At 44.5% G+C, this 124,134-nt stretch overlaps 2 protein-coding genes across 7 annotated transcripts; both read left to right on the top strand.

The window, feature by feature from the left end:
- Positions 1 to 30,500: 30,500 nt before the first annotated feature.
- GPATCH8 (G-patch domain containing 8) lies at positions 30,501 to 104,967 on the top strand. Of its 6 annotated transcripts, XM_045836001.1 has the most exons (11): positions 30,597 to 30,653; positions 49,649 to 49,723; positions 50,729 to 50,763; positions 55,582 to 55,599; positions 57,881 to 57,953; positions 74,085 to 74,129; positions 76,125 to 76,192; positions 76,855 to 76,941; positions 83,395 to 83,538; positions 97,184 to 97,314; positions 100,042 to 104,967. In XM_045836001.1, the coding sequence occupies exons 7-11, from the start codon at positions 76,166 to 76,168 to the stop codon at positions 103,943 to 103,945; spliced, it is 4,293 nt and encodes a 1,430-aa protein (XP_045691957.1). In that variant the 5' UTR covers positions 30,597 to 30,653; positions 49,649 to 49,723; positions 50,729 to 50,763; positions 55,582 to 55,599; positions 57,881 to 57,953; positions 74,085 to 74,129; positions 76,125 to 76,165; the 3' UTR covers positions 103,946 to 104,967. The 6 variants fall into 6 exon arrangements, with proteins under 6 accessions (XP_045691954.1, XP_045691958.1, XP_045691956.1 ...); XM_045836002.1 differs by lacking the exon at positions 50,729 to 50,763 and having other exon boundaries at positions 30,593 to 30,653; XM_045835999.1 differs by lacking the exon at positions 74,085 to 74,129.
- Positions 104,968 to 110,125: 5,158 nt separating this feature from the next.
- On the top strand, positions 110,126 to 123,712 carry ITGA2B (integrin subunit alpha 2b). The gene is made up of 30 exons (XM_045836692.1): positions 110,126 to 110,328; positions 111,972 to 112,093; positions 112,173 to 112,270; positions 112,387 to 112,552; positions 112,822 to 112,871; positions 112,948 to 112,993; positions 113,090 to 113,218; positions 113,553 to 113,600; positions 113,743 to 113,786; positions 113,936 to 113,989; positions 114,132 to 114,184; positions 114,337 to 114,548; positions 116,774 to 116,956; positions 117,219 to 117,264; positions 117,347 to 117,451; positions 117,534 to 117,589; positions 117,697 to 117,848; positions 117,991 to 118,116; positions 118,495 to 118,562; positions 118,727 to 118,874; positions 119,439 to 119,528; positions 119,810 to 119,889; positions 120,176 to 120,256; positions 120,382 to 120,478; positions 120,582 to 120,734; positions 120,855 to 120,962; positions 121,218 to 121,331; positions 121,652 to 121,753; positions 121,959 to 122,075; positions 123,093 to 123,712. The coding sequence occupies exons 1-30, from the start codon at positions 110,141 to 110,143 to the stop codon at positions 123,153 to 123,155; spliced, it is 3,099 nt and encodes a 1,032-aa protein (XP_045692648.1). The 5' UTR covers positions 110,126 to 110,140; the 3' UTR covers positions 123,156 to 123,712.
- The last annotated feature ends 422 nt before the right edge of the window (positions 123,713 to 124,134 follow it).

Here is a 124,134-nt window from a genome sequence, read left to right as displayed (position 1 = left end):
GTTACTTTAGGAAAAACGTTTTCCTTCAAAACCAGGATTTTGTTTGTTCGGGAGCCATCTGGGAATGGGAAAGGTGCAGTCTCCCGCTCCACCTGGCCCGAGCTAAGGCCGGGGTGCTGCTCCTTCAGATCTCCTCTCCTCCTGTACATCCTCCAGGGCGTCTTGAGAGCTGGTGCCAAGCCTCAGAGCTGAGCGGTGACAACAAAAGTGAATCAGATAGCTCCTATACTCCAAGTAGGAAATGGAGAGCAAATCTCCCATGGAAATGCAGCATCTTCAACTTCCTTCCGTAACAGACTTGTTTTCCTGCCCTAAGGCCGGGGCTTGAGTGACATCCTTCCCCAGCCACTCCCAAGGTAAAGGGGGAGCTGGAGCTGGAGAAAAGAAATAAGAGATTGTCTCATTCACTCAGTCTACCTGTTGTTCCTTCAGCGCACTTGTATGGGGCTTTCTGATTTCAAACCACAGTGGTAGGTCGTAGGGAATACAGAGAAAAATGGCAGCATCCCTGCCCTTCCAGTGTCTGAAAGTGATTCTATGAAGATCTCATATTTATCTAGCATTTAAAAAATATTTTATTTATTTATTTTTAGAGAGAGGGAGAGAAACATCAATGTGCGGTTGTTGGGGGCCATGGCCTGCAACCTAGGCATGTGCCCTGACTGGGAATTGAACCTGCGATGATGCCTGGTTTGCAGCCCACACTCAATCCTCTGAGCTACGCCAGCCAGGGCTTATCTAGCATTTTTACATGAAGTAAGGATACAAGCTATCTCAGGATTACTCTTATCCTTCATGTGAGGGGACTGAGGGGGGACAGGACCAGAACCTGCATGTCCAGACTACGGGCCTGCCCATAGCACTTCCCACTCCACCAACCTGCCCTTTGATGAAAGCGGGTCTGCCACTAAAGGGAACTAACAGACTCGCCATTGGAAGGTTTCATGATGTCCTTTGGTAGATGGAGCGCTTAGCTCTGATTTTTCCTTTTTAATCAGCTCGAGCATTGACCTGGACCTGTTCCTTAACTATCCCTAGCAGGGTGACCTTGGAACGGTCATTTCACTTCTTTGAATGTTTCCCCATCTGTAAAGTGGGAGTAACCCAACAGATTTTTAAAATAGGAGACTACATGTCCAATGTAATTTCTGAATGAAAAAGATAAATGTCCTAATAATCCACAAGCACCTTTCAAAACAAGAAGTTACATGAATTACTATGCAATCAGCAAGCATCCTTGGGTACCTAGGGTGAGTGCTACCATTTCTTGAACTCCTACTAAGTACCGCACATACATTATGTGTATGTCTACAAAGTAGGTATGGCATTTTGTTTATGGATGATTAATTTTTTTAAAAGATTTTATTTATTTATTTTTAGAGAGGGAAGGGAGGGAGAAAGAGAGAGAGAGAGAGAAACATCAATGTGCGGTTGCTGGGGGCTGTGGCCTGCAACCCAGGCATGTGCCCTGACTGGGAATCGAACCTGCAATGCTTTGGTTCGAAGCCCGTGCTCAATCCACTGAGCTACGCCAGCCAGGGCGGATGATGAATTTTTTTAAAACATTTTATTTATTTATTTTTATAGAGAAGGGGAAGGGAGGAAGAGAGGGAGAGAAACAACGATGGGTTGCCTCTCCAACAGCCCCCACCACAAGGCACCTGGCCCACAACCCAGGCATCTGCCCTGACTGGAATCAAACTTGAACTTTCAGTTTGTGGGAAGACGTCCAACCCATTGATTGAGCCACACCAGTCAGGGCTATGGATGTAGAGTTCGACCTCAGGTGAAATTTGGCCACTTTCTTGAGGTCACATAGTAAGTGGCAGAACTAAGATTTAAAGCCAGCCTGCTTGGCTCTTAAAACTATGTTCTGTCCCATGCACCACACAGCCCCTAATGCCTATGAGGACTGTGTGCTTTTCTGCACTTAACAAATACATGTTGACCGCCAGCTCTGACCCCTGTTCCATGGAGCTTGTATTCTAGTGGGAGAAGCATTCATCACATGACCACTGATCACTTAAATGGATGTAAAATTGCCACAGGTTTCAGTGCTGTGAAGAGAAAGGCCGTGGTGCTGGAAAAGCATAGTGGGGGTGGGACTCTGAGTGGGGGAGGGTAGCAGAGGCCTGTGTGGTCGGAATGAGGAGTAAGAGCAGGATAAGGGAAAGAGAAGCCAGCAAGTATCAGATCCTATGTGAAAGGCCCTAGGTATGGAAACATGAACCCATCATCTCAGGACAGGGAAAGGCATTCTGGACAGAGGGAACAGCATGTGCAAGGGCATGGCGGATGAAATGAATGGAGCGGTAGGGCCAGAATAGAATGTCACAAGGCTTGTTATTCCTGGCCTGCACGCCTCAGGTCAAAATTTTTATTCACTTTGTTCCCATTGTGAGAATTAAATGATATAGTGTGTAGCACTCACTTGATCTGATCCTAAGCTGAAAGTTTGGTAAATGATAATTATTACCTTATCCAATAAATTATTGAGTACCTACTATATGCAGAGCAGACAAAGTCAGCAGAGACCTAGGCTCCAGCTTCAGGGAGCTTAGAGTGTAGCGGGAGCAACCGTTTTCTGGCGACTCAGGCAGCTGCTCCTCCCTGAGAAACATTTCTGGTTGGTCTTGGGGTCCCGCTGGGGGCTGGGAGCCTGGGAGCCTGAGTGTCCCCAGTGCACAGTGCCAACGCCACTTCTCCCCCAAATCCTGAGACGCTGCTGTCATCTCTGGGCTTACAGATCCGATGTCCGGGTTAACTGCTGAGTGCTCCCTGTAAAGACGCCACAGACTCCACTGCACGAGAGGGTCTGCAGGAGCAGAGCAAAAAGGAACCTGGGCTGAGGCTCAGAATGCCCAGGCTGCAGGCCTGGCTCCGCCCACACCTGCTGAGTGGCCCGGGGCGAGACATTTTTCCTTCCATGACTTCCGCTCCCTTAGCAGTATAAGAGAATCAGAAAAACGTTGATTGACGTGGGGGACTGTGAGAATGTGTTTGGACGTTGAACCTGTCCTTGCTTGACGTCACCCGGACAAGGTGAAAGACTTGAGGGTTACAGGTGACTCCGCTGACACCGTGTCGCGATACCCAGCACAGCACAGGAACGCTCAGAGAGCGCCGGGAACGTCTCAGGACGAAGGAATCTGGGGCCTCTGCCCAAGGCTCCCCGCTCTTATGCAAGAATCCCCCTGTCGCTGGCCTTTCACTTTGCCAAGGGGGCGCGTTTAGGTAATCGCGTGTGGCCTTGTCCCCTCGCTTCTCTCCCGTTGAACCCCCTTTCCTCCGGAGAAACCATCCTCCTTGGTAGAGTTACGGGTCCTCTCTTTGTTCCCTCAGCTGCAGGTCAGCATTCTTCCCTTCCCAAAGCACCGAGGTCCCTCCCTTGCGAAGGGGAAGGGGTGTGCGGATCTGGCATGGGGAGAAGTGAGGAAGAGAACATGATCTCAGATCCTTTGAAACCCCTCAAAGGTTTTATTCTTTCAATAGCAAAACAGTCTCTTCTCAATGGGGTGGGCCTTAGGTACTTGGTGGAAAGCAGGCTTGAGCCTTCAGAGAATCTAGCCGGCCACCCCTCCCCCAACCCACAAGGCATTTCTCTGCTCTGTGAGAATGCTCCCTTTCCTGCTCTCTCCCGGAGCCTGGCCACCGAGACCTGGGATCCACCTTGGGGCGAGGCACCGCACTCCCTCTCCCTGAACCCCATCCTCTGTTTAGCTCTCTGCAAGAAGGCCCTTAGAATTGGCGGCAGAAAAATCAGGTCTAGGACTCTCGGAGCCCCCACTTCCTGCCCGCTGTAGTAGGCCGCCTTCAGTGCACCTCGGGGTGGGGGGGGGGGCCCACCCCCCTGCCAAGTCCCGGGGCTGCCCCTGGCTCGGAGGCCAGAGGGGGCGTTAGCGGGGGCACAATTGTTATCTCTCCAGCACCCTTCCCCGAGGTCTCTGGATGCCAAAATGAGCCATAAAAGGATTGAAGTGATATAACAGATGATCTATTAATTAAAGACTTTAATTAGCCCAGGCCTGGGCAGAGCAAAAGCAAGGTGTGGGCTGCTGGCGCAGACTGGAGGAGGAGAAAACAAAGCTGAAACGCCAGTGCTGAGTTTGGGTAGTGAGGTTTTTAGGGGTGTGTGTGCCTTCTCGGGCCAAGAAATCAACATCCCTGGGAGTCAGTCAAGTATTTTGCCTCCTGGAACCTTCTAGAACCTACTGCCAAGAGCAGAGGAATGGGAGAGCTTGAATCGTAGACTGGTAGGCGGGGAGGGGCCTCCAGGAGTGGTGAGTGTGGGGGTGCTCACTGGGCAAGGAGGGCTGGGACAGGTTTGCCTTCCAGCTGGGGCTCCCCTCCTGCTCCAGCAGGGCCGCACCCCATCTCCTAACTCGGCCTTTCTCTCCATCTATCCTCCTCCCCTCCTCTCCCTCTCTCTCTTTCTTCCCACTCCTCCTCGTCCCCCTGGCTTCTCCCAGAAGTTCTCTCCTTTTCCTCTAGGCTGGGCTACCTCACCCCCTCCCCTTTCTCTTTCCTGTAACTTAAGCTGTTGTTGGGAGTTGGAGGAGCTGGGCTGGTTTGAAAGGAGGCCCCACTGCTTTTCAGGGAGGAATTGAAACCATGGAGCTGGGGGTGAGGGGAGCTGAGGGGGAGGGGGGGCGACTTGAGAAATCAAAGCGGCTGCAGCTCCATCTGGGAAACCAACTTTGATTTACTAGCAACGACCTGGCTCTCTAACCACCATCCCCCCCACCCCAGCCCTGCCCACTCCCCCTTCGTCCCTGGACTTTGTGGTGTTAATGGGGGGTGGGGAGGCCGACTCCCTCCCCCAGGCTGAAAGCCTGTTTTTGTCCTGGGAGAATCAGCCCGGGGCAGCAAGGCCTGGGGGACCCTGTCTAAGCGGGGCTGCAGATGCTTCTAAAGGGGGCCCTGGGTTTCAGGAGCTGGGTGTGAGAGGAGACCCCTGGGAAGGAGGAAGGCCGCTCTGCCCAGGCAGCCTGGCCTCACCATCTCAGCCCTGCTGTGGCTCCGAGAGACCCCCTTCCCCCGAGATGCGTGGCTGGGGTATCGAGAGGAGGCCAGGACCTCTTCATCAGTCTGTGGCCTTCCCCTCAGAACTGGAGGTTGGGAGCCAGGAAAAGAGAGAGAAAGAGCCAAGGACATGACTGAGAAAGAAAATGAACATCTATTTTAATAGGTTATCTTGCGCTGAAATTTAGTGCGCGCCATGGACCACACTGGGCGGGGGCTCCAGGCCGTTTTGGACTGGGGCGCCCCCTCTCTCCTCTGTTCCTCTCCTGTCCCCCGTTTCTCATTCACCTTGCCACTTCTCTGTCAGACCCCTCAACGTGTAAGGTGGGCTCCAGTGGGAACTGGGCGATCATCAAAGGGCCCTGCAGGCCAGTGCCAGGGCCCGGGTAGAGAAGAAGGTGGGTGGTGACTGAAGACAGTGTTCGTGTGTGTTGCTGACCAAACCTCTAGCCCTCAGTGAGGGGGTGGGGGTTAAAATCCCTGGACTCCCCAGTTCCAGGCACAGCCTCCTCCCCCTGCACCCCGACCTCACTCGTATTTTTCAGGCTGCAATTGCGCAACCTTCAGGACTAGCTCTCAGGAAGGAGAAGAAGGGACCAGTTTGGCACGTGGCCCCCACACATCAAACCATTTCAGAGCTCACAACGCTAAGTGAATTCCTACCCCAGGACCGTGTTCTTCAGAGCCCAGGGTTCAAGCATCAGAACCGTGGGAGAAGCGGTGCCGGGCAGGGCTCACCTGTTATGGATACAAACTCCTGGGCCCTCCCAACGATCGGAATTTAGAATCCCCAAGTGATTTTTTTTAATGACTTGATTTATTTATATTTAGAAAGATGGGAAGTGAGGGACAAAGAGAGGGAGAGAAACATCAGTTGGTTGCCTCTCGCATGCCCCCAGCTGAGGACCTGGCCCCCAGGCACGTGTCCTGACTGGGAATCGAACTGGTGACCTCTGGGGTCACAGGCCAGTGCTCAATCCCCTGAGCCACGCCAGTGATTCTTATACACACGCTATGGGCTATCTGCTTTCTAGACCGCTCAATTAGCTTTCAGAGCTCTGGTTAATCCTGGCAGCTGCCCAGTCCTCGCTGTCCCCTACTCCAGACCCACTCAACTGCCCTTCAAACTCAAACCCCAACGTATCTTTCCAGCACGAACCTCCACACTCACCAGACTGGTGGACAAGATAGACTTTGTCCCTCCCACTTCCTTCTAGGGGCCTTCCTCTATTGCAGAAGTTGGAGGTCCCAGCACCTCGTCTCTCAGCCTCTCTAGCGGCTAGAATTCTAGATGAAAAGGGCACCACTCATTTGAGACTTGGACGGTGGAAGGGAGGTGAGGCTATGCTCTCGCCGCTCTGGCTATTTCTGCCGGGAGACGAGGTCCCGGAATGGGGTTTTGCCCGGCAGCAGCACCCGGCGTCCAGTCTCTGTGAGGGTACCCATTCCCATGGGGCTTCGGGGTTGCATCCTTGACCTTGGTCCCAGCGGCAGCCTCCTGATTCCTGCTACCGGATTGCAGCAGAGGTGGTAGCTCCTACTGGAGGGTCCTTTCTGTGGCTTCATTATAAAGTCTGCTCCTCGAGTCTGTCCAACGGTTTTGCAAGCACCTGGGTCCCTGTCGGCTTAGTCTGCTCAGGCTGTGGGGGAAACATACCATCGACTGAGTGGCCTGCGCAGCCGACACTTACTGCCTCAGTTCTGGAGGCCGAGAGTCCAGGGTGAGGGCGCTCTTCCCGGAGCGCTGACAGCTGTCTTCTCTCTGTGTGCTCGCACCGCCTTTCCTTGGGAACGGGGTGTAGAAAGAGAAATCTTTTTCCCTTCCTCTTCTTGTAAGGCCACCAGACCTATGGGATTGGGACTCCACCTTTATGACCTCATTGAACCTAAATTACCTCCTAAAAGCCCTGTCTCTGAATACACTCAAACTGAGGATCAGAGCTGCAACATATGAATGGGGAGGGGGGCATGATTTAGTCCATAGCACCTTCATTAAGTAATTAAACATCCAAACCCTGGCTGGCATAGCTCAGTGGATTGAGCGCGGGCTGGGAACCAAAGTGTCCCAGGTTCGATTCCCAGCCAGGGTACATTCCTGGGTTGCAGGCCATAACCCCCAGCAACCACACATTGATGTCTCTCTCTCTCTCTCTCTCTCTCTCTCCCCCCCTTCCCTCTCTAAAAATAAATAAATAAAATCTCTTTAAAAAAAGTAATTAAACATCCTTCTGCATAAAACACCTAGAAGGGTTTTTCCTTCTTGCCCCAAATCCTGACCTTACCCATGAACTAGAACAGAATACTGGGCACTTTCATACTCCATGTCTTTGGCCCAGCGGGCCTTTCTCTTTCTATTTAAAGATTTTACTTATTTATTTATTTTTAGAGAGAGGGGGAGGGAGGGAGGAAGAGAGGGAGAGAAACATCAACGCGTGGTTGCCTCTTGCTCGCCCCCTACTGGGGGCCTAGCCCACAACCCAAGCTTGTGTCCTCACTGGGAATCGAACCAGCGACCCTTTGGTTCACAGGTTGACGCTCAGTCCACTGAGCCACACCAGCCAGGGCCCACTGTAAATCTTTTAAGGCCCCTTCTTTGAGGTGCTTCCCTGATCCCGTTCCCACCCTCCTTTGTCTGGGTTCATGCTTCTGGCATTTAGCATTTGGTATGTGTTAGTTATTTATGTATATCTAACAACCCCCACTCTCAACACGATGGTCTCTTGAGGGCAGGGGCTGTGTCTTAGTGCGCGTGCACACCGTAGTGCCTATGTAGTAGGTATATATAGTGGTATATAACAGGTGCTCAGTAAACACTTGTTGAGTGAATCAATGCCCTCTACAAGTAGGGCAGGGTCCTAGGTTGGGTAGTCTAGAGACTCCTAAGCACCCTTCCCTGGACACCCAGCCTGACTCCCTTGCCCTGGTTGCTTTGCCCACCTCTGGGACCCACACTTAGGAATGGGAGAAGCTAAGCTCTGAGGAGGAGAAATGAGCAATCCAGATCCCTGAACTCCAAGTTTCAGGCCTCCAGTTTAGCTAAGATTATCCGGGTCCTTAAAACCATATTTAATTGCCAGTATGAGAGGGTGTGAAGGGAAAATCAAATTGAACATCACGGGGAGAACCCACGAAGTGGACCAAGGAGATCTAAGTGCGTGGGTCCTGGCCTCAGTACTTACGAGCTCTCTGACCTTCAGTGAGTCATTTAGCTTCTCTGAGTATCAGTTTCTCCATCTGCAGAATGGGTCCACTAAATCTGCCTTGCCCCCTTTGAAGTGAGAATTGAATTAGTAAATAGACTTGTAGGGCCGATTACTTTGGGAAGGGAAGCTTAGGGTGGTGCATGCTACTGTAACCTGGAAGTAGAACGTTAACCAGAGGTCACCCAGAGCCCTAAACACAGGCATAGGAGGGAAGCAGACCAACTTACAGGGTCCGGCAGAAGTAACGCCTGCTCGAGTGTGGTTGGTAGGGAAACAATATGGCCGTCATAATGTATGGTTCTAACCTGAACATTTCACCTAACATGTCCTGTGGTGTCCTTGAGTGTGATGTTGTTATGTTACAGAATGACATGCTTAGGATTTTGTAATAAAAACAAAACAAAACAAAACAGGGGCGTCATTTGTGCCAGGCCCCTGCCTGTGAGGCAGCAGCGTGCTGGGGCAGAGCGCTGGCCTCCACACCTGGAGGAGGTCTGCACCCCGGGTCCCGGCCTCTTCACTGCGTCCCCCTGGGCAGGTCACCATGCCCTTGGAAGCTCAGATCCTTGTCTCTCAGGTGCGGATGCCAGCCTCCCCCCTTCAAAGGGTGGGGGGGGGGCGGTCGGATGAAGCAGTAAGTGAAAAGTCCCTTCGCTTCATAGACACGCGAACTAGTCTTGCATGGGCTTTTCCTCCTCTCTCTAGCACAGGCAGAGGCAGCTGCAGTGGAGGTGTTCCAGGGAAACTGGGGCAGACGTCACACGTCTAACACCTGAGGGGTTCGGGAAGCTTCTCCCTAAGGCTCGGCCCCTCAGATGAACCGGTGAGGAATTCTGCAGCCTCAGAGCTGGCAGTACAGAGGGATACCTATGTAAATGCTGGGGGCAAGTCAAAATCTACCAGGGGACTTCTGTTTTGGGGACAGAGCCAAGAGGCCCGTTTAGAGCTGGGACTGACCCATCACTCTCCAGGCATCTCTCTTTTGATACCCCCCCCCCGCCCCCGCAATTCTTTTAAACATCTCTAAGCATCCCAAAAGGAGAGGAGCTGACTCCTTAGGAAGCAAAAAGAGGTGAGGACCTTCGCTGAGCCCTTTGAATCTCTGCTTTTGTTGGGAGGGGACTCCATGTGGAGGCCGCTTCTGGGCGGGCCCCAAGGGTGGAACTGGGAGAGGCGGGTCCTACCTTGTGCATGGGAGTCCCTGGGAGAAGCAGAAAACACACTCCTCTCCTCTCTCCAGGAAGCTTTCCTTCCCAGCAGCTGGTGCCCCAAGGATTCCCCCCCCCCACCCCCATCCCGAGCCCTTCCCTTAGAGAGAGCCTGCTGAGCCTGGAATGAGAAGAATCTGAACTACAAACAGACCTCCCAGAGGCACCCCCAATTCTCCTCTAACCGCTCCAAGCCGGCAACGGGCTGGCTTCCCGGAGCGGAGACCAAGGGGCAGGGCTGGGGTGTGGGCTGGGGGAGAAGGGGCCTAGGTGGGGGGACTCTTTTCCTGGAGAGGGAGGGAAGGGAAGGACTGGGGACAGGGTAGGGACTAGGCCACGGAAGGACCCCATTTTCTTAGCCAAAAATCAGAACCAGCGGAAGCGAACTTGCAGGGACCATGGGACCGTGGGGTTGAAATCAAGCCTGTCCTAAAATAATCTAAGCTGTGAATTCCCCAGCCCAGCAGTGACAAGTAGTCACCCAAATATAACCCAGCAGGAGAGAAAGAATCCAGTCAGTCCCCCCTTCACCCCCCACTCCTTGGCTTCTCTCTCTCTGCGCATCTGAAGTGGTCGGTTGCGGTGGGCCAGGAAGGGTCTGCAGCCCCTGCCGGAGCCGGGCTCCTCCGGCCCTCCGTCTGGGCTGCATCAGCGAGTCTGGGAAGGCTGTGCGTGAGCTCTGAGGAGCGGGGGGGGCAGGGGCTGGAGTGAGAGAAAAGATGGAGAGCCCAGCCAAAGTGACCGAAGGCAAGGAGCCAGAGGGGCCCCCTCCTGCCTGCCACACTTCCCCAGACTCTGGCCTCCTGCCCGCTGTCCCGCTAGAATCCCTACCCCCACCTGGGCCCAGCTTGGGGCTCTGATCTGAGTTAGCCAGGGCTGTTGGTGCCCGCGGATGGCCAGGCGGCATGTCAGAAGGGGAAGCCCTGGGGAGGTGACCAGGGAGGAGAGGCTGCTGGAGCTGGAAGCCGCCTTAGGCGCGATGACCTCTTTGCGGGGGCTGCTCCCCCAGCTTGTATAACACAGCTCCTGCCAAGGGTAGTATAGAAAGGCACAGAGCCCGCAGCGGGCTGGGGAAGGCTGCTGAAAAGGCAGCTTACTGGCTTCCTGCTGGGTGAGATGGATTAGGGGCCTGTGGGGAGGGAGCCGGGCTGTGAGAAAGGCACTGGCCCCAAGCCAGCGCCCCTTGGCCAAAGGCCCTCTGGGATCAGGAGCCCCTGGGTGTCTGGCAGGCGGGAAGGGGCGGGGAAGTGGGAGGGGTGGTCAGTCCTCTCCACCTGGCCAAGGGGCCCAGCCGGGGTGACATACTGGGATGAGGAGGTACCACGGAGTCCCCGAAATAGAGGGGAATAGGAAGGGGGAGAGACACTCCTGGACGAACTAGCAAACTGCTGGTAGGAAAAGGGAGGAGGGAGCAAACTGACTGCCCGGCTATTTCACCTGTGTCTCCTTGCTGCCCCCCCAGAGAGAGTTTCCTCTCTGAGGTTCCCAGGGTGAGTGGGGAGTGGACAACTCTTCCCACCTCCAGCCAGCCCTCCGCTTTTCGGGGACCCCAGTGTGGAACAGAATGAGGGGAGCCACATGGTCCTACGTGTTCACACAAACACCCATTTAGGGGAGTGGCCCAGGTGGCCACCAAGACAAGCAAGCTGTGCAAGTGAGAAACCCTGAGTGGTGCTTGGACTACGGCAGCCAGCCCGGGTTTCACTCTGGCCCTGGCCTCCATTGTTTAATCTGAGAGATGGGCTCTCTAAGACCACCAGACGGCGTGGGATGAGCACTGGCGGAGGAGCCAGAGGCTCTGACTTCCCCTCTGAATTTTTAAAAAATATTTTAAGCCCTGGCTGGCATAGTTCAGTGGATTGAGCGTGGGCTGCGAACCAGAGTGTCGCAGGTTCGATTCCCAGTCAGGGTACATGCCTAGGTTGCAGGCCACGGCCCCCAGCAACCACACATTGATGTTTCTCTCTCTTTCTCCCTCTCTAAAAAATAAAAAGTAAATAAAATCTTAAAAAAATAAAAATATTTTTAAATTTATTTTTAGAGAGGGGAAAGGAGGGGGAAATAGAGGGAGAGAAACATCAGTGTGTGGTTGCCCCTCATGCACTGCCCAACTGGGGACCTGTCCTGCAACCCAGGCCTGTGCCCTGACTGGGAATCGAACCAGCGACTCTTTGGGTCGCAGTCTGGTGCTCAAGCCACTGAGCCACACCAGCCAGGGCTCCCCTCTGAATTTTGATTTCACCAAAAGAAAAAAAAATCTGTTCCACTTCGCATATTGTGAAGAGCTGACATGCATTCTGGACACTGTAACGTGCTCTAGGAGTGTGACGTGCCATCATCCCTGGAGAGTGTGTGAGTGTGTGTGTGTGTGTGTGGATGGATGTTCCCAGGGAAAGATACTGAGAAGCAGGGCCTGCCCTGTGGGGTGCTTTGCATCTCTTTATATCTACACAAGGACTTGAAGAGCATGATACCATTGCCCCCATTTTATAGATGAAAAAACGAAGACTCAATAGGTTATGTCATTTCTTGTCCAAGTTTATAGAAACTCATACAATGGGGCATCCAAATGAGAAGGCAAGACTCTCTAGTCTTGAAAAAGTGATGGGGCTCCAGGGTCTGAAAGCATTCTTCCTACGTTTCGAGGATTCCTCCTGAAGTCTGATTCCTTCTCCTGCCCGGCTGGGCTCAGGCAGGAAGCCAACGTAGATCCTCCAGCCCCTTCCCGCTCCCCATAGTACGAAAGGTTCACAGGTTGGCAGAATGGATGAGGAAGCCAGAAAGGGGGCCGAGCTGACCAGACAAGGTACACGTGGCCACTGGGGCCGTTCCCTGGGGACCAGGGGCTCTGGAGATGGGTACTTCTAGCTCGGGGCATCGCCGGATCGGAGCTGCCCTGTCTCCCAGCTCAGCCGGGCCAGCCCCCTTCTTTGTGCTCGGTTTTTTCCCACAGCCCGGCATGGGGGTGCTGGGATCCCGGGCCCACTCCCTCCCGCTGGGAAGCACCCCATCAAGCCCCACCATAAAAAGCTTGAGAATGGAGGAGGGAGTCGTCCTCACTCCGAGGAGGCCTCGGCACCCTTCTCCCTTTCTGGGGAACAAGAAGCTTGCTAATGGCTTGGGCCCCTTCCCCAGCCCCTGGCCCCAGCCCTGGCTCCCCCAGACAAAAAGCTGCTTTACATGAGAAGAGCAGGCTGGCCTGGCCTTGCCCGGGCACTCAAAGAGGCGGTAGCCCCTGACAGCCGAGAGACTGCCCCTTCCCCCACACTGAGGCCTCGTTTAGTTGCAATTAGCAATTCTTTGCAACCCACGGGGTTGAGGGGGACAAGCGCCCTCACCTCTGAAACCCAGGCTCTGGGCCTGGGCTCCCCTGCCCCATCCCCAGCTCTCAAACTGGTGTGTTGGCGTCGTTGGAATTGTCCAAAGACTGAAGCCTCCAGAGGGGCCAAACCAAGGGTGGGGGTGGGGTGGCCTAGGCTGGGGGACCCCCCTCCTCAACCCGCACTGCCTCTTCCTTCTGCTCTTCCCACTTGCCCCCTCCTCCCCACTCCCCCACCCCCCTAATGCTCAACATTAGGCTTCGCTTTGGGTCAGTAGGAGGGGAGAGGTGGCAGGAAGAGAAGTTTTGAGAGATTTGAGCACAAGGAGAGGGTGAGCTGGTGGTGCGGGGCATGGGTGGTGAGGGGGGAGAGGAGGCCGTAAAGTCAGGACTCCCTTGTCCCCTGGCTGGCCCAGCCCTTGCTGCTGCAGTCCGGATGGTGCAGACTGGAAAATAAAGACTCAGAGACAGAGTCTCAGGGCCCCTTTTAGGCTCCCGCAACCCAGCCCCTGGCGTCTGGTCTCTGCAGGGAAGAGGAGGTCAGGGTACAAGTGAAGGAGGGAGAGGGGAGAGGTCTCCCACCTCTTTATCCCCAATTACTTGTTTCCTCCTTCGCGCCCAAAGTCTCTGGTAGGCTTTTTCTGTCGCCAGTAGGGGGAGCCCTAGGTAAGAGGGGGCTCCCCGGCCTGCAAGGAGTGGGGATATCCCGCAACGTCTGCTCACTTCCTTACAGCCACCTGGATTTCCTTTCCCCGTGGAGGAGAGTGAGCATACCTGGGAGAGAAGAGCTCATACTCTAATGGGAGTCTGTCTCAGCTTTAAAGTGTATGTGTGTGGGGGGGTGAGATACCTCCAACCCTGGTTCCGCTGGTGATCACGTGACGAGGCAAGGTTACTTAAGGGACTAAGGGAGTCTCCCCTCTCCAGTGCAGCTTCTGTCTGGAGGAGCTGGGGGTTCCTGGTTGGTACAGTGGTTGGCGGGAGGGGGCATCTCCTAGGGGGTCTTCCCGGTTTATGAAAGGAAGAGGACAAGGGTGAGTTACCGGCAGAGCGGGAGGTTCATGGATGAGCTGCGATGAACTGGGTTCTTTGGGGTAGCCCTCTCCCCTTTTCAGTATTAATGTTCCACTGCCCAGGCGGACGTGGAGCACGGCATGGGACACGAAACAAGTACCTGACCCTTTTACTAACCTCCAATGGGCTCTCAAACCTCGCATCCTGAGAGCCTCACACCAGGACCAGGGAGGAAACTGAGATCGGATGGAGGCCCCAGGTGGTTCTGGAGAAGGAATCCCTCAGCTTTGTTTCCTGTGGAATTTGCCCATAACCCCCTCCCCCACCGCTTTCCCTTCAGAAACCCCTAACCTCTGTTTGGAAAGAAAAAAAAAATGCCCCATAAATGAAGAAGGGATGTGACTTTCCACCCAGAGCTGAGGGGCCCAGGGAGATAGACGGGCCAAAAGGAAAGTGAGGTCCTGGCCCCGGGGAGAGATGCAGGGCTGCTCTCCTCTTGCCTCTGAGACCCGTCTAAGGAGGGTTTCCCTGTTCTGCCTGGATTCCTGGTCCTCAGAAGGGCCGGCGGCTGCTGGGTATCTGGGCACCTGGGATCCCGCCTTCTTCAGCTGCTCACGTGCTTGGGTCTCTGGACCTGCAAAGCCTGTGAGGCCCTCATGGTCACCTGCCTCCCCTGGGAGGAAGGAATTTAATGGGGGTCAAGTGCTGGAGCTCTGGGCAGGAAGCAGTTGTGAGCCAAAGGCAGGAAATTCTCCTCAAGAGCCATCCTCCCACAAGCCAGCCTCCTTAAAGGAGTTTGTTCGCTGCACTCCCCTCCTGGAGCGGCAAGGAGGGAGGACCTGGGGAGGGGGGAGAACCTGGGGTGGAGGAAGGAGGAGGCAGGGCCTGCCACTCGCTTCCTGCCCCCTCTCCTATCCCTGCTGGAGCCTCTCGCTGGCAGTTTCCCCAGTCCTTCAGGCCCTTCCTAACCTTGGGTGTCTGGAGCTCCATCCTGCTGAGGGCCTTTGGCCCCACAGGCAAAGTCCCCCAACTCTAGAGGTTTACCAGGCTGGCCCCCTCTCCTTGTCCTGGGAGCACTAGATGCCCCAGCCTCTCTGGTTGACTTGGGGGCTCCCTCTTTGCCGCTTTGGTCTCTGCTGCCCCCATTGCTTTTCTCTCCAGAGCCAAACCCTACAGACCTTTGGAAGTCTGACTCGAAATTGCTTCCACGGTGAAACGTCCCTGGTTTCCTGGGCCGCTTTGTTCTCACTTTTCAGGACACAACCCGCATTTTCCCTTGTTTTAGAATTAGTTGAGGTCCCATTTATCCTTTCACTGGGCTGAGGGCTCCTAGGACTCTGCCCCACCAAAATAGAAGGTGAGCCACTTATGCCACTTAAAATATTCTAGTAGCCACATTTTAAAGATTTTGTATTTATATATTTTTAGAGAGAGTGGAAGGAAAGGAGAAAGAGAAGGAGGGAAATATCAATGTGTGGCTGCCTCTCACACACCCCCTACTGGGGACCTGGCCCACAACCGAGGCATGTTCCCTGACTGGGACTCGAACCAGCGACCCTTAGGTGCACAGGCCGGCACTCAGTCCACTGAGCCACACCAGCCGAGGCCTAGTAGCCACATTTTTAAAAAGTAAAAAGAAATAGGTGAAATTAATTTGAATAATATATGTGATTTAACTCAGTAGGGCCAAAATCTTATCCTCAAATGAAGCGTTTGGAATTTAGTGTGTATTTTACACTTACAGCGCAACTCAGTTGGGGTCAGTCCTGTGCTCAGCAGCCACGTGGCTGGTGGTCGCCATATCAGAGAGCACTGTATTGAGATCAGGAATGGAGGCCCGGGTCTACAGTAAGAGTCTGGATAGCATCTTGTTTAAAAAGTCCAGTTACTGAAACCAGACTGCTTGATCTTGGATACTAGCTCAACTACTAGCTGTGCCCTTAGATATGTCGCTTAACCACTCTGTGCCTTAACTGTCTCATGGATAAAAATTGATCTAACAAGCACCAGAGGATTGTTGCAAGGAAAGTGCTTAGAAGAACAGCTGGCACACAGTAGGTGCTCAGTAAAGGTGAGCATGTTTTCATCTCTGTGTGATGTTAACCTCGGCCCCCCCCAAATTAGTGAAAGACTGAATGAAAGAAATGGTTCTTTGCTCTGCCGCACATCAAGGCGAAATAGGCTGGGCGGAGTTAGCGAGTTTTGTCTGGAGAAGTTGGAACAGGACTGAGAGCGAGAGGCTGTGGGTGGCTGGCTGGCAGGAAGCTCCGGGTTTGCAGATGTGCTGCCACGGACTTGGGAAACAGCAACAGAGCTGCATAAGGCTGCGATGATTCATGGCTGACATGAAGCTTCTGGCGTTCAAAGTAGGGAGGTCTAAAGCCCTGGAAACATCACAAAAGGCCTTACGGAGCAGGGTGAGGTTTGGAAGACCAGGCAGAGACGGGTGATAGGAGTTTGTAGAGTGCGTGGAGAAAGAGACTGGCTGGGACCAACGGCCTTTGCAAGTACCCTTCCTCCCTCCCTTACCTAGGGGTGGGTCTCCTCGAGAGAAGGGTCTGAGAGCCACATTTTGAGGCTGCAGCGCCCTCTGCTGGATTTAGAGACCTGGGGCAGCAGGAAAAGTGAGTGGTGCTGTGGTTGAGGACGGGAGTGACCGAATTCTGTGCAGGGAAAGTTCTGTGCCAGATACAGACCTCCCTCATCTCAGCACAGTTCTGAGAACATCGCACAATCAAAGTCCCTTGACAAGAATGAGGAAGTTTATGTGAAATGAGCAGTCCCTGAAGTATAATGGCCTATTGGATCATCTTTATTTTGCTCAGTTGGCATAGATACATGTTTACTGTATTAATTTTACATCACAGTCCTATGGAGTTATAGTTCTGTGAGTTAGAGGCAAATAATAACAAAAGCAACAGTAATAACAGTAGTAGTAGTAGTAGTAATAGCTAATGCTTATGTATCCCTACTATGTGCCAGGTACTATTATTTTGTGGATGAGGAACTGAGGCACAGAGAACTTTACATCATCACCTGCCTAATGAGACACAGAGGACAGATGCCGGAGCCAGACTCAACTGCGCCCTCTGGCGGCGGAGTGTGTGCACTGAACCATCGCGCCACCTACCGCTTCTCTGGGATGATCAAGGCCACTTCCCCCTTAAGTGAGAGACGTTGCGTCCGGGCGCTCCTTGCACATAGACCTTTCTAGTTCTGCTTCTGATTCACTGAACACTGGCCAACGAGATCTTTTTTAAAAAATCTGGTCTAACCCTCGTTAATTTCTTTATGCACTAAGTCCATGGCAGGCAGTGTGCGGAGCACGCTGCTGGGTGATCTCCCTGGAGTCCGGGAATGACCCTGTAAGATGACGGCCGTTTACAGATGATCAGGTGTATTCATTTTCTATGGCTACGTAACACATGACCACAGATTTAACGGCTTAAAACAACACACATTTATTATCTCACAGTTTCTGTAAGTTAGAAGCCCGGTCATTCCCGGCACATGGAGAAAGTGGTTTTCTTTTTTTTTTTTCTTTTTTAAGATTTTATTTATTTATTTTTAGAGAGGGAAAGGAGGGAGAAAGAGAGAGAGAGAGAGAGACATCAATGTGCGGTTGCTGGGGGTCATGGCCTGCAACCCAGGCATGTACTCTGACTGGGAATCGAACCTGCGACACTTTGGTTCGCAGCCTGCACTCAATCCACTGAGCTATGCCAGCCAGGGCTTTCTTTCTTTTCTTTATGTTGTATCTGTATGAGAAGATGGATGTTAACTGAAACTCTGGTGGTAATCATTTCACAGTATATGTCAATCAAACCATCAAGCTGTATGGCTTAAACTTATTCATTGATGTATGTCAGTTATTTCTGCATAAACCCGGGAAAGAAAAAAAGAAGCCCAGGCTTGGGTCAGTGCGCCCTCTGCTCAAGCTCTCACGTGGCCACAGTCAAGGTGTTCTTATCTGGGCATTCGACTGGAGAAGAAATGTTTCCAAATTTAATCAGATTATTGGCAGAGTCTATTTCCTGCCAGGTCTGAGGGTCTCGGCTTCTTGCAGGCTGTTAGCTGAAGGCAGTTCCTTTCCACCCGGGTTTTCTCCTTGTATCAGTCAGGGTCCCCTGGATAAAAAGCACCAGTAGGGTGTGTGTGTGTGTGTGTGTGTGTGTGAGAGAAGATATTTATTCCAAGAAATTGGCTTACACAATTGTACGGGCCGGCAAGTATGACCTTTACCCACATTACTGAGAATAACCTCCTTTACCTAAAGTCAACTGATTGTCCCTGGCCAGCATGGCATTGTCGGTTGGAGGGTCATTCCGTAACCCAAAGATCGCTGGTTTGGTTCCCGGTCAGGGCACATGCCTGGGCTGCAGGCTTGATTCTCAGTCCCCAGTTGGGGTGCATGCAGGAGGCGGCCAATTGGTATTTCTCACTCACATTGATGTCTCTCTCTCTTTCTCTCACCCACCTCCCTCTCCTAAATGAGAATAAAATAATGGTCAACTGATTTTAGATATTAACCATGCCCACCAAATACTTCCACAGCAACGCCTAGATAAGGGTGTGATCGAATAACTGGGCATTATAGCCTAGCCAAGTTGACACTTAAAACTGGCCTTCACACCTAACATAGCCACTTGCGTCACCAAGCCAGCAACTCACTCCAGAGCTGGGAGTGATATCCCATCCACTTTGCCATATTCTCTGAAGTTAGAAGCAAGTTGTGGGTTCTGCCCACAATACTGGAAAGTGAACTCCAGGAGATGGGAGCATCTTAAAAGTCTACTCATGAGCCCTGGCTGGCGTAGCTCAGTGGCTTGAGCGCGGGCTGGGAACCAAAGTGTCCCAGGTTCAATTACCAATCAGGGTACATGCCTGGGTTGCAGGCCATGACCCCCAGCAACCGCACATTGATGTTTCTCTCTCTCTCTCTATCTCCCTCCCTTCCCTCCCTAAAAATAAATAAATAAAATCTTAAAAAAAAAAAAAGTCTACTCACCAAAGATGCTAAGACTCAGAGAGGGTAGGTAGAGCTCAGGGCCATGCTGGTAAAGCTGGTGGTATGTCCATGGCTCTGCAAGAAGCCCTCCCACTCTGCTTCTTGCTGGCTCCTCATCCACATGCTAGTTCATGTATATTTCAGGGTTCCCATCTTTCTGTCATACTCATTCCCCAGAGAACTCAGCCTCTTGTCGTTTCAACTGTCACCTGCAGGCTGAGGGTACCAAATCTGGTCCACCTGGCTTCAGACTGTCTGGTTCTTATCTTGTTTCCTCTTGGGGACAGCACCTCTCAAACAGTTGGGAAAAAGACCCCGGTCTGGTGTCAGCCTTGGCTCAGTCCCCAGCTCTCAGGATCTTGGCAAGTGCGTGGACCTCTGCCTCTCCATCTCCTGGACTCCTGCCTTCTCACGTCCCCATACCCCATCTCCTCCATTCGTTCTTATGTCTGCCCACCACTCCTCAGGGTGTGGCAGTGACATCTCCAGGGTGGCTGCCTGCTACTTTCATGTCCTTTTCCATCCATTTTGCACAGCAGCTGGAATGGGCATGCCGTCTACTCCTGAAAACTTTTCAGTGACTTTCTTTTTTTTTAAAGATTTTATTTATTTATTTTTAGAGAGGGAAGGGAGGGAGATAGAGAGAGAGAGAAACATCAATGTGAGGTTGCTGGGGGTCATGGCCTGCAACCCAGGCATGTACCCTGACTGGGAATCGAACCTGGGACACTTTGGTTCCCAGTCCGCACTCAATCCACTGAGCTACGCCAGCCAGGGCTTCAGTGACTTTCCATTGCTCTTGGCATCCACGGCCAGCTCCTTAGTCTGACCCATAGGTGACTTTCCCTTCATTTACCATTTATGTTGTACATGTTAATTCTTTTGTTAGTCTCACTGGACATTATTATTATTGTTTCTATAGTCAACACTTGTTTAGATTTATGTACATATCTTTTACTCCTCACTTCTTTTTAAAATTATTTTTATTGATAAATTTGCCATTTTAAGTGTACAATTCAAGAGTTTTTAGTATATTCACATGGTTGTACAACAATCACAACTATTTAATTCCATAACATTTTTATCACCCTAAAAAGAAATCCTTTACTCATTAGCAGTCACTCGCATGTCTTTCTCCCCCTCGTCTCTGGCAACCGCCAACCTACTTTTTGTCCCTATGGGTTTGCCTGTTCTGCATTTTGCATAAATGGAATCACACGATATGTGGCCTTTCGTGTCTGGCTTCTTTAATTTAACACAATGTTGTTGAGGTTCATCCACGTCATAGCGTGTATCAGTTCCTCATCCCTACTTATGGCTGAATAATATCACGCTGTAAGGATGGACCACATTTTGGTTGTCCATCCATCTGCTATTGGACACTTGGGTTACTTCTGCCTTTTGGCTGTTGTAACTAATGCTGCTGTGCACACGTGTGTAGTCCTCATCCCTTCCCGCATCTCAGGCCTTCCGTCTGGGACCACTCTCTTTCTCTCTGAATTTGCATCCTGTAGAATGTCTTCACTGAGGCACTGCGGATGGCCAGCTTTCTTAGTTTTCACTTGTTTGAAAAATTCACTCTTGAACTCGACATCAGAAGTTTGTTTGTTTTCCCCAGCACGTTCAAGATACCATTCCACTGTCTCCTGGTCTCTATTATTGCTGTTGAGAAGGTTGTTGTTAAGATTTCCTTTCTACATTTGGCATTTTGAATGTTCATTGTGATGTATCTCCCTGTGGGTTCTATTTTATGTATGCTGCTTGGGATTCTTTGGGCTTCTAGAGCCTGTGGATTGAAGCCTCATCCGTACTGGAAAATTCTCGGCCATTATTTTTCAAATCTTCCTGTTGTCACATTCTCCTGTCATCTCCTTTAGAATTCTGGCTAAACTATGTTAGACCTTTTCAATGTCTCTCACTCTCTTTTTCTCCTTTCCCCGCTCTGTTCTGCATTCTAGGCCATTGCTTCTGCTCTGTGTTCCAATGCCTTCCTGGGATCTGCTGTCCCTTAGGCTTTGCCCTGGAAACTCATAACTCTCTTGCCAAAACTCTGTGACATTGTTAAAGAGATATGAAAAAGTCTTTTATGCAGCATTTGTGGTTGTTTTGGGTGGGAAAGTTAGCCTGAACAACTTAGCCCATCATCCTGGGAAATGGCAGTCCTGACACATTGCATGTGGGAAACGTAATTATACGTTTTACGTTGACTGGTAGTAGAGCGCACGATAAAAACTACCCGCAGACCATGTGCTAACATCCTCCTCATTCCCTCTGCTCGGTGTATATTCTTCCCTTCCCGGCTCCCCAGATCAGAGCCATTCTCCAGGGACTTCCTCCAGTTCCAGCTTTCCCCCTAGCCCTTCCTCTTCCTGCCCTGGTTGGGCTTTCCTGCCCCAGAACTAGAACTGACCCTCTCTCATTCAGTGGCAGCCACTGGACCTTCTCTTGCGTTGTTAACTCGTCAATAACTTAAGGGTTGATTCATTGTCTCCTACACTAGATTGATCAGCTCAGGGGAGGTGAGGATAGCCCCAAACGGTGGTTCCAACTCCCGGCAAATCAGAGGGTTTAGTGGGGACAGGGGAGGTTTGGGTTCAGTAGGTTTGAAGCACTTTCTGGTGTCTGACCAGGCACTTGGGGGTGCAGGTTAAGATCCATTCCCCCAACACTGCTGCGTTAGACCCCTACTGTGCCCAACGGACCTCCTTCCCATAGCTGCAGGCTGCTGGGAGAGGGAGCTTCCCGCCTGGAAACCCCGTTTGTGAGCTATGCTTGGGGCAGGTGAGGAGTCCCGAAGGCCATTGCATTGCCTTCGCGCGACGGTAGGTGGCAGCACACGCATTCTCATTGCAGCCTCGAGAGCTGTGCGTGCGCTTGCTGGGTTCAGGCGGGACCCAGCAGGGCACAGAGGAATGTGATTGCCTCAAGTTGGACCTCCTTTTAGTCTCCAATGCCCAAAATAGAGTACAGTAAACAACCTCTTCTCCCGGTCCCCTCTTCCACTTGGCCTCGCCCTAGGCAATCCCCACCAAAGTCCAGTTTCCGGCGCAGTGTCGTTTCTTTGCCCTTTTTGTACCACCTGCTGAAATGCTCTCCGCCCCGCCCCACCCCACCCCACCCCACCCCACCCCACCCCTGCTTTTTAAAAAAACTTTAAAAAAAAATCTTCACCAGAGAATGTGTTTATTGATTTTAGAGTGAGAAGAAGGGAGAGAGGGAAGGGGGAGAGAGAGAGAAGCATTGCTTGGTTGTCCCCTTATGTGCCCTGACCTAGGATCAAACCCACAACCTTTTGGTGTCTGGGAGGACGCTCCAAGCAAGGGAGCCACCTGGCCCGCGCTCTCAATCCACTCTCCTAACCACTCTCGGCTCCAAATAGTTTTTGTTGTTTTTGTTTTTTGAATTGGTTACAATGACCTTCAACTTCATATATGATACCACGTGCCAAGAGAAGTACGCCAAAGAAGAGAGTGGGCATTGAAACAAGCGTAGAGTTCTGAGTACAGAGTCCTGTGCGGCACGCCTGGGCCCCTGCCTGGCACCGTCTGCCCCAGTTTCTAGCGCCCTGCTCTCAGCTCAAATGTCACCTCTTCCAGAGGTGTCACCTGATGGTGGCTGAGTTTTAAAGCAGCCTCACCAGTTCCTCTTTACCCCTTCACTCTCAATCACATCACCTTCCCAGCACCTGGCCGCATCTGGAATAATGTCGTGTGTTTGCTTGGGTATTGTTTCTTGTCCCCCAATCCCCTCGGGGAGGGACCTGTCCTGTCTGTCATACTCTCCAGCGCTTAGAGCAGGGCTGCTTCAAACCAGGCACATGATGAATATTTGATGAGCAAAGGAAAGGATATGCTGAAGAATGCACTCCAGGAAGTTGGTGTAGCATAGTGGACACCAGCCACAGGGGAGTCCTATGGCCGGCAAGGTTTTTTCTTTTTCTTTTTTTTTTTTTAAGATTTTATTTATTTATTTTTAGAGAGGGAAGGGAGGGAGAAAGAGAGAGAGAGAAACATCAATGTGTGGTTGCTGAGGGCCATGGCCTGCAACCCAGCCATGTGCCCTGACTGGGAATTGAACCTGCAATGCTTTGGTTTGCAGCCCGCGCTCAATTCACTGAGCTACGCCAGCCAGGGTTTTGTTTTTGTTTTGTTTTTTTTTCTTTTTTCCTTGTTATCAAATAGGCACCAGTCTGGAGCGTGTCTGCCTCAGGCCGGCCTGTAGTGTGCGGGTTCTTGACTCTGTGTAGAAAAGATTTCACAACGCACATCCAGGTGATTTCGAGAGTATGTTTATTAAAGCTGGGGACAGTGAACCAAAGGAAAGGCTTAGGGTGGAAGAAGTCATTAATGGGAGGGAGCCTAGGCGGGCCCGCTTTGGCTCCCTAGAAAAGTTGGCAGAACAGAGTGAGCTAAGACAGGGCTGCTGGTAGTGCCCCTGGCAGTCAGAGAAAAAGGTGGCCCTGGGCACAGCGTCCTGGGGCCAGCCCGGGTGGAGCTGCTGCTGCCCACTCCTTCCCTGGCTGTAGGTCTCTCTGAGGCCGTCAGAGTTTAGGAGGAAATGAAGAGTTCACGCGTGAGAAGGGGCCACGGGTGTGCTCCATGGTGAGCCTGGGCTGTGTCTTTGTTCTGAGGGCTTTTTATCTTCATTTCCGTGAGCGAGAATCTTCGGGGAGGGTTTTAGCAGAATACTCATTAGCTTCCCGTATTTTTAATATGCTGATGCATCAAAATGAGCACGGAGGGGGTTTGGGGAATCTTCTTTGGTCCGCTATGATGTTTTACTTTTATCTTGAGTTTGGATTTTAATGGGTTTTTTGTTATTGGGCCCCCTGACTTCATCCGTCCTTGGGTTTAGCTGGCACAAAGGACATGAATTAGGTCTCTGTCCTGTTTCCCGGACCAGGGAGATTTAAGCTACGTGTGCCTCCGTGAGGGAGGAGAGGCATGAACCACACACTCTCCAGCGTCCTTGATGAGGGAAGATAAGTCCCTGTGACTCACCAGCGGGCTGCAAGTGACTCAAACTGTCTGGCCTTGTTTAATTTCTTGCCTCAGTTTCCCCATTCCACTTGCCCAGGAATGTTCCCAGCTTCTTCCTAGGCTGCCTCACTCTGAATTGCACTTGAACGACTTCGGGCATTCTGACAGTGTAGGGCTCCTCCCCTGCCCTCTCCTTCATTCTATCCCCATGCACACACTGAAGTTCCTGTCTTTCTGCTGGGTGAGCAGGGGTGGCCGGACCATGTTCGAATCTCATTGGCTCTGTGACCATGAGCACTTTCTTTGACCTCTCTGAGCCTTTCTGCTTCATCTGTCCCGGGAGGATCATTATTCTACCAGCTGTTTGGATTATTTCCAAATTAAATGAAAGGACACCCACACACTATATGTAAATGCTACACGTTTAGTAAATGCCACTGTCGCTAGTTTCAGAGCGGCAGCGAGGAGAGGGGACGCACCCAGGGCTGTGGTTCCAACTCTTCAATCCGTGTGACTTTGGCCCAGTGACTCCGCCTGCCTGAGACTCCCTGCTGTCTTCCACAACACGGCTGTGATAACAGTGACAGCTACTTCGCAGTATTGTTGGGATTACCAGAGAAAGTTCGAGATGAACAGACGAGGTGTTCTTACTTTTCCCTGATGGAGCATGGGGTGGGGCCCACGGGAGGAGCACGAGGACAGCCCCCTCACGTAGCACGTGGCTACGGGGGGCTGGCTGTCCTTTGCGTTGTTGTACCCCGGACTCCCCAGGAGACAGAGCTAGGTCCACCAGGCCCCCAAACAGTCACAGCTCTTGGTTTCACTACCCAAACTGCCTCTCTTTATGAGGAGAAAGGAGCAAAAGTCTGATTTCACAGATAAGCAAATTATCTCCCCCGCCCGCCCCTGACAACGTTCAAAAGATAAAAATAAAAAGGCCACCCGCTGTGCCTTCCAAGAGGTGCCGATTCCAGCCGACAGGGGGTCAGAACCCGTTCCCTCCAAATATGGCAGTGCGACATATGGCGTCTTTCAAGCTGAAGGCGTTTAAAAAATGGCCTGTGCAGGGAGGACTGTCCGACCTTCCCCTGCAGCAGGTCATAAAACCTTCCAGTGAGAGGTGCCTTCCCGACACCAGGCAGGACAGGGCGTCCTTACCGCTGAAGGCTGAGGAACACGGAGAGGAACACGGAGTGAGCAGGACTCGCTCCCTTTCCCCAGTTTACTACACTCAGCTCGTGTTCCTGGCCTCGTCATAGCTTTCCGCAGCTCCCATCTCTTTATCCAACCTCGCGTACACCTGCCCGGGTCTAACCGTTTCTTCAGATCTTCCTTTCCCTAGGAAGGCTCCCACATCACTTAAAACTGCTATTAAGGAAATTTGCATGCCTTTCTCTTGTTAATCTGTCTTTTGTTACAGGGGCCCCAGTTGAGAATTTACAAGGGTAGAGGAAAAAAATTTATTTTAAACTGATTTTGATTTTTTTAAAGATTTTATTTATTTATTTTTAGAGAAGGAAGGGAGGGAGATGAGAGAGAGAGAAACATCAATGTGCAATTGCTGGGGGATGTGGCCTGCAACCCAGCCATGTACCCTGACTGGGAATCGAACCTGCGATGCTTTGGTTCGCAGCCCGTGCTCAATCCACTGAGCTATGCCAGCCAGGGCTAGAGGAAAAATATTTTTCATCTCTTGCACAGCCGTCTGTGCGCTCACTGACCCGACACTTGAGCAGGCTAGAGAGTCAGAGTCGGTCCCCCTCCTGCCATTTGGCTGCCAAGAGTCTGACTTTGGGTGAGGGTGACGGGAGGGGGCGTCCAGAATAAAAATGGCAATTCTATAGTCTTTCCCTAGTTCTTCTCACTGCCAATTCTTGTTACTTGGAGCCAACGACTTTCAACGTTTTTTAGCTCACTCTTCCTTATTTTTAATCATACTTATTTCCAGCTATTTCTTATTTCTAAATCATATTGAATATGTGCATACTAATATTTGATTTTTTGAAGTTTTTATTTATTTTTGTATTGTTGTTCAAGTACAGTTGTCTCCATATACCCCCAATATTGGATTAAAAAAAAATGTAGACTGCCCTGGATGGTATGCCTCAGTGCCCTGGCTGGTGTGGTTCAGTGAATTGAGTGCCGGCCTGTGAATGGAAGGGTCGCAGGTTCAATTCCCAGTCAGGGCACATGCCTGGGTTGCGGGGCAGATCCCCAGTTGGGGGCGCAAGAGGCAACAGATCAATGTATCTCTCGCAGTGGTGTTTCTCTCCCTCTCTCCTTCCCTTCCCCTCTCTCTAAAATTAAATAAATAAAATTTTTTTTAAATGTAGACATTATCTATTGAATTCCTATTATGAAAGAAGATTTAGATCTCTCAAATCATTCTCCCTCTCCCACATCCACACAGTATACTTTTATAAAATATTTCTATTAGATCAATATTTGGTCTTTACATCATTGTGCTTATAAATATTATTCACAGTTAAACTATGTTGCCTAGTAGGCTTAGTATGATTGCATTTTTCTTTTTTTTTTCATTTATTTATTTTTAGAGAGGGAAGGGAGGAAGATAGACAGAGAGAGAAAAACATCAATGTGCGGTTGCTGGGGGACCTGGCCTGCAACCCAGGCCTGTGCCCTGACTGGGAATCGAACCTGCAACACTTTGGTTCGCAGCCCGCGCTCAATCCACTGAGCTACGCCAGCCAGGGCATATGATTGCATTTTTCATACAGCTTTCCTTCACGAAGTGAATGATCTTTTGTTTTTCATTTGCTTAGTTTTCCGTATTCGTATCCCTGACGCCCCCTCCACACACACACACATTTTAGAGAAGTGTGACTCTCTTTCAAACCTACTAGATACTCCATCGGAGTTCTTTCTGGCTTGCCCACAGCCTTCCTGGGGCATCTGTCCTCCCGTGTCCTTCTGTTCTCGTCTGGACCGGATCACGTGAGGCCCGCGGCACAGCCGTCACCCTGCAGCGTCTCTGCCAGCCACCCTGGGAGGTCTCTGCGCCACTCTGTCAGGTTGTCTCTGCCTCCTGGATCTCCAGTCTCCCTTTGCTCGTCTCTCTCCTTTGTTTGGCTGTAGAACATCCTCTAGTGGCTTCCAGAGAAGGAGTTTGTGGGGAATTTTTTTTTTGAGTGCTTGCAGGTCAAAAATATCATTTGTCTCTGTCACAGTGGATGAATGGTTGACTGGATATAGATTTCTAGCTTGGAAACCATCCCTTCTTAAGATTTGCAGGGCGTTTCTCCTCGTCCTCCTCCCCTCTGGTGTTTTGGAGAAGTCTGACATCGCTCCAGTTCCCTGGTTCTTTATTCATGACCTATTTTTCGTCTTCAGAAACCATCAGGACCTTCTCTTCAACTCACGTGTCCTGGAGTTCCGCCCTGCTGTACCTGGCAGCAGGTTATTTTTAATTCATTGTGCTGGGCCCTCTCAATTAGGAAACTCAGGCCCCTAGTACTAGAAAATGTTTCACATTGTTTCTTTAGCACGTTCTTCCTTCCATTTCCCCCATCCTTTCTGGAAATCCTACTGCTCACATGTCAGATTGACACACACATTTTCTCATCTGTTATTTCCCATTTTACCGCTCATCCATTCAACATATTCTTCTTCAGTGCCTACCAAGTGCCATTCCTTATTCTAGGTGCTGGGGCTATAGAAGAGAACAAAATGGAGAAAAGAAATCTCTGTTCTCATGGAGTTCTTATTACATTTTAGAAAGTAATAAGTGCTACAAAAATGAAATTAGGGAAAGAGGCTAGGGCATTCAGAAGGCAGGACTCTGTCATTTTAAGTAGGGTCATCAGGGAAGATCTTACTTAGACACCGACATTTGAATAAAGACTAGAAGATGAAGGGGCAACAAGGTGGATATCTGGGAATGAATGATAGGGAGAAAGAACAGTACACACACACACGCCACTAAGTAGGGCCAGCTGATGCAGGAACAGGCCCATAGACGCAGGTAAAGTAAGGAGGTTGGTGTGCCCAGGGAGGTGGGAAGCAGGGGCCAGAGAGGAAAATGAGGCCTGAGAAAGATAATAAAATAAAATGAGATCTGAAAGGTGAGATCGTGGTAGGTGGATGTTACCCCGTGAATGACAGGGGAGGCCCCTGGAGGCTTTGAGCAGGAGACTGGTGCAACCTGATGGGCCTTTTCACACAGTCCCCACAGCTCCTTTCTGGAGCGTGGTGGGTGGGGGGGGGGTCATGGCGGAAGCAGAACACTTAGCAGCTATTGCAATAATTAAGGAGAACGCGATGGTGGCTTGGCCCACATTTTTACTGTTTTCTGGTCGATTTCCACCACTTTATTTTCTAACTTTTCTACTGAATTTTTTCATTTCTGCTTGAGAAATTTTAACTTCCAAATGTTACTTCTTAATATCTGAATATTCTTTTTTTTTTCTTTCGCCATGCCATGCTCCCTGATGTGGTTCCTTGTTTCCTGGTGTGGCCTTACAGCTTCATGAACACTGATTATAATTTTTGGATGGTTTCTTTCGCTGCTTCCATTATCTCTGGTTCCTCTCAGTTCCTTTTTCTGTTTGTTTTGTTTTGGGGTGGGGGTGTCTTTATCTTTCTTGTTACAGGTTTCCTCCACGTGTCTGGTAATCTTTGGCAGCCACTCCTACACAACTAACAGCTGAGTGGGAGCTCTGTGGGGATGGGGCTTCCTGAATGGGGGACCCTTCTGTGGGCTATTTGAGCAGGAACATGACCCTTATATAGGGGAGACCCCACTCTAATTTGCTCTAATTTTTAGGTATATGTTTTTCCCCACAAAGCCATTTCCTGGAGAGGGATCCTGGGGTCTCTTGCTGGAGAAGCCCCACTCTTTGGCCACAATGTTGGTTGTTACCAAATCTTCATTTTTGGCGTGGTATCTCCTTCCTTAGCTGTGCCAGATGTGTGAGTCCCATGACTTAGCCCTCCCAAAGGAGAACTAAGTTGGCTGGGGGAGGGGTTTAGAGTCTTACTGCTCTCTAAACTGCCTTGTAACCACCCCTCCTGTGTTCAGCCCATCCACACGCTCACCTTCAGTGGTACCTGATAATCCCAATTCCTGAGCCTTTCTGGTACACCTCAGCATTGTTCAACTTGTTTCCTGGCTTCCCCACTCCAGAACTTCACTTTCTCCATCCTCCTAAAGCCATTTCCACTTATCTATGCTCTCCAGCTCCCAAAACGTTGACATATTGACATCTCTTGTCTGCTATTGTCGCTTCTTGAGGTCTCTTTGTCTATATGAATTTATGCCCTTCTTTTTTTTTTGGGGGGGGTGATATTTTTTGTTTTTTAAAGATTTTATTTATTTATTTTTAGACAGAGGTGAAGGGTGGGAGAAAGAGAGGGAGAAAAACATCAATGTGTGGTTGTTGCCTCTTGCGGGGGCCCCCCACTGGGGACCTGGCCAGCAACCCAGGCATGTGCCTTGATTGGAAATCGAACCAGCGACCCTGACGGTTCACAGGCAGGTGCTCAATCCACTGAGCCACACAGCCAGGGCTGTCCTTATTCTTTTACTGTCATTTCAGTGGGGCTGGTAGAGGGAGAATGGGTAATTGTGTCGTGTGTAGCCACATCATTCAATCTGCCACGTTTACCCTCAAGTCTCTTTACAATGTATAAATTCTGTGTTGTCTCTCCTTAGGTAGGGAGCTCTTTCTGCCACTTAGAACTGTATTCTGCTTGGGCTTGGGTGAGGCAGAGGGTAACAAAGTAGAACATACACACCCTTCCTCCAAAAAATTACATTGCATTTGACTCTCTCAGAATAAGTGAGAGCCATTTTTCCATTGTGTGATTTCTGTCAGCTACTCTTTTCCAAAGCAGGGAAGTCCTGCTACCCCTCCTGTGTTTTATGTATTTTGGCTAAGGGAACAAGAGGGCTGGGTGGGGTCTTCAGGAAGGCCATAAAGTGGAAAACTTTTGACTCATAACCCATACAAAATTAGTGCTAGGCACAGGCAGTAGAGATTACCAAGTTCTAGTTGCTGATTTTATAAGAAGGAAACTGAAGCCCAGACAACTTTTATTCATTTGGATCAACTTTGGTCTCTAGAGAAGTAACTTCTCTCGAATGACCGCTTGAGAATGCCAGGTTTTTAGCGGTCATTGGGTCTTTGGTTTTAATGCTTCCTCTGCTCCAAAGCATGGGCCCCTTGCTGTTCCTCGGGTTAAAAAAGGTCGTTTTAGAGGTCCCTCTCATCACTGCACCTAGTTTCACTTTCTGTAGCAGAGTCGTGTGATTATTTTTTTATTTATCTGATATTCATTGGACTGTGAGCTCTATGAAAGTTCTTTTTCCTGTCTCGTTCACCGTTTTAATCCTCAAGGAGAACCGAGGTTCCACACTAAGCGGTCACTCCAAAATCCGCGCTTGCAGCCACTACATTATGGTGCTACTTTGACGAAGAAAGCAGAGCAGGGGCTTCTGCGAACACAGGGAAGAAAGAGGGTCATAAAACATATACCCAGGGACGCGATCAGATGGAAAACACCGGGACCCGTGCGTGCGGCGTCCACCACGACTTTTCTCTCCGGAAGCGCTTGCTGCGCGCCGGCGCGAGTGCGCACGCGCGGGAGCCGGGGTCGCCCTGGGTGGTGCGCGGCGCTGGCGGGGCGAGGGGAAGGTTCCGCCTCTGGGGCCGAAAGGCGCGTGCGCCTCCGGGGCTCCGGTCAGGACGCGCCTTCTCGCTTCTTCCCTCCCCCGCCTGCGCGCTGGGTGGGCGTGGGAGGAGGCGGGGAAGAGGGGAGGGGAGCGAGGAAGCGGGTGTCGCGGGAGGGAAGGAGCGAACCGGGGAGCGTCGTTCGGAGAGGAGTGAAGGCGGCAAAATGGCGGACCGCTTCTCCCGCTTCAACGAGGACCGAGACTTTCAGGTAAACACGGGCGGCGCCGGAGATCCGGGGAAGGCGCTGGCCGAGCCGCAGCCTCCTCCTGCCCTGTCCCGGCTGTCTTGCGGTCCAGATTCTGCTCTGGCTTACGAACCGGCTCGCTCCTCTCTGCCTCCGATTCCTCCGGGGGCCTCCCGGCTTGAGACGAGGCCGCATCCCTTCCTACCCCATATTCTCTTACCTCTTGGACTCAGGCCGCCGGTTTGCGGCGTCGGCCTACTTGGGCTTCGGGTTTCGGAGCCCCGGCCTGGCCGCTGGTGGGGCTGTGCTCCCCTGGGTCTGCCCGGCCGGTGGAGGCGCAGGGCTGGCTCCCCGGGGAAAAGAGGGTTGGGTCGGGAAGGGTTGGGGCGAGTGTCGCTGGACCGTGGCCTCCGAACCCCCGAGTTTTGCTTGCAAGACTCTTCTGGGGGGCGGGGGGCGGTGCGGTCCTCCCTCGTACTTCGCTCTAATAAATTCCTTTCATTGTCTGTTTTTCCAATTCTTCACCCGGAAAAGAATGCTTTAGTTATTAGATGCCTTCTTGGTTAGGCAAACATTGAAATTTCTCGGTGCCTCAATGTTTTGTCGTTAGTATTAGGCCGTTAACTGGGCTTGAAAAATAGAAAGTTACTATCCTCGATGCGAGCTTCGCCCAAATATTATCTCGAAAGAAGATTTGTAAGAAACAGAGTGATTATGGACTTTTCCAAGCCTGAGATAACTTGTGGCAACGCTTGATTTTTTCTCCCTTAGTTGCAAATTAAAAAATGCCTTTGTAATTGCAAGCATTATTGAGGGGAAAAGAGGCAAATTAGAATTTCTTGTCTTTAGGCTGTTTAATTCCCGTTGAGCGTTGTTATCGCAGAAATCTCGGCAGTTAGTAGGGATTTAGTGGAGATTGGCTATTTCTAGGATAAAATACATCCTCAGAGTCTCAAAGAAACCACTGCATTACTACCGCATATCCTGGCAACAGCAATTTGGGTCAGGGGATGATCCTCAGAACTCTAGTTTCTGTCCTGCTGCAGATCTTCCTCAAAGTGATACGGGAATATTCTAGATATGTTTCGGAAGGCCGTTTGAAGGGTTTGAATTGCCTGGGATGACTGGGTTGGTAAGTAGACAGGTTAAACCAACACCGAACAGTCTAGTGTATAGGACACTTACGAGAAGTTTTGCAGCCGTAGGAGATCCTGGGGGCCGTGGGAAAGCCTTGTGACCATGCGCCTGCTGTGCAGCGAGCTGCAGCACAGGACGGGATCTCAAGGTGTTTAAGGATATAATGCAGGTCCAGGGAAGTTTGAAGCAGTTCGTGTTTGCAGTTTGCTTCCTGAGAAAAATTGCTCTTCAGCTAGCACCATAAAACACGACTAGGCTGCAAGATGTATGGGGTCTATTGGTAATTTTTAAAGAGACATGTGGATAACTAAAATCCGCAACTGCTTTCAGAGGAGAGACTTTCAAGGTGACCTAGTAAAATTGAAAGTAGATAACGTGAACAATTAAGTTTTGAGGGAAAATGGTTGTCCATTACAGAATTTCAGCAGGCTTGAACGGACAAAAGCAGGACTTAGGGTCTTGAAAGAAGATTTTGAAAACTGGGTAGCAGAGTATGAGTGCTGCCTGTCACCTGAAGAAATTGAGAAAGCCTCCACCTTTTCAAGTGAGATGCCTTTCTTTCCTGATGCTGCTGTCAGCTTATGTAAAACCTGTTTTCAGTTGTTTGGTAGTCCCTTGAAGATTTTATATATATATACATATATATATATATGTATATGTATATTGAAGTTTATTTTCTCCTTTTATGTTGGAATAGCCAATTACTACTGTATGGAATCAGCCAGGGAAATGGCTTTTTGATTTTTTTTTAAAGGTGTCCTAGTATTATGGATGGGTAAGTAGGGTACTGGGAATGAAACATTTTAGACAATTATAAGATGTTAAAACTTTTATAAGTTACTGTGCTAACATTTCTAAGAAGGCATAGTATTTTTCTGGATGTTTTACTAAAGAGCAAAGTATAGGTTGATTTTCATTAATGATGTCCTTTGTCTTAAGTTATTGGAGAGGAAATGTAATAGGATGCCTCTGCAGGTAGTATGTCAAACGTTTTTCAAGGTCAGGTTATGCAAAATGAAATGTGGCCTCCTTTTAGGCTTTTAAATGATAAACAAGGTGAAGTCACTCAGTCCACTTGAAAACAAATCCAGAGTAGGTTTCCAAAACACAGTACATAGATCCTGTTGCTTTAAAGAGATCTTATAGTATTGGAAATTTTTCCATGCCTCTTCTCTGGTAAGTTCTAGGTGGCTATCGTTTTCTTTGCCAATTTACCATCAAGTGCAAATTTTGGAGACAACATCATGTTGTCTTGAACTTAGTGTGGAGTCAGAGGTGGGTTCACTGTTAGATTTTGTGAATACCCTGAAGTTTCAAAGGTGTTTTTGTAGAGTATAGTGAGGAGCCTGACTGTGGTATGCCACTGGAAGCACTGACGAATATACAGAGTAATCATGATCAGGGATATACATTTAAGCTTTTTTTAAAATTAAATTTATCAGGTTGACATTGGTTAATAAGCACATTGGTTTTAAAAGTTTTTTGGTAACTTTATTGTAATAATGAACAGGTACTATTCTACAGACTTTATGTGTATTGTCTCCACCTCCACAATAACTCCGTGAGATGGGTACTGTTACATTTTCTAGTGAGAGAGCTGAAGCACAGAGGTAAACAACTTGACCAAGGACCCGAAGTTGGTAAATGACAGACCCTGGATTCAGACTTTGGCTTATCTCTTGAACCTGTGCTCAGGACCATTATCTCTACTGGCAATTAAATATTTCATATAACGTATTGAGTCATCAACTATGGAGGAAAATGTATAGGTCACAAAGAATAAATAAGCTTTTAGAGTGGTGGTACAGTTAGTTTTTTTTACTCAACATGTTCTGTGTTGCTCAGATCTGTTTCTTGTTGGTTTCCCAAAGGCTTCTAGGGAGGCTCTGACAATGACACTGTTACAGAGGGTATATTGTTAACTGTTGTTTTAGTTTAGACATTCTTTTGTGTAGCCTTTTTAAGTGGTATTTTATCTCTGGAAATCTTTGTGATCTAGGCTCGTGGTATGTTTGTTTTTTTTTTAAATACTTTGAGAGTTTCAACTACTCCTTTAAGAATCTGTCCTCAGTTTCTGAATGAGACATGACTTTGGCTTACATTTACCAGATTAAGTCATATTTGTTCACAGATTGAAATGTTATGTTACACAAAGTAATGGAAAATATATACTAGAATTTAAGATCTAGACATATTCAACACTTTGAGTAATAGATTCACTAAAGAAAGTTTTATTTGTGCAGTGCTGTACAACTGTAAGGTATTAAATATACAGCTCAGCATTTAGTGACTGCGCAGCCATTGATGGTGATGCAGCTGAATACTGGCGAGGAAATGTTCTTCAGTTCGTGTACCTACAGCAGACCGGTGATATGAAGGAGCCTCTCATTCTATCTTGTTCCAGATGCATTCTGCATTAGACTACTGTTGAAAAGGAGCTATGATGATAATTACTGATAAAGTAATGAGAGAGACATATTATCAATAAAGGTCATAATAAAAATATAAAAATTACCCAAGAATTTTCCGTAATTTATATAAGTAATCATAATGGTAAATAGCAATAAGCAAGTCATGTACTACTTTTATGTAAGGTGTTTGTAGGATTCTTCCTTGTGTTTCATGTATGATACTAGGATGTGACCCTCAGATAAATCTTATTTGAGACCATTAAATGAGGATGTTTACAATTTAAAAATACTTAGGTCACAGAAGCATGTTACTGTGTTTAATGTATGGTACTGTGTAATACTGAGTTGGCATTCTAATGCGAGCATGCTAGAGATGACACGTGGGCAGGTGTTCTGATCTCTCTTTTCTGGATCTCTCTCCCATTGTCTGGAAGAGAGAGATGCTACTAGCAATGAAAATCAATGTCAGCGTTGATTGAGATCATGGAATTTATGCAAAATCATTACTATTCTCTTTCACATTCATACTACGGTAGGCGGAAAGTATTGGATCCAGCCAAGGCTGTACAGATTTCAAAATACTGAAGATGAGTTATTGTTATTAATAAGTTGAAAATTATTGGTTACTATAATCTCAGGGGATCAAGAGTGACCAAATAAGGTTAGCATAGGGTAAGGCTCCCTGGGGGTGATTTGAAGGGTAAGGTTATATATTTAAGGTAAAAGGTACTTAAAAACATGGGATGTATCAAGGAACAACATCACAGAGAAGAATATAAAGAAGTTATATTGAAGGGAGAATGGGAATGACAGTGACTGTGCTCATAGGGCTTCACTTCATGGTGTGCTTATTGGTTTTCAAAGCAGGCTTGGGAGATTAGTCTCAAACAAACATAGAGACTATTAGGCTGATTGCTACAGGGCTGTCCTAGTGCTATCGACATTATAGGAAAAGAGATGTCCTGTTGTAGGCTTTCCTTGTAATTTATGCATGTACTGCAGAGAGATTCTTTGACCACATTTTCTTGGTCTTTATGATAAGCTACATAACTAAAATTTGTGACCTACATTGAAAAAAGCATGAAACAAATTTAAAAAATAAATAAAAAACAACGCATATGTAATTAGCTATCCTGATTGTGCAGCTTCATAGCTGAGGCACGTTTCCATGTAATTTCTGTCCATTTGGGTACATGATAAAATGAATAAAAGGACAGTTTTCTTGATGTGGTCAAAATTACCATTTTCTGAAAAGGAAAGCAGAAGCAGAAGTTCATGAGATCTTGAATTATGGATTTGAAATCCATGTAGAGGTTTCATCTTTGTTCTTGTGATTTAATAAGTTTCTAATATTTTATTAATGAAAATGGATTCCAGCTTGAGGTAGACATCCAGTTCTTGAATTCTATTAAAATTCTTTCCCTGAAACAGCTTGGCACTGTTGCTTGTTTGTATGTCTGGCATTAATCCTCTTTTCATGTTAGCATTGCCATTTAGTATTAAGTGAAAGCTGACTCATGGTAATTACCAAAGGAATTACAAATGACCACCACAAGCACTGAAAGAAGTCATTGATTTGATATTGCAGTGAATACCAGAAGATGTTGTAATGATTTTCCAGTTATGAGAAGTGAATTGTCCCTTTAACTGTGGAAGCCTAATCAAGTGTGCTTAATGCATATTGTATGAGTCAATGCAAAAAATTAAAATATGCTCAGTCTGAAAGACAAAGTAGTGTCTTGTCATGCTTACACTAAATGATTTCTTTGGGATTTAACAAATACATTCAGTATTTTTTACATAATTTAGGATTGTATTGAAGAAAAATAGCCAAAGTTGCTTTGGCATTAAACATAGGTTAATAGCACATAATGTTTTAGTATGTGATATAGGTAGTAAGAAATGAAAATCGGGGCCAAAACGTAAGTTTCCTATTTGCCCTAATTCTTATTTTTACTGACAATGTTGAAGTCAGATAAATCTTTCATCGTGAGTCACTAAAGCAACCAGAAACACTCTTTGTAATAGTACATTTGGTCTCATCTCACAAGGTATCAATTATTTATTGTCATCCTTGCCACTCTGTGGCTGGCAATTATGTTGATTTCAAAGAGGAATTTCAACTTAACTCTGTATTTTGTAGAATAAAAATGAAAAACAGCTCTACAGGTTTAAAGTTGAAATATAGAGCCCTGGCCAGCATGGCTCAGTTGGTGGTAACATCAGTCCCTGGTCAGGGCACATGCTGGGGCGTGAATTGGAGGCAGCCCATGGATGTCTGTCTCTGTGTCTGTCCCCCACCCCCTACCTTCTCTCTCTAGAAGCAATGAAAAAATGTCCTTGGGTGAAGTTAAGAAAAATAATAAAGTTGAAATAGAAAAAAGTCATTGACCATGTTTTGTGGCTGACATTTTAAGTGATTGTTAGAAAAGTCAGTACTTGGGTCTCACGTAACGTTCTTTACCCTTTTGGTAGGCAGTATTGACCAAAAACCAAGAAATGAATTCATACCCTAGGGTTCAACTACAGAAGAAGCTAAGGCTGATGCTTGTGGATTATATGCTGTGGGATCAGTAATTTTCCTTGTTGCTATGCGTAATATGAAGTATCTTAAACGATAAATCAAAAGTGGTTGAAAATTTAATTGGTTTAATAATATTTTAGGGTATCATCTGCACAGGAAATAACAAAGGATATATTTACTTTGAGATTTTCTAGAGATAAACTAATTTTTTAAAAGACCGTTAAACTATTTGAGTCGTAGTTGTACTAATAAGTATGTGTATGTCTGTGGGAAAAGTTGGTTAAGAAGTGTTTTTCAAGGAGCTTTGTTCTAGATGGAGAGGTAGCAAAAAATAACAATATTTAGTTTATCACTCATAAGGCCAGCATGATTATCAGATGACTACTATAGTCAATAAATGCAAAACTCTAAGGAAAGGGGGGAACCCTTAAAGTGAGTTAATTGGGCATGCCTTATGAAGAAATAAGCATTTAATCTGATTTTGAGAGATGATGGGAGTGCGTCCTTGAAATGGACAAGAATAAGAGGCATTCGGTTGGAGAAAATAGCCAGGGCAAGAGTATAGAAGGGGAACAAGCAAAAAAAAAATTTTTAGGACAATGAATAATTGTTGGTAATAGGGGAAAAAGTGAAAGCCAGAGCTACAAAAGTACGTTTTATTTTAATGCTTTAAACAGGAGTGCACTAGCTATTTAAGGTGTTTAAACGGGGATGGACTTCAAAGCAGTTTTCCTTCAGGGAACATTAATTCAGGTACAGTTGTGTTAGATGTGCTATACATACAGTTAAAGCTGTGATAACCAGTCTCCGTTAAGCAGAGTGGGGACAAGGGGGACGATGTGTACAACAGAGTGATTATGTGATTTTAAACTTGGCTGGAAGGTAAGTGAGGACCTTTGGGGTTGAGGGATATAGCCTGTGGAGTGAAAAGTTGGATCAGTGGATTGTAGGTTCCAGTGGGTTTTAAGAATCGAGGTATTCGAGGAAAGAAACTGGAAGGATAGAAGGTTGTGGTTGGAGAGCACAGTGTTTAAAATAGAGATTATGGAAGGCTTGAGAATGTTGGTAATGGTCATGAGAGTGGAATGGCTAAGGGAGAAGGGACAAGATCATTAAAGAAAAGGATGTTAAGGAGCTGAGGCACCAGGATGCTGTAAAATCATCTAACCTGGATATTAGAATGGTAATATTATAGTTTTGTGCTGTTATGGTTTAATAAGTGCTCTTATGTATGTTCTTGTCTAATTCTTCCACTAATTCAGTGACGTAAGTAGAATAGATAGTAACTCATTTTATAGATGAGGGAGCTGAGTCCCAATACATTATTTTACCTAGTATAGAGCTGGGTTTTGAACTTTAATCTTATGATTTCTTTTGTAGTGTTCTTTCTGCCCTGGTATATGCATTGGCTTCTTTTCCAGGAGATAAGTGCTGGTATTGTCTACAGAATGTAACGTTGTGTCTCTTTAATGCCTGGCAGTATTTTTCACCAATTAACTAACTGGTAGGACATAGTTAATATGCTTATCATTAAATATTACATATTTTTCCCAGGAACATCCCAGTTTAATGGATTGTTTATGGCTTCTTGTCAGCCTTTTTGCTCTATATAGGTCTTCCAAACAATTCCATTCCATTTCCCAAACATGTGTTGTGTGCCCATTTGTTAGCATTGCATCATAAAGGATAAGAAAAAAGAATAGAATCAGTCTATTTTGCTCATTCATTCTAGTAAAAAAAGTAGCCAGGAGAGGAGTATGGTACTTCCTGGAGACTGTCAAATTAGGGTACTATAAATTTATCCTCGACTAATATCAACATCAAAAGTTGACTGCTGTGATAGCTAGTGGTGATAATTGTCAGCTTCTTTTTGTTGAGTATGTTTGGCATGCCAGGCCCCATGTTAAGGCATTTGGAGATATTTAATGGAAATAATCTTCCAAACCAGATGGTGGTATCCCTCATTTTATAGATGAGAAAATAGGTTTGGAGAAATTGAGGCCACACAGTTAGTAAACTCAGATTTGAACTTTGAGCTCTCCTAAAATGTGACTTTTCTCCTAAAATGTGACTTTTCCTGTGGTTCCTGATGGTCTAAAGGTCCAAACTCACTAGCTTGGCTAATGGGAAGACTCTTAAGCATCTGACGCCCTTGTAACAGGCATATCTCTTTTCCCCTCGCCCTGCCATCCTGCAGTTTCTGCGATCTGGATCAGTTAGTCTCTTTAATTATTGTTTTCACATAGGTTCCTACCTGTCTGGAATTTCTCCTACTTATTTTTCAAGACTCAGTTTGATGTTATTGCTGACACCTTCCCTAAGCAGAGTTAGTTGCTTCATTTTCTGTGTTGCCACAGCACTTTGGCCATATTTCAGTAATAGCACTTGTACTAGCTAACAACACAGAGTGCTTACTCTGTTAGGAGCTGTGTTATGCACTGTTATGTCATGTAATCCCCCAGTAAGGTAGGTTCCATTTTACCCATTTTACAAATGAAAAACTTAATCCTGTTCACATAGCTCGTTGAAAAGATGGCTTTTAGGTAGTTTGGGGCAGTTTCAGCCTTTAACCACTGTGCTGTTTTACCTATTCTACTATGTATACTTTCTTATCATTTATCTCACCTCACTGGACTTAGAACTCTTTGAATGAGTTCTTGAGGTTGCTTGAAGTTGCGGAGATATTTTAATTAATGGTTAAGTAAAGACAAGTACGTAGGCTTTGGAGAGGCGGAGGAGAATGCCCACACTGGAGGCTCAGCTTCCTGCTGTGCTGTGGGCTATCTAGGTTGAGCTATTTCTGTGATACCCTATGAAGCCAATGGAGGAATATTTCAAGTGCGGAGGTTGTGTTATAGTTATAATCTCACTTTATCGTATATTGTGTATACTACAGCAGTCATCTTTTAGTTGTGGATTTCCTTTTGTGTGATACAGGTTTACATACATACACTTGTTTCTATGTGGACTTGGACAGAAGTCTTGCTAAATGTCTGCATAGAGCTCTGTCATACCAGCCAGTAGTGTAAGAAATAATATGCAGTACTCTGGGTTCCAGAGGAATTCTTAACTACTGTCTCCCTGTCGTTTTTGAATGCCTCAAGAATTGTTTGCTGTGCTTCCATATATTTTTTGGGGGGGAAAAAAAGGTTGATTTTTCCTGTGGGGTTAAAAATTACTAATTTAAAAATTACTAATTTTTCAATGTAATGCTTTTTTGAAAACCAACCGTTTCTTCTAGTCTAATTATCCAGAAAATTTGATGTGTCAAACAGGTGTATGTGTATTTTTAGACAAGTGTGTGCTATGCTCATACTCATGACCCAGTGTGTTTTCAAGTTCTTAAGTTATTTGCTGAGATTGCTAGCAAGTTATTTTTCCTACTAATTTACATATAATAATTAAATTTAATAACTGAGTTTATTCTTCTGGGTTATTGACTCGCCTCAACAGTGCTTTAAAATAATAATTTGTCCTGGCTTGTGCGGCTCAATGGTTTGAATGCCAGACTGTGAACTGAAAGGTTGTTGGTTCAGTTCCCAGTCAGGGCACATGCCTGGGTTGTGGGCCAGGTTTCTGGTTGGGGGCATGGAAGAGGCAATTGACTGGTATTTCTGTCCCTCACTTTCTCCTTCCCTTCTCTCTCTCTAAAAAATAAATAAAATATTTAAAATAATAATGCATTACTTTGTACCTCTTGAAACCTCACAGCCTATGCAGTAATACTGTAGTGTAATCATCTAGATTTTATAGCAGGGGAAACAGGGCTAGGCCTAGTGCGAGGTTTGGTTATTTGCCCAAGGTTATATAGCTGACAGATGGTAATGGTGATTTATTTCTGTGGCTTCAGAGGTCTTTGGTTTTTATAATAATATACTGGAAGTTGTTAATAAGACTGTATGATTATGAAAACAATAGTGAAAAATTAGGGTTTTTGAGGAATTGACCACAGTGGTGTTCCTGTCCACTTTCTAAATTGACATAAATTTTAACTATCCAAATAAAATGACACCAGTAATTTCCCAGAATGTCCATCTCTTCTTGGGGAGGTTTTTCCTCCAGAGGCATTTTTCTGAATTGGTTAGGATAATAGTACACTTAGTCTGTTTGGAATGAGTAAGGGAGAAGGGGACGGGGATGAAGTCTGTCATTTATTTGGCCACAGAGGAGGACGGGTTTTGTTCATAGATGGAAGCTATCCAGTACGGCTCTATCTGCTGTACACACCTACATTTTTTTTTGTCCATGGAAGGTAGTACCAGCATCATGTTTTGAATTTAGAAAGTCCAGACTATAAGCAAGTATGTTACTTGAGTTGTGACATAGGATTATGATTAATAGATCCACTTAGTGACAGTAAGCCATCTCTCATCTCTAAAGAAATAATGGTAAATACAGTACAAAAGATAAATATTGGTTGGAGAGATCTGGAGTAGAGAGAGACAGGAACGCCTACAGTATGCAGTTTAATAGAGCCAGGTGCAAAAAGGTAGGGCTCGATTTTAGGAATGCTCTAGGGTGGAATCTGTGAGATTTTACTAGACTAACCATATGTTCCAGTTTATGGCTTTTGTCCTGGCATAGTTACTATTACCACTCCGATTTACTCTCCAAGTGCCCTGATTTATATGACTTATTTATGTGATCATCCTAGCTCTAATGGGAGTTGAGAGATATAAATGAGGTTTTGAAAGAAGGGTAAAGGAGAAAAAAATACTTCTATTTAAATCCCTGCTGAGGCCTTTAGATAATCAGATACATTACTATTTTTGGAAGGAATGATCTCCTTAGGTCTAAGTTCATCAGAATGACTTGGAAAAAAATGGGAGGAGGGGAGAGACACAAGAAATAAAATATTTATTACTTGCTACCCCCACTACTTCTATACCCTGTGCCCTCGGTGTTTGAAATCACATTTTATATTTATTCCTTCTTGCCTCTTTTCATTTCTTTATTTCTCTTCTAGTACAGCATTCAAAAGGGGCACATGGATTCAGAGTAAAAAAGTAAAGCACTTAACCTTCTCAAAAGCAACCACTGTTTCTAATCACATGTTTGTTCTCTCAGAGATTTATAATATATAATTAAGCATGCTTTCCTTTCCAAAAGGTAGCATGCAAACACATTTTTCAGCACTTTGGTTTTTCTCTTAATAATATGAATGGAGATTATTCCATAACTAAAAGGCTTTTTTAATTTTAATTTTAAATTTATAGTATAGTTGCAAAAATAGTACAGAGAGTTTTGGTATACCGCTCACCTAACTTCCCCTAGTACAGTATCTATACAATAACCTAATATAATTATCAACACTAGGAAATAAAATTTGGTACATTTATTGGAATTTTACCACTTTTTCTTCTAATGCCTTTTTTCTGTTCCAGGATCCCATCTAGGATTCCACATTGATTGCATTTAGTTATTCTTTGTCTCTAATCTGTAATATTTTCTCTGTCTGTGTCTTTTGTGATAACCAGGGATGCTTCATTCAATCGTTCATTCATTCGTTCACTTATTTATTTATGTATTTGAATGTGTGAGAGAGAGAAGCATCAATTTGTTATTCTACTTATATATGCATTCATTTGGTTGGTTCTTGTATATGCCCTGACTGGGGATCAAACCTGCAATCTTGGTGTGTCAGGGTGATGCTCTAACCAAATGAGCTTAATTCTTCTCTTTTTTTGAGGAAGGAACTATCTAATCTTTAAGGCAGTTCCCTTTAAATTTCCATTGCTTTGATCTTCTCCATGAATTTCCCCCTTTGTTTTCCATACATTCTGAACCCCCCCTTAAAAAAAAAATCCTGACAGTTGTAGAAAACAAATCTTTTTTAAAAAATTTATTTATTTTATTTTTAGAGAGGGAAGGGAGGGAGAAAGAGAGAGAGAGAAACATCAATGTGTGGTTGCTGGGGGTCATGGCCTGCAACCCAGGCATGTACCCTGGCTGGGAATCAAACCTGCCATGCTTTGGTTCACAGCCCGCACTCAATCCACTGAGCTACGCCAGCCAGGGCGTAGAAAACAAATCTTATGCCACTCGACTAAGCTGCAGTGTACATAATAGACCAGAGAATGAACCCTCTGCCTGTACAGCCAGCCCTGTACTCTTCTACCCATACTTCTTTCTCTCGTGCACCTGGCTAAGACCCAGTTCACTTCCCCTCTGAAGTTCACTTCCCCTCTGAAGTCTTGCCTCACACTTCCAGTCTGTGCTTCCCCAGCTCTTCATTTACACCTCTGTTCTGTCGTGGCACTTAATCTGTTTGTAAACATCTGTTTACCTGTTTCTTCCTCCATGAGGCGTGTTCCTTAAGTCTAGGCACTCTTTCTTCATCTATATGTCTTCTGCCAACAAAGTTCTAGGAGATGGCAGAAAATGAGTGAATATTATGTGTTGGGTTAGACCAACATGTCCTTTTATGTTAGTCTAACATAAAAACAGAAGCTGGTTCACACAAGATTCTTTTTTTTTTTTAAGTTAACCACTGTAAAGACTAGTTCCACAGCCTTGCTCTTGCCCCCTAATTTTTTAGTCTTTTTAAAGGTTATTTGCACTGTTCACAAATTATGCCTTTAAAGTGTGTTTTGTAAAATACTCTTCCCCAGATATTTTGTTAGACTGAACTTCTAAGTAGAACTTTAATCTTATATGTAGATATGTTACCTAGTCTAATATCCTCGTCACAAGAAAGGAAACTTTGTGCTAACAATTTCTTTAATTTTTTTAGAATATTGTGCCTCCCTTCATTAAAATGGGTTTGTTTTTTTTTTGAGATTTTATTTATTTATTTTTAGAGAGGGAAGGGGGAGAGAGACAGAGACAGATCAATATGCGGTTACTGGGGGCTATGGCCTGCAACCTAGGCATGCACCCTGACTGGGAATCGAACCTGCGATGCCTGGTTCGCAGCCCACACTCAATCCACTGAGCTACACCAGCCAGGTCTAAAATGTATTTTTAAAAACCAATATAAAAGTAGATATTGTTCAGGTCATATCAGCCCTGGCCTGGCCTGTGTGGCTCAGTTGGTTGGGTGGCATCTCAAAAAGCAGAAGGTTGAGGGTTCAATTCCTAGTCAGGGTTGGTGCCTGGGTTGCAGGCTCAGTCTGGTTGGAATGCATGTGGAAGGCAACTAATTGATGTTTCCTCTCATACGGATATTTCTCTCCCTCCCTTCCCCCTCCTCTATAAATAAGTAAGTAAATAAATAGTTCACGTTACATCATAAGAAAGTAAAAAGTGAAAGAAAGCCCTACTACCTTTGCTTTGTTTCTTAGATATTATTATCAGTTTTACAGCCTTGTAAAGTTTTTAAATGGACATTGTTTGGAAGAAATGCTTTAGAAATACTGACTGGGGGTTATTCAATTTATTAACGTTATCTTTTTGTTGTTTATTTTTAAAAAATATATAGATTTAGCCCTGGCCAGTGTGGCTCAGTTGGTTAGCGCATCATCCCACTCACTGAAAGGTTGCAGATTCTGTTCTGGTCAGGGCACACACCTAGCTTGCGGGTTAGGTCCATGATGGGGGGCAGAAGGCAGCTGATCATCGCTGTTTCTCTCTCTCTCTCCACCCCCCCATCAATAAATGTATCCTCAGGTGAGGGTTAAAAATACATATAGGCTATATTTTAGAGCAGTTTTACGTATGTATTGATTGATTGATTTTTAGGGAAACAGTGATTTGTTGTTTCACTTATTTATGCATTTGTTGGTTGATTCTTGCATGTGCCCTGAATGGGGATTGAACCTGGCGTGGTATATCAGGTTGATACTCTTAACTAACTGAGCTACCCAGCCAGGGCCTAGAGCAGTTTTAGATTCACAGCAAAATTAAGCTATAAGTATAGTTTCCATATACCCATTTTCCTCTTCATTAACAGAGCCTCCCCCCACTGTCAACATTTTGTACCAGGTTGGTACATTTTTTACAAGAGATAACCAACTGACATTAACACTGACATTATTATCGGCCAAGGTCCTAGTTTACATTAGGTTTCACTCTTGGTGTGGTTCTGTGGGTTTTGACAAATATAGTATAATGATACGTACACACCATTATAGTATCATACATAATAGTTTCACTGCCCTAAAAATCTCCTGCGCTGTACCTGTTCTTCTCTTCTTCCCCCCTGGTAACCACTGAACCACCCTCCTCTTCTCAGTTTCATGCTTTTCCAGAACGTTATATACAGGGGTGGGCAAAAGTAGTTTTAAAGGTGTAATCAAATAATACAAGAGTAAACTGTTAATGCATACTCAACAACTGTGAACCTACTTTTGCCAAGCCTTGTATTTGGAATCATATAGCATGTAACCATTTCATACTGGCTTTTTTCACTTAGTAGTAACTATTCAAGGCTCCTCCATGTCTTTTTGTGGTAGCTCATTTTTCCTGCGCACACCCCCCAATGGGGACTTGGCAGGTAATCAAGGCATGTGCCCTGATTGAGAATTGAACTGGCAACTTTTTGGTTCACAGGCTGGCACTCAATCCACTGAGCCGTACCAGCCAGGGCTGATAGCTCATTTCTTTTTAGCACTGAATAGTATTTCATTGTTTGGATGTATCACAGTTAATTTTTTTGAAACATATCTTGGTTACTTCTAAGTTTTAGTGATTACAAATAAAGCTGCTGTACACATTGTGTGCAAGATTTTGTGTAGACATAATTTTTAACTCGTTTGAGTAAATACCAAGGAATGCAACTGGTGGGTCATATGGTAAGAGTATGTTTAATTTTGTAAGAAACTCCCAAACTGTCTTCCAAAGGGGTTTGTACTATTTTGCCTTCGTACCAGCAATGAATGAGAATTCCTGTTGCTCCCACATCCTTGTCAGCATTTGACGTTGTTAGTGTTTTGGTTTTTAGCCATCCTAATATGTAGTGGTATTTCATTTTAATTTGCAATTCCCAAATGATAAATGATGTCGAGCATCTTTTCATACACTGATTTGCCATCTGCGTATCTCTTCGGTGAGGTGTCACTTCAGATCTGAAATTTTTAATTGTGTTTTTGTTTAATTTTAAGAGTTCTTTGTATATTTTAGATAATAGTCTTTTATCAGATGTGTCTTTTGCAAATATTATCTTCCAGTCTGTAGCTTGTCTTCTCTCTTAACAGTGTCTATGGAAGACACTGTTATGGAAGAACAGAAGTTTTAAGTCCAGTTTATCAATTTCTTTCATGGATCATGCCTTTGGTATTGATCTAAAAAATCATCACCAAACACAAAATTGCCTAGTTTGTTGTTTGCTTTTACTTGGTTTCCATGTCATTAGATGAGGCTACATTTATTTTGGTGGCAGATGAAAAGTGTTTTATGCTTTATCTGCTTTTGTGGGATTTGATGGTATTTATTATTTTTATTTTTATTTATTGATGAGAGAGAGAGAGACATTGATTTGTTGTTCCACTTATTTATGCATTCATTGGTTGCTCTTGTATGTGCCCTGACCTGGGATGAATTCGCAGTTTTGGTATATCAGAACGACATTCCAGCCAACTGAGCTACCCAGACAGGGAGGTATTTATGTTTTTGCATTAACAAATTTTAGTCAATTAGCCATTTTCTATAGGGAAAATTTAATTTAGTTTAAATCTGCAAATTTATGCAATTTTAGACCAAGAAATAATATAAAAGAGTGTCTAGATCAAATCCTTCATTTTATAAATGAATATACAATGGATGAGAAATATAACATGATTTGTATGCAGTGGTACAGCAAGTTAGCAATAAAATCAGGACTTACAATTGGTAACTAGTTTAAAGAACTGAAATGATGGAAGATGTGATCATTTTACTTGTTTGAAAAATACCCTTTTTTGTTGTTGTTTGTTGGTAGGTGTTATTCTTTGTTACTGGGTATTGTGGTTCCTAGTGTTTAAAAGGGTGTATTCTTTAAAAAGTGAACAGTATAAACTAGTGTTTCTACTTTTCGAGTGTTGGTTTATTATACAGATCAAACAGATACTCGTAAGTGAGAAGTAATCTCTCAGTTCACTAAGTTAGTTATGGTTATTTGTGGAATATTTCTCAGGCTGTTAAAGTCAGCTGTCACTAAAATTAACAGATACTTACATTTTGAAAAAAAATAAACTTTAGATGTTTATTAGATATTTTTCTTCAGATACGTTTATCAGTTCCTGTTACATTTGCAGAATACCTCTTGCTTAGTTCTTGTCCACATAGTCTTACACAGTTAGAATCAATGAACTACTTTTTTATTTTTCCCCTTGTATTTAACTTAAAATTAACATATTTTATACAGTTTCAAAACTTTTTTAATGACTCCTAAGAGTTGCATTAATAAAATAGTCTTAAATTCTTCCCCTCTTGTACATTTGTTTCTACTTTTATATATATATTAGAGAAATGCTACAGTGAATATCATCTGCATTTTAAATCTGTAATAGCTATGGAAAATATGATATTCTTCTCCCAGTGTTCCCTTTTGCCTTTTCTTTCTGGAAAAAAAAGAAAGTCACAAAGTAGCTTAAGAGAAAGAGCATGAACTTTGAAATTACTGCAGTTTGGGTTTGGAATTTGAGCTTCTTTACTTACAATTAATTGAGTAAGCTTTTAAAAAAGATTTTATTTATTGATTTTCAGAAAGAAGGGAAGGGGGAGAAGGAGAGGGAGAGAAACGCTAATTAATATTCCAGAGAAACATCCGTTGGTTGCCTCTCCCATGCCCCCAGCAGGGGACCTGGGTGGATACCCAGACATGTGCCCTGACTGGGAATCCAACCAGTGACCCTTTGGTTCACAGGCTGGTGCTCAAACCCACCGAGTCACACCCACCAGCCAGGGTTAAGCATTGAAAAAGTTTAAATCCTTTCTGTAAATACATTATGGTGGTTAAATGAATCTATATGTATTAAAATTTATAGATCTGCACATCAAAATAAAATAAAAAACATGCATAGACGGCTCTAGAATAATATATACGAAGCTGGTGCTAGAGGTTAAATCATCTTAGATAGTTACAAATTTTTGGACAGTATTTTTTTAAATTTAAAGCATAGTTGTCCTAAATTAAATATTTTAAAGGCTAAATTACTTTAAAAATAAAAATAATTCCCAATTGGTGGGATGAGATTCTTTTATCATTAAATCATACAGAGCCCTATCAGGGCACATGCCTGGGTTGCAGGGCAGGTCTTAAAAGAGGCAATTAATCGATGTTTCTCTCGCACATTGTTGTTTCTCTCCCTCTCTTCCTCCCTTCTTCCCCTCTCTCCAAAAATAAAAAATAAAATCTTTTTAAAAATTATATAGAGCTGTAGAGCGAAAAGAGAATTATGAGATTTGGCTGGACATTGGTGCTCTGTGGTATTATGAGGTTTAAGTTAATGTAAGTATTGAATGTTTATCATGTAGGAATTGAGAGGTACTTTGCAGTTAACACCTTAAATAACTTAATCTTTTAACTGTTGCAGAAGTTAAAATGACAAGAGGCAGGTGTAATTTTTTAAAAGATTACTTAACAAAATGTTGGAGATTAAATTAATACAGACTTTCAGGATTGATAGCTTTTTTCCCCCCAATTTTTTAGTGTTTGTTGATTATTGCTTTTCCTCCATATTGGAATACCTTCTCTTAACTCCTATTTTGATTTTTAAGATTTGCTTTTTTAGTCTTTGAAAAATCTATCTCTGTCCTGTTACTCCTTTCTTCTTTTAGAAAGATTTACCACACAATTTTATTTTTTAATATTTTATAGTGGTAAAATGCACATAAAATTTACCATTTTAACTCTTTTAAAGTGTACAGTTTAGTGGCAGTAAGTACACTGACAGTGTTTTAGGATCATTATCATCAGCACTATGTAGTTCCAGAACTTTTTCATCACTACCACACAATTTTAGCACAATTTTAACAATTCTTTTATTGTTCTCTAAATATTTAGCCACTGTATTAAATCTTGGGGGTTGTAAGAGGTAAACAAGACTCCGTTCTTGTCCTAAAGGACTTCATAGCCTGATGAGAGAAGGAAGTAAGCATATATTTATGGCAAGTTATGTTAGAGCTCTCTATGGTTAAAGTTTATTTATGCAACTAAAAGTTTACCTTGAAAAAGCAAAGTATCTTTTTGTTAGATTAACATTCATATTGTCATACCACTCCACACACTGAATCAGTTTAGGCTAGACTGAAGTCTGGTCTTTTAATTCAAATCAATTAAGACTCAAATCCTCATGCCCTTTACTTTGTAACAAGTAGGGGACCAGAAAATTGATATTCTGATATAAAGCCAAATTACTAGTTCTTCCTTTTAGTGGAGCAGGGAGATCAGGAAAAAACCAGAGTTAGAGAGAACTTCTAGTTGACTGCACCTATCTTCAGTTGAACTTTTTGATTCTAGTTGTAGTGATAGCTTGCCCCAGGGTATGGTCAAATACGTACAGGCATGCTTATCTCGCTTGGCAAATTGTTTGAGAAATAGCTGTGTTTGGGGATTCTGTGTCAAGAGGTTGTGTTTTTAAATCCCTTGAATCTTGGGAGTTAAATCTTGATTATTTAAAATGCAATGTTCTAGCAGTTTCAGTTAAAAGCAGTGCTACCAACATCAAACAGTATTATAAATTTTATTTGTGGTGTTCTTATTACTATGACATTATTCTTTAGTACAAGATTGTTTATGAAAAGTAAAACGTAATATAGTCCATTGGTTTTAAGATTCTGGAGTCTCCCTAACATAGCCGGTCTGAGAAGGCTATAATATCCCAATGATTGGTAGTGTTTTAGTTGGTCATCTCAATATTTGTCTTAAGAAGGGGTCACATTACTAGATTCCTAATAAATTGTTAAGATTTTTTAGAAGTCTGAATTTGTGGCACAGTTTTGGTTGTCTATTACAAAAGTGTGAAAAGTTAAAAATAGCCCCTTGATTGATTGCTTTTGAAAAAATAACTGTAGTCTTATTTTTTCAGGGTAATCACTTTGATCAGTATGAAGAAGGACATTTGGAAATTGAACAAGCATCACTTGACAAGCCTATTGAATCGGTAAGATGATCACCGCTTAATTTTGGGTCATAGCTAGCTAGTTAGGTAGTGTTCGTGTGACACTCGATGTGAATGAAGTTAAACTTCCAACTTTCAGTACAGTCTAGAGCTATTTTCTTGCATGCCTGACAGTAATCAAATAGAGTTTGGGATATAATCTAATATTCAGTATGTTGGGATATTAGTCTGAAAAATCTAGAAATTTAGAATTTTTAGAAAAAAAATTCATTTTGGCCCATTCTGTTACAGATAGCAGGTTAAAAGTTTAGCATTTTTATAAATTGAATAAAGGAGTAAAATGTATTTTGATCCTTTAAAAGCTTCACTTTTCCTGGGCAACACGTTCATACAATCCATAGGAAGAGTTAAGGACTAACACGTTTTATTTACCAGACTCTTGTGAAAACATTGTAAATTTGGTTTCCATAGTTTAAGAGATGTCTGGGTTTTGTCAAAAGTTGATTCTTTCTTTCTTTCTATCTCTTTACATAGTTTAGTTTTGGATATTGATACAAAGCAATACAAAAAGGAGATTTATTTTTCTGACTTAATTTTTTTTCAAATCTTCATTTTTGAACATTGTTTTTATTTTGAAAACCCCTTTATTTTCAGATTACACAGTCCATTGTTAAAATGTCTAAACTTGTCAGTATTGTCAGTATTTAATATTTGTGCTTAAGTGTACATAATTTAATAAGGGTTTCAGTGAGTTATTTGAGTTTGAGTGAAAAATGATCAAAGAGGGAATCTTAATCTTTATATAACAGTCAAGACATCTCTTCTCCCCCTTTAAGAAACACTAGCTTCTTCCCCTCTCTCAGGAAAATGAGGCAGTTTAGAGAGTACAGATATTTAACTTTAGCTTTTATTTTCACAACTGTAATATAGTAAAGGATCAACATATATTTATGTTCCTAATTAGGTTGGTGTTGTGTGTTTGTGTGTGTGTTTAGATGTTTACAGAAATTTACACAACTTGGGGTGTTCGACATTTTTCTTCCACAGCAGTTGGCCCATATTAGATAAGCAGCCATGATCTGGTTTGTATTGCACGGTCTGCCTTTTTTTTTTAATTTCTTCTCTAGGGTTTCTTTCTCCCCCACTTTCCCTTCTTATTTCTGTTCTTCTGGTCCAGTGAACACTGCATATAGTACCTTCTGTCTTAACGTGCTGGCATGATGCTAGACTTAGGCATGGCAGTAATTGATGACGCATGTGATAATGCTGCAGAGGGAGAATTCACATCTGATGTGCTGAGAGCCCAGTCTCGTTTTGACTTAAGGATAAATGCCAAGCCCATTTTGCTCAGTTAAAAAAATCACTGAAGTTTTTGCTTTGTTCTGTATCATCTTGGGAATTACCACAAAGCAGAATTTTACAGTGAAATCTGTAGGCTAACTAGCTCAGTTACCTTGTACTTGAAAAATAATTTCATTGCTCTAATTTAATTTAAATGGTTTTAGGGGTGATCAAAGTTTAAGAACAGAACTGTCAGAAGCAAGGTCCACGTACCATATTCTACAAGGTACATGGTTTAATATTCTTAGGCTATAAGAATATTAGCCTCTGTGGGTACTCTGACTTAATACAGAAAATTTAATTAGACTAAGTTTGCACCCTAGTATTTATTATCACTATAATCAACAAAGATTTTTAAAAAGCACTAAATTAAGTTATATAAAACATGCCTTCTTTGAGAGCTAATTTTAAGGGTTTTTTCTGAACATTCCTTTGGCACGTGAGACTAGTGCTCTTTTTCCTCCCACACTGTCCAGGATTTTCCCCAGCATACGTCACAGGGAGAACACTCTCAGAAGACAGTCTGACTGAAAAATCATTTTTGAGTAATGCCAATGGGTAGCAATGGAATTGCTCTGTCCCATTTATTGAATAGTATTATCTTCCCCACTTAAAATGGCAAATGATAAGGCACTCAGGCTGTATATTTAATTTTTAAATAAGCATATGCTCAGAGATACATATTACTAAATTATACTTATAAATTTATTCCTGAAATATATAAATATATGCATTATTTGTGCTGCGGTAATTTAGATAGGAGGAGGAGCTTCATAGCTTACCTCACATTAGATAGAAGTGGGACATACTAGTTGGGGGTATTTTATTTCTGTTACCAAATTTGGGGATAAATTTAAAGTTTTTTAAGACACTCTTAAAATGATTTGCATTAAAGTAAGTAGTTTGGTATCCCCAACCCCCTCCCTTGCAAAAAAAGAACCTAATAACCTAAGGAATGCCCACCAAGTAGGTGTATATTAGTTTTATGACTGGCTGGCTATATTGAGCTGTCTTGTTCTAAGGTGGGAAATAGTTGCTTCAAACACACAGAAAGAGTCTCTGCTGAATTAAAGTCTTTCTCTGCAGCAATATCTATGAGAGGTGCTGACTGTTTTGCTACAGCATGCAACTCAAAAGTGGCTGGAAATATGCAGCTTTGGGAGTCTACAGATCATTGCAGGAGCTAAAGGTCTAGTCATTTTTTTTTTATTTAACAAAGGTAATCTGCAGCAGCTGGTAACCGTGGAAGTCTCTGCACAGGTTTGTGCCAAGAATTTACCTGTTTGAAAGGTTATTGTGAGTATAGGATTAAGGTCTTTTGTTTTGTAATAGGGTAAATTTGTTGCAGACCAGCAAGGTGGTAAATGAGATACAAGATGCAATAATGCATTATGCTTTTAGTAAACTCCTGAAGCTTACATTTGTTAGATGATATAGGTATTTTAATTTCAATCAGGAAATGTTGAAAACACTTAAAAATCTAGCATTTGTAAAGTATTTCATAGTCTTTGTTATAAAGATATATTTAAGTATCTTTCAGTAAAATTTCTGGTCAAGAATAAAATACCATTCTAAGAAAATTATGAAAGAATCACTAGACAATTTGAATATACGAATTAAAGAGAAGGTGGAAAGTGTTAACATTTTACCCTTATTACAAAAAACTTTATAGAACTTGAATTTTAAGTTATTGCTTTATGGGATTTTTAGGTCCCAACTATAATAATTATGACCTTCACATACTTAAAGATAAAATATTTACAAAACAAAACTTAATCTAAAGCCATGGATTGCCCAGTCTAGGATTGCACCATAGTTTTAAGAATTGATTGGTGTGATTTAGAATATATAGTTTTATCTGACCCTTACCAAAGAAAGAAGACAAGAAATCAAATGAGTGATTCTAAGGTGTACATGGAGCAGAATGCCTGCATCATAGACATAAACTATGTTGTCATTGTTGCAGTTGGAAGTAAAAGTACCCATGAACTAGTAGTTGGTCTCTGTTCTACCTGACTGATTAAAATCCTGCCTTTATATAGTTGTCAGGTTGACCAGGCAGGCTTTAAAAATTAATGTAAGTTTTCAAACTCCAGTTGCTGATGTTCACTTTGTTCACTAAGGATTTAGAAGTCTACGTGTAATTGGGTTTTGTCCTCTAACCTATCTGTTTAGATCTGTGGACTCCACTAGTTCCAAACTGTAACCCTGTAAGACTGCCGATTTGACATTTAGCAGTGACCATATGCGGACTGCACTATAAATAACGTGCTTCTTGGAGCTGAATGGTGTAGCATTACTATATGGTTTTCTCTCTAGTCTTCATTGTGTCATCTGTAGTGAGCTATATAGATTTTTTGTTTTGGGAATTTTTACAACTTGTTTGCATGGGTTCACCTTAGTAGCATTTGGTTTTTGCTTATAGAGTCTTTAATACACAATCAGCAAAGCTTACAATCCACTCAAGAGACTTAACCATTTTTGTCACTGTTGAATATAGACTAAGTGGTATAAATTGAACGTGGCTGTCAACTAAAAATTCAATGTTGAATTAATATTAATTCAGTCATTGACATAATTGTAGTACAGTTTCTCTTGAGACATAATTGCTATTCTAAAACTTTGAATAAACCCCACACAATAAAGTAAATTTTTATCCGTGTTTTTGGCAGACTCGCATTATACAGATTGGTGGTGCTGTTGCCAAAATGATTGTCGTTACTCTGAATGGTATACAGCTTTATGCAGCAGAGCAAAATTTCCTGGCCAAATATCTCCCTGATATTTAATAAATAGAAATGTTGAGGGATGACTGAAACAGTTAATAATGTTTTTTTACATTTTTTTTAAATTTTAAAATTTTGCTGATGTGTTTTCAGCATGTTGGTAGTTCATAATATACCTTCTTTTAAAAATCTTACTTAAAATTATAGTTTCATACAGATATTACAGGGGAACAAAAGATAAAAATGTAGCATTTTATCATGCATTTAATTTTTGAACTAGAAAAAAAATGTTTTAAAAGCTAACTGAGGTAACTTAGGTAAAAATAGTTTGGATTTTCAGCTCAGCTTCATAGTTTAACCAGAATTAAGAAGAACTTCATGCCTAACCAAAGAAAGTGCCGCCCTGCCACCATTTTGGAGTTTTGGGCATAGACAGGAACTAACAGGTTTTGGAAAACCAGCTTTTTGCCTACCATCCTTGGGTAAAAATTCAGTTGCTTTGTCAATTATTTTACAATTAGTATTTTCCTGTAGTTCTTCCATGTGCATTTAAATTAGGCTCTTGTGCCCCTCAGTCATAAACCAGACTGTGCTTAAAAAGGGAAAATTTTCCTATTTTTTTGGTCCTACAAGATTATACTTAAACACCAAATTTTATATTCTGTTTAAAAATAAAAACCTGAAGCCCTGACCAGTGTAGCTCAGTGGGTTAGGCGCTGTCCTGCAAAGCAACGGGTTGCTCTTTAGATTCTCAGTCTGGCTTGTGGGTTTGATCTCCACCTCTCTAAAAATAAGTAAATAAAATCTTAAAAAAAAATAAAAAACAAAGATAATTTATCAACTATTACAGTGACTGAAATAGTAGTTGTTACTATTTTAGAAGTTAATTTAGTGCTCACTGCTCTTGCTATGTCTAGATTACCTATTTGGGCTATAAATAATATTAATGAAAATAATTGGCAAAGCCACAACCCTAAACAGAGAGAAGAGTAGGTTCATTATTTTCACAGGCTGGTGATTGAATCCCTTATTGTTTCACAGTGAACGTTCAATGAACATTTTGATCATTTCAGAGGTAGACAAGTCTGCTTTGCTCTGCTTTGTAGAAGGTATTTTGGTGTGCCTTCCTTGTGGTATCCATCATCCTTAAACCTATTGGATTTTTGACAGGTGTTTGTAAAACTTTTCTTTTTTAGTAGGAAAAGGGGCCGTGTTGAATACTAGCCCTTTACAGAGCTGCCTTTATTCCTCCAAAAGCAGGTAGTCTGGGATGCTAGGGAGGGTCCAGATCTCCCCTGTCAGTCATTCACTTAGTCTAGGAGGCTGGTGAACAGGAGGTTCTGGGGTTTCTGTCTACTGTTTATGTTGCCTTTGTTATAATCACAAGGACATAGAGTGGCATGTTCATGATTTTAATATAGTTCCTGACAATTCATCCCCTGTTCACACTTGGGAAAGTAGATTTAATTAAAGAACAGTTTTCACCTAAAGTTTTAGAAGAGAAAGGCCACTGCCATTTTGCATCAGTAGCTTTTTTGAGAAGGTGACAGCCATCTTGAGTGGTTTTGTAAAAGTGGTGCTAATGTGTATAACTCTAAATTTTTCTTTTTTCTCCCTCTCCCTTTAACATTTGCTTTTCCTTTCACTGTTGTCAGTCACAACACGCTGCTCTTGAACCTCTCAGCTGGTCTTGACTCGTGAATTTACTTATGCTTTCACTCTTTAGTAAATACATTAATTGCAAGCAGTGAATTGAAAACAAGACAAAAAAAACGACCATTAGTGAATGGACAGTTTCTTACTTTGTGTTACATTTAACTGTTCTTTTGACAGCCCAGTTTTTAAAGCCAGGTTCGTATGGAAATGCTTTCACTCCACTTGCACTGCTTTTGGAAATAGCATACTGCTTCATCTGTCTGTTTATTTTAGTGCATTCATAATATAACACGGTCAGCATAATGTCTCATCTCCACTTAGCCAAAGATTGAGTATTCTTAAATAAAAAAGGGGGCAGCAATTTTTGTCAGCAGGGTTTAATACCATAAATCTCTGTGCCAAGTACACTTACAACAGTAGTCTATTAAAAAATTAAACAATTATTTAATCAACCACATAATCTTGGAGTCATTCTGCTTTCTTGGTCCTGTCTGTAGTTACTCAGTTGTAGGAGTTAATAAGGGTGGTATGTGCAGGTAAGTGTATTTTCCTAGTAGTGTACTAAAGGCCTCTGCACCTTTTCATTCTCTGCTGGCATTGCTTGCATTAAGGCATTTATTTATTTATTTATTTATTTATTTATTTATTTATTTATTTATTTATTGCGGTGAGGTTATTTATAAATATTTAAGTACTTAGTACTGGTAAAGGGGATGCTTTTGGGAGGAGAGAGGGGAAGAAGAGGCAGCAGAGTTAGATCAAGTATTTGTGATGTATAATAATGCAGAAGTCATCACCTGGCATCACATATAATCATAGCATTTTCTGATTCTTTCCGTTCCTAGCAAAAAATTTCCAGTGACCTTTTTTGTACCATAATGATATTGTATGTGCATATGTATGTGTATGTAGGTGTATATACATATACTCACACACATACATATATTTGAAACAGTAGTATCTTTTGTTTTAGAAACAAGTTTTTCATTATCTTTTGCTTCATTTTTATTTTTTAAAAAGCCTGCTGACCTCTTTCTCCCCATCAATGAAGTACTCAGCTACTCAGCTCAGTTTTCCAGTTTGTATGAGGTCATAAACTTGTAGAAGAAAACTGTCCTTTAAAAAACAAAACAAAACAAAACAAAAACAGAACATTGGGGAAGGTTAACCTTCCACCTCTAACTTTCTGTCAGAGAAAGTAACAGTAAAATAACTTTTTTCTTTCCTCTATTGCTCCAAAGAGCGTTTTATTATTGGTATGGAGCTAAATAAAAGGTAAAAAACAGTTTCATATGAGATGTTCTATTTTTATACAAAGTTTTATGGTTTTGTTAGCTTTTAAATTGATTTTGGGAAATACAAAATTATTTTCGAATGGTGATACCAGATTAGCACTGTAAAATAAATTTTAATACATATAGAACACTTGTTTATAATTTTTAAATGCCTTCCTTTGGATAAGTAGCATCATTTTATCTGATACAGTTAAAGGTTATTTTAGCTTTGTTTCTGTACTGGACAGTATTAGTAAAAAAGCAAAGAATGGGACAAAGGTATGCAGAGGTTTCTAAGATTGTGACTCCTTACACGAAAGCTGACATTTAATTGTTGTTTCTGGTGTCTTTTCATACAATTTACATTGAAATACCCTTTCCAGTGTGCTCCTAGGAAGATGAGACATTATGTATATTGGTTTTTTCCCCCTACATGCACTAATGGTTCTTTACTGTTAACTTATTGCTAGGCCTGTTTCATTCTAACATTTTAGCATTTTTGTTAGATTACATGTTGAAATGCATCACTCAGTCTGTGCTTGAGCTCATTTTATTTTTCTGTTTAATCAGTTTAATTTCTTGTTTTACTAACCTCACTGTTTTTTCAGTTTAATATTGGCTGCATGCTAGTTAAATATTTATATTTTATATATATTTAAAAACCAATCAAGTCTAGCCTGGATTTTGCTCTGATTGTGTTTTCATTTCTAGTGGTGGGGCAGTCTTACACTGACAACTTACTTTGTATCATGAAAGCCTGACACATAAACAATATAACTAAACACAATGTAGATCTTCTTTTAAAAAAAATCTTAAAGTGGTGCTGTCTAGGTGGTGGATATGATTGTATAAGTACCTTGATTTTTATGCTTTTTTAATGTTAGTTTAAAACTTCATAAATGTATTCTTCCTTCTTTTCCCCTTCCCCTTTTTCTCCTTTTTAAAATGTTATGTACAAAAGTTGCCCAGCACACCATCAGAAAGGACCCTCACCCTCTATATTCTTTCCATATAAAATACTAGCCAGCATTTCTTTTTACATTAATGTCCCTTTATTGGATACATTTACCCTACTATTAGCACCTTTTTTGCATGCATATATGTAGACTTATCTCTTGCTCATCACCTGTTTATATGTCACTAGGAAGGGAAGAATATATTATCGGAATATTTTTGGTTTGTCTCTCTGTTCTGTCTGTCAGGATAATATTGGACATCGCTTACTCCAGAAACATGGGTGGAAGCTGGGCCAGGGATTGGGAAAATCTCTTCAGGGTAAGTTTTTTAAATGTACAAAAAGAAAGAAAGAAAGAAAACAATGTTTCTGATGCAGATCTTGTGCCTGAATATATTTGTTGTCCTTCTTAAAAAAGTGTTTGGGTTTTTGTTTTGTTTTGTTTTTTTTACCATCTGCTTTCCCCCTCCTAGAATAGTCTGTTTTTCCTATACCTGTATTTTAAGTTACTATTAAACTAATAATTTGTAAGATTAAGCTTCTGTGTCATGAATACTTTCTGTTCAAAGATATTGTCTACGGCTCAACCTGTTTTAGATTTTTTTGATGGAGGTAATGGGTGGGTGGAATAAAAGAAATACATAGTAGCAGGGTATGCGTCATCTCATTTAGTGGTGTTCCACTGTGGCTTCAGTATTATAAATAGGGGAACCATTCAACAGCACAGTTTAATTGTGCTATTGCCGCCACCCCCCCCCCCCATATACACACACATTTTCCCCAAAACTGGTTCTTGCCTTGGCTCTTTTTCTCTGCAGTTGGAGTCTATATAGTAGTAGAAAGAAAAAGGAACACACTTCACATAAAACATAAAATGTAAGCAGAGGTTTCCTGTGGCTCTCTAAGCAGAAAAGCCATTTCTCAGGTTGAGATCAAGCTGTGGGAAATGGATGTCATAGAGTTTCCATTGCATTTATTTTTTCTTTTAATATACTAATCATTTGGATATAAATAAAATAGTACTATTTTTCCAAGTTCTTGCTGGTTGGAAACCAGCCGGCTTCTTTCACCTTTTTTCTCCCTCATATTCAAAGGCTACTGTTCATTCTTTGCAGATGTGAAGTGTACACTACCTCAGAAATGATGGGAGTCATTGTGCAGTACTTCTGCACCTGGTTATGAGGGGTTCTCATTGTATAGGAATCTTTGGGGAGAGGTGTGCTACTGTTGACTATTTGCTTTTTGGAAATGAATTTTCATAATTTGAATGGGAAGTCTTAATCAACTCGAGTGTGTGTTAAGGGGCTCAGGAGTGATGACTAGGGAAGACTTCACAGTTGAGTGTTAAGGAGGGAGGAGTAATAGGTGTTACCAAATACAAGGTAATTGTATTTGCAAAGAGCATGGCTGGCTGGATGAGAGAATGCCCTTAGGGCAGTGGATTTTATACATTTATTTTTTGGCAGAAGAACCTTCCAAAATATTTTTTTAATGTTGAACCTTAACATATAAAAGGAAAGAGCTACCACAGTTACTTTGGTTGAAGTAGAGTTCTGTGTCTCCAGGAGTAGTTTGGAAACCATAACTAGAAGGCAGTAATGGGAAGTTGGTTTGAATAGGCACAAATCTAGTACTTATTGAGTATTTACTATGTACTAAGCGCTTAACATCTCATTTAATCTTAGAACAGATGTGAGATAATTACTGTTCCCATTTTGCAGAAAAAGAAACTGAGATTTAGAGAAGTCTAGTAAGTTGCCCAAGAATAAACAATCAGTAGGTAACAGTATCAGAACTCAAATTTTACAATGGTGGCATAGACAAACATGGCTCGCCCCTTTGCACAACCACATCAGAATTATAACTAAAATTGAACAACCATCACTCAGAAATGTCAGAAATCGAGTTAAGTGGAAACTCGTCTGACAGATAAGGAGTTAAATCTCACATCCATTGAGATTGATAGGAGGGGCGCAGACACAGAACAGGCTGGTCTCTCACCCACGTGTGGTAGAAAAAAATCCGGAAGGGATATGTTGGGAGTGAGGAGTCACAGGCCCACACCAGGCTTCCCAGCCAAATGTTCCAGTGCCAGCAAGATAAGTACCCACAACTTCTGGCTGCAAGACCAGTAGCAATTGAATCAATGGAAGAAACTTCTGGAGCCCCAAGCATTTCCTCTTAAAAAACCCACACATGGACTCACCTACTCAGATTCACTCCCTCTGAGCTCTAGTGCTGGGGTGGCAGCTTGAAGGGTACAGTGGCATACTAGGAGAGGCTGAAGTGTCTGGCATTGAGGCAGGCAGAGGCTATTGTCCCTTTTATGAGCCCTCCCCCTGCAGAGCTACAGAGCTGGCAGGCTGGTGCCATATTTGAGACTCCATCAACCTGGGTAACAGGTTGACCCATCTTGGAGATCCTTAGAGACTCCGTCCCACCCAAGCTGCTTTTCCATATGAGTAACTGGTCTTGTCTCATGTTTCACATCTTCCTAAATTTTATCAAACAAGCAACAGCTGGCCTCAGTGAGCTCCAGACAGGGCACTAGCACCAGCCAGATTAGTTTGACACCTTGGCTTTGCCTGGGAATATCCAAGCCCAGTAAAAGTAGCAGCCTTCTTATATTGCTTTATAGCTCAGGAAGGGTGGCCTGAGCAAAACACAGGTGGGAGCTGACCTTGGCCTGCACCACCCAGGAAACCCCAGGGCCAAAGCACTCACTGGACAGCTCTAAGCCACTTCATAGCACCACCACCCTGCTCCTGCACATCTGATCCTCCACAGGGCAGATGTTGGTGGTAAGTGGTCACAGCCAATCCTTGCAGCTGACTGGCCTGAGTAAATCCCTCCCATTGATCTTCCAACAGCAAGCAAGGCTCAACTACAAGAGGAGGGTGTACTCAGCCCACACAAAAGGGTATAACTCGAGTACCCAGCTAGGGTGATAGGGGAGGCTGTGCCAGTGGACCCTATAGTGTATCTACTACATTAGGCCACACTACCAAGATGTGGAATACTTAATACAAAGAAATAAAGACAAGGAAGCTCCCAAAATGAGGAGACAAAGAAACATGGCCCAAATGAAAGAACAGCTCAAAACTCCAAAAAAAAAAAAAAGAGAGCTAAACGAAATGGAGATAATCTATCAGATGCAGAGTTCAAAAACACTTGTTATAAGGATGCTCAAGGAACTTAGTGAGGACCTCAGCAGCATAAAAAAAAAATCAGAAACAAAGGATTCACTAATTGAAATTAAGAACACTTTACAGGGAAACAACAATAGAGTGGATGAAGCCAAGAATAAAATCAATGATTTGGAATGTGAGAAAGCAAAAAACAACCAATCAGAATAAAAAGAAGAAAAAAATAATAAAAAAAAATGAGGGCAATATAAGCAGCCTCTGGGACAACTTCAAGAGGTCCAACATTTGCATCATAGGGGATGCCAGAAGGAGAAGAGAAAGAAGAAATTGGAAACCTATTTGAAAAAATAATGAAAGAAAAGTTCCCCAATTTGGTAAAGGAAATAGATACGCAAGTCCGGGAAGCACAGAGAGTCCCCATCAAGTCGGACCCAAAGAGACCCACGCCAAGCCACATCATAATTAAAATGCCAAAGGCTATAGATAAAGAGAGAATCTTACAAGCGACAAGAGAAAAACAGAGAGTGACCTACCGGGAAGTTCCCATTAGACTGTCAGCTGATTTCTCAAAAGAAACTTAGTAGGCTAGAAGGGATTGGCAAGAAATATTCAAAGTCATGAAAAGCAGGAACCTACAGCCAAGATTGCTCTACCCAGCAAAGCTGTTTAGAATCAAAGAGCAGATAAAGAGCTTCCCAGATATGAAAAAAAACTAAAGGATTTCATCATCACCAAACCATTAGTATATGAAATGTTAAAGGGACTTATTTAAGAAAAAAAAAAATCAAAACTATGAACATTAAAATAACAACTATCAACAACTGAATCTAAAAACATAAAAACGAAAAGAAACTAAGCAAACAACTAGAACAGGAACCGAATCATAGATACAGGTATTATTTGGAGGGTTATCAACTGGGAGGGGGAAGGGAAAGAAAGGGGGAAGTGGTGTAGGGATCAAGAAGCATGAATGGTAGGAACAGAATGGACAGGGGCAAGTTAAGAATAGCATAGGAAATGGAGAAGCCAAAGAACTTAACACGCACAACCCATGGACATGAACTGGGTGGGAGGCATTGCTGGAGGGAAAGGGGGCACTGGGGGAGGGAAACAAAGGGGGAAAATGGGAACAACTGTAACAGCATAATCAATAAAATATACATAAAAAAAGAATTCAGATTTTGGTTTTTCTGACTCTAAAACCCATGCTGTTAACTACCACACTGAGTGTGCAAGGCTTTAATGCTCTTCCAATTTGGAATTCTATTTTTTATAAGCCAGGGGCAGTTTCTGATCAGAGGAGAGTTATAGACTTTAATTTTTTAATTTTCTATTTATTTTAAAAAGAGAGACAGCAGTTTGCTGTTCCACCTAATTATGCATTTATTGCTTGATTCTTGTATGTGCCCTGACTGAGGATCAAACCCGCAACCTTGGCATATTGGGGTGATGCTCTAAGCTCTAACCAACTGAGCTACCCAGCCAGAGCAGGAGAGGTAGACTATATAGCAAGAGATGATAAAGATAATTTAATCAAAATTTGTTTTACAGATGAAGAATGTTAGGTTTAGGATTCCAGCATATGCTAGTGACAATGCTGAAATCAGTCCCAGATCTTCTGATTTGTGATCTGTTCTTTTGAGTATACCAACCAGGACATTTGCAGTAGAAGTTAAATACTAGTCTAGTCAAAATATGTCTGAAAATGAAGATGGAAAACCATTTAGGAAGTTGTTTGAGTATGAGTTGAGGTCCTAGAATAGAGTGATAGCAATGGAAATGGAAAGGAAGGTATAAATACAAAGGATGATAATGCAGATCAACCATGAAGCACATTTAAGAGGTGGGACCCCCCCAAAAAACAGTATTTCTTTATATAAAATTTTTTAAAATTTATTCTTACATGTTAAAACTTCAGTCACCTTCAAAGTATTCTCCATTTGTTGCAGGGCACCTATGGAGTGCAGGGCACTGCTCAAAACAGTGTTTGACCCTGTCAATTTTTATGCCTTTTAGTGCTTCTGCTGTTTTTTGTTTCACCTCTTCTGTATTGGCAGAACGTTTACTTTTGAGGACTTTTATTTCACCCAGGGAAACAAAAAAAAGTCACTGTGGGCGAAATCAGGTAAATAGGGAGGGAGGAGCACAGGGGTCATGTTGTTTCTAGTCAGAAACTGCTGAACACTCAGCGTGGTGTGAGCAGGTACACTGGTCAATCACCCAAAGTGAAACAGGCAATGCAGTGGAAGAGTATTCCAAAAAAAAAAATCACTGAAACCTAATGCAGCCTCTCACAACAACGCCAGCTGGCACACCGACACAGGTTCCTTAGATCACTAACCTAACAGGGAAAGCCTGTACTACAAGCAGCCCGCCCTCCACAAGATAATTCTGTTTTTCTGGGGAGAGGTCCCCCTCGTGCAGTCAGTTTATGTATCTAACTAGCAAGCCCATGTTTCCTGGGTTTAGTGTTAATCCTTTGTAAGAAGAAGTTATTAAATGTTTACTTCGTGTTTGCACGTGGATTATCTAGGTATCATTCCTATTTTACAGATGAGGAAATTGACTTCCTAAGCAATCCTCGGCCCAGGTACTTACAACAAATAAGGGGTGGAATAATGGTGCCAAAACCTGTGCTGTAATTAATAATTCTGTGAGGATATAAAATCTGTCTTCTAGAAGGATGTGATGGTGTTGAGAAATGCAGGTATTTCAGAATTGAAATATACAGTAGTTATTCTGGCCCCCAAAATTGGAGATAACTTTGTGATATTTTATCTTAGGGCACTTGAAGTGATTGTATATATTCTACGTGATTAATATAGATTTGTATATATTTACTGGAAACTTAGGCTAGATTGAATAGTAAGAACCTTGGCCTCATTTTTAGGGGTGGTTGGTAATTGGTCTCTAGGGAAAAAGAAAATACTGTAATTCCCTCCCTTATTTTTTCTTATACTTTGTTTCTTGTGGCATTTTTAATGTTCTACCTTGTATAATTTGTGTTTATGTGTCTCTTAACCTTCATTAGACTATAAACTCTTAAGTTATAATTGCTATTCATTTTACATGTATATCTGTTGTTGCTGTTGCCTTTTTTTCCCCTGCATACATTTACTGAATCCTTAGAATGTGCCAGCTCTGTATTAAGTCATAAAAGTTCGAGGATGCCCTGACTGGTGTGTGGTTCATTGGTTAGGTGTCATACCACACAGTGAAAGGTCACCGGTTCGACTCCCATTCAGGGTACATGCCTGGGTTGCAGGTTCAGTTCCTGGTTGGGGTGCATGTGAGAGGCTACCAATTGATGTTTCTCTCACTCTCTTTTTCCCTCCCTTATGTCTCTAAAAAAATAATTTTTTTTAAAAGAGTTCAAGGATGCATATATACCCTCTGCCCTCCACAGGCTCGTGTCTAATAGGGAGACAAATGTAACAAATAAATGTAATGCAGTATAATGACTTCAAAATTGTGAAGGTAGAGGTACAGCAGAGGGTGCCCTGACTGGTGTGACTCAGTGAATTGAGTGCTGACCTGCGAACCAAAGGGTTGCCAGTTCGATTCCCAGTCAGGGCACATGCCTCGGTCGTGGGCCAGGCACCCAATGGAGGGCATGTGAGAGGCAACCACACAATGACGTTTCTCTCCCTCTCTTTCTCCCTCCCTTCCCCTCTCTCTAAAAAAAATTTTTTTTAAAGGTGTGGTTGGGGCTTCATAGAAAATAGAACACACAGAATTTCAATTTATTTCTTGAGTAATTTAGTGAGTAGAAAATCTCAGACTGTGAGTTAAGGAAACAAAGAACTGTGTCATGACTTTGTTAGTAGATTTATAGAACCTTCTCATTCTTCCATATAGAAACGCTGGTATTTTAAAGTAGGACCAAATGTAAACAGGAAAGGAACACAAAGTAAAAAGTGTGTTTTATAAGAAAACCTATTTTATTTAAAAATGCTAAAAAAATTTTCGTTAAAATGCCGACCAGAATGTGAAAAACAGGTTGTACACTGAGTGAAGAGAACACGAGGAGGAGGTCTGGGGTAGAACCTTTCTGTGTTTAAAACCTTTCCTTTTTGAGTGAAAGGTTTATGTAATTTGACGAGAAACTAGAGTGTATAGGCTTTGTTATTTAAGTTACACTTCTACAAATTCTACCTAGTGACGACACAAAACAGATGTTTGATAAATATTTCAAATTAATATTTGTTAGTAATAACCTATTCTTTTGGGAATATAAAAGAATTTGATTACCATTAAATTTGTTTTTCCAGTAGCACAAGAACTCATTGCAAACAATATAAAAATGCAATAAAGAGCAGTTTGTATAGCATAAACCACAGATTTTGTAATAGTCCAGGGGCAGGTAGGGTAATCAGAACTGAAGTAGAAATGACTGTAGAATTTGTTCCTGTGGTTTGCATAGTTGTCAGTGTGGGGTTGAACTGAATGGAGATGACGGCTCAGAAGAAAATCTGAAGACAAATCTTTCCCTGCTACTTGAAATATCTTTTTCTTATTCAGTGGTGCCTGGGATCATTGTTAATGTTAATCTCTTCAGGCACACAGAAGTAGAATTTGGGGGATACTTCTTAGGGACTAGCCAATCTGTTTGAATCCCAGCATTTTTTCATTGTAAGCGTCAGAGACTTTAAAGTACATCTAGACCTGCAGACAGGCAGGGAGTGAATTTAAGAAAAGAGGAATTAGGTTTTATTCATAGTTTATCTCCATCTCCGTGGTAACAGGTATAGCTAAGCACTTAACACACAAATTCATTATTCATTTAAAATACAAGACAAAATTGAAGCCCATTTTTTATTTTTTTAGTTATAAAAAACACATTGTAAAATTACCATCTTAACCATTTTTTAAGTGTACATTGCAGTAGTGTTAAATTCCCATTGCTGTGCAGAGCCTATCTGTTTTGAATGGCTAGTACAGTGTCTTCACCCTTCGAAATGAATGAATCTCTTATTCTGTTGCAACTTTAAGGGCCAAGTTTAATTGTGTTACAAATGGCTCTTTATTTTGTAGCGTCAGATTCAACAGTGTACAGGCATTGTGCTGGTTTCTTTTACATAACCACATGATTTGACCTAGAATATAGCCACATTTACGGCATATTGAGGTAACTCATGGCAGGTTTTTGTAATTGTACTGAGCCTTTGCTATAAGTAACCACCCAAAAAAGCCTCATTGCTCTAGTGAAAATGATAATGACGCCTAGCATAGACTAGTCACTGCATAGAATTTCCAGGCTTATGGCTGTGTAAGTTCTTTGTGTTTACTAGTGTACTGCTAACTTTCAGTCCTTTATTTTAGGGCTCCAACATCTTTTAACATTTAAACCTGATCTCTTCAGGATGCTTTTTGGTAACATTTAAAATTATTTTGACCCGTGCAGGGTTTTTACAAAGAGTGCCAGCTCTTGAGGCTACAGTGCAGATATCTTGTGGCTTGATAGAGTGGGAAATAGGGCATGCTGACTTGGAAACGAAATTATCTGTGGCAGGATATAAAATTGTACTTTGTAAGGTGGGTTTATTTTTGTACTTGAATTTCCCCTATTCAGCTTTTGTTCTCTCTTAGTGTTTATTAAAATATTTCAAAAGTTAAAAAAATAAGTATGGGGTCTTATATTGTTTCATATCTCATCCTGTGTATACGGTTTAATCAACAAGACAACAAATATTTATTGAGCCAGTAATATATTTTAGTTGTATCAACTGTAAATATCATAAGCCATAAGCAGAGTAGGTAAGACATCATTCCTGCCCTTTGGGGTTACTTGCTAGTTTCCAAGTCTTGCATTTTTAACAACTGTAAAACTTGGAAGTTTTCTTGAGGCTAGAGACCATATTTTATACTTTTATGTGTTCCTTCCATGCCTAAAATTATGCGGTCAATGTAAATATTTATTCACAATTTATTTATTGATTTTTAGGGAGAAGGGAGGAAGAAAGGTAGGGAAACATTGATGTAAGAGAGACACATTCATTGGTTGTCTCATATGCTCCCCTGCCAACCCAGGACTTGATCCTGCAAATCAGGCTTGTGCCCTGACCAGGGATTGAACCGGTGTGGTGACCTTTTGTTTTACAGGATGATCCCCAGCCAATTGAGCCACAGTGGTCAGTGCCAATCTGAATATTTAATTGACAAATTGCTTTAAGTTCCTTGAGAGTAGGTATTCCCATTTATTTTTGTGTTCAAGTACTTGGTCTGTAGGCTATGGTGGCATTGTGAGCAGCGTTTGGAAACAAAATCTGGCTACCAAATGAGAGTTACAGAGAAAATCCAGTGGGAGTTCAGAAGGAAGGAGCGAAGAAATAGACTTTGGAATTGGAGTTGCAAATCAGACACCTGTTGGGGCCAGGTGGTAACACACAGTTGAAGCCCACTGAGTGTGAGACAGTGGGAAGGAGTGTGAGCTAGCTCCTGCTCATTGTTGCCCTGTAGGAGTACGTGTATTGTCTTACGTCTTGTCAGAGCTTCTCGAAACCAGAAATCAGATTTTTTTTGTGTGTGTGTGAAACTTTCCAATTGATAAATATTGGCTCAAAGTTTAAGGTATTTAGGGATAAACAAAAGAAAACCTGTATTTGACACACAGGTTACCACTTTATGACCTCATTAGAAATTTGATCTGGGTTTAAATTTGAGCTCTGCTGCTAGTAAGCAGTGTGACCTTGCTATACCCTTAGGTATACCCACATTTTTAAAAGATCTGGGGTGTGTTTGGGGAATTAAACATGGTGATACATATATGTAAGTTTTATATCTACATCCTATCTTCCTTTCCTCTCCAACATGTAGAGTGGGAAATGATGCCACTTAATAAATTGAGAAACTTAAGTGTTTATTCATGATCAAAACCTCTGAGGATAGGAGCTATGTTTATAACACAAGTCTTTAGACCTCTGCTCCAATGCTGTTTCCATTCGTGAAGCAGCAGAATCACCGTGGGTGCTTGTTAAAAATGTGGATTCCCAGCCAGCACAACTCAGCAGGTCTAGAGTGTGGTTTAGGAAATTAACATTTTAAGCAAGCTTCCCACATAATTTGCTTTAACCATATGAATAAAATAGACTTTTAAGAAAATTACCTTTATTATAGCAAGTAGGGTTGATAGTTGGTTCTTTTGCTCATCCAAAATGTGTTAGTGATTTTTGGTCTGAATTAGTCTAATACTATTTGTTATTTTTTTGTAGCCTTATCCTTAGCTTGATTTATATTTTTCCTGCCTTGTTATAGGTTAATTTGGATGATTAAAATGAAGCTGGTTTATATAGAAACTGTTTCTTAGGCAAGAAAGTAGAGTGTTCAAGAAACTTCAAAAATGAGCAATATAGGGTGTATGGTGTTAGTGATCTCTTTGTAAGTAGAATAGTCTAATCAGATGGAAATAATTAAATACATAAAAATTCACTAGTTAAGCCCTGACTGGTGTAGCTCAGCGGATTGAGCACGGGCTGCAAACCAAAGGGTCGCCAGTTCAATTCTCAGTCGGGGCACATGCCTAGGTTGTGGGCCAGGTCCCTGGTGGGGGGGTGTGCAAGAGGCAACCACACATTGATGTTTCCCTTTCTTTCTCCTTCCCTTCCACTCTCTCTAAAAATAAATAAATAAAATCTTTTTAAAAAGAAAAAAGTTCACTAATTAACTAATATTTGATAAAACATAACTGAGAAGAGGTAAGTACTTTGAAAGCTGTTTGGAATCACGGACTATAAGAAGTGAAAAAGAAAATTTCTAGGAATGACCTAAGATCTCTGGGCTCTTAGCAGAGACTTGAAAGGAAATAAGGGATTTTCAAGATTTCACTCTATTTGACTTTCTGAATTTACTGTGACATTCTACATAGACTTAATCTAGTATAAATTTGACATACCACACTTAATACTTCCTATTTACATACATAGGTGCTGTGGTCCTCCTCCAGGTGGTGATAATAGTAAAATAGTAAGCATTTTGATAATGTTTTAATTTGTTTTGCTTTGCTTAGGCTTATTTTCTTAGATGATTTGTACTGTATATTTAATTTGGAGAAGTTCTTAATAAAATTAATGCCTTTTTAAGTTCATTCTCCTGGTTTGTATTTAATATTTATGTAACATTGCCTCTCAGACTCATTAGTTTTCATTTTGTTAATGGAATGATATATGGGAAGGGTTTTTGGATAGTACTTGGTTATTGATCTTAGATAATAATTCCCTTCATCTATCCATAGGGTTGTTTCATTATCACCAAATTTTACGTAAAACATTAGAAATAGCCCTGACTGGCGTAGCTCAGTGGATTTAGCACGGGCTGCAAACCAAAGCACTGCAGGTTCGATTCCCAGTCAGGGCACGTGCCTGGGTTGCAGGCTGTGGCCCCCAGCAACTGCAAATTGATCTGTCTGTCTCTCTTTCTCCCTCCCTTCCCTCTCTAAAAATAAATAAATAAAATCTAAAAAAAAGAATATAATTAAAAAATTAAAAATTATCACAGCTTCTGTTTTAGAGTATCTTTCATTTTAAGGTATTTATTTTAAAAAATGCCAAATCTGGAAATGAAAGGAAAACAAGTTAATTTTTAATTTTTTGAAGTCTTAAGGAGATGATTGGGTTAGAGTTTAACAACTTCCTATATAGTAATTTATGGTTTACAAAGCACCTTCTGTGTGTTACCTCTTTTGATCTGCATGACAGTTCTGAAAATAAGGATAGTACCTCCGTTTTTAAGGGGAGGCTACTAAGATGGGCTCTGTCCAAAGACACACAAGTGTTTAGAGATTATCTCTTACTACAGAACTAAGATTTTATATCCCAGCTTTTTTAGGGGCCCCCTAGAAATACGAGTATATAGAAAGAAAATACTTAAAAATGAATTGAGGGAAAGGGTTATTGTGGAAAGTAGAAGAGGAACAGTTAACTGAAGCTGTGAAGTCTTTTTTGAGTTACAGAGAGATCATGGAATAGTACAAAATTCTCAGTGTTGTGATGGGAAACTTAACAGATAGTAACAGAAAATAACTCTAAGGAAGCATTTCATTGTCCTATTATTATACCACAGAACTGGCCACTGTATATATAACTCCCCCAGATATTTTATTTATTTATTTTTAGAGAGAGAGAAAGAAAGGGAGGAAGAAAGAGGAAGAAAAACATTAAACACCAGACATAACATTGTTTTTCTTTTCCCCTAAATCTCATGGTTTGGATTACTTACCCTGAAATTGTACTTAAGTTGTTTTTTCCATTTAAAAAATAAATTTATCTTAGCATAATGACAGGCTACAGTGAATTGATACAATTTTTAGCCAAAACAATCTTACTGGAGTAAAAATACAACTTCCTATTGAACTTCCTTATTTGGGAAGCCAGCTCTGATGCTTTGGAAAGATGGAAGGATGGAGATTCCTTTAGTCCACAGTTACATTGTGCCATTACAAAACGCCTGTATTTGGAAATCAGATTAATCTAGTTGTTGTATAAGATGGCTGAACAGGCTATGGCAAGAATATAGTTAGTTTCTGCAGTACTGGAGAATGTGAATTCTGTTTTGAATTGGAAGTCTTTTTTTGTTTTCCCCTTAACTAGAAACTATAGGGAATAATTAATGTGCTTGATATTTCCAGTTAGGGTTTACGGAAAGGTAGCATATGTTGCAGTTACTAAGAAAAAATACCTCAGTGATGCTAAAAGTAATTATTGTTTGTATGCTATGAAGACTAACAGTTTCAGGAGAGGTTTGCAAAAGTGAAGCTTTGATTTGGAAATAGATGTACCATTTTTTACTAAGTAACTGTTTCTCAAAATGGTATGTAATCATCATTTAAAAAATATTTTTTAATCCTCACCCAAGGACATTTTTTTCATTTTAGACACAGAGAAAAGGGTGTGAGAGAGAAGCATCTGTGTGAGAGAGGAACATCAATCACTGCCTCCTGCGTGTGCCCAGATGTGGGGGGTCAAACCTGCCACCTAGGCTTGTCCCCTGACCGGAAATCAAACCCTCAACCTTTCAGTTACAGGATAACGCTCCAACTAACTGAGACACAACTAACTGGGCAGGGCTGTAATCATCTTTTTTTTTCTTTTTTCTTTTTTTTTAGATTTTATTTATTTATTTTTTAGAGAGGGAAGGGGGAGAGAGAGAGAGAGAGAGAGACAGAGAGAGAGAGAGACAGAGACATCAGTGTGCGGTGGTTGCTGGGGGTCATGGCCTGCAACCCAGGCATGTGCCCTGACTGGGAATCAAACCTGTGACACTTTGGTTCGCAGCCCACGCTCAGTCCACTGAGCTACACCAGCCAGGTGCTGTAATCATCATTTTAATAAATGAAATTATATTTAAGTGCACTAACATATAGCTTACTATAGAAACCTATTTTTGGCCCTGGCTGGCATAGCTCAGTGGATTGAGTGCGGGCTGGGAACCAAAGTGTCCCAGGTTCGATTCCCAGCCAGGGTACATTCCTGGGTTGCAGGCCATAACCCCCAGCAACCGCACATTGATGTCTCTCTCTCTCTCTCTGTCTGTCTCTCTCTCTCTCTCTGTCTCTCTCTCTCCCTCCCTAAAAATAAATAAATAAAACCTTTAAAAAAAAAAGAAAAAAAAAAGAAACCTATTTTTGGATAGCTCTGTAAATCAGAAAATAGTCATGCAAAATACAAAAATAGTAATTTTATATTCATGATTTTCACATGTGTATTTGAGTTGCTTAAAGTAAGAAATAGATTTAAAGATGTTTTGTCAGGTTCTTGGTCTTTATCAGTTTAATGGCCTTTTGGAAGTAAGTTTTTTTACTTTTTGATGGTTTTTATATTTCCTTTTGCTACATAAGGTTAGCCTTTGAAAACAATGTTAGATATCTTTAAAGGGCAACTTCAGACATTTTTAAGCTTTGACTCCACAAATGTTCTGTTTTTCCCCCCGCTCATGCCAGAAAGTGGTAAGATTATTTTTTCTAATTATAAATAATTCCTGGAATGTAGGGCTTCGTTTTGACCATTACCATATGCCCACTGCCTTCCAACAGTGCCTGATAGGTAGTAGCAACTCAGTAAACATTTATTGTTGAATGAACCTCAGGAAGGGGAAAGGCAGTAGAGGTAAATTAATGTTCTTACGTTGATCACTTTGGAAGCTTCTTCATTTCTAATTTATTTCTACGAAAAGTCATGTGCCTTCCATTTCTGAAGTCAGGTGATTACCAGATTTTGGTGGTTCTTTAATATGTTTATCCCAATTGTTCTATTCCTGGATTTTTGTCTCTAAACCTAGTATATCTCAAAAAAAGGTATTTCTCTACCATCTAATTCTTTGGGCCAGTTTTGTAGATTGGTATTTCCTGAACTGATTTAAAATTGAAACTGATTCATGAGGGAATTGTTCTCAGGAACAGAGTGACTGTAGGCAATCAATGGATTTTTGTATTTGGCCTTATTCTCCAGTTATGAAGTTGTAATACCTTCACATTTTTGCAAGAGACGCATATTTGAACATTGTAGCATTTTTGTCATTGCAGAAGTAAAACTGCCTCTTAAAATACAGAAAGTACAATTCTTGTTGTCAGTGAAACATCACTTAAAGTTTCTCTTCAAATTTTTTTATTGAGGTGTAATTAACATACAATATGTTAGTTTCAGGTACAATATAATTTGATATGTGTCTAAAGTTTTGATTTTACAATATGAATATCAGTTTTTTTCCCTCATCATCTGAATTCACAATTGGTGAATTCCAAATTTGATGTTTCCTTTTTGCCTTTCCCTTCTTTAGTTGGTCCAATCATAGTCATAGTATCTGCTGTATTTTGCCGTGTATAATGGGCACTTTTTTGCCCAAATGTTTTAGGGAGAAATAAGGGTGCGCATTATACACAGGTATAATAATGGGTGCGATGATCCCGTGTATAATGAATGCACACTGAACCGTGGGTGCGTATTATACACGGAAGTGCATTATGCATGGCAAAATACAGTCATTCTTTGGCTGAGGAGGACTTTTTTTTTTTTAAGGAAAGTAGTATTTTGGTTGAAGTTGCCTTCTTTGGAGTGAAATAAACAAAAAGTTCTTAATTTTAAGAAATATTTGCTCCCTAAAAGAAACTGAGAAATAGGGAACCTGCATAGAGTTCAATTTATTTTAAAAAGTTAAGTTTTCTAGAGAGTATCCTATTAGCAAACATTCTGTTACTACCTACCTTTTGGAAATTCATCACTCCAAGTTGTTATTCAGATGTTTCACAGTGGTATTTTGTGTGATAGGATTTATCATTGATCACAAATGAATAAATTAAAGGGATTTTTAAAATATATTTTTTAAAGATTGTATTTATTTATTTTTAGAGAGAGGTGGGGAGGGAGGGAGAAAAGGAAACATCAGTGTGGGAGGGATATATCCATTGGTTGCCTCTTGCACACCCCCATCTGGGGGCCTGGTCTGTATCCCGAGTGTGAGCCCTGACTGGAAATCGAACCAGAGACCACTTGGTTCACAGGCTGTCACCCAGTCCACTGAGCCACAGCAGCCAGGGTGGGAATATGTTTTGTAATGTTACTTGCAGATTGATTTTAAAGCCAAACTGTTCATTTTTTATCGGTTATCTATGAATGGAGTAACTTAATTGTGACAGGCCTTTTGATGCCACTTTCTCTGGAGTTCCTGGTCTGGTTCAAAGCTTGGCTTTGTTATGTGCAGGCCTTGAAAGGCGGCTTCGTCAAAAGACAACAAGGTGCTAAGGAAAGCTGATTCAAGAGTTGTATCCGTTCGGAACAGAACTCAAATGCACATAGTTTTCCAGGCACTGAAGATCTGTGGTTATTTTCTAGACCTTTTACTTATTATATATATATGTGTATATATATATATATATATTTAAGAAGGTCTTGATGACTCCCCTCCTGCCCCTCAAATCCTCTTAGAGTTCTTTCAATGAAGCAAATGATTTGATCACTGTCCAGTCGATCTGTCTTTGATGTTATTTCTTTAAGGAAAAGTCCCACCTTGGGCCCCGAATACTGATAGGAAGCTAGAGCTAGTTCTCTCACTTTGAACTAATGCCTTCTCCCATCCCCTGCATTATTAAAGAGGGCGTTGTTTATATTCTCAAGTAGCAGTACAAAAACCTCACACCCTGGTCCAACTCGTATGAAAATAACTGCTGTAGCACCAAGTGCCCTTCCTCTGTCCCCAGCTGAAATTGGGGGAGGGACAAAGTCCAATTGTTACTTTACCCAATCCTGTCTGCCTGCTAGAAGGCCTGTTCCCTGCCCTGATGGTTTCTGCCTAACAGATGGTGTTTCTTTTTTACAGCATTATGACCCTGGACTTGTTGTGGTGATGGTAAACTTAGCAGTGGTAATTTTTTATTTTCAGACTGAATTACTCCTTTTGTCATCAGTGCACCAATATGTTAGGCTTACTTTCTCTGTTGTAGCCTTCATCCTTCTGCTTGGTCTTTTTTCATTTTCCTTTCCTTTCCTTATGCAACTTGTCTGATCCTCGTTCATTAAAGGGTAATGTTAAGGAGAGATGTATCTGTTTGTGTTAGAACTACAAAAAAAAATCAGTTAAAACATTAAATTCTAATACTGTCAAAAACTTGATTTCCCCACAATGTAATGGGCACTAGCACTTGCTACTGCAATTTTTAAATAAATTAAAACAAACTTTGACTGCCTTAGAAGGCAAAAGTACTAATGCAGAGTTTGTAAACAGGGGTTTACAGAGGTAATGAATTTGTACCAAAACTTCCTTAATTTTTGCATAACAAATTCTGATAGACTAAAAAAAAGATACCAAAACAACAAAAAAAGTAAATTCCTTTGTCATTATTTTTCAATTCTTTCATTGGACCATTTGTTTTTACCAGTAAATCCCTGATTGAGACGTTATGAAAGTGATATTGCACCTAGGAAGTCATTTTTATAACCTGTCTTAATTTGGTCCTTTTGCTAAAGATTGCAGTCACTGCTTATTTATTATACCATTGGGCATAAGATAGGAATGCATTTTCATTTCGTTTAACTGGCAGTCTTTGATAGTACCTGAGAGAAGGCTGTATTTTTTTTTCTGGCATGAGATGTTCTTTATTTACTTAAAGTTTTTTTCACTATAATAATTATTCCTAATTATATCTTTACTTATTGCTTATAAAGTAGTGGGATATTGGTGATAAGTAAACTTCTGGATTAGTTTTTCATTATTTTTTAAAGATGAAAAGTAATCCCACAAATACAGAGCAACTACATACGAGTGGTTGCCAGTCACGTTGAAAAGTTTCTTCTTTTTTCTCCAGGACCAAACCTAGTCATGATCATGGCATTTGTTGTTACTGTTTTTAATTTGGTTTTGGTGATACCTCAGATTTATCCTGACAAAGCTCAACTTTTAGCCCAAAGGTATAATATATATGTGTGTATAACAAAAACAAAAACAAAACAAACAAAAAACAATTGTTTACACCAGCCTGAGTGAAGTGATGAGGGAAGTAAACATTGTGTTTTTTCACTAAAGGTGTACATCGGATAAGGTAAGTCCTCTTACCAGTGGGCTTACATCACAATAAACAGCGCAAGTTGTGATGTAAAACAGCTGTGGTAGTAAAGTGCTTGTCTGCCCCATTTTGCTTTGTTTGGCTGGTTATGAGTGGATTAAATATACATTTTTTAAAATCTCCAGCATAGATTGATTAGTTTAAAGTCAATTTTCTTCGCAACTAGTCCTTTTCACAGCTTACCGATGACTACAGTCAGTGTTAAATCCACTCTGGAAAATGGGACCTCAGAGCACCAGTTCAAAAGAAACACCATCCTTGGTTTCTAAGGGCAACTAACTGTTGCTTTTTATTTAAGTTTTTCATAGCCCTGCTTAACTGTAAAGCATCTTTTGAAAACAAAATAATATTGAGCATACTGAGTTGTAGTTAGAGTTTTCTTGTATCATGTTTGAAACTATGCTTTTCAGATTTAAGTATGTCAGATGAGATGTTTATTCCCCATTTTAAAAGAGTGTATGGGAGGATGTCAGTGGACAGTAAGTGAAGTAATTTCTTGATGAAAAGTTATTTTAAACCTTCTGGTGCCATAGCTTAGAAATGCTTTGCATTACTTATTTAATTTTGCCATGTAACCTGGAATTATCCTCTCTGGAAAGACAGTCAAGGTGGATAGTTGGGCTTAACTGGGCGAGGTAGGCTTGGCTGTAAGCTGTGAGAATGGCTTGTGTTTGGTTCACTGTAGCTTTCTGGTCTCTGCACTCCAAGGCAAGATCTCTAACCACCCAAACCTAATGTGTAAAGTGAGCCGGCAGCGTAGGTTTGCATCTTACCCTGATTGTGTGTTCCTGTTACAGGGAGAACTGACCCCATTCCGATTGTTGTCAAGTATGACGTCATGGGCATGGGTCGCATGGAAATGGAGGTAAATTGATTTCATCAGCTCACTTGTTTTATGGGGTATTTAAAATAGATATTAACTCAAACTCAGATGCCAGTGCAAGAATATATTGATTAGATAGAATATAGTTTTAATATCTTCTTTGGAAATTTAAAAATATATTTTACATTTTTATTTAGTGCTGCCTTTGAGGCAGGTAGATGGCAAATAATAACTGTTTCAACCGAGGTGTAAAGAAATGGAGTGGTTTGCCCAAGGTTATGCCATGAGGTAAGATAAGGCTTAAACCCAGACCCTATTTGTTGCAGTAGGCAGTGTTGCCCAACTCTTAAAACATTCGTTGTGGTAGAAGCTTTATGCCTATAGAGATGTGCACAGCTGTCATCAGTGTTATCTTCTTTTCACTGCCTAAAGTGTTTTCTCCATTTACTCCTAATTCTTTGGCATTGAACATTGAATTAAAGTCTGTCATCATCAGAAAATGTGCCTGTTGGGAACCACCAGTGTGAAAAGATTAATGAACTTTTCTGCGTGCTATTTTCTCTGTGGGGTGACAATAAGGCAAGAGGTTGCTGAGCAGATACAGGGTTTTATTTTCATACAGGACTAGTTATGCAAGTGACTTTTAAAATAGCTAATTGGGAGTACTTTAGGAATTAAGATTAATTATATCTATTTTTGTTAAGCTCGATTATGCTGAAGATGCTACCGAACGGCGCCGTGTCCTAGAAGTGGAAAAAGAAGACACGGAGGAGTTGAGACAGAAGTACAAGGTACTGAAATGAAGCCTTTCTTTGTGTAGGGGGTGCTCACACTGAGATATTTCCGATGAAAAGGATCTCTGTTAACAGCATTTGTTTAACGTTTGGTTGTAATTAGTAGTAGATCTCGAGCTTCTGAACTTTCTTATTTATTGCCTCTGAAAAAACTACAGACATAATAATACCCACTTTAGCCCTGGCTGGTGTGGTTTAGTGGGTTGAGTTCCAGCCTGCAAACCAAGGGGTCACTGGTTCGATTCCTAGTCAGGGCACATGCCTGGGTTGCAGACCAGGTCCCCAGTAGGGTGTATTTGAGAAGCAACCACACATTGATGTTTCTCTTCCTTTTTCTCTCTCCCTTCTCCTCTCTCTAAAAATAAATAAATAAAATCTTTTTTTTAAAAGAGTGAGAGATTAAAGGGGGAAAATATGATTATCTCAATAGATGAAAAAAATAAAAGCATTATATGAAACTCAGCACTCATTCATGATGAATAGTCTTATCCAACCTGATAAAGAAAGGACTTTCCTTAACCAGATTGAAATGCCTTTAAAAACCATGTAGAAGACATCATACTTAATATTAAAAAGTTGAGCCCCGGCTGGTGTGGCTCAGTGATTGAGTGCCAGCCTGTGAATCAAAGGGTCACCAGTTTGATTCCGTCAGGGCACATGCCTGGGTTGCTGGCCAGGTCCCCAGTTTGGGACGTGCGAGAGGCAACCACACATTGATGTTTCTCTACCTCTGTTTTCCTCTCTTCTCCCCTCTCTAAAAACTAAAGTAAATAAAATCTGCTAAAAAAAATTTTTTTTTAAGTTGAAAGCTCTGGTTTTGAGATGAAGAGACATAACAAGGATGCCTGCTGTCACTGTTTCTATTAAATGTTGTGCTGGAGGTCCTAAGCATGGTAAGGTGTACAGACAGAAACAAACAAATAAAGATTATATAAGAGGTGAAAGGAAGAGACAAAAGTGTTTTTGTTTGTAGGTATGAGTATATAAAAAGACATCTAAAACAATATACAGATAAATTAAACAACAGTTTAGCAGGATGCTAGATGCAAAATAATAAATTTCAGTTTATGTGTCTGTAGAGCAACGAGTTACAAAATGAAGATTACATGATGTATAAGACTTCAGAAACACTGAGAGATATTAAAGAATAATGAATAAAAAGAGATTTTTAATAATTTGTTCATGAATTAGAAGACTTAATATTATGAAGAAATCTGTTTTCCCTGAAATTTTCTATATGTTTAATGCAGTCAAGTCAAAATCCCAACAGGATTTTGTATGGAATTTGACAAGCTTATTTCAAAATTTATTTGGAAGTATAAAGGGCCAGGCATAGTCAAAGCAGTCTTAGAGCGTGAGAGAGAAAGATTTGGCCTTACCGGCTGTCAGAGCCTGTTATGGGGCTGTGGTGAGTAAGATAATGTGGTAATGTGGAAATTTGCCATGTCCAATAAAAATAACCACCAAAATCTTCAAATCTGGGCCATAAGAGGGGAATTGGTATCAGTAAGACATACGAGTTTGGGAAGTGTCTGCGTACTGATGATTTTAAAGTTGCAGGAATGGATTCAATTGGCCAGGGAGAAAGGAAAAATACAGTATTAGAAGCAAATTTAATGTATTTAAAGAAATAAAAAGGATTATGAGTAAAGGGCAAGAGGCCATATAAAACCTCAATGAGAGGCTTTAATAGCAGGTTATACAAGGCAGAATATTAAATTATAATACAACTGAAGAAATATCCACAATGCTGCAAAAAGTGGAGGCGGGGAGCAAGAAAGAAATGGAAAATATGTGAGAACGGTGAAGAGATAGATAATGAAGAATAAGCAGAGTTCCAGAAAGAGAGAAAAAGAATAGGGCAGAGGCAGTGTTCAAAGGGAAGATTCCAGAATGGATGGAAGGTGCAACTCACAGATTCAGGGAGCCTAATGAATCTCAAGCAAGATTTAAAAAAAAAAATCTACGCATAGATACATTCTGGTAAAACCATAAACTGTCAAAGTAAAAAGACTTTTAGTGGGCTCAAATGGAATCTTGAATGTGCTCAGAGCAAACAACTATCAACCTAGAATTGTACATTCAGCAAAAATATCTTAAGAGTAAAGATAAAAATGGGTCGATTTTTACATAAAAACATTTGTTTGCCTCTAAAAGACTCCCAAAAGGAATTTCTACGAGGCTTCTGGCCAAGATGGTGGTGGTGTAGGTAAACACAGTTCCCCCTCCTCACACAACCACGTCCAAATTACAACTAAACTATAGAACAGTCATTCAGAACCATGAGAAATTGAGCTTAATGGAAGTCCTACAACCGTGGAATTAAAGAATGACCCACATTGAGACTGGTAGGAGGGAAGGAGACATAGAGTGGGCTGGCCCCACACCCATGAGGCAGGTAGAAATCAGTAGGGGTTTATCAGGAGCAAGGGGTCCCAGCCCAGAGTTCCAGTGCCAGGCAGTTACATCTCCACAACTTTTGGCTGTAAAAATCAGCAGGGATTGAAGCTCTGGACAACAGAAACTGCTGGAGTCCCAGCAGCCCCTTTAAGGGCCTGTGCACAGACTTACTCGGACTCACTCCCTCTGAGCTCCAGCACCAGGGCAGCAGATTGAAAGGCATCAGAGACCGATGGAAAGGAACTGAATTGTCCTGTATCAGGGTGAGGGGCGTGTGGGGGGGCGGCTTCTCCAGACGGAAGGGCTGGCAGAGGCCATTGTTCCTTTTTGCGCCCTCGCCACACAGAGCCTGCAGGCGGGCATCACACTCCCATCAGCCTGGCTCACATTGTTTGCCCCACTCTAGTGATTCCCTGAAGCCCTTCCCCGCCCAATTTTCAGGCCTGCCCAAGCTGTTTCAGTGGCTTTTCCATACAAACGGCTTGTCCTGACCCATGCTTCAGTTTTCCTAAATTCTCAAACAAGCAGCACCTGGCTTCAGCAAGCCCCATACCACTCACTAAGGTGCCCTGGACCCAGCACAAGTAGCAGCCATTTGCAGATCACTTTGTAGTTTACACTTTATGGTCCTGGACAGAACACAGGTGGTTGCTGACCTTGGGTATACCAAACAGTAATCAAAGTTCAACTACAACAAGAGGGGGTACATAGCCCACATGGTGGGTGCTTCTCGAGTACCCAGTTTGGACAATAGAGAAGGCTATGCCACTGGACCCTATAGGACAGCTGCTACATTAGGCCATCCTCTCAAGCCTGAGGGACATAGCAGCTCTACCTAATACATAGAAACAAACTCAGGGAGGCTGTTAAAATGAGGAGACAAAGAAATGTGGCCCAAATGAAAGAACAGAACAAAACTCCAGAAAAAGAACGAAAAGAAATGGAGACAAGCAATCTGCTAGATGCAGAGTTCAAAACTCTGCAATGTTCAAAAGATGCAATGTTCAAAACACTGGTTATAAGAATGTTCAAACTTAGTGAGGAAGATGCAATGTTCAAAACACTGGTTATAAGAATGTTCAAGAAACTTAGGACTTCAACAGCATAAAAGAGATTCAGTCAGGATCGAAGGGTACACTAATTGAAATAAAGAACAATTTACATGGTACCAACAGTAGAGTGGATAAAGCTGAGATTCAAAACAGCAATTTAGAATATAAGGAAGCAAAAAACAACCAATCAGAACAGCAAGAAGAAAAAAAGAATCCAGAAAAATGAGGACAGTGTAAGGTGCCTCTGGGACAACTTTAAGCGTACCAACAATTACTTCATGAGGGTTCCAGAAGGAGAAGAGAAAGAGCAAGAAATTGGAAACCTATTTGGGAAAAAAACAAACAAACCAGAAAACTTCCCTAACCTGGTGAGGGAAATAGACATACAAGCGCAGGAACTGCAGTCTCCTAACCAGGACGATCCCAAAGAGGCCCACTCCAAGACACATCATAATCAAAATGCCAAGGGTTAAATACAATGAGAGAATCTTAAAAGCAGCAAGAGAAAAGAAATTAGTTACCTACAGAGGAGTTCTCATAAATAAGACTGTCAGCTGATTTCTCAAAAGAAACTTTGCAGGCTAAAGGAGACTGGCAAGAAATATTCAAAGTGATGAAAAGCAAGGACCTACAACCATGATTACTCTACCCAGCAAAGCTATCATTTAGAAATGAAGGACAGATAAAAAGTTTCCCAGACAAGAAAAAGCTCAAGTCGATCACCACCAAACCAGTATTATTTGAAGTGTTAAAGGGACTTATTTAAGAAAAAGATCAAAACTATGAACAATAAAATGATAATAAATACATATCTATCAACTATTGAGTCTACAAAACAAAATAAACAAGGAGAACAGAAACAGAATGATAGATACAAAATGTTTTGGTGGTTGCCCGATGCGGGGGATGAGGGAGAAAGTGGGAGGGATTAAGGAGTACACGTTGGTGGTTACAGAATAGTCGTGGGCATGGAAAGGACAGCATAGGGAATAGAGTAGCCCAAGAACATATATGCATGACCCATGGTCGTGGACAACATTGTGGGGATTGCCTGAGGGATTATGGAGGAGGGGACAGAGGGAGAAAAATGGGGACAACTGTAATAACATAAACAATAAAAGACGATTAAATTTTTTTTAATTTTTTAGAAAAGTACTTTAGGAAAAAGAAATGTGATTTCCATTGAAAGGCCTGAGATGCAGTGAGGAATCTCTCTTTTTTTAATCCTCAGTCCTTACCTGAGGGTATGTTTATTGAGACTAGAGAGAGGAGAATGGAGAAGAGGAGAAAGAGACATCAGTGTGAAAAACATTGATCAGTTGCCTCCCGTATATGCCTCAACTGGGGATTGAACCCACAACCTTTTGGTGCCCGGGACAATGTTCCAACTGACTGAGCCACCTGGCCAGGCTAAGGAATCTCTTATAATCAAAATTTAATTAGGTTGTGTGTGTGTTTTGATTTTTGGGGGGGAAGAGTAAATCTTCTAAATCTGTAGAAATACTATCAGAAAAATTTTCTTGCAGAATTAAGTAAAAACCAAGATAGAATTAAGATACGCTTCTACAGTCACCATTGCTAGAAGACGGGTTCTGCTTGGTGCCTGCTACTCCATACTGCTCACTTTGGGGTCAATGTCCAGTGTAGATGCCTCGGGCCGGAAGAGGACAGATCACATGCCTGCGTCCTAGTTGTAAGAGAGGTTGGGAAAGTGAGCTTTCGGATTTCTATCTTGGGGGGAAACCAGCACTGATGAGGAAGAATACCAACAAGTTGCTTAACAGCCAGACAACATGAAACGGCCCAGGATATTTAGAGGAAATGATCATAATGATTGAATATAGCAAAAATAATGATGTGCTATATATTCACTTTTTAGTTTTAATAAATTCATCTGAAATAGTCCTTTACTGGCATTCTACAAAATACAGCAACCATTTGTTGCTGACAAAGGAGCTCATGTGCAAAATGGTAAGAGAGATGGTAGGTGCTAAAGCTGCTTTGAAAGTGTCCCAAAAGTTATAATACTGAGGGGAAGAAAGGCCAATTTAAGAAGCCTTTGATATGAGACTTCTCTTCAGGTATTTTAACTAAACAGAGCTGCTCGTTGTGAGAACGGTGCAGCTACGCTGCTGTAAAGGACTGGCAGTGTGCAAATCATTCATCATGTCTTTCCCCTTCTCCTTCTGCTCTGCTTGCTTCAGGTGAATATACTGAGCTTGTTTTAAGATGTATTTTGATGTCTAGTTTTTAAGTGGGACTGCTGAGGCATACTGGACCATCTCTTGGTTCAGCCCTACAGTGTTGTGCCAGACCCTCATTAAAACCGGTGAATAACCCACATATATCTGTGTTGGCGGTTTGAAATTAGCAGTGGAGCTTACTCAGAGAGTAATCTCAAGTAACTCCGTAACTGGCCTCAATAATGTCTAAAAGTTGAATATAATGTTAGTCCAGCTTTCTCTGGGTATTTGCCTGGCATGTCTTTTTCTGTCTTTATCTCTTTAACTTTGAACTTTCTGAGCCCTCATGTTTTAGGGGGATCGCTTGCAATCAGCAAGTAGTTGGACTTTTTTTTTTTTTTTTGTCTTGTTAAGATTTTATTTTTAGAGAGGAGAAGGGAGGGAGAAAGAAGGGGAGAAAAAATCTAGAACTATTGGTGATAAAATTTTTTTGTATGGAAGTGCCTTCATTTCATCGTTTGTGAAAAATACTTTTATTTGGTATACAAATGAAAATGTATGTTTTAGCACACCGAAGCACACTGTCCTCCACCTTCTGTTGTTGCTTTTCAGTCTGCTCTCGGTCTGATTCTGGGTGATTTTTTTTTCTGGGTAGTTTTATGATTTCACTGTCTTTGGTACCTTCTAGTTTCACTAAAGGGTGTCTAGGTGCGTATTTTTATTTAACCTCTCTTCAGGTAAGACTACTTTTTTACAACATTCACTTAAAATTCTACCCAGTTCATTTTTTGTTTTTATTTTGTGGTTCCTTGCAGGATTATGTTGATAAAGAGAAGGCAATTGCCAAAGCACTGGAAGACCTCAGAGCCAACTTTTACTGCGAACTCTGCGATAAGCAGTATCAGAAACATCAGGAATTTGACAACCATATCAACTCCTATGATCACGCGCACAAGCAGGTGAGGAATAGTTATTTGCTAACAAACTAAAAGATACCTTACTTGTTGTTATAACTATTGAATTTTGAGTGGATCCAAAAAACTCGATGATTTTGGTTTCTTGTATCTGAAGGTTTTTATATGAAGTCATCTATCTGACTTACTTGACTTTTTTTCAGTGACAGAAGTCCTGCCATAGACCAACCCCCCTTGCCTGCCCTTCCAGCATTTTATGTAGAGTGGAGAATTGTGAGCTTCATAAATCTTGCATAAAATTTTGGTTTGAGTGGTTTCTCAATTTGTATTTGATTTGGTAATTCAACTGAGGATCACCAGGAACTTTGTTTTTCTTTCTCCCCTTTCTGAACATGTTAAACTTGAGTTGTCCCAGACTGGCCATCCCATCTTCTGTATAGAAGAATTCATGCTTTATTAGCTGCTCTTTCCTACCAGTAAGTCACTTTGTTACACCCTTGGAAGGTAGATAAATCTTGAGAAGGAAAATAAAATGATATGCTATCTTAACTTTAACAAAAAAACTCTGATGCCAAATGTTGAAGAGCTTGCTGTAAAATGAATTACACATTCTTCACAGTCTTTTTTTTTTTCCTTCATTAATTTAGGGGGTGAGGGGGTTGTACCTTAACTAGTTACTGGCATAGCGAAGGCAACAAAGACTGAGGGATTTTTAAAGGAGGAAATTAATCTTTAAATCTGTTGCAGAGTTCTGGCTCATTAAAGAATTTTGAGCCATTTGATATTGGGTGACTTCAGCAGACTTAACAAATACACCCAAAAAAGGGTATTTGTTAAACTTGTAAGATCTGTGGGCATTGCTTGGAATGCTCTCTTAAGCTGGTCCCGTTAAACCAACATTTTTTTAACCTTCGCTTAGCTTTATTTTTCAACCAGTGAAAGATTTCAGAGCGTTGGAAAAAGGAAGGCTTTGACTAAGCTTTACTTTTACTACCACAGAGGTCATTTTTAAGCTGCCTGTAGTAGTATACTTTATACAATAATCTCTTCCGAGTTCATCCACACCTAACCAATTTAAGATTCTTTCACTTCTTGAGTTTTATTTAAGACAGCTTTTCAACTTCTTGTACATTATTTTAATATAAGGTCAGTTCTGCCTGATTTGAAAAAGAGAAATTGAGAGATCATATATATCAGGGGAATCAAACTCACTTTCACCCTGGGCCATATAAGCCTCGAGGTTGTCTTCAAAGGGCTGAATGTAATTTTGGGACTGTGTAAATGTACCTGCTCCTTAACAGTTAAGCGAGAGCTCGGCACTGCCGCTGGGTAGCAACAAGGTGGAGGGCCGGACTTGGCCCGCAGGCCTTGTGTCTGCCGCCTGTGATGTATGTGGACAAGACATATTGGCAGTTACCTTACCCTTCTGAGAACCATCTGCCGAGAAAGAATAATGCAACAATGAATAGATGAATATACTTATTCAGTAACTTTTCTAGCTTTTCAGTGTGTATATAATTCAGATTTTCAGGTTAATTTTTTATGGAATTAACAAAGACATTTTACATCTAAGTATATACTCAACTTTTTGGGTTCTTGAAAATTTCTCCAGTTAAGCTCTGTGATTAGTTTAAGAGTCCAGAAGAAACTTTATGGACCAAAAGGACATTTAGAAAGGTTTTATTTTTAGTTGATGAGAAGTCTCTTGAGTAAAGTTTTAATTATAAAAGAATAAACCAGGAAAAATGTAATTCAAATTTGAATGTTTGTACACTTGCTTTTTAAGGTGGGAAAAAGTCTAAGCAAAACAGATTCACAATTAAATACAGAACTAATAAAATTCACATTGACAACATTAATGTGATGGAAGACAATGTTTTAGTGATGTTTCTTTCAACTTGAGAGAGGTAGAAATTGTTACAGCTCTGGTTCATTTGAATTTGATATGTTTGTTCTCCTGTGCACTTCGATTTGACCCGATTCTCTCACCACTTTTCCCATTGAGGTGGTCCTCTGGGGAGATGTTGTCCCCCAGGGGATACTTGACAATGTCTGGAGACATTTTTGATTATCACAGCTCCAGGGGGATAGAGCTACTGGCATCTAGTGCGCGGAGGCCAAGGGCGCTGTTGAACAGTTTTCAGTGCACGGAAAGCTCCTTGCAGGCACGTTGCTCGGCCCAAATGTCAGTCAGTAGTGCTGAGGCTGAGAAAGCCTGTACTTTTAGGACAACTGCAAACTTTCACATACAGATGATACTGCAATATCATTTAGTCTTTGCTTGGTACAAACAAATCACTGTCATTTTAACTCCCCAGTTATGTTGTAAACATTTACAGTGTTAATCTAGATGATCTTAAATATTCATTTTTTTTTTTAGATTATCATGAAAATACAAAATTAGGGTTTCCTATAGAGGATTCATGGACTACCTTACTCATTAACAGAAAACATATCTGTGATCCCTGATCTGGGAAAAGAATTTTTAGCTGGTATAATTAACGCTTGCCAATGCTCATTAGCTTATTTTTCCACCTTGATCAAAAGCACCTCTTAACTATTAGAAACCAGTGTAGTATGAATTTGTTACTTTGTTTTGGGAGACATATTTTTAATTTGGTTTCCATATAGGCTTTTTCATCTTTCTTTATACTGTTCTCTAATGCAAATGGTAGAATCTTGAGACAGAATACTATAAATATATAAACAGAAAAATGCACAACACTAACTTTTTGTATAGTTACACTCTTCCCTTCACTTAGAATTTCTGAAGAGCCTTTAATTGACCATGATACAACATAGCTAAGTAACCCCTAAGAGGAGGTAGGTCCCATTTTTTATTCCTCTTTGATGGACATGAACTTACACCATACAGATGGACCTACCATTTTCCACATTTATGCTCTAAAATCATAAAGCCACCCTGTCTTGTCTTCCAGGAAGGCACACAGGATTATTATGAATCTGAGATAATAGGTAAGTACATTCAACCCTGTTAGTAATCCCTAGTTTGCATCTCCCATCAAATTTTCACTATTAAAATTTTTCAGAAAAATAATTTATTAAGTTTGGTAAACTACTAGTACAGCAGGATTCTGAACGTGCACTTATCTTCATTAAACACAAATAATCTCTCAGGGCCTATGGAGTCACCCTCGTTTATGGTGATTTTTTCCCCCTCACTATCCACTAGTTTTTCCTCAAATTTCCTAAGATATTTTGTGAAGCAAGTTATTAATACACAAATATCAAGACCCAGTTTGATCTTCAAAAATGAAAAAGCTCGTTAGACATTTTGACTTTTTTCAGCAGTTTAACCCTTGTTTTAAAGTAATCGTTTCAGCCCTGGCTGCTGTGGCTCAACAGATTGAGTGTGGGCCTGCTAATCAAAGGGTCACCAGTTTGATTCCCAGTCAGGGCACGTGCCTGGGTTGTGGGCCAGATCCCAGTAGGGGCCACATGAGAAGCAACCATACATTGATGTTTCTCTCCCTCTCTTTCTCCCTCCCCTCCCCTCTCCAAAGTAAATAAATAAAATATATTTTTTTAAGTAATCATTTCAATACATTTTGAGATCTTCAAATGCATGCCTTATCATTCCTCAAGAGATGACCCAGTGATTCCTTTTTACATTGTAAGTTGGTTCTGAGATGCCTGAGTGCTCAGTAAGTGTTAGTGTCCATCTTCTACCACTGTTGGCTTAGTTGTAAGTTCAAGTTGACTTTGAAACTAAATATTTTTCCATTGCTACCTCCCTGTTTCTTTATTTTTGCATATCTTTTAAAATATGTCTGCTGCCCTGGCCAGGTGGCTCAGTTGGTTGGAGCAACGTCCTATGCACCAAAGGGTTGTGGGTTCAATCCCTGGTCAGGACGCATACACGAGGTAACTGATTGATGTTTCTCACATTGGTGTTTATCTCCCTCTCTCCCCTCCCCTCTCTCTAAAACCAATGAACATATCCTTGGGTGAGGATGTTTTTTAAAGTTCTTTTTTTTAAGCCTGCATACTAATTGATATGACAGTGGAAACCATTTATTTATTTATTTATTTATTTAATTTTAGCTTTGCAGATGTCCTAAATTTTAAACTTCAGAAAACATTTTTTTCCCCAGAGGTAAATTTTTAGCAGCCCAGTAACAGTCAGTGCCTTATTTTTGTTGTTGTTTTGTTTTTCTTTCTTGGTGCCTTTTCTTTCTTGGTGCCTTGTTACCTACTCGGGATTTTTCTAATCTTACTCTCTTTTATTTATGCCACTAGGGGCCTCCTCACCCACCAGCCTCTAGTACATAAACCAGATTGTCCCACAGCTCTTTTTTGTGGCCTTTGTGATGTTAGATTTTTCCCCTTTAATTTCCATTCCCAGTTTTTAAAAATGAGATTTTATGTAATTCAGGCTGTGGCTCATCTTGAAAAATTAAAATATCTGAACATTAGTAACAGGTGGCTAGAGGTGAATAGTTGCCATCTCTTAAAAGGCATGCACATGCGCTCACTCTCCACTTAGCTGCTGTTTCCACTTCGCCCTTTCTCTCGCGTCAGCCTGTGTTGGCTCATCACGTCGCCTGCCGACAGAAACTCCTCTGAACCTTTGAGTTTGGGACCCAGTCCTAGCCCTTCCCTCCTCTCCGCACAGGCTCCCACAGGTTCTGATTGATCCTGGGGAAGTAGCACGCTGAAAAGTTGCCTTATTGGGTCCAGCTTCCTTGTAGTTTCAGGACCATCTGTGGTAGTCAGATCCAGTTATCAAAATCTGGTATCGTAAAGCAGCTTTGAGAAATTTCTTTAACTTGTGGAATCAATATCGTAATCAGAGGAAAGAATGTTTTCAGACTGCCCCTTCTTTCTGCAGATGGATTCAGTATGAAAACCTCTGGCTTCTTTACGTTTTTAGAAAAGACTGAAGACTCACTTAATACCTAGGTTTGTTTTAGCTGTAAAAGCAATGGTTTCCTGAGCTTTAAATAGCTGAACTAAAACAGATTAAACCTGTAGCAACCATCAGTAACTTGTCTATCCTAAATTGTACAGAATAGACTCTATTATTATATGATTCAGTTAACTTTGTCTACACTGTTACAATTACTTTTTGATAGCATTGCTTACTTTTAGTTGACTGTTTCAGTACCCAGTAATGTATCTTACCAAGGAACAAAAATTATAGTTTTCCTTAATACTCAAAAATGAAATAACTTCTGACTTTAAGTGTTCTCTGAGAAATTCCATGGTGATGGAAGGAATGACCACTTACGGATTTCATTCAAGTGTGGAGTGGTCACTTTCCACTTGAAGTTTCATTGTTTAATGGTTGGATTTTTCCCTCTCAAGATAATTTACTGCATTTGATCCTCTGTATGCTTGGCACCTCAAAACCAACTGGATGTCTGGCAAGCCACTGCAGATTGTAACAAATGTGGACTGGGTTCCTGTTTTCAGTGCTACTTTGATATTCAATGGGAGGAAACACAGAACTCAGTAAATTAGAACAAGGTGAGAGAAGATAATTTTAGGGCTAAAATTTTTTTAAAATGACCCTTCTAAGAAGCGAAACCACTAAAATCATACACATGAAGATACTCCATAGGTACTCTATACTTTGGGGCTTGGTGGAATGTTTATATTTAGAAAACCTTAATTTATTTTACAGATGTGAAATAAGAATATCATAAAGTACTTACAAATCCCAAAACTTCATGAATGTTGGTTTAACCAGCACAATTCACCTCTGAAGAGGTTATGCTTTGAAAAGCAGTCGTGAAGAGGGGTATACATCTTACAACTTGAACACATTATAGTTTTATTTTAATAACCTGTGTCAGAGATGCAAGTTTTAGGTTCGGTGATACCTTGTACTACTGTGGATGCCATTTCTTTGGGACTTGTTTGCTTAATAAGAGAATTGCCATCCTTTGGCCAGGTCTCCGTAAAGTTGAGCATGTTTTAAGGTTTTTCACCTGTTCAGTCTTACCTACTCACCACCTCTGCTATGTTGGGAATAGACTTCTTACATCGACATCCTCGATAACCTTGGAGAACTCTGTGTCTGTTTAGGAAAGCCATCTTGCTTGTGAGCAGAGGAAACCCTAAACAGACCTTTTGAGAGCTAAGGTTGCTGATAAACTCTGTATTCTCTTACTGTGTATTTCTGACTCTTCATCTTGGCACACAATCCAAACTCGAGTAACCTTATTTATGTTCTGCAGTTTTCAAGCCCTTTTCTGCCCTGTGAAGTAAGTCCTCACTTACTGACATTGTCCACAGGCTCTCGGAAACTGTAACTTGAAACAGAACAACATGTAATGAAGCCGATTTTACCATAGGCTGATTGATAGAAACAAGCTAAGTTCCTGCAGCATATTTCTGGTCACAGAAATACCACCAAACTTCTAAATAAAGACCCCAAATACTTCTAATATTAAACATTGAAATAAGTGTGAGCTATACAAACATTTAAGAAAGATTAATAAAAACAAGATAATTATTTTCCAGCCTGGGTTGAGGGTGGTCAGAGCCTCTCCTGGCAGTTCAGGGAGCACGGCTGGCACCCACTCTGGACAGGATGCCCTTCCATCGCAGTGCGCACCCCACACACACGCGCCCTCACTCAGGCTGGGGCAGTGTGTAGAGACACCAGCTCATCTTTGGTATGCGGGAGGAAACTGGAGTACCTAGAGGAAAATCCACGTAGACATGGGAGCACGTGCAAACTGCAGGCAGTGGCCCAGCCCAGGAATCAGTTTTTCTTTTCTTACTAGTATTATAATGAAATGGCATTATTAAAGGACCTGCTGTCTACTTGTATTTATCACAGTATTACACTGTAGTGGTGATTTGAAAAGTTAAAGCAGCTTAAGGAATAAAGTTTGTGAGTGGCAGTGCTTTTCTGAAAAGAGCTCTGAACTGGGGTGCTCCTGGTGCATTTGCTTTGGACCCAAGTGACTCTCATGATCCATCCAATGTTACATAGAGGGCAAACCTTTGCCTTCAGGTGCGACCTAGAGGGTTAGCCTAAAACTCATCCACAAAACCACAACAGCATACCATTTCACACCTATCGTACTAGGGTGGCTAAAATTAAAAAGCTGTATTAACAGGTGTTGGAGAGAATATGAGGAAATGGAAACTCTCCCGCATTGCTATTGGGGCTGTAAATTATGTATCCCCTCTGGAAAACAATTTGGCTGTTCCTCAGAATGTTAAAGAACAGAGTTGCCATATGACCAGTTTCTGTCCAACAGAAATGAAAATATATGTCCACACAAAAACTTCACAAGATTGTCCACAGCTGCATTATTCATAGTAAAAGTGGAAGCAACCTAAATACTCATCAGCTGATGAGAGGACAAACAAAGCGATATATCCCTACAGTGGGATTTTATTCAGCAGGAAAAAGGAACGGCTTACTGATAAACACACCACGCACAAGCCTTGAGAATATTATGCTGTGTGAAGGAAGCCGGTCACAAAGACCCCCATGGTGTGTGTTTTAGTGGATATGAAAAGTCCAGGACAAGCAGATCCACAGAGAACGTCGGTTAGGTTTCCAGGGAATGGGTGGGAAGGGGAAATGGGGAGTGACTGCTAAGGCCGCATTAGGGAAAACGGAAATGTTCTAAATTAGATAGTGGTGACGGTGGCATAACTCGCTGAATGTACTATGCCCAGCAAATTTTACACTTCAAATCTGTTCATTTATGGTTATGTGCATTATATTTCAATGAAATTATTTTTAAAACTTCATTTTCCACCTTAAATTTTAGTGGTGATGGTGACTGTACATCTGTGTAAAATCCCTTATAGCAGGTATATCTGGTACTAAAGAATATACCATGCTTTTAAGGCCTTTTGCTGAATTTTTTAACATAACAAAGCAAGCATTACACAGTGATTTTATGACATTAATTTGATATTTACCAAATGATATTAATATGTATTGTGTTACAAAATAATTGGGCATAAAAGGTAAGTATTGTCATAAATGACTAATTAGTACTGCTCTTTGCCAGCAAAAAGAATGTATACTTTCCTCTTTCCCTCTGATTTTTTCTAGTATTTATAATCAGTGTTCGTGTTTAGTTTTTTGTGTTACCAAACATTGGGTTTTTGTGTTACAGAATAAAATTCATTTTCATTACTTAACAATATTCATGTGCTAAAGAAAGAATTTACATCTACTATCCTGTAACTTGGACTTCCTTAACCATTTAAGTAGGATCTTCCTTCTCAGAATACTTTTTAAATGCTGAGACTTTGTTCTCTCCTGGTCTTTTCCTCCCTCATCAGACATGGTGATGTCCTGGATGGATTCATCCAGAAGCATCAAACAGACTTGAATCAGGATAACCTGGATAAGTAACAACTACAGTATGATTACTCCCGTTTGGGAGAGGAAATCCACATTAATGTTACACTATAAGAGCGAAGTAGGAAACTGGGGAGATGAGGCCACGGATTTGGGGTGTGCAGGATTGTTAACGTAGAGGAAAGAGTGGTTGAGGTTCAGAAAAGTCAGGTTATGCTTAGCCAGAAAAAGAGATTGAGGTACATACAGCCACCCCTTCTTTACTCATTATTTCTCATCTCTGTTCATAACAAGAAATAACATATAAAAGTATATGTATGTGTTTCCTCTCCCAACAACTCATTTTAAAACTGAAACCAGTTCGATTAATTTTTTGTGTGCGTGGATTTTTTTGATTGTTGTTCAGTTACAGTTGTCCCTATTTTCCCCCCATTCTCTCCCCTGCTCTACCCACCCCACCTCCCACATTCCGTCCTTCCCCTCACCTTATCTTTGTCCATTGTACGTGTTCCAAGAGGAGATGACCCTCCTCTTCTTGCCCCCGAAACATTTGATAAGTGGTTATTGAGCATCTCTTGTGCTGTAGACAGTGGTGTGTGTGTCGCAAGGCTAGTTAAAAGGAGGGCCCTGTTCTGGGAGAGTGGGGTCATCATCTAGTAAGAGAAAAGAGCCCATGGATAATCTTTCGACCCTAAAGAGACAAAATTAGGTTTTATCTTTAGAGTTGAGTAAATATTAGAACATAAGATTTTTAATGGCAATAGGAAATACTCTGCCTATGTTCTACCTGTTTTTTCACATGGAAATAATAGTTTTTGTTTCTTAAATTGAGATAACAGATATAAAATATTTGAGAAAGGTTTATTCCTAGTAAAGTATACTCAACAAACAAACTTGTAGCATCAAATTTTCTTTTGATGGAGGCAGTAAGAATAGAATAGCACCAAAAGATAACAAAATATTTTATTAGACTCAGACCCTTAGGATTTTGTCAGGGAAAGCTATATAGAGGTGTCTGTCATTCGTTTTCAGCTTAACCAGTGCCATTCTTTACTGTTGGCGTTATTGATGCCAACTTCACATTATTGATGATCTGGGCAAATTTATCATTCACATTAAAAACCTGGGGAAGACGTACCAGATTCATTTTCCTGGTTTAATTTGTTTACAGTTGCATAGTGGAGCAGGAGTTTGTTTCTGGAGTAGATGTTTTATTCTGCCAGTGCAGTGCTATTTAGCTGTGGTGTAAGAACAGGGATGTCATTTACATTTGAAGTGATCTTCAGCCCAAATAGCCATAGTTTATGTGGATGGGGACGGTGGCTTGTTTGTTAAGGCCTTCCCTCTGCTGGTCTTTTGAGAGATTTAATGGAAACCCCAGCTACCATGTGATTCAGAATCACTGAGAAATGTTACTTACTTTGTATTCTATACCACAAATGTGTATCTTTTTGGAAGCATATTATTGGTTTCTTGGGAAAACAGGATCTTGAAACCTCTTCATTTGAATGGGGTTTAGTGTGCTTTTTAGTAAATCAAATATTTTCCAGCTAAAAATGTGTTATTTGGCTTAACTTTTTAGTAATAGTTCAATAAGTAAGCGAATTTATTAGCATACTTTATAATTTTCAGAGATAAGGGCATGTATTATTGGCTTTGGAATAAGCTTAAGTGATCAATTACACCGTTCAGATAAGACCGTGTCCCAGTTTGGAGTCTAACTGGGATTTTTGTGCATGACATGGAATTTGCTCAGCCTTTGAAAAGAGTTTTGGATTGTCGGTACATGTATAATTTTGTTCTTCTTGCATGAGTTCTGTCTCTAGTAGACAAGTGTGTTGCTTCTTGAGTCTCACCTAGAAGAAGTTGTCTAAAGTTGTGTTCTCTTTAGAACTTAAAAGGAAAGAAAAGGTACAAATCAGAGAGAATTTCATACTGATACTCAGTGACAAAGGAGGCAGGTTTGGTAGCCTTTCGGAATAAAACAGGGAACTTCAGAAAACCTGACTGTGAATTAGGGTCTGGTACGTTTTTATAAAAATTACTTTTTAGATAGGAAATTGAGAAGTTCCTGATCAGGATCTTTTTTTGGCATTTGGCCCAATTCTGTCTAGAAGTAAGGGGCCTTTTAGACTTTTTGATTTATCTAAAGAATGAAACTCCTTACTATTTGAGAGTAGTAATAGCTAGGAAAACCATATTATTATATAACTTGAATATGTCCCTAGTAGAGATATGAAAATATTTCCTAATCAAATTTTTCTATAAATGATAAAAATTCATATGGGGGAAAGTTAAGGATCCAATGTTTAAGCCAAATTATTCATCAACCATTCACACGTATTAGAGTCTTAGTATTGCTCCATGCACTGAAGAGTTTCTTATAACGGTAAACCTAGTCCTTCCCTCAAGTAAAGATGTGGGGGAAGAGGCAGTGTGGAACAGCTTCACCATTCTGAGTGCTTTACATTTATTTTCTCATAACTCTGTGGCTAGATAGCCCTCTTTTTCTGATGAGGGAACTGGGGCTCAAAGAGGCGAAACCATTTGGCTAGTAATTAATGGACTTGAATCCAAGTTTTCTGACCTGAAACTTTATAATAAAGTATAGTCAGCAAAATATGATGTTTGCTAGATGAGTTGTCTCGAAGTGCTAGTTCGACAGTTCAGAAAGAAGAAAATCCTATCTTATGAGAGATCAGTAGAGACATTGCAAGGATAATTTAGTTTGACCTTGAGTAGAAAGGAGAGGCTTTGAGTTAGAAATTCATTTTTATCATCAAAATGCCTTTATCTGAAAGAGATCTCAAATAAAGTTAGTAAAGGTGTTGTGGGTATTTGCTGCACCCTGTATAGAACCAGGATAACTTTGCATAGAAGGGGCTACAATTTGCATTTGTTTTATTGACAGCATCTCATTTTGTTCACTCCCCACCTCCTGCTACGTGGTGGTAGGAGTTGGACATAGATGATCTTCAGGATGACGTGGGCATAGTCTTATCCCTTCGACTCCAAGGTCGCACCAAGTGGCTTGTTGAGTGATTGGGAAGCTTAATGTCTGACTTTTTCTGGAAACGCCAGACTTCGATAGTGTTCATTCTTTAAACAGTGTCCTGTAGTTTGGGAAATAACTCCTAAAAGTGACAAAATATTTGTAAGAGGGAAGGGAATGACTGGACACAGGGAGATTTTTCCAGGCTTATTGGGTGGCTGAGAGAAGGCAGCAGATGTGAGAAAAGCATACACTCCATTTGAATCTTGGCTAGAGAGCCTGCTAAGTGTTTGGGGCAGAACTAAAAATAAAAAATAAGACTAGATTTGTGGCCTACCGTAATCATCTAATAGTCCTGACAGGCCCTTTATCTCTTTTATTTTCTTCAGAAGGAGGAAATTAGAATCCATATTTATTTAAAATAATTGATCTTCCATCTTAAAGTAGTTTTTATAAAAATTATAATTCTAGCCCTTCCTGGTGAGACAACTGATTAATATTTCTGTCCCTCTCTTTCCCCCTCCATTTCCCTCTCTCTAAAAATAAATGAAATCTTTTTTTCCCCCCCTGGCTGGTGTGGCTCAGTGGATTGAGTGCTGGCCTGTGAACCAAAAGGTCGCCAGTCCGATTCCCAGTGAGGGCACATGCCTGGGTTGCGGGCCAGGTCCCCGGTTGGTTTCTCTCCCACTCTTTCTCCCTCCCTTCCTCTCTCTCTCTAAAGGTGAATAAGTAAAATATTTTAAAATAAAAATAAGTAAAATCTTTTTTTAAAAATTATAATCCTGGGCAGCAAGCCTCAGTAAAACAATTTTGCCAGCTGTTGGTTACTCGAACATCCCCAAAATAAAGGTAAATGAAAATAAGACTAATGGCTTTTAGACAGCAGTGATCTTCCCTAAAGTTCTATAACCATTTTTCCTGGAAAAAAAAAAAAAAAAACGTAGTGCTTCCACTTATCCACTTAACACAGGGATTATCACTGTGTTTGTGTGTGTGTGTGTGTGTGTGTGTGTGTACATATGTATGTTGTACAGGTGCTTCTTCCCCCAACACTTTTAGAGTTGATGGCTTTGTCCCTGATTGTTCAGTATAATAGTTTACAGATTCACTAAGAGAGCTTGTGTAGTAATGCTTGCTTTATTTTTTTTCTCTTCCACTCTTGTTTTATTTTTACTTTTTTTTCTTTGTGATGTGACATTTTCAGCTGATGTATTGAAAGCAAATCCTTCTAATTTGGGAGCCCAGATCACAAGAGTGAGTTTTTCTACTAGTGTCTTTAGCTGTATATCTTTTTTGTGTGTGTCTTTCCATCCCCCCCCCCAATTCAGAAATACTCCAAACACATTTCATAAATACTAGATAAGAAAATTCCTCTGTCTGTTGAACATCATACCCTTCCACAAAGCAATGTCCACTTTATATTGGGTCAAATTCTTTTTCCCAGTGCTGTTGTAAGAACATAGGATAATGTGTGTGTTTTGGGTTTGTTTTATTTGTTTTTTATATTATTGTAGTATGTTGAAATAATTTTACTTCTGTCTTCACTGCAGCTAGATATGTCTGGACCCTGTCAGTAGTGTGTCATAGTACTGTTGTTGTTTTGTTTTAAGGAAATTTATATAATAACTTCTGACAATAAAAGACCCATCCTTTTATTAGGGTTTTAAGTAATAAATTCTTTGACTTATCTCTGTTCTCCTCCTCATCCCCTGGATGTTCCTCTCAGGATCAGGAAGCAGTGAAAAGCTATACGTACTGCTGTCTCGTTTCAGCAGACTGACCAGGTGAACTGTGGTCAGACTGGTGAGCTCTGAACATGCTAGCATTGGAAGGCGGTTTGTTGGATAGTTGCAGGGGAACTGTTTATGCTGAAAAGAAATAATAGCACCTTTTTATGGTGAAATAACAGTATGCTTTCTATTGGTTCTGATTCAAATAACTTCCCCATGTAAGCTGTACATTGCTTTTTAAGATCTTAATGCCTGGGTAATTTTCTGTACTAGCTTAACCCCTTTCTGTTCTTTGGCTTGTGTTATTACAATTTATCTCATGTTCTGTTTGTCTAGTTTTGCATCCTAGAAGAGCAGGTGATTAAATAGTCCCTTTTCTCTCCTCCTAGTGTTTTAAAATTTGCTTGTTGCTTCTGACATCATTTAAGTTTGACCAATAAAGCATATGGTATGCTATCCTCATTAGAAAGGCAGGCACTCCAAATGTGTACCCAGAGTAATCAGCCATTGTGTTTTCAGTTACCAGAAGAGAGCATAACAATGTAGTCTATGCTAGCACTGTTATAATAACCACTGATTGAGGGTAAATTTTAAAAGCCTTGCTTTCAGAATCCCCAAGGTATTCTAAATCACCCACCCCTCTGTTCACTTCTTCTCTTACCCCAGAGATTGAAAGATCTCAAGCAGAGAGAGTTTGCTCGAAATGTTTCTTCAAGATCCCGCAAGGATGAGAAGAAGCAGGAAAAAGCTCTCCGGCGCCTCCATGAGTTGGCAGAGCAAAGAAAACAAGCTGAATGGTGAGGATATTTCTTCTCAGAGGGTCTACAGATAATTGTAACCCTTAAGTTTTAAGATTATAGTTTAAGAATAATGATCTTTAAATTTTTAATAGATCCTTCTTTCAACCTAAAAGCATATCTACACTTGGAGTATAATACACTGATTAATATGCTCCTTTGGCCCTGGCTGGTGTGGCTCAGTGAATTGAGAGTGTTGGCCAGCGAACCAAAATGTCACCGGTTCTATTCCCAGTTAGGGACATGCCTGGGTTGTGGGCCAGGTCCCCAGTAGAGGGCAAGCGAGAGGTGAACACACGTTGATGTTTCTCTCCTTCTCTTTCTCTCATTTTCTCTCTCTAAAAATAAAAAAAAGAATGTTTTTCTGAGGGCACATCCTACAGTCTGTATGACCTTAAATTATCTAATCTCTATGTTGTCTTATCTATAAGATGGAGATGGTAATAAAAGTCTACTCCTTATAGTTGTTGTGAATAGTGATTAAGTTATTACATAAAAAAGTGATTATTAGATGCTTAGTACATAGAAGATGTTCAATAAATTATGGAGCTGTTAATTGCTCCTATCTCCAATATTCTTTGTAGAAAAGCCTATATATTACAGTTTTATAGCTAAAAAGTACTGGGACGCAGATTCAAGTATTCCAGTTGCCTTTTAAGGACTATACAGTTAGTACTAACCACCCTGAAACCTAGGGAATTCTCTAAGGTTCCTGCCTTCTTGAACGTTCTTTTTAATGTTCCTTTGTGGTTCTCAGTTAACAATTTGGGGCTGATATTTTCCCTAAGGTGGAATTTATTCCACCTAGGGCTTTATTTCTAAGCAGCTAGACTTTAGAGACCCAGTCTTTGGGCATCTGAGGATTCATGAAGTATACACTCCAGTCAGAAGAACTAGGCCCACCCTGGCTGGGTGGTTCAGTTGGTTGGAGCTTCATCCTGTACACCAAAAGGCTGCAGGTTCGATCCCCAGTTAGGGTGTGTACAAGAGGCAACCAGTCGATATTTCTCTCTCACATCAATGTTTCTTTCTGTCTTCCTGTTCTCTAAAACCAATATACGTATCCTCAGGCGAGGATTAAAAAAAAATAAGGAGGTTTGTTTTTAATGGCTGGCCAGGACCAAAGGAAGGAACCCGTTACAATCAAAAGAGAAACTGATTGTGTTTATTAAAAGTTTACAGCCCAGTTGGGGTCAGAGTTTCCAGGTTCCTGGACTTACTAGGTTTATTTTTGCCTCTTGATCCTTTTTTGCCTATTAACTTCTCTTGTGTTTTTGGAGGCAGAAGGAAGGGAGAGAACACGTAGAACGTAACTTTTGAAACAGAGTTAAACTATCAGCTCTCGTGTTGGGTTAAACCGTCTGTAGATTCCTTCTTTGGCGTCTCTTTATGTAGTAAGCGCATTCCTCTTGGGCATGTTGCAAGGGTACCTCCTTAAAAAGTATATAAAAGGCCACCATCTAGTTCAGGACATATTTTAATACATGTTTTTCTTCAGAGATGACGTTTAGTTCTGTTCCATAAACAAACAGAAGACGACCACATAATCCCTGGGGAGAATAAAAGGTTGTGAACCCTCATCAGTCGTTTCACTGTCCTGAGAATAGTGCGTGACCCCCCAGTAACATGAAGTAGCATGGCAGAGACTGAGCAAAAGATCAAATAAGTCCCCTTTTTATTCAGTGTGACGGTTTCTTTGCTGTGGGGTAGGTTTCATGGCACAGTGTAAGTATCTCACTGTCCAACTCGGTTAGGTTCCCGTCTTCCAATAGCAGTTCGGAGAGCAAGGGATGCCACAGCATCCAAATACACTTGACCCTGAGTTGGCTAGTAGCTGGAGTTCAGGTATGAGGACCTCGACCCAAAAGATATCTAATCCCCTTCGTTCCTCAGTTTGCCTTGATAGGTAGATACCTTCATAGTTCACACGCCGTACTGATCTCAGGTGGAACCAGGGTTTAAAACACTGGCTTTGGGGCTCCTCAGTGTTCTGTGGTCAGAGCTGAGACAGTCCTCAGTGGTATCATGACCACTGGATGGGATGCCTGGAAAGAATCACAAAACCAAAACACGTGCTTGGGTGGGGTGCCTAGGAGACAGGCACAGACTCGGTTTCCCAGGCGTACTGATCACAGACTGTCGGAGAGTAGCACGGTGCAGATTTCTGACTGTGTTAAGCTCAGAGAATATGTACATTTTTAAAAAAGAAATTTGAGGGGAAACTGTGATAGAATAACAATTTCAGAAATGGTATTTTTTAAAATATATGAAATTTGAAAGCAGAAGAAATTAGAGGGGTTTGGGGGCGTTTTTTGTTTGTTTTGGTTTTTAGCTGAACAGAATCTTTGTGAATAGACTTTCAGCCATACATTTGATAGCATGCTGATGGTTAAGATGATACAAGAAGAAATGAACATGGATACAGGATGGGTAGACTGTACCATATGGTAATGATTAAGTATTTTAATTTAGACACCTTAGGAAAAAATAGCTGTGAATGTCTAGTTTTGAAAATGTAGCCCGACAGATCAGTGGCGTGAGCCGTTGCCGGACTGCACTGAGGGCGTCCCCTTCATCGGTACAGGGCTGGGGGGTGGCTGCCAATTGGGGGCCTTCAGACCTGCCTGTGAAGGGCAGTAGAACAGGAGGTAAGTATTTGATGAGAAGTAATGAAATGTACTCCTAAACCTGTTTTTTTGTTTTTTGTTTCTCTAAACCATTGTGTAGCGCGCCTGGAAGTGGTCCTATGTTCAGGCCAACCACGGTGGCTGTAGATGAAGAAGGTGGAGACGATGATAAAGATGAATCAGTAATGAACAGCGGCGTCAGTGCCGCTGCCGCTTGTGGCCCGGGATCTGAATTCCCCGCGGATAAAGGAGGCCCTTTCACTGCGGTGCAGGTCGCTAATACCACTGGACCGGCACAGGCTCCTGGGTTAGTCTCCCAGGGCGTCAGCTTTGGCATTAAGAATAATCTGGGTACTCCGTTGCAAAAATTGGGAGTGTCATTTTCTTTTGCCAAGAAGGCTCCTGTCAAACTCGAATCAATAGCATCCGTTTTCAAGGACCTCGCGGAGGAAGGGCCCTCTGAAGATGGAACAAAAGCTGACGAGAAGGGTTCTGACCAGGTCCTACAGAAGGTGGGAGACTCGGATGGTGGTGGCAATCTCGATGGTAAAAAAGAGGACGAAGACCCTCAGGATGGAGGGTCCCTTGCTTCCACTTTATCTAAGCTAAAAAGAATGAAGCGAGAGGAAGGGGCTGGGGCCACAGAGCCAGAGTATTATCACTACATCCCCCCAGCACACTGCAAAGTGAAACCCAATTTTCCCTTCCTCCTCTTTATGAGAGCCAGTGAACAAATGGAAGGTGATAACAGTACTCACCCAAAGAATGCCTTGGAGAGCAAAAAAAGCAATTCTCCCAAGCCTAAAGGCTTCATCAAGGTGGCCGCGAGCCAAGGAGCAGAAAAGCCAGTTAGTGAAGTCTCCCCGCAGCAGACAGAAACTGGTGTGGCCGAGCCCTCAGAACCTGGAAGCAAAGCTGAAACAAAGAAGGCCTCAGGGGGGGATGTAAGTGAGCAGAGTTCAGAGAGTCAGAGTCAGAAGGCTTCAGAGACCCAGATGTGTGAGTCCAACCCTTGTAAAGAAACCTCCCAGGCCGCCTCAGCAGGGAAAGAAAGCCATGAGGGACCCAAACATCCTACTGGTCCCTTCTTTCCAGTTCTGAGCAAAGATGAAAGCACCGCCCTCCAGTGGCCATCGGAACTATTAATTTTCACCAAGGCAGAACCCTCCATTTCGTACAGTTGTAACCCTTTATACTTTGACTTTAAACTTTCAAGGAACAAAGATGCCAGAGCTAAAGGGACAGAAAAACCAAAAGACCCAGGAGGTTCCTCCAAGGACCATCCCCAAGGCCTTGACCCTGGTGAGCCAAATAAAAGCAAGGAAGGAGGAGAAAACATAGAACATTCCTCAGGAGACAGAGTGGATGCGCCTGCTTCAGGGTCTGGCTGTGTCAGCCAGAATAAAGCGGAGCCGGGTGGCAGCCACGGCTCGGAAACAGAAGACACCGGGAGGAGCCTTCCTAGCAAGAAGGAGCGCTCTGGCAAGTCCCACCGACACAAAAAGAAAAAGAAGCACAAAAAATCCAACAAACACAAACGGAAACACAAGGCCGATCCGGAAGAGAAAAGCTCTAAGGCTGAGTCTGGGGAGAAGTCTAAGAAGCGCAAGAAACGGAAACGGAAGAAGAATAAGTCAGCCCAGGCAGATTCCGAACGGGGACCCAAACCGGAGCCCCCTGGGAGCGGGAGCCCCGCGCCGCCGAGGAGGCGGCGGCGAGCCCCCGACGATTCCCAGCGGAGGTCCCTCCCGGGCGAGGAGGGGAGCAGTGGCAAGAAAGACGAGGGCGGCGGCGGCGGCGGCGGCAGCGGCGGCGGGAGCGCCCAGGATCACGGTGGGAGGAAACACAAGGGCGAACCCCCGGCGTCGTCCTGCCAGCGGAGAGCTGGCACCAAACGGGCCAGCCGGTCCAGTCACCGGAGCCGACCCAGCAGCGGAGATGAGGACAGTGACGGTGTTTCGTCACGCCGGCCGCACCAGAAGTCTCCGTCCCAGTACAGTGAGGAGGAAGAGGAGGAGGAAGACTCGGGCAGCGAGCACTCCCATAGCCGCTCACGATCCGACCGGCATCATTCCTCACGCCGGTCCTCTCGGCGCTCCTACTCGAGCAGCTCAGACGCGTCCTCAGACCAGAGCTGCTACAGCAGACAGCACAGTTACTCCGACGACAGCTACAGTGACTACAGTGACCGCTCGCGAAGGCACTCGAAGCGCTCCCATGACTCTGACGACTCAGACTACACCAACTCCAAGCACCGGTCCAAACGGCACAAATACTCCTCTTCCGATGACGACTACAGCCTCAGCTGCAGCCAGTCCCGGAGCCGGTCCCGGAGCCACACCAGAGAGCGCTCCCGGTCCCGAGGCCGCAGCCGCAGCAGCAGTTGCAGCCGCAGCCGGAGCAAACGGAGGAGCCGCAGCACCACGGCCCACAGCTGGCAGCGGAGCCGGAGCTACAGCCGCGACCGCAGCCGCAGCACCAGAAGCCCTTCCCAGAGGTCAGGCTCCAGGAAGGGATCGTGGGGTCACGAGAGCCCCGAGGAGAGGCGTTCTGGTCGTCGAGACTTCATTCGCTCCAAAATCTACCGCTCCCAGTCTCCTCATTACTTTCGGTCAGGCCGGGGGGAGGGTCCTGAGAAGAAGGAAGATGGCAGAGGAGGTGACGGTAAAGGAACGGGCCCGCCGTCTCAAAACAGCAGTGTCGGTGCAGGAAGGGGGTCAGAGGGTGACTGCAGCCCTGAAGATAAGAACTCCCTTACGGCCAAACTGCTACTGGAGAAGATCCAGTCCAGGAAAGTGGATAGGAAACCCAGTATGAATGAGGAGGTGCTGGCCACCCCTAATAAAGCTGGTCTCAAGCTTAAGGACCCCCCACAAGGGTACTTTGGGCCCAAGCTCCCTCCCTCTCTTGGCAATAAGCCTGTCCTTCCACTGATAGGGAAGCTCCCGGCCACTCGAAAGCCCAACACTAAGAAATGTGAAGAGTCTGGCTTAGAAAGGGGAGAAGAGCAAGAACAGTCAGAGACAGAAGAAGGGCCTCCGGGGAACAGTGATGCCCCCTTTGGACATCAGTTCCCCCCAGAGGAAGCAGCTGGCCCCTTATCAGAACCCCCTCCAGAAGAGCCAAAGTCTGAAGAAGGTACTGCTGATCATCCTGTGGCTCCACTAGGCACCCCAGTGCACTCTGATTGCTATTCTGGGGACCCAGCCATGTCCCATAACTACCTCCCTGACCCCAGTGACGGGGACACCCTAGAGTCCCTGGATAGTGGCAGTCAACCAGGCCCTGTGGAATCTACCTTGCTGCCCATGGTGCCAGAACTTGAGCACTTCCCCAGTTACGCGCCTCCCAGTGGGGAGCCTAGTATTGAGTCAGCGGATGGGGCTGAGGACGCCTCCCTGGCCCCGCTGGAGAGCCAGCCCATCACCTTCACCCCTGAGGAGATGGAGAAGTACAGCAAGCTCCAGCAGGCCGCGCAGCAGCACATCCAGCAGCAGCTTCTGGCCAAGCAAGTGAAGGCCTTTCCAGCTTCTGCTGCCCTGGCCCCAGCCACTCCAGCCCTGCAGCCCATCCATATTCAGCAGCCGGCCACAGCCTCCGCCACCTCCATCACAACTGTCCAGCACGCTATCCTACAACATCATGCCGCAGCAGCTGCCGCCGCCATTGGCATTCATCCCCACCCTCATCCCCAGCCACTTGCGCAAGTCCATCATATCCCCCAGCCGCACTTGACCCCCATTTCTTTGTCCCACCTCACCCACTCAATCATCCCTGGCCACCCTGCCACCTTTCTCGCTAGCCATCCCATCCACATCATTCCTGCCTCAGCCATTCATCCCGGACCCTTCACCTTCCACCCTGTCCCACACGCCGCCCTCTACCCCACCCTCCTTGCCCCCCGGCCTGCTGCAGCAGCTGCTACTGCTCTCCACCTTCACCCACTACTGCACCCCATCTTCTCAGGTCAAGACCTGCAGCACCCTCCCAGCCATGGCACATGAGTTGGGGGGTGAGAGCCCAGGTAGGACCAGGGAGAGTGGCCCGTAAGTCTTCCCTTGGGGTTGTCGAGCCATTCATGCCAGCAAGCAGAAGCTGGGACGGGCAGTGTCTGGTAGCCAAAGAGTCGAGTTTTGGCTTGCAGGGCTGGTTTTAGATTTGAGGTTTGCTTTGGGTTCACTATCAGGGATTTGTTTTCCCCTCTGTCCCTCCTGTGTTTCTGAGCTAGGGAGCCCCAGTCAGTACTGCGCACCCCTCTGCAGCAACATCTCCAAACCGTCGGGTTTAGATGCGCCCCTCCTCCCTCTCCTTTTTAACCTCTGCTCTTCCCTTCTATAAGTTTTAAACCGTTTTCCTCCTCTCTGGCCAGCGGGTTGTCCTTCTGATCCCGCCTTTCCGTTCTCTTTGACCGCCCCTTGGTGACTTTGTGTTATCCGGGTGAGTTGGAAAGGGAGTCTGACCTGGAATCAGATGCGACTCGGGCTGTTCCTCCACCCACTCCCCACATAGAGAGCCACACGTTTGGCACTGTTGTCCTCCTGCCCCTCGCTCCCGGAGAGACACCGGCACACCCCGGAAAGGAGACCCTGCCGCGGCGACAGGCCGTGCGTGCGTGCGGATGGAGCCTCGCCCCTGTGCTTCCCCAGAGAGGAGCTCGTGTGTCTGAGGGTGTGTTTCTTCTGTCATGTTGATGTTTCCTTCTTAATTTATAGGATTTTTTTAATGTAAAAAAAATTGCACTGAACTCTATAAACGTAAATGCTGCTTTTTGTAGCTCATAAAAAAGGTTCCATATTTGTAGTATACTGCAATAATATTTTTTACATCCAGCTCTTTAAGTGATCCTTGTTCTGGTGGCTTTGTGTAAATATGTTTGCCCTAGTTGGATTAAGAAACTAAAGGTTATAAAATGGAAACAAGAAATAAAGTATTTGTTTTCTGCTAGATGCAAAAATGACTAAGCATGTATATTTTATCAAACTCATGTATTTTTTTGAAGTTACGAACTATAAAAATGTTAAAACAAGAAAGGAACATTGTTTAACATTTTTGCGGGGACAAAAGGTTCACTAACTTGCATTAAATGGTGCCCCCCAGCACTGGGGTTTTTTAACGAATGGGCATCAGTCAGCGGGGGCGTGGGGAGGACACTCGGTTATGACAGCCTCCCTCATGTGCTCTGCTGTTCCGGACAGAGAACCAGGTGGGGCCCCCGGAGGAGGAGGACATTCAAGAGCTTTATCTGAAAGCGGATTCAGAGTGATGAGGGGTTCCCTGGGTGCCTTGTTCCAGGCGGTCCGTTTGCCTTCCTAGTACTTAGCCTCCTCTGACAATTTTTTTTTTAATGTGCCTTTTGGGTTGGCTAGAAACAAGTAGAAGTGGACTGGGGGATGCTAGAGTTGAGACAGTTTTCTTCCTTTTTTTTGGTGGGAGGTGAGCACGTTTGTAGATACTGCAAATTCTTTTGCTTCATGGTTTTCATGCCTTCAGCCCAGCTTAATTTAAGCAGTGAAGATTCCTTTTTTTCTCTTCTGTGACATCATGACACCTACCAGGGGAAGTTGCACCTCAATTCCTCTCCCTCCTCTTGCCTTTCACCCAGGCGCCCAGACCTATGAACACAAGGGCCCACAGGTGTTTAACTTGCAGGTCTCGTCCTCAGCGGAGTTAGCAGTTCCCTGTTCGGCGACTCCCGACCCGTTGCTGTGACTAGGATGGTTGGGTTGTGACCTACAGGGAAAATAGAGCCTGCTGTTCGGTTTCTCAAATTCCCAAAAAGAAAAAGGTTTTGAGTTCATGAGAAGCAAGTGCTGGGCAAACAAGGGTCTCGACTGGCCCTCCCACTTTTTCAGTGCTCCTGTGTGACTCAGAAGCAGCGCTGTTTGGATAACTAGCACTGGAAAAATGAAATCATGTCTTTGAAGTGAAGGGACTAATTTTTCTTTGCTCTCAGCCCATGTAAATAATTTAAATAATACAGTATTACCATTTTTGTGCTGCTTCCCATTAGCTTGTAGATTGAGCCATACTCTGGCTGCCTCTACCCTCCTGGGGGCAGTTTGCGTTAACTCTCAGAATAGTGATTTTAAAACATAAAGAAAGAAAAACAAAGTAGCCTATCCTTCCTTATAAGCATAAAAGATTGTATTTAACTTTATCACATATGATAGAGATATATACGCTGTACAATTAGGGAAAGGAACTTTCTAATAAACCAATGATTTGTGGAAACTTAGTAGAGTCTCTTGTGATTGTTGCCCCACCCGCTCAAGCTGGGAAGGGATGGAATTACGGGTTGCAAATAACATCTCACCTCGTCTGAAGTGATCGAGGAGGAGACTCCCGTGAACCAGGTGCTGATGACGTTTGGAATTGTGCCACTCGGAGCTCAGGCTGCCCAAGTGGAGGGGACAGGTTATGTCGTGGGAGGAAGTATAATAAAGTTTCTCATCCTTGGAATGTGCACCTTCTTTCCACTCTTTCCCACAAGAGTTTTCTTTTTCTACCTTTACCTCATGATAGATATGTAATCTGTGTGTAATAGAATGTAAGTGTTCCCTAAATAAATGGTTTGGAATTCCTGGCTTTGACTTTTAGGATTTTGAGTAAGCTTTAGGACAGTGGGATTACAAGTTATCTGCCCGGCCTTTGCCCTCCAGGTGTAGTTCTGTATACCAGAGTCAGTTTTGAATTATTCTCAACCTTATAATAATAATACAGTGCTTGAGAGCTAATAATTAATAGAATAGTAAAAGAAAATACTACTTCTGACTGAGCTGATAAAAGTGTACAGAATCAAACAATTTTCACAAAAGGGAAAGGTTAGCACCCAGAGCTAACCATAGATTTATAGTAATAAATTCGTTTCTCTTCCTCAGCCTGAAAGGAAGGACCAGTATAATAGACGTCTGTTTCTTAACTACTCTCACAATACCTGTGTCCTCCCCTTAACTGAAGAGAAGCTATTCAACCTGAACCTTGGGTTGGATGCTGAGATCTGCCTATTTCTCTAAAATAGCAAGATTCCTTCCTAGAAAGAAAAGAATGGATTTCCTGAGCAGGCAAAGGTGCCCGTGAAAGCAGCAGACTGGCCTGTAGCGCACGCCCTGTGGGAAGGCACATGCCGCCGCCTGCCTCTGCCACCTGGGCTCGTACCGTGGACGGGCTCCCTGTCCTGCACTCAGTGTCCAGTCCAGCCGTCCAGCATTTCCATTCTTTCTTGCCCGAGACACCTTCGCCTTCCCCTTATCGACGCATGTCTGAATTTTGGCAGCATTTCCTGGCTGACCTCCCTGACTCTAGGATATAATTCCCTGTCCCCTGTCTTACTGGCTTCTCAGAATCTGACTGCAGTTCATTTGGTATTCACTGCTTCCCAATAAAATTCCAAGTTCTGAGAGGATAGGAACTGATGGTTACGCTTCCCCGCCTTTTCTTTCTGAATCCCCTGAGAGTGTTTTACGGAATGGAACACATAGTAAACGTTTTGATTATATGCCCGAGAAAGATACGAAGTAAGATACCATTGACTGAGGATGATGCATCAGGACTTAGAAAGGGAACCGAAGATGATGAAGGATTTTTCTTTGTATCTACGTCAGTGCCAGGCACACAGTAAACATTCAATAATTGCTGACTTAATGAAGCCTTAACAGAACTTTGAATTCACTGAGGGGTTCTAGGCCTCAGGCCGCTGATGGGGTGGGTGGCCAAGCGGCAGCCGTGTGTCCGCAGCAGCGCTCTGCCTGCCGTCCTGGAAGGGAGGTGAGCCCCGCTCAGGCTCCACAGGAGCTGGCAGAGGAGCGGAATCCTTCCTGCATACCAAGCTCCTTCCACTCCCAGTTCGGGCGCTCCACCTGTTTCCAATTTTAGTGACTGGTGCCGCGGTCCAACCGGCCAACGAGGCACCAAAGCTTCAAATTACTTGACATTTACCCACCGCATCCAGTTGCCGGTGGTGCAATCACCGCTGTTGTCTCTCATTCCTGCCTCGCCACCTTCAACCAAGACGGTTGCAGTTGCTCTCTGGTCTCCCCACTAAGTCCTGCCTTTTCCAGTTCCTTCTATCCACAGGCCGCCAGTGTAATTGTCCAAACTGTAGCACGATTCATCAATGTATCTCTTACTCTCTGACTTTAGAAATCCTTACGATTCTTTGTCTCCTGCAGATTAAAGCTCAAGTTTCTTTATAAAGCACTCAAGGACCTCCAGTTATTTGACCCCAGCTTTCCACTCCACTTTAATGCCCCAGTCCGCCCTGTCCTGAGTCAGCTATTTGCCCTTCCCCGTAATTGACCTCTGTGTTCTGCCTCTCTGCCTAGAGACTGCCTCGAACCCCTCCATTCTCTGACAAAAGGTAACAGTACAATGGTTAAGAACATGAGTTCAAGTACAAACGTGTTTGAGTCCACCCACTGGTTGTGTAAACTCAAGCAATTTACCTAATACTCTGTGCCACGGTTTCAGGATTTATGAAATGGGCATGTTAGTACCTTCTTCGTAGGGTGGTTTTGAGGAGCACATACTAAAAACAATTTCAGCTAGACATAATCTCTCTCCTTGTCCAGGCACCCTTTACTGTTCCTCTGCTACAGGTGTGTGTTCGTGTCTTCCTCTGGACTGTTTATTTTAAAGATCCTTAATAAGGCACTTATCGGTGCCTTGAGCAGAATAAGTACTTATTAAAAATATTAATGAAATGTGAGTTTCATTTGGGGCTATGCAGTATACCTTAGTAGTTACAATACCACCCCACTGAGGTGGTGGGAAGCTGGAAGGTAAGTGGAAGACTGAGTTAAGTACTCATCCTGATAGATGCGTTGCATGCCTGCCATGATCCTGGCGCTGTGAAGTCAGCAGTGCAGGAGGCCCTGACGTTGGAAGTTCCTTAAGGAACTTGAACCTAGTAAGGTGTAGGATTTTGAGCTGTGTGCTGAGGCGGTGAATTAGAGGGAGGGAGGAGCTGCAGGGGTTCCCGGATGGCGCGGGGTTTGGGCAGGATGAGATGGTCAAGCTGATGAGAAAACAGCAGAAGGAGGATGTGGCCTCGTGCCTGTGCCCCCAGCAGGTCTCAACTTTCCTTCTTGGGAGCCCGCTCTTTGGGGGAGACGTGCCGTGGCAGTAAGACTTGGCGTTCCTCTTCCTCTCATCCACCAAAGGCGTGACCTTGCCTTTCTGCTCAAAATTCCTTCTCTTTCCACGGCGGGACCCCGTGTTTGCATCTCCCAGCTCGGTGTGCACTTCCCTTCGCTGTCCGCAATACCCGCTACGTGTTGCACTCTTGGCTGGGCCCCAGGCTGCAGAAAGTACCTTGCTCTCCGGGGATTCGTGGATGCAATTCAGTGAACAGGCCGCGACCAAACAGCGAGTTAAACCCAGGATGCCAGCCTGAAGAGTCAGGGAAGGCTTCCCCTTGGCAGTGACCCCACTAGAATCAATTCTTGATGTTGGGATAAGAGCTCTGTCACCAGAAAGAGTGAGGCCCATAATCGCAAAGCCTGGGAGCCAGAAAACCCTGGACGGACTCCACTTGATCCCCCATCTCTCTCTTCCCCTTTGGACCACGATCCGTTCCCAGCCCTGGCTGACAGCTGTGACCACGCTGAGACTTGGCCCGAGATGGAGGAGGAAGCTGCCCAAGGCCATAAAAGGAAGTGGATAGGTGCCTTATTCAAAATGATCCACAGCCCAGGTTTTATCAGAAGGCAGCAGCTTCCTTACTCCTTCCCCCACCTCGGGCCAAGCCACAGTGTGCCCCATGGTTCAGTGGGGCAGCTGTGCGGGAGGAGGAGGAACTGCAGGACTGGGGTCCAGAGTGCAGGTGTACGGACCAGTTAGCTCATGGTGTTAACTATCCCTAGCAGAAAGTGTTGATGGCTCACGCCGGCATGGTGGTAGTGGAAATGGTGTGAAGCTCCCAGAGACATAGAGGAGAGGCAGAGGCAGCAAGACCTGGTGATAAACTACTCAGGAAAAGGGAGGAGTCACGGCTTTCAGCCATCAGCATCCACCCCCAGGATGGCCTCGCCCCTTTCCCTTCCTGCCAGTCCGAGAAACCATACGGGTCCAGGGCCCTCTGCTCTGCCTACTGCTCAGTAAGTGGGTTCCAGTTTGATAAGAAAGGACTTCCTGTGGTGGGAACTGAAAGGAAGAGGAAGGGGTTAGCCCATTCCTGCCAAGGAGGCTGTGGGAGAAGGATAATGGCCAGAGCTTTGCATCCACTTCGTGCCCTCTGGCTTCTGGAGTGGGTACAGATGCTCTTGGGACCCAGTGCTGCCCCTCCAGCCTTGGCCTTGAACTTGGACCCAAAGCAGCTCACCTTCTACACAGGCCCCAATGGCAGCCACTTTGGGTTTTCACTGGACTTCTGCAAGGACTGCCACAGCAGGTAAGCCCCGGGGGAAGTTTGGCTGTGGGAAGAGAGGATTCGCCCACTATCACTACTTCTGTAAGCCTCGAGTCCCCCATGTGTGGTAGAGGTCGAGGAAAGTGACTTCCAGGGTCTATTTGGACTAAGTTCTTGTTAAGACTACTGGGGAGGGGCCTGCTCAGGCGAGAGTATCAGAGAAGCACACCAGTGGGGAGATGGGCAGTGAAACGACAGCAAAAACAAAGGCACAGCAAAAGTTGGTACCTTGTTTTTCCCTCCATGGGTCAGTTGTATGACCCATTCCACCCTCATCCCCTCAAAACACAGAGAGGAGTGCACGTGCCTTAAATTGACTTGCAAAACTGTAAAATTGTGACCCACCTTGCTTTTCTACTCCATTTCCCTCATCCCCATCAAAATTCTAGATATTGGAAAAGAAGCAATAAGAGCATCAGTGGTTAGGAAAACGCAGGCTGTGAGATCACACTGCCAAGGTTAGAATCCCGCTCCTCCTCTTCACGGTAACTACGCTGAGCTGGTTACTCACAGAGGCGGACACTGTGCGCCCCAGCTTCGGGCAGTGGCAGTGGCAGGCAGCACCCCAGTGTCAGCCCCTGGGTGAATTTGCTCCGCTGAAGAAAGCCACCTGCCCCAAAGTCAAGTCCTCTTCCCAATGTGACCCAGCACTAATGGATCAAAGAGGACTGTGGAAGGAGGAGAGAGGTGTAAGGGTCCCACCCTCTCACATCAACTCTGGGGAGCTCTGAGGGGTCCTTCTAGCTCCAGGGCTCCCGGGGTGTTCGTGTGGCCATATGGCCCATGGCTGTCACTGGACTTGAATCTAAACTCAACTCCTTCCTCTAGCCTTTCTTGCTTCTTTCCCTTCCTTACCACAGATGTTGGTGCCACTTAACAAGCATCCTGTATGCCAAATATATATATATATATATATATATATATATATATATATACACACACACATATACATATATATATATATATATATATATTATGTATATATAATCTCTGCACTTTCTGAGCACTTGCTATGAGTTATTTGGCTGGTACCATGCTGAATTTCCCTCAAGCATTTACTTATCCTGACAGCATTGATTGGTTGGTATTGTCCCCAGTTTACATATGGCAGAGCTGTGGTTCGAACCTAAATCTAAACTAGGGTCCTCACCAGTATTAGCACTTTACCTTCCGCTTTCGAGTTGCCCACTAGCTTCTCTAATGCTTAATTGGAACTAGCTCTCAAGAACGCATCTGATAAGAGTTTAACGTTCTAGGGATCATGTAAACCCCTGGCTTTTGGAGGTGGGGGCGATGGGGAGTGTAGGTGGGTTCAGAGCTTGGGAGGTCTTTCTCAGCAAGGATATAAGCCTCTCGTATTCATATCAAACCAAACGGGTATAGTTCCAGCTTTCCCCTAACTTGCTGGGTTTCTTTGGGCATGTGATTCACCCTCGCTGGGAGCCTCGGTTTCAGGGGCCCTAAAATGAAAAGATTGGCCTGCATGGTCGGGGAAGTCTCTTTGAGGAAATACGATACAGCGTCGCCCCAGGTGCGCTGCCCTTCCGGGCGATGCTCCCAGCACGGGGCACTGGGGCGTGGGGCATCCGGAGTCTGCGCGATGTTCACGCAGCTCTCCTACGCAGCGTGGCCATCGTGGTGGGCGCCCCGCGGACCCTGGGTCGCAACCAAGAGGAGACGGGCGGCGTGTTCACGTGCCCCTGGAGGGCCGAGGGCGGCCAGTGTTCCCCCCTGTCCTTCAACCTTGGTGAGTACCAGGCAATGAGGGGTGAGAGGGAGCGTGGACAGCCGGGCTTCAACACCCCGCCCTGCCTTGTGCCCTCCAGATGATGAGACCCGAAAAGTAGACTCCCAAACTTTCCAAACCTTCAAGGCCGGGCAAGGATTGGGGGCGTCCGTCGTCAGCTGGAACGACAACATTGTGGTGGGCACTGCGGGACGGGGGCATGGGGAGTAATAGGGGGCAGAGACTTGTCGGGGGGGAGGGAGGCAGAAACCCAAGTCCCCCCTCTTCCTCACTCTTCTGTGGGCCTGCCGCAGGCCTGCGCCCCCTGGCAGCACTGGAACGTCCTAGAGGAGACCGAGGAGGCGGAGAAGACACCCGTAGGTGGCTGCTTCTTAGCTCACCTCCAGAAGGCCGACCGCTTTGAGTTCTCGCCCTGTCGGGCCAACACCATGAGCCGGGTTTACCTGGCGAACAGACACTGTGAGCTCCGCTCTCCGTTTTGGCCCCGCCCACTCGCGGCCGCGGAGCCAGGCTCTTTTTCTGAACCTTCTCGCGGCGCCCGCTGGCCCCGCTTCCCATCCCGCGCTCGACTCCCCAGCTCCTAGCAACACCGCCGCCAGCCGGCGGACTCAAGGCCCCGCCCCTATACTACACATGGCCCCGCCCAGGCCCCGCCCAGGCCCTGCCCCCGGCTCAGGGTACGCCTCCGGGTCCGCCTCTCCTCTGACCCTCCCCCGTGCCTCCTCTAGGGGAAGACAGGCGCTACTGCGAAGCGGGCTTCAGCGCCGTGGTCACCGAGGCAAGTAGCGAGCCCAAACGTCGTGAGGGCGGCTCCCAGACGGGGTCCCCGCTCACCTCCAGGGCTTCCTTTTCAGGCTGGAGACCTGGTGCTTGGGGCCCCTGGCGGCTATTTTTTCTTAGGTACGTGCCCATCCCTACAACTCCCTCCCCTCTACTCCAGGCCTGGGGAGACCCCAGGAGTCTGGGCCCCCACACCCACTGACCCTCGCACCCTAGGTCTCCTGGTGCAGGCTCCAATAGCAGACATCTTCTCGAGTTACCGCACCGGCACCCTCTTGTGGCACGTGCGCACCCAGCGCTTCACCTTCGACTCCAGCCACCCAGAGTACTTCGACAGCTACCGGGGTAACCCCGGCACCGCCCGCAGGGGATTCCCAGCGCTCGGTCGCCCCGCCCGCCCCGCCCCCTGCTGGAGCGCCCCCTTGCCGGCTCCGGCTGGCGAGCCCCAGCACCCAAGGCGCCCTCATCCTCTGCTCCCGCAGCTTCTCCCGCAGACCGCCCAGCTCCCACGTGCCCTACCCCGCCTGTCCCGCAGGTCTTGGCCTCGCGGTGGCCTTCGCTCTGCTGTCTACATAACGCAGGGTTTAAACTGGGTGATGTCCTAGTTTCCTCCTGCTCCGCCCTCCGCCCCCTCCCAGCTTTGCTCTCGCAGAAAAACTAACTCGCGCCGTGTCTTCAGGGTATTCGGTAGCCGTCGGCGAGTTCGACGGGAATCTCAACACTACAGGCAAGAAATCCACCTGGGGACAGGGGTTGGGGAGCCCAGCCCGGGGGGAGCACCCGCGAGCCTCGCACTCAAGTCTCTCCCGGGTGCGGAATGGTGGGCGGGAGCCAGGAAGGTTCGAAGAACCTCATTCGGTTCTCCTCAGAGTATGTCTTCGGTGCCCCCGCCTGGAGCTGGACCCTGGGAGCCGTGAGTGCCCCCCTGCCCCGCCATTCGGCATTCTGCAGCCCCTGACCCTGCTCTTAAGTCCGAGCCCCCGCCCCGCCACCCCTCTGCCCTTTTTCGCCCCGAGCGAGCGGCTGCCTGGGCGGACGAGCTCACGGGCGTTGTCCGCGCAGGTGGAAGTTTTGTACTCGGACTACCGACCGCTGCACCGGCTGCAGGGAGAGCAGGTGAGGGCCGGTTCCCGATGGGGTGGCCCAGGCTGAGGGATTGGGACCCTAGACTATTCCACGGGGACGCGGGGGGTCGATTTCTAAGACAGGGGAGTGGGTCTGGGGGGCGGGAATTAAGGTGCGCCTTGTCTTTCTGCAGGTGGCTTCGTATTTCGGGCACTCGGTGGCCGTCACTGACGTCAACGGGGACGGGTGAGGAGGGTGCGCCCCAGCCCTACCCGGTTGAGTCTCCTCCTTTCCTAGCCCTCGCTCTCGAGAGTGGGGAGGGTGAGGATGGGCGACATGTGGTCCTCGCCTTCAGCAACCCCCTGGTCTGTCCCACTAACCACGCGTCCGGCCTGCAGGAGGCACGACCTGCTGGTGGGGGCGCCGCTGTACATGGACAGGCGCTCCGACCGCAAGCTGGCCGAGGTGGGGCGTGTGTACTTGTTCCTGCAGCCTCGGGGCTCCCAGGCTCTGGGCACCCCCAGCCTCCTGCTGACCGGCACGCAGCTCTATGGGCGATTTGGCTCAGCCATCGCACCCCTGGGCGACCTCAACCGGGATGGCTACAACGGTAAGGGAAGAGAGGGGTTCCCCGCTGCGAGGGGCAAACAGCCTCAATAAAGACCATGGGTGTGACCTGAGGACAGCAGGAGCCAGGGAGAGCTTTAAGCAGGGAAAGTTAAAGGGGACCAGTTAGAATCTGTTTGCGTTAGTCCAGGCAGAGGAGTGGGTGGGCGGCAGAGGAGTTCAGTGGGGCGTGGTGGCCTTTACTGCCTGGAACTCAGGCTGGGCAGCAGGTCCGGGGAGGTGGCATCAGCAGCCCCGCTCTGGACCTGTTTGATCTTGAAGGACTTCCCCACATCGGGCAGACACAGCCAGAGAGCAGGTGCATGTGGCCTCCCCCACTTCCACCCGGGAGGTCTGAGTGGGAGCTAGGGCCTGGGGGAGGGAGGAGGAGCCCCTGGGAGCCTGCGAAGAGAGGAGAGGCCCAGGGCGGAGCCAGTGGAGCGAGAGCATTAGGGAACTCACAGCGGAACTGAGTGTGGAAGGGAGGACGGAGGACCCAGTAGGGTAGGAAAGGACACAGGAGACCTGATGGCTCAAAACTCAAAGGAAGAGAGGGCTCTCAGCAGAAGGAAGGAGTTTAACGACTCCAGATATTTCTGAGAGGTACGATTAGATGGGGCTGGAGAAATAGCCGTGGTCCTTAACGACAAGGAGGTCCTTGGCGACGGCGACGAGGACTGATGCAGGCTGTGTAAGGGACAGGGGCCAGAGCGCGTGGGGTAGGATGAATGGGGTGAGTGAAGCACTGGAGGCAGCCAGTGTGGACAGCCCTTTAAACTGGCCTGTGAAAGAGAAACGGTGATTACTGAAAGAAGGTGAGGGTCAAGGGGGTGGGTATTTTAATTTCAAAGAATATGGAGCAGGTTGAATGTGAAGGAAAATGATCTTGTGGGGAAATGGCGGGGGGGAATGAGTTGGAGGAGGGTCCCTTCAATGCCTGAGGGTGGGGGGTAGGGTGCTAAGCCCAGGGTAAAGGAGGGACACCTATTCCAAGAGCAGATGAGGAAAGGGGGGGAAAGTAGGAGTGAAATTATAACACAACCCTTGGGCTGCTCTTCTTTGAGAAGGAAGTGGGGTGCTGGGAGCTTGACAGAATGGAGAATGTCTGAAAGGTGCTGAGCAGACCAATGCTCTGACCCCGTGGGGCTGCTGGGCAGTGCCCAGTGAGGGCTGGAGGTCAGGTTCATGGTACCTGCTCTGGGGGGGTCTGGCCAGGCTTGCCCCAAACTGGCAGTGGGGCAAGATGGCTGGGGACATGGCAAGGGCGATCAACTGTTCAGGAGATAAAGTGGAGGTGAGGAAGTCGGCCCTGACCAGTGTGGCTCAGTGGGTGGGGTGTCGTTCCAGAGAACGAAGGTTTGCCAGTTCGATTCCCAGTCAGGGCACATGCCTGGGTTTCGGGCCAGGTCCCCAGTGCGAAGCACATGAGAGGCGACTGATGTGTCCCTCTCACACTGGTGTTTTTTTCCCCTCTCTTCCTCCCTCCCTTCTTCCCCTCTCTCTAAAAATAAATGAAAAAACAGAAAAGATGGGAAAGCCAAAGATCAGAAGAGAGTGGAGGCCTGGGGCCTGGGCAGACAACTGTAGTCAGGGTGTTTGATTTGGGGAAATTCTGGGTAACTTGGTCAGAAAAAAAAGCAATCAATATTTTTAAAGAAATATCTGTACAGAAGAGAAAGAGTTACAAAATATAGATCAAAGGTCTTGATCCCTGACACATGCGGAAAACTCCTACACATTAATGAGATGAAGATTAATCATTCTGATGAATAACACATTTTTAAGAGGGAACTTCAGAGTCGGTGATGACTAGCCCGCGCCGTGGCTCTGGCCGTGCATGGGGCGAGCAGGGTGGGGTGGCGGTCCCTAAGGGAGAGGCGGTCAGTGTTTAATGGGGCTTGGTTACTTAGTCTTCTGGGACTCAGTTTTCTCATCTAAAATGGGAATAATGATGCTTAATATTCAGGCTGAAATGAAATCACATCCGTGTGTTTTCCCCAACGCCTAGTGAGGGCCGTCATTGTTTTTATAACGACCCCACTCAGTGGCTCTCTCTCTGACCCAGCTGTGAGCTCCTGGGGGGCAGCACAGCTGCCTCCCTGACCCAGACCTTTCCGCCCCCCTCCTGGCGCCCCGGGGTCTGCCCGGAGTAGGACCCCCTGAAAGTTTTACAGGGCCACCTAGAGAGACTGGAAAACAAACAGACACTCCTTTTGTTGTCCCCCCCAGATGTTGCGGTGGCTGCCCCCTACGGGGGTCCCAGTGGTCGGGGCCAAGTGCTGGTGTTCCTGGGCCAGAGTGAGGGGCTTAGCTCGCGCCCCTCCCAAGTCCTGGACAGCCCCTTCCCCACGGGCTCTGGCTTCGGCTTCTCCCTGCGAGGTGCCACAGACATCGATGACAATGGATACCCAGGTGCCCTGGACTGCTTCCAGCTAAATAATAGGAAGGGCCCTTGAGCATTAGCTGGAGATGCTGGGAGACCCGGCCAGGGGCCGTGCGGTGCCTGACCTGGTGCCCCACTGGCAGCTCCAACCTGTCCGCCGCGGGGCCGGAATGCCGGGGAGGGCCAGGTCAAACCTCCAGCGGGGGAGATGGTTTGGGGAACTCCCGGGAAGAAGACGACATCATGCCCTCTCTAACCTCTGATTCTGACCCCATCCCCCAATACCTACAGACTTACTGGTGGGAGCCTACGGGGCTGACAAGGTGGCCGTGTACAGGTGAGCACTGGGTCCACCGGCGGGGGAGGGACAAGAACAGGCCAGAAGGGGCCACAGTGGCAAGCCCCCCCCATCCCACCAGAGCTCAGCCAGTGGTGATGGCCACTGTCCAGCTGACGGTACAAGATTCGCTGAACCCTGCTGTGAAGGATTGTGTCCTGCCCCAGACCCAGACGTCAGTGAGCTGGTGAGGAGACAGAGGGCATGGGCCAGGCAGGATCTGGGGCGTCGGGGGCCCTGACCCCTGAGCCCCACTCACATCTTTGCAGCTTTGGAATCCAGATGTGTGTAGGAGTCACCGGGTACAATATTCCTCAGGAGCTGAGTGAGTGGCTCGGTGGGCACAGGAGGGAGGCGGACCTTGGCTCCCTTGGAGGCCGGCCGGGGAGACCCTGACGCTTCCTGTCCCCCCCCCGCCCCCCCCCCCGTCAGGCCTGAATGCTGAGCTGCAGCTGGACCGGCTAAAGCCCCGCCAGGGCCGGCGGGTGCTGCTGCTGAACTCCCAACAGGCGGGCGCCACCCTGCACCTAAACCTGGGGGGCAGACAAAGATCCATCTGCCATGACATCAAAGCCTTCCTGCGTGTACGCGCGGGCCGGGGGTGGGCAGGCTGTGCGAGCCTGTCCACTCAGCCCGGGGGCATGTGGGCCGGGGGCTGCGAGTCGAGGGGTCGTCAGCGGCAGGGTGCGTGACAGCAAGACAGCCCGGTTCTCGTCCCCTCCTTAGGATGAAGCCGACTTCCGGGACAAGCTGAGCCCCATCGTGCTCAGCGTCAACGTGTCCCTGGCACCTGCGAAGGACGGACTAGCCCCTGCTGTCGTGCTGCATGGGGACACCCTTGTCCAGGAGCAGGTGAGGGTGGGCAGGAACGGGCCGGGCAGGTGGGTGCAGGACCCCGACCGGAAAGGAAGGGTTAGGGTTAGTTGTAACCAAGTTGTAATGTGAACCCCAAAACCTCAATGTCACCTCTAAATTTTGCTGTCACTGTAAACCCTAATGAAAACCCCAAAACCTCAGTGTCCCCTAAACCCCAAGTGTTGGTGTCACCTCTAAACTCGGATATAAACCCATAAACCCTGATGTCACCACTTACACCACAACATTGTCCCGTACCCTGCCGCCAAGCCCCAAACCCTGAGGTCCTCTCCACGCTCCTTTCATCCTCTGATCTCCTAACCCCCTCATTTCCCATGCCCCCACTCACCCACTCCCTCGGTGCGCCCTCTGCAGACCCGCATCGTCCTGGACTGCGGGGAAGACGACCTGTGTGTGCCCCAGCTTCAGCTCTCGGCCAGCGTGTGAGGAGACCCCCCCACCCCATCTATCCTCCCCCCGGCCCAGCTGTCTCTGATGTCACCTCCTCCCAACCTGGGACGTCGTAGGCCAACCCGCTGTCCTCAGCCCCTGTCCTCCTCCCAGACTCTGGGCCTGGACCAGGCCTCCTCCTCCTTTCTCCCCACAGGAAGGGCTCCCCGCTCCTCATTGGAGCCGATAACGTGCTGGAGCTAAAGATAGACGCAGCCAACGAGGGGGAGGGGGCCTATGAGGCCGAGCTGGCCGTGCACCTGCCCCTGGGTGCCCACTACATGAGGGCCCTCAGCGACGTGGAGGTGAGAGCCCCACGCCCAGGAGGCGTTCCTGGGGATGTGAGAGGCGTGGGAGCCTTCTCCCCCGCGGAGAGCCCCTACTTGTCTCACGCTTTGCTGTAAAAACTGTATTTTTAAAAAAAATTGGAAGAGGAGTGCTTGCAAATGGCCCTAAAATTAAGAACTTTATTATAAAACCCAAGTCCAAAATGGCTCAGCAACTAAATGTTAATAGGAACCCGTTAACTCTCAATGGGTTTCCTTTCCATCTTTTTTCTCAGCATGGACAGATAGTTATGTAGGCATCACACGTATTTAGTTAGTTAGTTACTTTGTTGATGTTGTTTATAACACGGGGATTACAGTCTGTGTAATGTCTTGTGTTTTTTACTTCCAAACATCATAACAAGTAACAGAGCGCTAGAGTAATGCATAAAAGAGAGTGTGACCGCCCCTTGAATTCCCAGCCCCAAGAGCCCTGCCCCCAGCCCGGCGCGGCGCGGCAGTCTGTCCCGGACTGCCCAAGGAACTTCAACACACATGGGCTGCTCTGTAACTACCTTCTTTCTCAAAACTACCCCCTCCAAGGGCTTTGAGAGACTTATCTGTAACCAGAAGAAGGAGAATGAGACCAAGGTCGTGCTGTGTGAGCTGGGCAACCCCATGAAGAACATCCGGGTGAGGCCACCAGGCCCGGGGTGCCAGTCCCCTCCCCCATGGTCTCGCAGTCAGCCAGGTGTGAGGGGCTGGGTGTAGAGTGGGAAAGCCCTGGGCTGGAACCCTGGCCCTCACACTGCCTAGCTGTGTGTTCTTGGGTGAGCGAACCTCCCTCTCCGCGCGGGCTTCTGAGTAAGATGGACGTAAGGACGCTGGTGGCCTTGGAGGATGAGGCCTGGGGGCCACATTCAATGTCCAGAGTAAGCACGTGGGCGGTGACTTTGGCTCTCCCGGTTTCCCAGATGGGGATCACCATGTTGGTCAGTGTGGGGAACCTGGAAGAGGCTGGGGAGCACGTGTCCTTCTGGCTGCAGATCAGGAGGTACCGGACGGGGGAGCACCGGATGCGGAGACGCTCGGGTGCCCTGCACACAGAAGAGTCTTCTGGGGTCCCTGCTCTTCACACTTCCCTGTTCCCTTTCTCCCTGTGTCTGAGTCTTGGAGCCCAAGAAGTTCTCTCCCGGGCCAGACTGTGGTGTGGCGCACTGTGTGTGGAGTTAGCCCTTTCTGAGAGACCTCTGAAGTTCTGGCTGTGCCCCCGGAGTCCTGATGCTCACGGGGCTGGTGCCCCTGACCGGCCTCTCCTCATCCCCTCCCCTCCCCTCCAGCAAGAACAGCCAGAATCCAAACAGTGAGACTGTGCGGCTGGATGTGCCAGTCCGGGCGGAGGCCCAGGTGGAGCTTCGAGGGTGAGGTGCCCGGAGCATTGATAAGGGAGGAGGCGGGCAGAGACCCTTCGTCCGAGGGGTCCTGGGAGAACCCCCACGGGCAAGTCAGCTGATCGAGCTAACTTTGGGGGCTCGGACCCCTGCAGGAGCTCTTTTCCGGCCTCCCTGGTGATGGCGGCAGAAGAAGGCAACAGAGCGAACAGCTCAGACAGCTGGGGCCCCAAAGTGGAGCACACGTATGAGGTAGGGAGGGGCCCCTGGGCCCCAGCCCGGAGTGGGAGGGTCCCAGGAGCTGCAGTCTGGGCACTAGAGCCACCTAATACGCTGCCGCCACCCACTCCGCCAGCTCTACAACAATGGCCCTGGGACCGTCCATGGCCTCTATCTCACCCTCCGCCTCCCCGGCCAATCCCAGCCGTCCGACCTGCTCTACATCCTGGGTGTACAGCTCCAGGGGGGTCTTCAGTGCACCCCACAGCCCTCTCCCAACCCCCTCAAGGTGAGAGCCCGGGTGGAAGAGGGAGCTGCGGGTGAGTCCCGCGCCAGGCAGCCAGGGTCCCTCTGGGAGGGCCGGGACATGGGCAGAGCATACGCCCTGACAGCCTCTTTGCCTCTGCAGCTGGACTTGGGGCTGCCCACCCCCACCCCCACCCCCATTCACCCGGGCTATCACAAGCGGGATCGCAGGCAGGCTTCCCTGCCAGGGCCCAAGCAGCCAGTTCTTGTGGTGAGCGGGCTCTGCGGTCTCCGTGGGGTCTCTCCTCCCTGGGGCCCAGGGTGCCGAGGGGCGGGGAAGTAGGGGCAGGGGCCAGAAGAGCGATGCGGGCCTCCCGTTAGCCACTTTGGTCCAAGTGAATTCTGAGGACTGTGCTGGTCTTGACCGCTCCCCCTCCCCCGGCTTCCCCCTCTCCCTCTGTGTGGGGTCCCGGCGTGATGGGGTGACGGTCCAGAGGGGCTGGGGACTAAGAGCACGTCCCCTCAGAGCTGCGACTCGGCGCCCTGTACCGTGGTGCAATGCGAGCTGCAGGAGATGGCGCGCGGGCAGCGGGCCATGGTCACGGTGCAGGCCTTCCTGTGGCTGCCCAGCCTCCGCCAGGTGCGACGCGACGTGAGGGGCGGGGCCCGGGGGCGGGGCCTCCTGGACGCGGGGACCGAGGGTGCCCTGGGGGGAGGCGGGGCTGTAGGGAGCGGAAAGACACAGAAGGCCAAGGTTTACTTTGTTTTCTTTTTTGTTGTTGTTTTTGTTTTTTCATTATTAATTAATTGTTTATTGGCAAGGGGAGTTTGCTTTGGAAGGGACGGGTTTAGGCCAGGGTCAGGGCTCCCCAGGGGTAAGCCTGGGGCTGGGACTCCTGCAACAAACAGGCCTGTGTGAATCCCTTACCCCCCCCCCCCCCCACCCCGCACCCCTTCCAGAGGCCACTGGATCAGTTTGTGCTGCAGTCGCACGCCTGGTTCAATGTCACCTCCCTTCCCTACGCCGTGCCTGCCCTCAGCCTGCCCGGTGGGGAAGCTCTGGTGAGTGCGGCAGAACGTTGTCAGGGAGACGAGTCCCACGGCCCATCCCGCCCGCGTCCAGCAGAAATGGGGGCGGGCCTCCCTGGGTCTAAGGGGCGAGGCTGGTAGGTGGCTGGGCTTGGCGTGCCCATCCCACCCACGGGTCTGAGTTCTGGGGAAAGGGAACCGTCAAGGTGGCAGAGGACACGCGCGGCTCTGTGCGCAGGTGCAGACGCAGCTGCTCCGGGCGCTGGAGGAGAGGGACATTCCCACCTGGTGGGTGCTGGTGGGCGTGCTGGCTGGCCTGCTGCTGCTCACGCTCCTGGTCTTGGCCATGTGGAAGGTAAGGGGTAGAGGACGACGGGGTCCCTAGGCGGGCTCGGACCCGGCCGCGCCCTCCCTCACAGGGAGGCAGAGAGAGAGACAGTGGCCCAAGTGGGTGACCCAGAGCCCGTCCGGCCCACATCGCCACTGTTAGACTGTCATTCTCCAGGGGACGCCTTCCAGGCACGAAACCCTGCGAGAAGTGGCACCTGGAGTTCTTCGTCCTTTAGACCCTTCGCCCCTGAGAGGAGGGGTCACAGGGCATGCGCCCCGCCTTCAGGAGCTCCCTGGCTGCTGTGGTGACAGGGTTCCCTTCCTCCCTGCCCTGTCCTTTGTCCCAGCTGAGGCGGGAGACCCAGGTCCGAGGCAGGCCCTGCTCCCTGCTCCTTGCGGCCGGGAGGGGTCGCTCCTCCTCCGCGCCTGGAGAACACGTGGGCTGCTCCCGGACGTGCTCTAGTGCCCAAGCCCAGGGAAGCTCGGTGCTTCTAGGGAAAACCAGACATCCGACGTATAATAATCAAATATCTATCACCATATGCTTGAGTTGGAGGGAGACATAATCATCGGTATTCAGCAAAAATCCAGAGAAGGAAAAGCAAAATATTTTTTTTAATACTTATTTATTTATTTATTTTTTATTTTTTAGAGAGGGAAGGGAGGGAGATGGAGAGAGAGAGAGAGAGAGAGAGAGAGAGAGAAACATCAATGTGCGGTTGCTGGGGGTTATGGCCTGCAACCCAGGAATGTACCCTGGCTGGGAATCGAACCTGGGACACTTTGGTTCCCAGCCCGAGCTCAATCCACTGAGCTACGCCAGCCAGGGCTGCAAAATATTTTTTAAAAAATGTTACGGGTATTATCTCAGTATGGGGAAAGGCCTTCTTTCGTGCGGACATGGGGTCCACGTTTTGTGCTGGTCCGGGCGGGGGAGCACCGCCCGCCCGGCCGGCTGCTCCCTGGCGGGCTGACTTCCTCCAGCTGCTCAGGGGCCCAAGGACTGTTTTTGTAACCTGTCCCTGGCCCTGTGCACTCCCAGCTCGGCTTCTTCAAGCGGAAGCGGCCACCTCTGGAAGAAGACGACGAGGAGGAGGAGGAGTGATGGTCCGGCCCGTGACCTGTCGCAGCAGGAAGGCTGGGCGCGATGCCCGTGTGCCCCCTCTTCCCCGCGTGTCCCCCGCTCTGCTTGCCCGTGGGTCGGAGCTGTTCCGTGGAGGCCTCCGGCTGCCCTCTCCTTCCCACCAGAGCTGGGCCACCCCCCACCCCCGGTCCTTCTGTCTAATAAAGAGGCAGCCCCAACCCCCGTGTGCCATGTCCTCTCGGGGTCAGCGCAGGACGGGGGGCCAGGGTGATGTTTGGAGGAGGGGTCTGGGGCTGGTAGAAATGCGAGCAGAGAGCATCTCGGCCGGGGCAACGATGACAAATTACTGTCTTTGAGGAGCGTCGGGGAGTGGAAGGTGGGGGTGGAACCAGAGGGAGAGGGTGGCAGAGCCTCCGGGTGAGACTGGGGGGACGGACGCTTCTGAGAATGGCCTGGGGGGGCGGGGCAGAGAAGGCAGGCAGGGTCCTTGGAGGGCAGCTTTAAAGAGTATTTTTAAAAGTGATTTTGAAGAGATAAATGTCAAGAAAAGAACACACTCTCCCCACTCCCATTAAAAAGGCCTTCAAAGCTGTGTTCCGCGCGAGGAGGGGCCGAGGGAGGCTGACGGAGCCCCATCCGGAGGGAGACGGCGTCAGGGAGGCGTCGCTGTTGCTTTTGCTCCTTCTCCCCGCCGAGGAGAAGGGTCCTTCAGTGAGGAAAGAGGGCGCCGGCAGGAGGCTCCCAGGACGACTGGGAGCGGGAGACAGTCCTCTCCCCACTGAGACTGGAGTCAGGAGAGAGCAGCGGGTGGGGGAGGCACCTGCAGCCACCCAGAGATTTGTTGACGCATGGGTTCCATAAACGTTGAGCACCTACCCTGCGCCTGGTACCGTTCCAGTGCTGGGATGCATCTGAGCAACAACAGAAGTCCCTGCCCTCGTGGAGTCCCCTCCCAACCAGGAGCAAAGAGTCAAACAATAAATAAGTGTCAGCCCTGGCT

The sequence above is a fragment of the Phyllostomus hastatus genome, unplaced genomic scaffold, assembly GCF_019186645.2.
Source record: "Phyllostomus hastatus isolate PE091 unplaced genomic scaffold, TTU_PhHast_1.1 phas_contig_210, whole genome shotgun sequence".
Lineage (NCBI taxonomy): Eukaryota > Metazoa > Chordata > Mammalia > Chiroptera > Phyllostomidae > Phyllostomus > Phyllostomus hastatus.
This window is presented reverse-complemented; position numbering and strand designations above follow the sequence as displayed.

Coding starts and splice junctions, on each gene's coding strand:
- GPATCH8 (XM_045835998.1), top strand. CDS start 30,609: ATGGCGGACCGCTTCTCCCGCTTCAACGAGGACCGAGACTTTCAG. Junction 76,193..76,854: donor TGGGTCGCATGGAAATGGAG/GTAAATTGATTT, acceptor ATTTTTGTTAAG/CTCGATTATGCTGAAGATGC. Junction 76,942..83,394: donor AGTTGAGACAGAAGTACAAG/GTACTGAAATGA, acceptor GGTTCCTTGCAG/GATTATGTTGATAAAGAGAA.
- ITGA2B (XM_045836692.1), top strand. CDS start 110,141: ATGGCCAGAGCTTTGCATCCACTTCGTGCCCTCTGGCTTCTGGAGTGG. Junction 110,329..111,971: donor TGCAAGGACTGCCACAGCAG/GTAAGCCCCGGG, acceptor TCTCCTACGCAG/CGTGGCCATCGTGGTGGGCG. Junction 112,872..112,947: donor TCAGCGCCGTGGTCACCGAG/GCAAGTAGCGAG, acceptor CTTCCTTTTCAG/GCTGGAGACCTGGTGCTTGG.